Source organism: Meles meles, chromosome 16 (genome assembly GCF_922984935.1).
Source record: "Meles meles chromosome 16, mMelMel3.1 paternal haplotype, whole genome shotgun sequence".
NCBI classification, from domain to species: Eukaryota; Metazoa; Chordata; class Mammalia; order Carnivora; family Mustelidae; genus Meles; species Meles meles.
Window position 1 is genome coordinate 55,865,476 of NC_060081.1, and position 142,633 is coordinate 56,008,108.

Sequence of the window (142,633 nt, forward strand, 5' to 3'; positions counted from 1 at the left end):
GTAAGGTCAGTACCTGTGGGTGATGGTTACTAAGTGGGCGGATTTTTAAGGGCAAAGACATCCCAGTTCTTCTGCCTCTCGGCTCTAAGAGACCAAATGCATGTCCAAATTCTCTTCTGAGCTACCTAGGACCATCAGGCCTCCAACCAGGCTCCCTGGACCACCTGCCTCCCACCCCTGGAGGTCCCCTGGAAGCCAGGAAAGTGTCCGGCAGGTCCCCTGTTCCAGCCATAGAACAAGAGCTGACCAAAGGGGAGGCAGAAGATGTGGGTCCCCATTCCTGCTGACTGCCAGCTTCCCTCAGCCACCTCGTCTGTAAAGTGACGCTAATAAGAGCCCATCATGGGCCAGACTCAGGGGCTCTGAGGCCAAAACGCACAGAAAGCATTCTGTAGGAGGCGACTGCTTCCTCACCATCCTGGAAGGGAAGTCCCACTGAGTGCTTTTGCCCCATCCGCAGGCATCCCAGAGCAGCTGTCAGAGGAAGGGGTCAGAGGACGAGAGTGACTCCACTACGCACTCCCTGACCCCAACTTTGTCTATGATAATGCTTATATCTGGGGGGAGGAAAGTCATGGAACTCTAGGATCTGATCCAAACCCCTCATAGTATGGAGACAGGAACTGATGGTCTGAAAGGAATAGGGGCTTCCCTGGGTCACACAGAGTAGAGTGGGGATAGATTGAGAGGGAAGTTTTCTGCTCCTGGAGGGTCTTGGGAAGGAAGGATAGGTGGAAAGTTCTGGGAGGACCTGGGGAAAGTTGGCATCTTGGAGGAGCTGGGGCCCAGTCCCTGGGAAGGGGCACTGGGGTTTGAGCTCCAGACTCTTTTGACCTGGAGTTGGGTCTTCTGATAGGTGGAAGGGACTCCTGCTGAAAGGGAGAAGTTAGGGAGACAACTGGAGGGCCAGGTGTGGTGGGACAGAGGAATGGCCCAGACCCCAGGTCTGGCTCCTCCTCTGGCCTTGTGGGCAGCTCAGGAGTCCCGCTTGGGCTGGATGGTCTGCACAGAGGATTGCCCAAAGGGGCTGGCAGGTGGTGAAAACCAACACTGGCCATTGGCATCACGGAAGATGGGGGACAGCTGCTGCTCTGGCTCGTCCCCGAAGATCTCCACGTGGCCATCAGCTTCGGTGTCCAAGGGTTCTGCCTTGGTGTCCTGGCTCAGCCAGCCAGTCATGGCCCAGATCAGGCAAATGGCCAGCAGGATCCCAGCCGCCATGCAGAGAGCTGTGCCTGCCAAGCGGCAGATGCTCAGGGCCCGGTTGTAATCAGCTGCCCGCTGATCCAACACCAGGAATCCCCCCTCTCCAATGCCCTCCAGCTTGGGGGGCACTGCATAGCCGGTGGTCAGGGCCGCCACACCCAGCAGCAGAAGCAGGGTTCCCGAAGACAGAGTGATCTGGAGAGAGGCAGACAGATTGGGAGGTAGTCAGGGTCAGCCCGACTAGTGATCCCAACTAGACTTAACGGTAACAACTTGGTCTAACCTTAAGAGATGGGAATCACAGGGAAGTCACAGAATACACTTCCTGGGATCAAACTGATAAGGGGCACCAACTGTCATGTTCTACTTGGAGTCTTGAAAGCCCTAGATCAACATCTTTCCAACTCCCACTTAGCAGTAGGTTTTTCCAGTACCTTGAGTTTCCTTCCATCATTATTTGGGTCCCATCTCATGTCTGTATCCTGTCTGCCCCCTTCCTGCAGTCGGGATAACACCTACACATCCCTCAGATCTCATCTCAAACTCACCTCCTCCGGGAAGCCTTCTGGGATGCCCCTGGCCTGGGTCAGGTCCCCTGCTTTGCATTGGTACAAACACTGTGCACACTTTTTCTTCAGTGCACTCACCAAGGTGCACACTTGAACATGGACTTTCGTTACTATGTAAGTGATATCTGCCTGTCCCACTGGAATGAGAGACTGGAGAGCCAGGAGAACAGACACTGTCTGTTTTGGGTCACTAGGTGTCTTCCTAGCACGATGCTGGTAGAGCAGTAGCTGAGTGCATGTTTGCAGAATGACTACATGAACCACAGCTAGGAGCTCCTAGAGGAGAAGGACCTCATCTTAAATTCTCTGTCCTCAAGAGCCTAGGACATTGCCTGGCAATTAAAAGATACTCAAAGTTTTAAAATACATACTCACTTTCTCCCGGGAATCTTCCCTGCTCACCCCAGGTCCTGAGAGCATTTCCCTTCCTGGCACCCTCTGATCACTTGGCCTGAGATCTCCAGATCTTTACACTTTGCCTCCCCAGTAGAGTGAAGGCTTTTGAAAGCTGAGGGGAAGGGCTCTTTGCCTCAATCTCCTTATAGTATTTAGCAAAGAGCTATGCCCGTTGTAGGGACTCCGCTTACTGCCACTTCCACCCCTTTCCCTACACTCTGTGCCCTCACTGACCACTCTCCCTGGCTATTAGAGACACTCACTGTTCCTCTCCTCCACTGCCCTTGTGACGGTACCCCAATAAGTCATTGAGAAACCACAGGAAGAGTTAGCTGAGATGAACCCCACTTCCTTCCAGTCAGTGTATACTGTGCCCCCTGGCCACAGTAATTAGTTCAGAGACAGGCAAGTGATCCAATCAGAGCCAATGCAATGCTTGACAGGACTCCTGGAAATGAAAAGCAGTGTTTCTTTTCTGAAGGAAATACTGGAGGAAATTCTGATTTCCCGAGGACGGTGTGGAGTGAAAACGCTGAGGGTCAGAATGGTAGCAGCTACTTGGAGAACATGTGCGTAGATTCTGCAGCTAAAGGGGCCACACGGGCGGGGCTACCATGGGGAACCTGAAGACTAAGAGAAATCTTGAACTGCTGGATTGAACTTTGCCTGAAGTTGCTCAATCTCTGGTCTTTTCAATAAAGTGAGCGATATTTTCCCTTCCCTGTTTAAGCCCACTTGAGGTTTTTGTTTTGTTTTTTTAAGATTTTCTTTTTAGGTAATCTCTATCCCCAATGTGGAGCTCAAACCTACAACCCCAAGATCAAGAGTCTCACGTTCTACCAACTGAGCCAGCCCGGTGCCCTAAATATGGTTTTGAATAACTTATCAACAGTAGCCGTTTGCCAATTTTTTAAAAAGTAGGTTCCACATCCAATGTGGGGCTTGAACTCACGACCGTGAGATCAAGAGTCACACGCTCTACCAGCTGAGTCAGCCAGGTGTCCCCTAATTGGGTTTTTGTTGCTTGTACCTGCTATACCATCCACTGATTTTTTCCATCCACTGATCCCATCTCCTCCCTGCAGCCCTGAGAAATCCCAGGAGTTGCTCCTCCTCTGGCCTTACCTTCCAGCACAGTGTGGGCCAGGGTCGGCGGGGACACAGGATGGGAGGCCCCTCAGGGTCATCGCTGAGGGCCGCACCTGCACAGTCTTCGTAGAAGAGGTGCAGGTAGGAGCGGACCCCATACCATTTGCCATCTTCCACCTTGGGGCCACGGCTACAGCTGCAGGAACGGTCACAGCCTGGCATTGTGGATCTCTGTGGGGGAAGCAAGGTGCAGACAGGGGGAGAGATCCGTGAGACCCTCCCAGACCCCCGGAATTTTTGTGCGTCATCCACTTTTCCTCCCCATTTTAGATAACCCACACTCATTACGCAGCCTGGCCTTCTAGATACTGGTCTGTCTTTCCCTAAGTACGCTGTGAATGAGCCAATGCATAGGGGCACTAAGACCAGTGCTTAACAATTATAGATGCCAGTAAATGTGCTTGTTTAATCTGGAGGCCACCCAGTGGCTGGGACTGTGGGTTCTGGGGGTCTGACTGTCTGGATCGGAATCCCAGATCTACCACTTCCTGGCTGTGTGACCTTAGACAAGTGCTTTCACCTCTCTGAAACTTGGTTTCCTTACCTGTAGAGCAGGGCTAATAATCACCCCTGCTTCACACAGTTGCTATATCTGAGGCCAAGGAATGGCACCAGTTGTCATTACCATTACTGTAATTTCTTCCTTATTTTTATTCTAAACTTTTTGAGCCCTGTATCTGGAGTAAGAGGTTCTCATCCCCACCTTCTCTCAAAATCTTCCCCTCTTCCCAGTACTCCTGGGGGTAACTGTCATGGCTGACACTTGACCAATCAGGCTGAGCTCCCAAGGTGCAAGGCTCTAAAAAAATCCTACCCGGGGCTGTCCCTCACAAGGCAAGAGCTTCCAAGTCCCAAATCATCTTGACTCCAAAGGAGGTGAAAGCCAGGGTCCCTCTTAGTCTCAGGGTGTTTTTTTTTTTATTTTTTGAGGATTTTTCACAAGCAGGAGGAGTGGGAGAGGGAGAAGCAGGCTCCCCGCTGAGCAGGGAGCCCGATGTAGGGCTTGATCCCAGGATGGTGAGATCATGACCAGAGCAGAACGAAGGCAGATGCTTAACAACTGAGCCACCCAGGTGTCCCTTGGGGGGTGTTTAGATTTCTAGGGAAACTTATCTAAGAACCCCTCCTTTTAGAATAATACTTTTTTTTTTTGAGGTATACTTGGCATATAACATCATATTCGTTTCAGGTATACAACATGATTCGGTATTTGTAATGATCACCATAACAAGTCTAGTTAACCTCTGTCACCATACCTAGTTACCAATAAATGTCTTTCCTTGTGAGAGACGCTTTAAGATCTACTCTCTTGGCAACATTCAGATATGCAATACCGTATTATTAACTATAGTCACCAGGCTACACATTATATCCTCAGGACTTATTTATTTTGTAACTGGAGTGTGTACCTTTGACCCCCTTCACACATTTTGCCCTGCCTCTGGCATCCGCTTATCTTAAGAATCTCCCTTTTAACTGAGGGAGACACTGAGGGCTTGGTAATGGAAGGTACTTGTGTATCTACACACCCAGAGGACTAAAACCAAAGTGGGGGATGAGGAGAAGGGTGGGCTTGGGGAGGCGAGTTGTTTGTACTGGGAAAGGACTGGGGTCCTGCATCAGCACCCCTGAGCGGCTTCAAACAAAATAAAGCAATGAGCAGGGCGCCTGGGGGCCTCAGTTGGTGGAGCTTCCGACTCTTGATTTCAGCTCAGGTCATGATCTCAGGGTTCGTGAGATTAAGCCCCCATGGGCTCAGCATGCAGTGTCTCTTGAGATTCTCTCTTTCCCTCTCCCTCTACCCCTTGCCCTATTCATGGGCGAGCTCTCTCTCTCTCTCTCTCACTAAATACATAAAATCTTAAAAAATAATAATAAAGCAATGTGCTCACACTGAAGGATAAGACAAATTTCTGGACCTCCCCCCAATTTCCGATCAGATGTAGCTTTCAATTTCCTGCATAGAGAGACTCACTAGCACACACACACACACACACACACACACACACAAATCAAACAGAGACATACCACAGACTGATGAACAGACACACACACCTGAGGCACACACCAACATGGATACACAAACATAACAGAGACATACTGAGACAGGCACATATATACTACCTAGAGACATATTCAGGTAGACACACATAGCACCGAGAAACAGACACACAGACACACCACACACAAAGACACTCCCCGGAGAAACACACACATAGATACACACACACACAGAGCCCAAGTGTGTGTTGGGGTGATTCTTGGAGCCCCCACGGATCACACAAGCGCCAGAAGTTCTCTTCTTATAGCCTGTCTCTAAATCGCAGTTCTTCACAACCGTCACCCACAACTCAGGGAAAAAGAGAAGAAAAGGAAAAGACAAGGAAAAAAAAAGTTTTGGACAGAGAATGGAAAAAGACACAGACCAAAAACGAAAGATAAGGAAGAAAGCAAGTGGTCCCGCGAGAGAGCAGGAATCTCTCTGGGAGGTGGGTGGGGCGAGGCCCCGAGGGGTGTGGCCACTGCAGGAACCTCCCCGGGCCCGGGCCCTAGGGAGGCCTAGGTGGGGAGAATGAACTGGGGCCTCGGGGCAGTCAGAATCAAAGCAGCAACTATTAATTAAAGACCTAGGGGAGGGGGCAGGGAAGAGAGGCTCGGGAATTGGTCTGGGTTAGCTCCTCCCCTGCAACTCACCGTCCCTCAACCCCAAATATTCCTAATCACTCAATCTTGCTGGCGCTGGAGAAGGAAGGTGACCTTGACGCAGCCTCCCGCTAGGCCTGGCCCCTCCTCCTCCCGTGTTAAGGTTGCTAGAAGGCGGTCTGGCGGTCAGGGGGAGGGAGAGAGAGGATGCTCCGGACACCGCTCGAGTACCCGGGACGTGGGTTGCCATGGGAACCGCTGGGGAGGTGTCCCTAGGAGAGGGGAGGGGGAAGGAGCTCAGTGTGAAAGGAGCGGGAAGAGAAGGGGGGCTACAGGGTCGGAGGGGGGAGACTGCGGCGGAGGCGAGCGGAGGGAGAAGTACGCGAAGGTGATAGGCGCAAGGGCCTGAAGATGGTTGGAATCTATTGCCTGAAGGGCCTCATTCAGTTCTCCTTTCCAGACCCCAATCTGGACCCCCACTGCCCATTCCAGTGTCCGGCGCTGCGGGGGTTGGGAGAAGGGGCGCCCTCGTGGGGGGCAAGGCCAGGGAAATCGGGCCAATTCCTCCCTCTCGCTACCGCACCGCTGTTTCTGATAGGACCACCAGTTCCCTGGCCGAGATAAACCTTACCATTTCCCCCAGGGGAAAGGGGGAAACTGAGGCACAAAAGGGTGGGAATAGGTTTTTAATAAAGAGGTGGGTGGGGGTCTTGTCCTCCGAAGCCTCTGCCTATCCTCTCAGCATTGAGGTATCTCTGGGAGACGGGGCTGGTGAGATCTCTGCCCCCTACGACTTTTCTGGGACCTCACCTCCCAAAGCTCGAGGCACACCAAGGCTTGGGCGCCGCCGTCCCGTCCGAGGTTGGACGTGGCGGGGCTGGGGATGCGGGCTGAGGTGGGGTTCCCCGGAACCCGGGAGAAGGCGGGGTGGGGGGTCGGGGCGCGCGCGTGGAGCCGGGCTGAGCTCACCTCTCTGCCTGCTGTCTCCGCCGAGCGGGAGCCAGAGCGAGAGCCGAGCAGAAGCTGGTTCTGTCGGCGCCTGCGCCGCAGTCGGGGGGCGGGGGTGATACGGGGCTGGGGGGTGAGGGGGGGCACCCGCCCGCCCCAAGGGCTGGCTCTGCAGATTGCGGACCCCTGCAGAATGAGAGCCCCTGTCTCCTTCCAGAGTTCCCTTCTCTCTCTGAGACCCCAGGCCGCTCGCGGAAACCCCATCGCCTCCCCAGAACGCACCCCCTCCTGCAGTCCCTCAAACTCCTGATCCGACTCTCCATCACTCCCTCAATCTCCCACCCCTCTCCCTGAAGACCCTTGCTTCACGGAGCTGTCATTTCCTTATTGTATCCTCAGCCTCCTCTCTGGGTCTCCATCCCCTTCATGGAGCCCCTCGCCATAAGTGTACAAGTGCTCATCTTGTTGACCCCCCCCCCCCAATTTCTCCACAGATTCCAGTCTCTCTCTCTCTCTCTCTCTCTCAGCTCTCACCCATGGCTGAGACCCTCTCCCTCTCAGGAGCCTCTTACTGAGGCCCTCACCTGTCACTGAATCCCTCATCCTCTCTTCATTCTCTTTCCCTCTTTGAGCCACTGGCCCTTGCTAAGGCTCAGCTCCTCTTATCTCAAAAAGGAAGTTGAGGCTGGGGAGAAGGGGTTGGGAGAGAAACTTCCTTTCCCCTCTGGAAGGAACAAGTGAGATAGCCTCCCTTGTTCTCTCTCCTAACCTACCTTCAGTTCTGCCCCAGGCAGTGTGTGCCTTGTGTCCCCTCTCTCTGGAGAACCAGCCCTTGCCAGACAACTGTGTCTACTTCATTCCTTGTCATGAGCCCACAGCCTTGATTTTGTCTTACACTTGCTGTGTGGTCTTAGGAAAGTCACGGCACTGCTCTGAGCTTCATCAAACACCATTGCACACACATGCCTTCATGCCTTGAGCAACCATTCTGTCTTTCCACGTGCTGGGGGCTGGGGATACAGAGATGAATGAATTCCAAGATGAGGCCAGATCTTTTTCATTCACTATTGTATCCCAGAGAGTCGTGTAGTGTTTGGCATTGACTAGGCACCTCAATCGATATTTATTGAACATAGACTAGTAATAATAACAAATATATGGTTTGTTATGTGCAAAGGGCTTGTCTAAGTGTTTTACATGTACTACTTACTCATTTTACTGTGTGTGTGAAACAGACACAGACAGACAGAAACAGAGACAGAGAGAAGAAGTCCTAGAGCCCAAAACTAAAGACCTTGAGCAGTGACAGGAGATGATGCTGGAGAGGTAAGCATACACAAGACCCTTCAGGGCCTCATAAGCCAAGGTAAGGAGTTTGCAGTTCAACCCAAGGGTCATGGGGACCCATGGAAGCTTTGGAAGGAGGGATGTGTTCTGAACTGCACACTGAAAAGATCCCTCTGGCTGCTGATCCCTCTGGAGAACAGGCTAGAATGCTTCAGAGAGGAAGCAGAGAGATCCGAGAAGAGCCTCCATATTAGAGATAACTATGACTTGGCCTAGTGGGCTTGCAGAGAAATGAATGGATCCAAGAGATGTTAGGGGGTAAAATGAACTACAGGAATAGCGAAAGATTGGAAACAACCTGATCTAGTTTTAAACACAGCAACGAATTCCTTAGCACTTCTCCTGTGGAGAGATGGGATCTACGTACCCTCTCTTTGTATCTTGTGTGAGCTGATGACTGCGTGGGGCAAGTGATGGTCCAACTTCTAAGGTTAGGACATACAAGGTCATGTACTTCCCTTAGAACTCTGGCTCTTGGGGACCCAAGAAGCCATGCAAGATGTCTGTCTAGCTGGAGGTAGACACATGGAGAAGCCCATATGAAGTTGCTTGTCCCAGCTAGGCTTGGCCTTTGAGTCGCCCCAGTTTAGTCATCAGACAAGTGAAGAAGCAACCAGATGATTCCAGTCCGGAACTGTCTGAATCACGTTCAGCTCTGATAATAATGGGAAAGGGGATTGATGAGGTTCTAGAGGTGATGGGAAGGGATGAGGTCAAGTGTACAGGAGGGATGAGATTTGAGCCAGCCCAGGAAGGATCAGTATCCTCTGAGACCCAGGAGAAGGAGGGAAGGTGGCCACAGTGTGGTGGTTATGTGTTGAACTCTGCCTGAAAGAGACCCAGGTTTGAATCTTGATTCTGCCACTCACTATTTGCATGATTTAACTTCTCTGAGCCTCTGTTTCCCTGACCACGAAATAGAGATATTAGTGGTTGCTTCTCAGAGGGTTTGTAAGAGTGAAATGAGATGTGCATCGAAGACCCTTAGTGAAGCACCTTGGCACAGAGTCAGACCTCAACAAATGATTGTTGTTGCTACTGCTATTATTGGTGCATTAGTTTATAGGTAAGGAGGGCAGGGAGTTGAATGACAAGACATCTGATAAATTGAATGCTCTGGACAAAAACAAGAAGAATCGTCTATTAAGAAAGAATGGTTTTAGGGGTGCCTGGCCAGCTCAGTCAGTGGAGCATGTGACTCTTGATCTTGGGGTTGTGAGTTTGAGCCCCATGCTGGGTGTAGCAATTACTTAAAATGTTATAATATTAAAAAAGAAAGAGAAAGGTTTTAGTTCAACAGGAGGCTTAAAAAGGGCAGTGGGACAGACACAAAAGGCCATATATTGTATGTTTCTATATAGATGAAATAGCCAGAGTCAGAAAATCTGTAGAGGCAGAAAACAGATTAGTGTTTCCTAGTGGGTGGGAGAAGGGAGGAATGAGGAATGACTGCTTCATGGGTTTCCTTTTAGAGTGATAGAAATATTCTGGCCTAGATAGTGGTGATGGGTGCACAACTCTGAATGTATCATCACTAATGACAATTTTATGTTATGTAAGTTTGTCTTTTCAAAATGTGGTCAAGAGTTGGAATAATCAATAATGATGGTGGTGGTGGTGGTAACAGATGTTACTTACTGAGCATTTACTAGGTGCCAGCGTAATTTATCTTCTCAATAACCTTATGAGGTCACTTGGCTGAGGTCACCCACCTGAGGTCATTCGGTCACGATGCAGCAGAATCTGAATTTGCTCTGACGGCTCTGAGGCCAAGATCTGTAGAGGCAATGGCGTGCATGGCTGTGACTTTCTTTGGCAGTGTCAAGGAGAAATGGGAATGAAGGAGGCTGCTGGTACTCCGGTTCTTGGGGGAGGGGGTCTCCTAGACAGGTGGGGACAGAAAGGAGGGGTGAATGGGAATGCAGAGGAGAAAACAGATCCCATAATGAACCTCAGGATGGATCCTGGCTCCATGGGGAAGGATGCCAAAGGCAGCTGAGAAAGAGAGCAGATGGAACTGGAGAAGATGCAGGAATTCCATACGGAGGAGCTCAATGAAGTCCAAAAATAGGTATATGGGAAGAAAGGGAGCCTGAGGTCAGAGTGTGGGATGCTGTAGTTAAACATTTTATATGTAGAACCCTGTAAGAGATGAGAAGGTTTACTAAGCCAGTGTTATCCAACAAGGATAACTGCAAGGGTGGGAATGGTCTAGATCTGTGCTGTCTGAACAGAATCCACTGGCCATATTTGGCTATTAAGCATTTGAAATGTGGCTAGTGAGGCTGATGATTGAACTCTAAATTTTATTTATATTAATTACTTTATTTACTACTTTATTTTTAAGTAGGCTCTACGTCCAACATGGGGCTTGAACTCACGGCCCCGACATCAAGAGTCACACGCTCTACCCGCTGAGGCAGCCAGGTGCCCCCTGACCTTAATTACTTTAAACTCAAGTTAAAATAGCCACGTGCTGCTAATGGTCGTCATATTGGACAGTCAGGTGTCAGTGGGACAAATCTTGCTGCCAGGGCCCTACTTTGAGCATGACTGTCAGCTCAGACTCCCATCATCCATCCCCTTTTACCTGGTGTTTTTGCCCTGGCCCATAGTGGTCTCTTCTCTACATTGTAGCCACAGTGATCCTTAGAGCATGAGTCAGATTCTCATAGAGGAGTCTCATTCCCTGGTCAAAACGCTCTAATGGCATCTCATCTTACTCAGGGCAAAAGGAGAAAACTGTGGTGGATTAAAGATGGCCACAGGGTGCCTGGGTGGCTCAATGGGTTAAGCCTCTGCTTTCGGCTCAGGTCATGATCTCAGGGTACTGGGATCGAGTCCTGCATCGGGTTCTCTGCTTGGCGGGGAGCCTGCTTCCTCCTCTCTCTCTCTCTCTCTGCCTGCCTCTCTGTCTACTTGTGATCTCTCTCTGTCAAATAAATAAATAAAATCTTTTAAAAAATTAAAAAAAAAAAAAGATGGTCACAAACTCTTTGTCACTCTGCCTTTCAAAAGGTGAAGTTTCTTTCTCCTCAACCTGAGCTGGCCAGGCCATTGCTTCAACCAACCGAACATGGCAAAAGCAATGCTGTGTCTGTTCTGGACTTAGTTTTCAAGAAGACCAGCTTCCTCTTCCCTCCTCTCGGAACACTCACTTCTGGAAAGCTCCCTCTTGGGCCCCAGTCCCCATGCCGAAGAAGCCCAAGCCACATGGAGAGGTCCCATGCTGGTGCTCCAGCTGACAGTGCCGGCCAGACCTCTAGCCCACAGCCAGCCCCAAATACTGTATCAGTCGGCATGGTGTGAGCCAGTCCTCTCGGACACGTCCGCCCACTTGAGCCCCCAGATGACATCACGTGAGCAGAAGAACTATCCCACTGAATCCTGTAAACCCGCAGGATCATGAAAGATAACAGAACAATGTTAAGCTGTTAAGTTGAAAGATGGTGTATTACACAGCAATGACTATCCCAAACCAGTTCTTTTTTTTTTTTTTTTTAAGATTTTATTTCTTTGACAGATACAGAGAGAGAAAGAGAGCGAGCACAAACAGGGGGAACTGCAGGCAGAGGGAGAGGGAGAAGCTGGTTCCCTCTGGAGCAGGGAGCCTGACACGAGACTCCATCCCAGGACACTGGGATCATGACCCGAGTTGAAGGCAGATGCTTAACTGACTGAGCCACCCAGGCACCTCCAAACCACTTCTTACTAGGACCTATGATTGCCCTTTCCCCACAACCTTACTTACCTCTGTGTTCTCTTCTTCCATTCCCTCACTCACCGCTCCAGACCCACCAGCATCCTTGAGTAAACTAAGCCCATCAAACGAACCCCTATCTCAAGGTGTCAGGGCCTTTGTACTTGTTTCTCTGCTTTATTGCTTCTTCTCCAGATATCTGCATGGCTAGCTTCTGGCTTTATTCAGACCTCTGCTCATAAAAGGCTTTGTTTGAACACTTTGGTAGAGACATAGACCGCTAGCTCACCAAACTTCCATGGGCATCACATACATTTCTCAGTTCCCTTGAAGTTAGACAAAACCAGGTGCTTAGTTCTGGCCAATGAGATCCAGGACTCCAAAGAGATCCTTCGCCGCAGATTTTCTTGGAAGAGAAAGAGCAGAACTTAACATTCATTTAGTTAACAGAAAACCCTGAAAACAACTGAGGGTGAGAAACTGGGTTGCTAAGAAACCTCCTAGAATGGGGGAGATGTTTGGCATCCATTGCTAGGCAACCTAAAAGAAGCCAGAGAGGCAGGTTTGGCTGCAAGCAGCTTTCCCCCTCCTTTACAGAGGCTCCCTGAATGCCAGACGGGATATGCTCTTGAACGCTTCTGGTCCAACCACCTAACTGCATAGATGGGGAAACTAAGGCCTCAAAAGGCAGGATGATTAGTCCAGATTCCCTCTAATTTCTCAACAAGAGCAAAGGCAAATGGCATAGGAGGACATTGTGTTGGGAGTGGTGTGACTGAGGCAGAGCTTTAGGGCAGAGCAGGTAGCTGAAGAAGAGACTGTAAAAACAATAAAGAAGTCAACTGTAAAAGGCCTTGAATGCCAAGGCCAAGAATCTTAACCTTCATCCTGAGGGTAATGGGGAGCCACTGAAAGGTTTCCAGAGGTAGTCACGTTTGTTTTCTTTCTTTCCTTTTATTTTTTAAAAGATTTATTAATTATGTTTAGAGAGAGAGCAGGGAGAGGGGCATAGGGAGAGGGAGAGAGAATCCTAAGCAGACTCCCCACTGAGCGGAGCTGGCCATGAGGCATGATCTCACAACCCTGAGATCATGACTTGAGCGGAAACCAAGAGTGAGAGACTTAACCAACTGAGCCATCCAGGTGCCCCAGTCATGTTTGTTTTCAAAAGACCACCCAGGTTTGGGGGCACCTGGGTGGCACAGTCCATTAAGCTCCAGACTCTTGGTTTCTGCTCAGGTCCTGATTTCAGGGTCGTGAGATCCAGCCCTGGGTCAGCTCCAGGCTCAAGATGCGAGTGTGCTTGAGTTTCTTTTTCCCTCATCCTCTGTCCACCCCACAATGCAAGCACCCACACATGTGCACATGCTCTCTCTCTTTCTCAAATAAATAAACAGATCATTAAAATGAGCCCATGAGGGAACCTGGGTGGCTCAGTCATTAAGCCTTTGGCTCAGGTCATGATCCCAGTGTCCTGGGATCAAGCCCCACATTGGGCTCTCTGCTCGGTGGGAAGCCTGCTTCTCCCTCTCCCACTCTCCCCCTGCTGTGTTCTCTTTCTCCGAATAAATAGATAAAATCTTAAAAAAAAAAAAAAGGAGCCCATGGGCTGCAGTACAGAGACTCAGGACAAAGTCCCAATACCCTCCAGGCCCTTCCTGTTCTTGCCAGTCTATCTCCTCTCTCCCCACCACCCCCGCCAGCCTACAGCCAACTCCCTTCCATGTCCCCTTCTCTTGTAGAGTCCTCTCACTTGCCATTGCTGGTGTCTGGAAAGCTTTTCCCTTCATCTGAATCTGCTTAGTCTTTTTTTTTTTTAGATTTTTTTTATTTATTTACTTGACAGAAAGAGATCACAAGTAGGCAGAGAGGCGGGCAGAGAGAGAGAGAGAGGGAAGCAGGCTCCCCGCTGAGCAGAGAGCCCGATGCGGGACTCGATCCCAGAACCCTGAGATCATGACCTGAACCGAAGGCAGCGGCTTAACCCACTGAGCCACCCAGGCGCCCCTGAATCTGCTTAGTCTTATTGTGCTAGTGATAACCGCTGCATAACCAACTGCCCCCAAACTTAGTAGTGCGAATAACCACAATTTCAGGACAACCATGGACTCTATGGGTCAGGAATTCAGACCGGGTAAGAGGGGACAGCTGAACTCTAGCTGGGAAGACACTGCTTGAATGACTGGGGGCTAGAATCACCTGGAGACTCCTCTGCTCACACGTCCGGCACCCGAGAAGGGGTCTGGATCACCTGGAGCACCTATGGGGAGGCTCTGCACCTGTTTTGGGCTCTTCATTGCATGACCATCTTAGGGGTGTTGGACTTCTTATTTGGTGGCTCAGTGTAGAAACCTATAGCATCTTTCTGCTACATTCTATTGGTTACGAGTGGATTGTGAAGGCAGCCCAGACTCAAGAGGAAGGAAATTTATGGAAAGAATGTCAAAGAATTTGTAGCCATGTTCTAAAATCACAACAACCTACTGAGGTCTTGGTCACAGCTTAAACATCACCTTCTCCATGAAGTGACCTGACCATGCCCTGCTCCATGTCTGTGTGCCCCCAGCCCCACTGTCCATCTCCATCAGTGCATTTCCATCCCTCTGTTGATGTGTCTTTCTCCTCCTTGGGAATTAAGTTCAATAAAGACAGGCCATGTCTGTCTTTTTCACCTTTGTACGCCAGCACCCAGCACAGAGCCCGGCAAAGCAGACCCTTAATAAATATTTGTTGACTGGGTGAGTGAAGGAGTGATTGGCAAGGAGTCCAATCCAGAAGCCATTCCTTCCTTGTGAAGCTGACATACTAATTAGAGAGAGAGATACAAAATTGAAACGGCATATGATAAATACCACAGCGATAAATGCTATTAAGAATAATAAAGCAAAGTGAGGGGATAGCCAAAGGGCTTATGTGTAATACTTTACAAGAATGACCAGGAAGACCTTTTTGAGGTAGCGACATTGGAGCCAAGTGCCGAAGAAGTGAGGGAGTAGCCATGTGGGTATCTGGGAGAAGAGCACTTCCAGCAGAGTGAACAGGAAAAGGGCTGGCTATTCGGAAGGGCTGAAGTGGGCATGTGCTTGGTAGTTTTAGGAAACGGCAAGGAAGTCAGTGTGGCTATGGTATGGCAAGGGAAGGAAAAAGCAATAGGCGATGAATCCCACGGGAGGACCCCAAGCTAGATTACATAGGATTTTGCAGGCCATGCTGAAGACTTTGGCTTTTAGTCTGAATGAGATGGGCACCGGCTGAAGGTTTTGAGAAGTGAGACATAGTCTGATTTGTAGTCTAACCAGATCCCTCTGGCTGCTGTGGATAATAAGACTGTGATTGAGGCAAAGGAGAAAGCAAGGAGTCCAGTGAGAGGCTGGTTCAGGATACCAGGCAAGAGATTGAGGGGGACCGTGAGGGTGGCCATTGAAAGGGTGAGAAGTAATAAGGGCACAGGACACATTTTGAAAGTAGAGCCAGCAGGGACAAGGGACACGAAGCTATGGGGAAAAAGAGGAGCTAAGGATGACCAACAGGTTGTTGGCCTTTAAGTCACATGTGATGGGACGATATGCAGTGGGGAACAGCCTTGGAAGCACCGTGGAAACAAGAATTCATATTTAGGTATGCCAGGTTTAAGGTGCTGGTTGGACATCCCAGTGGAGATGAGGAGGAGGCAACTAGATAGAAGAGTCTGGCAACATCAGGTTGGAGATATGGACTTGAGAATCCACAGCTATGTTAAGCAGAGTTCTAAGATGACCCCAAGATTCCCCCACCCCACCCCGACCCCTCCCACCGTGGTGTGCATGATCAACATAACCTGCTTTCCTCTGGGTGGGAGAGACCAGTGAGTATGACGGATGATGTCATTCTTGTCATTAGGTTACATTATATGGCAAAAGTGAAGGGATTTTGGAGCTTTGATTAAGGTCCCAAATTAGTTGAGCCTTAGCTTATTAGAAGGGAGAACCTCCTGGGTGGGCCTGATCTAATCAGGTGAGCCCGTTAAAAAGAGAGCCTTCCCTGGGGCACCTGGCTGGCTTAGAGCATGTGACTCTTGACCTTGGGTTCAGGAGTTCTCTGTGCCCCATACTGGGCACAGAGACTGCTAAGTAAATAAATAAGTAAATAAGAGCTTAAGGTGCCACTCTGTGAGAGAGCCTGGGAAGACAGGACTCTTGATAGTGGCCCTCAGGACTCAAGAGTGGCACCAGCTGACAGCCAGGAAGAACACAGTTCCTTGACCCTAAGGAACTGAATTCTGCCCGCCACCAGGTGAATTTGGGAGAAGGCTCGGAGTTCCAGAACAGAATGCAGTCCAGCCAACACTTTGATGCAGCCCTGGGAGATCCTGAGCAGGGAATCCAGCTAAGACTCACCTGCCTTCAGGGCACAGAGACTGAAACCATAAATGTGTGTTATTTCAGGCCGATACATTTGTGGCAATTTGTTACCAGCTACAGATAACCAACACCTCAGGGTACAGGCGTTCTTAAAGCCTTGGAAACAAGATGGTTCAAATCGCCCAGGTAGGGGATCCAACCAGGATGAGTCAATGACCTCGGGAACCCAGTGAGATTGTAATGGGACACACCCCACCCCTACCCTCAAAAGCTTCCTATTCCTTTCGGCCTCTAGGTGTCCCCAGAGTCCACATAAGCAAGTCTCTCCCTGCCTTTTCCAGGTCAGAATCCATTTCCTTCTGAAATGGAAAGAACCAAGTAACAATAAATGGTCTCTCAACTCTTCTGTTCCTACTTTCCCCTCCCAAACTTTATATATGGGAAAACGGCCCAAGATGCCACCGTGATCTAGGACTACCTCTGGCCTGGCACTTTACTCTTCCACGGCACTCCGAAGGGCAAAAGACTGACCCCCTCCCTCTCTCCAGCCTTGACCAGGGGAGGGATCTGCAGTGATGTAGACAGAGGCTGCAGTTTCTCACTGATGCCCACTGGAGAGGGGGTAGCCCCAAGGCGGGGGCTGCCGGCCTGTGTGGAGAAGGGAAGAGACCCTTCCCGAGGTCAGGGGCATCAGAAGTGCCCAACTGCGGGTACAGGGCCAGTGACCCAATTCCCTCTGTCGGGCCCCTCACCCCCTCCCTTACAGTCCGAGTTCCCCCAAAACAGACGCTGAGACGGGTTCTGGGGTGCAAGATATTTATTAGGTATAAACACCTGTGAAAAGAAGAGGAAGCAGGATTGGGTACAGGGGGTCAAACTGCACTGCGGGCCTGGCAGAGCCTCGGCTGCCCTGGGTGAGTGACCGCAGGGGAAGGTTGTGCACTGGCGCTGCCTGTCGGTGTCTGTCCAGTCTCCAGCGCTGAACCAAAATGGCCAGGCCTTTGTCTAGACACCTGATCTCCCTGGGACACCGGATGCAGGCTGCCCTGGGTCAAAGGGCTCTCAGCAGAGGGAGGCTATCCACTGACCACACTTCTTATGGCTGGGCAAGTCCCTCCTTCTAGGGGGTTCTGGTGGCACCTAGTGCTGTCTTTCTCACCCTCTCAATTCTATCCTAGATTTTTTTTTTTTTTTTTGACTTCTTGCTTTAAATCAGAAGCTTCACCTCCCTCAACCAGACCCCCTTTTCTGTAGGCACCCAGCGCTCCCAAACCTGCTATAGTCTTCTTTTCAATTGTCTATGGGTATCCCAGTCCCCAAAAAGCCTCTCTGGATGAGGTCTGTACACTTGACCTTGGTTCTTACTTGGGGAAACAGGCTCTTTTCAACCTTAGGAATTCACCGGAACTGGCGGTGGAGGAACTGGGGGAGGGGTGGAGGGGCGACAAAGAGTTTTTTTTAAGGCCTTCCTCTGTTTCCAAAACATGCTGGTAAGAATCTCAAGGACAGGAATCACTGTGGCTCCCGTTGCTCTTCTTTAGTTATTTAATAAAATTACACTGCGGGCCAACTATGTGCCAAGATACTGCCCCCACCCCCACCCCCAGAGGACAGCCTAACACCATCTGTGAACAGGGAAGGAGAGAAGCAAAATGTGGGGCCCGACTCTGACCTTGGCTGATGGTAGGCCCTCCTACAGGTTGCTTCGCCACCCTGAGCCTGTTTCCTCCTCTGGACAATGGAGTAATACACTTTAGGGAGCATCTTATTAAATACTTCTGACCTCAAACTTCATTTTAGCCTGAAGCAGGTACTGTTAAACGTTCTCCCACGTTACTCCTATGAAGAGAGTCAGGGTGAAGTAAATTTGCTCAAGGTCACACAGGTGTTCAGGGGTGGTGGTACTTGGGCTTTTGAGCCCAGACAATGTGGCCAGACCCTTCTTACTTCTCATTAAGGGCAGGGTCAAACTGGCCCCCCGTGGACCAGGTAATGCCTGCACATCTGTTTTTTAAAAAATAGGAGTCAGCTTTCATTTTGCAATTGAGATGTTCATAGAAACATCCAGATTTCTACCTTCTTTCTCTTGAACAATCTGGCCACCGTGGGCTGTATTCCCACAAGGTCACGACTGGCCTGAGGTAAGTGGCTGCCCCCCCACTGAGGTTGGTCAGGAAACCCATGTCTACCCAGACTCAGTCACTTATGTCACAAGCCTGGCCCTGCAGGGATGAGTTTGTCATCCTTAATGAAGACCAGGGAGTCCTGAGATAGGGGGAGACAGAGGTCCCCCGCTCTTCCTGCACGGTGCTAAGTCACATGGACTTCCCTCTGGCAAACTGTCTGGGGGAGGGTTGAGGAGAGGCACAGACATGTAGAACCACAGGGCAAGGTCGGGGCAAATACACTTTATTCAGTCCTGGCATCAGACTGGCGGAGTCCTGCTGTGGGTGCCAGTGCCCCAGATCAGAGGGACCCCTCCCCTCGGCTACTAGACTAGTTCTCCAAGACCACAGACAGTGACATCTCTTCACTCACATGACGTTTTCTGGGTTTTTTCATTGTCTTTTTGTTGTTGTTGTTTTTCTTTAAAAAAAAAGAGAGAGAGAGAGAGAGAAAGAGACAGAGAGAGAGAGCGCGAGAAAGGCCCAGAGCCGGAGCACCAAGCTTAAGGAGGCAGCTGGTGGCTTTGTCAGCGACGGGAACGCGTGGGGCAGAGACCTGCGGAGACCCTGGGCAGGGGTCCGAGAGGACTCTGGGACCGTTTGTTCCTGAGATTTGTGTGTGTGTGAATGAGAGTGTGTGCACACCCGAGAGGGTGAACACACGCCGGTGAGATACAGGTAGTGAGGGCTGAAGGGGGCGTGGGGAGGCCGGAGGGGCGGGACTTGAGGACTAAGAGGGGTAGGGTCATCGAGGGCACCCCGGAACGGAACACAACCTCCTCAGGCAGCAGTGCTATCCAGAGTTTTCACATGGAAAAACACGCGCAAGCGGCGGACCTCCACTACTCTGACCCTCCTTTCAGTCTCACTGGCCCAGTCGTTAGTCTCTCTCAAGCCAGCTGTTTAAAAGTGGGGGTCTTCTTGCCACGCCGGCTGCTATCATGCCTCAGTCTCAACACCCCCCACCCTGTACCAACGTGCTTCAGTTTCTCCCACTGAATACTGTCACTGTGGGCACAGGATTCGAGTGATAGAAAGGAGAGGTGGGCGTAGGGAGGAGCCCAGACTGCGAGTGTGCCTTTGACTTGATGGGGCACTTGGACGGGGTGGGGTGGGAAACAGCAAGAACCCTGTCCCCAGATAGACTGAAATGCCTTGGTTCGGAGTTTTCTTGGGCAGTCCTCTCGTGTTCCAGTTCCAGATGAAGACCCTATTCCCAGTTCCCAGTTGGGGTAAAGAAAAGGGAGGTTTCTGGGACCAAGGTAGACTGTAGAGGCAGCCTAGCGGTATGTATGGGCAGGGGTGGGGCGGGGAGGGAGGAGGAGGAGGTGCACCTCAGTCTGGGCAACCCCGCAAGGAAAAGGGGGTATGCCACCAGGGAGAGTTCCAAGCTCCAAACCAAATCCTTCCGGGCCAGCTAGTCTTTCTCCCCCTTCCTTAGCGCTCCTCCCATTAAGGCAGTGACGCCCCGTCGGGTTGAAAGGAAGCCGCGGCTCCCGGATCAAAAGATTTCTCAGGATCGCTCAATACCCGCCCCAATTCTTCCCGGAGCTGGCCACAGAGCCGTGCGGTTCGACTGGGACTGACCCCCTCCTCCCAAGAAGCATTAAGCATGCGCGCGAGAAGGGGGCGGGCCCCGGCGCTCGGCAAGGGAGAGAGGGGGGCATGGGAGGAGCGTGCGGTGCCGCCCAGCCGCAGCGCCCCCCTAAACAAGAGAGGAGGCGGGCTAGGCAAAGGCGGAGGGATTCAGGAGCAAGGGCAGGGGCGTGTCCTCCGGCCACGAGGAGGGGCGTGTGCGAGGTGGGGGAGGGGTGCAGGTCTGTAGGAGTGGACGGGAGGTGTAGAGGAGGGGGGCTGGCTGCTGGTGGCTGTGCAGGAGGGGGCAAGATGGGGCGGGGCTTGGATGTCAGGGAAAGAGTGGGGGTTGGGCTGCCTTGGGGTGTGTCTGCGGGGGAGGGGCATGTCTGGATTTGAGGGGGATGGGCACGTCTAGGAGGGGGGAGGCTGCGCGGGAGATGGGGTGCCAGCCTCGGCCTCCGAGGGGCCCCGATACCTGATTCCTGTATGTAAACAGCTGGTTTGGGGGCGTGCGCGCCCCGCTGACGGTGGGCTCAGTAGGTGAAAACCAGGTCGGCGATGCTAGACGGGCGCCAATCCCCCGCGATCATCTCGGTAACCTCGGGGGTGCAGTAGTCCGGGAACTCGAAATGCGACGTGCCCGAGGGGGGCGGCAGGTCCGGGTCGCGGTCCAGGGCGCTGCAGTCCAGGCCGGCGGGGCCGGGGGGCAGTCTGGACAGAAAGCCCAGCGGCTCCTCCCCCGACGCCACCGTCTCCTCTTCGCCTTCCTCCGCCGCCGCCGCCTCCTCCTCCTCTTCCTCCGGCTCCTCGTCCTCCGACGGAGTGGGGGAGGCGGTGGTGACAGCCGCCCCCTCGCCCGACGGCCCCTGGGCGCGCTCCGCTGGTCCCCGGGCAGCCCGCCCCGCCGGGACCATCCTCCACAGCTCCCTCCCGGGGGTCTCGACCAGGCGCACTTCCAGCAGCTCCTCGTCGTCGTCCTCGTCGTCGTCCTCGGGCGCCGCCGCGCTGCCCCCCAAAGGCCCGCCCGCTGCTCGGCGGCCCCCGCGGCCAGGCAGCTGCGGCCCGGGCTTGAGCCGGCTGCCGCCACCGCCACCGCCACCGCCACCGCCGGGGGGGCGGGGCCGCGCCTTGGCGGGCGCCCCCTTGCTCTTTTTGCGCGGCCGGTACTTGTAGTCCGGGTAATCCGCCATGTGCTTGAGGCGCAGCCGCTCCGCCTCCCGCACAAACGGGATCTTCTCCGAGTCCTGCAGCAGCTGCCAGCGGCGGCCCAGGCGCTTGGAGATCTCGGCGTTGTGCATGTCGGGCCACTGGTCCATGATCTTCCGCCGCTCGTGCTGCGACCACACCATGAACGCGTTCATCGGTCTCTTAATGTGGCCGCTCGGCGTCTTGCACCAGCCGGGCTCGCGCGCCCCCTCCTCGGCCGGCCCGGGCCCCGGGGGCGGCGGCCCGCCGTCCCGCTTGGCCCTCGCGCCCCGTTGCTGCACCATCGCGCCTGGGCCCGGGGCCGCTAGACGCCGCCGGGGGCCGTCCGCATCCTCCGCGGCTGGGGGTGGGGGAGGAGGCAGCAGCGACGGAGGGGCGGCCCCGCCCCGCAGCTCGGCCCGGCCCCCGCGAGCTGGGGAGCGAGGAGCTGGGCGCTCGGGCCCAACGGACGGCGGGGGGAGAAGGTCAGCGGCGCGGTCTCAGGCGGGCTCGGCGCGCCCCCGCCGCCTCCGGCAAGTTGCGCCCTGCCGCACGCTGCACATTGTTTTGCGGGGGCGGAGGAATCGCACCCTCCGGCCCCCGCGGGCTCTCCTTGCAGCCTCCTGCTCCGCCGCGGCCAGAGCGCGCCGCTCCCCGCCCCGCCGCCTTCCAGTGTCTTTCTCCCCGCGCGGCCCCGCCGGCGCGCGCGCCACCCCTCCCCCTCTCCGTCTGCGGGCCGCTGCGGCGCGCGCGGGGCCGCCCCGTGTAAACACCGAGGTGCCCGCTTGGGCTGCGGCCGGGCCACGCCTCGCGCTCGGGCGGCGCGTCACCCGTTGCTGGGCAGAGAAGCTGTTATTTGCATCTCCCAATCGCTGGCTGCCGGGGTGGGGCGGGGTTCGGGCGGCGGGGCGGGGCGGTCTCGCGGCTGGGTTGGAGGGTGTTGGATGAGGTCTGTTTCTTTTCTTAGGCTGGGGACTGGAAGGAGGGTGGGGGAACGCGGAGCGCGCTTCCCATCTGCCTCCGAAAGCTAGTCCCGCCCCACGTTGCCTTTGAAATTTTTAGCTTATTCAGTGACACCTGCTGCCAGGTGGGACCTCCGCGCCCTCCTCTTTTGGAGGCGTCTTTCTGGACCATCCCAGAACAGAATGTAGGGGACTCAGGATCGGGAAAGCTCTTCAAAGGGACAGACTCCTCGTTTCATAAATGTAGCCCCTGCCTAGTACACACACGGTCCAGCCACACAGGGACTCGACAAGTGATTTTTTGTCACAAATCCAATGAATATTTCGTTTAAGTCTCGTTTGAGGCGCCAGAAGAGTCCTGAGAAAGAAGGGAATACGACGCCCACTTTCCGGATTCGGAACAAGGACGGGAGCCGAATAGGGCTTGAATCCCAGGCTCGTGGTCCCAGCTGTCTCTTCCCAGCTCAGAGCATCTCGTTGGGGCATCTCGCCTACCAGCCAAGGGTCCCGAGGAGGGCTAACTTTCTGCTTTTCGCAGTCCTCAGGAGAGGTTCGAGGATGCGCGAGTGTCCCATCCCAGGTCCTACCGCTCACCGCAACCAGCTGGTTGCGGGACTAGGGTGCGACGTCCCTCCGGAGTCTGGAGAAGCGTGCGCGGGCACGGGGGCGGAGTCAGGCCAAGGGGCGTGTCCTCGACGCACGCTCGAGGCGCGTGGCGGGGAGGGGCTGCGCGCTCCCCGCTCACCACGTGTGAGCCCGCTCGGGCACCGAGGGCCGTGTGCTGCCCCAGGGGGAGGTCACCTTCACGGCGCCTAGGGCCTGGGCGATGGGAGGGGGCGCGGAGGTGTCACCCCTGGGAATCAAGAGCTGGGAGGGGTCGGGATCAGGGTCTCTAAAGTGGAATTTCGCTGGGTTGTAGTGGGCACTGTGCGGGGCGGAGGGTGGAGGGTGAAAGCCTGGAGGCAGACCTCACCCACCACCGGGCGGGTGGGGACAGAGCCCAGCAGGAGGGTGTGGGGCGGAGAGCAAGGGCTGAGGTGCGGCTCAGCAGACGCGGGGGGCGGGGTGATGCTCTTGGGTGCCGGGGAGGGAAATCGGAGCGTGGCGGGAGGGAGGGGGCGACTCTTAAAGGCACAGGGTGCTCGGAGAGGGAAGGCCCTGCTCCCGACCAAATGGTTCTTCCGCAGATGTGCTGAACGCTGAGATTTGGAGATCCCCCGGGTTTGAACCTTTAGAATGGGAGCTTGGCCGTTCAGTCGTCCAGAGTCAGAATTACTGTATTCGCATCCAAGTGCCTCCCTTTCCTTTTTGAAGTGGGAAAAAGCGGTTTCTCCCTCATATGGTTGTTGTACAAGTTAAACGGGATAATGGCTGTGAACAAGTCCCTGATACCTAGTAAATGTTCAATAAATATAAGTTATCTGGGACTGTGCGCACTAACAACGTAGAGACACTAACAATAAAAATGGTGGGGTGTGGATGTATTTATTTCAAGAAAGGTATCCAAAGTAATCATGGGAAAATGAAAGGTTTTTTTGAATTTTCTAACACTTTTACACTTTTTCCATGTAAGATGGCGTTTTATTCTAAATGACATGAAGGCATGGCCATCTTTTCAGTGCTTAAGAATTCTCAAAGGTCTATTCTGGCCTTTCGGTAGCTGCTATTATTCTAAGGGTTTCAAGGGACTGGCCTCCTGGATGTTCCTCAAACAGGGAAGCCTTGAGCCCACCTTAGGGCCTTTGTACATGCTGTCTCCTTTGCCTGGAAAAATTTTCACCCCATCCCCACATGGCTGACGCATCTCGTTCTAGCCTCAGCTTAGGTGGATTCTCCAGAGAGGTCTGCCCTGACCACTCTCTGTTGAAGCCCGCCCATTCTCGGGCAGCTCAAGTGCATAGAATCGCTTGTCTGTGACACATTTTCATCATTGTCCATATTTAACTCACCTTATGTTTGTATTTATTTATACATAATATAATAAAAACTAAGGGGTCCCTGAGTGGCTCAGTGGGCTAAGCATCTGTCTTCAGCTCAGGTCATGATCTCAGGGTCCTAGGACAGAGCTGCCTCTCATCCCACAACTTCCTACATGGGGGAGGGGGTGCTTGTCCCTCTCCATCTCCCTCTGCCCTTCCCCCACTTGTGTTCCCTCTCTCTCAAATACATAAATAAAGTCTTCAAAAAAGAAAACAGGGGCACCTGGGTAGCTCAGTGGGTTAAAGCCTCTGCCTTTGGCTCAGGTCATGATCCCAGGGTCCTGAGATGGAGCCCCACATTAGGCTCTCTGCTCACTGGGGAGCCTGCTTCCTCCTCTCTCTCTCTCTGCCAGCCTCTCTGCCTACTTGTGTTCTCTGTCTGTCAAATAAATAAATAAAATCTTAAAAAAAAAAAAAAACCTTTAAAAAAGAAAGCAGTGAAATCAGCAACCAACACAAGAACTGGAACATTGACAGTAACCAACCTTCTATGAACTCCTTTCCCAACCCTTCTCCTCCCTTTCCTTGCTTGAGGTAATGTCTATCCAGAAACATCCTTTACATTAAAAAAAGTGGTGGTGGGGGGGGCGCCTGGGTGGCTCAGTGGGTTGAAGCCTCTGCCTTCCGCTCAGGTCATGATCCCAGAGTCCTGGGATCGTGCCCCGCATGGGGCTCTCTGCTCAGCGGGGAGCCTGCTTCATCCTCTCTCTCTGCCCGCTTCTCTGCCTACCTGTGATCTCTGTCAAATAAATAAATAAAATCTTAAAAAAAAAAAAAAGGTGGTGGGGAGCATGGGGCGCCTGGGTGGCTCAGATGGTTAAGTTTCTGCTTTAGGCTCAGGTCATGATCTCCAGGTTCTGGGATGCAGCGCCCTGTCATGCTCCAGAGTGGGATCCCAGCTCAGTGGGGCGTCTGCTTCTCCCTCTCCCTCTGCCCCTGCCCCTTGTACTTGTACTGTCTCTGTCTGTCTCTCAAATGAATACATAAAATCTTTAAAATAAAAAAAAAAACCACTTAACAGATTTATGGAGATATAATTCACAGACCATACTATTCAGGCATTTAAAGTGTGCGATGCAATGGTCTATACACAGAGTTGCGCAACCATCAATTTTAGACTATTTTCATCAGCCCCCAAAGAAACTCTGTGCTTGTTATCCATCTCTCCTCCATCTTCTCTACCTGTACTCTAACCCCCAGCTCTAAGCAAACATTAGTCTACTTTCTTTTTTTTTTAAATATTTTATTTTTTTATTTGATAGAGATCACAAGTAGGCAGAGAGGCAAGCAGAGAGAGGAGGAAGCAGGCTTCCCGCTGAGCAGAGAGCTCGATGAGGAACCCTATCCCAGGACCCTGAGATCCTGACCTGAGCTGAAGGTAGAGGCTTAACCCACCAAGACACCCAGGTGCCCCACATTAGTCTACTTTCTGTCTCAGTGGACTTGCTGCACCATAGTAGTGTGTGAGGGTTGTGTGTGAGAGTTGCGATTTCTCCTTTCTCTTACTTTTGAAAATACGGTTTCTTAAAAATATATTATCTTGCCTTTAGCTTTGTCAAAAAGGTATCATGCTGCATGTAATATTCTGGTATTTACTTTCTCACTCAGTATTACAGTGCTAAGATTCACCTAAAGTATTGCACGCATGTGGGGTTGATTCATTTTCCACTGTGGGGATATGCTACAGTTTTCTTATCGCTTGTCCCATCCATGGACAATTGGATTATTGCCAGGTTTTGCTCTTGTGAAGAGTGTTACTGTTACCAACCCTAAATGTGTGCCTGGAAGTCAATCATGGAAACTGTGATGGCCACATCTGAGGACATGTGAATGCTAACTTTTACAAGGTAGTGTCAAACTTCCCAGTTGCACCAATTAACTTTTTCACCAGCAGCACAGAAGAGATCCTTTTCTTTTTTTTAATCTTTTTTTTTTTTTTTTTTTAAAGAGAGCAAGAGGGAGCATATGCACACGCTTATGCACGTGGGGGGATTGAGAGGGGATGAAGAGGGAGAGAGAGAATCCCAGGCAGTCTCCATGCTCAGCCCATGGAGGGACTCAGTCCCAGGACCCTGAGATCATGACCTGGGCAGAAACCAAGAAATGGTTGCTTAATCAACTGAGCCACCTAGGCGCCCCAGAAGAGATCCTTTTCAGCCACATCTTGTCCAAAGTTTGATGTCAGATGTCTTCATTTTTGCCCATCTTTTTGTTTGCTTCATGGCACTTTTCACATTCTGGAATTATTTTATTTGTTCACTTGGTTTTGGCCCATCTTCTCTCCACTGGAACATAAGACCCAAGAGGGCAGAGATTTTTGTCTGTTTTGTTTTAGGGCTCTATCCCTAGGAGAGTGCCAGGCACATAATAGGGGCTCATTAAATATTTATTGAGTGAAGTAAAGGCATGTTCTATCTGGAGTATATGCTCAAATTCCTATGGGAACCCGGAGGAAAAGGTAAAATTTTGGAAAGTAAAACCTAAAACTCCAGTCTGCCACTGAGATGTGGAGGTTATCAATGCACACAGGTTACCCTGAGTCCTTTCAAATGGGTGCCCCAGAGTCTGAATCTTGTAGACCATAGGTTTTTAATGCTGGGCTTACCACTGAGCCGTTCAGTGTAGACTGCGATAGGAAGACAGAGAGGTTCTTGAAGAGATGATGACCACAGCTACCCAATGGGCCAGGCCACCGTCACCTCTCTTCTGGGCACCTACCAGCCTCCTTTGTGGTCCCTGCACCCACCAGGTCTCCTCCCATTTCATTCTCCTACCTGAAGCCAGAGTGATGGTATTTTCTAGTCACGAATCTGATTGTGTGTAAAAGCCCTTAAAGTCCTTCACTGGTTCCCCCATTGCTCTCAAGATGAACACTAGGCTTTCATGGGGCCCACCAGGCCAAGCTTGATTTGCCCCCACTCACGATCTGATCTCCTTTCCTGCTTTCTTTGTCTCGAACTGGTTTCCAACCTCATTAGCGTCTTCAGTTTGTGGGACAAGCTCACAAACTTGAAGTTCCTCCCCACATGGGGTGTTGTGAAGTCCATTCCCTCACCCCTTCTAGCACTCCCACCTCTGTCTCCCACCTTGTGGCTCTCCTAGCCCCATGTCCCTTCCCTTCCCTTCAGTGTATCTGTGGTCTACCTGGGTCATGTGACACTCAAGACATAGAATTTTTTTTTCTTTTTTCTTTTTTTGGAGAAGGTGGGGGGGGTGGGAGTGGAGCAGCAAAGGAAGAGGAACAGAGAAAATCTTTTTTTTTTTTTTAAAGGTTTTATTTATTTATTTGACAGACAGAGATCACAAGCAGGCAGAGAGGCAGGCAGAGGGAGAGAAGGAAGCAGGCTCCCCGCCTAGCAGAGAGCCCGATTCGGGGCTGGATCCCAGGACCCTGGGATCATGACCTGAGCCGAATGCAGAGGCTTTAACCCACTGAGCCACCCAGGTGCCCCATCTTTTTAACACCTATATCTTCTAAATTACATTATTTATTTTTTTCTTTTCTTTTTCTTTTTTGTTTTGTAAAAAGATTTTATTTATTTCTTTGACAGAGAGACACAGTGAGAGGGAACACAAGCAGGGGGAGTGGGAGAGAGAGAAACAGGCTTCCCGCTGAGCCAGGAGCCCTATGCAGGCCTCAATCCCAGGACCTGGGCTGAAGGCAGACCTGAGAAGGCAGGCCTGAGACATCCAGGTGCCCTCCCCCTCCCTTTTTTAAAGACTTTATTTATTTAGTTGTCAGAGCACAAGCAGGGGAGAGGCAGCAGAGGGAAAAGCAGGCTCCCCACTGAGTAAGGAGCCTGATATAAGACTTGATCCCAGGACCCTGGGATCATGACCTCAGCTGAAGGCAGCCACTTAACCGACTGAGCCACCCAGGCATCCCTAAATGATAATATTTTCAATAGTAGTTATAAAATGTAATAACACTAATGATAGTGGCTGGAAAAGAAATGTAGATGGTGAAAATATTCTTTCTTTGAACTTTTTATGTGTAATCATGTCAGCAAAAACAAACATTACAGTACAAAAAACGGAAAAGAGTATTGAATCAATAGTTTTCAATTATGCTGATATATTTCTTTGGGAAAAAAAAAAAGAGGGAAGCCTGGGTGGCTCAGTTGATTGGGCAGCTGCCTTCGGCTCGGGTCATGATCCCAGGGTCCTGGGATCGAGTCCCGCATGGGGCTCCTTGCTCGGTGGGGAGCCCGCTTCTCCCTCTGCCTGCCACTCCCCCTGCTTGTGTGCTTTCTCTCTCTCTCCCTGACAAATAAATAAATAAAAATCTTAAAAAAAATACCTACATAGTGATCTTTTGCAATGATAATTATGTCACATTATGGTTTAAACACAAGAAAACACTTTGAAAATAAAATCCATTTTAAGATTAAATATATTATTCAAATTTGGTAAAATGTAATTTTATCAGGGGCGCCTGGCTGGCTCAGTCAGTAGAGCATGAAACTCTTGATCTTAGGATTATGAAATCAAGTCCCATGGTGGGCATGGAGCCTACTTAAAACAAAACAAAACAAAACAAACAATAATTTAATAAGTGAAATTGTAATGTAAGGTAGTATAATATAGTGTAATAATACAATTTTACTAAATAATAAAATTTGCAGTTGCCACACTATGGTTCACTCTTTGTTTCACTATAAAGTTTGTTTCACCAAAAGTTTCAGGTGGTCCTATTGAATGACAGAGTTGAAGAAACTCAAGTTCTGGATCTTCAGCTTCATAAGCACCGTGCTATTCATTGCTTATTTTGTTTTTGGTTCTTTTGTTGTTGTTTTTAAAAGATTTTATTTATTTATTTGACAGAGAGAGAGAGATCACAAGTAAGCAGAGAGGCAGGCAGAGAGAGAGGGGGAAGCAGGCTTCCCACTGAGCAGAGAGCCCGATGAGGCCCCAGATCCCAGGACCCTGGGATCATGACCTGAGCCGAAGGCAGAGGCTTTAACCCATTGAGCCACCCAAGTGCCCCTTATTATATTTCTAATAGACAAGGCTAATATATAGAAGATGGAAGTTTTTCTCATTTTAGCAAAATAAAAAGTGGGCAAACTTTTGCCTATCCCCAAATTTATAAAATGTGTGTTTTTCTGTTATGTTTCGTTTTATTTTTGAATGAGGAGGATTTTTTTTTTTTAACTTCTTTGTGAAATGTCAAAGTCTTAAAAATCCTGCTTGAGGGGCGCCTGGGTGGCTCAGTGGGTTAAAGCCTCTGCCTTCGGCTCAGGTCATGATCCCAGGGTCTTGGGATCGAGCCCCACATCGGGCTCTCTGCTACACGGGGAGCCTGCTTCCTCCTCTCTCTCTGCCTGCCTCTCTGCCTAGTTGTCATTTCTCTCTGTCAAATAAATAAAATATTTAAAAAAAAAAAATTAAAAAAAAAAAATCCTGCTTGAACACTGGATGGCCAATCCATGAGATGTAGTTTGAGACTCAGAGAAGCACAAGACGGGAAGGAGAGACCAGAACAAGGGACATATTTATGGGGAGAAGAGGACAATGGCAGAGTCATTTTAACAGCACCAGCACAACTGATGGAATGGGGATTAATCAGATTGGGAGAAAGAAGGGGAAAATGACTGGATGGGGGAGGGGATTTGATCTGGGAGCAGGTGCTGCCTGGTGACTCTGAAATCACACAGCACTGGTACATCTCGTCTTCTCCTGGAGTCTAATCTTTACCCCTACAACCTGACTCTAAAATTCATTAGACTTTTTCCTTTGGCAGTGACCATATTGTTTATGAAAGGGATACTATTAATAATTATGCTGGAACAACAGAAATAAACTGAGACGACCTGGGTTAATCAAGAAGTAGGTCATCCTCATCTTATCGGCTAAATGTAGGGGATGTCCTTTGATGACTCAGAATTCTGTCAAGCATTCCAGATACTGGGGGGGTTTTTTGTTTGTTTGTTTGTTTTGTTTTTTAAGATCTTTTTATTTATTTATTTGACAGAGAGAGATCACAAGTAGGCAGAGAGGCAGGCAGAGAGAGTGAGAGGGAAGCAGGCTCCCCGCCAAGCAGAGAGCCCGATGCGGGACTCGATCCCAGGACCCTGAGATCATGACCTGAGCCGAAGGCAGCGGCTTAAACCACTGAGCCACCCAGGCGCCCCCAGATACTGGGGTTTTAAACAATCAATGTGTCCAGGATTTGAAGTAAAAATGTTTTCAATATAATTAGTCTTTAAGGAGTTATTTCAACTCATTAGTTTCCATTTTCTTATCTGCAAAATGGGAGAGTATAATAATTCAGGACATGGGACATGGTAACGGTTCAGTGAGTGGTAGCTATAACAAAAGCAACAACAAATATACTCTTGTGTGTCTTCTCTTAAAAAAAAAAAAAGGCACAGAGGCACCTGGGTGACACAGTTGGCTAGGCGGTCAACCCTTGTTTTTGGCTCAGCTTGTGATTTAGGGCAGTAAGATCAGCCCCAGTTGGGTTTTGCACTCAGCATGGAGTCTGCTTAAGTTTCTCTTTCCCTCTGCCCACCACCATACTCTTTCTCTCTCTATAATGAATTTTTTTCATTCTAAAATTTTTTTAAAAAAATTTGTTTATTTGTTGAGAGAGAGTGAGAATGAGAGAGATCACAGAGGGAGAAGGAGAAGCAGACTTGTCACTGAGGAGGGAGCCTGATGTGGGGCTGGATCCCAGGACCCTGGATCATGGTCTGAGCTGAAAGCAGCTCCTTAAACAACTGAGCCATCCAGACGCCCCAAATAAATCTTTTTTTTTTTTTTTAAAGAAGACACCAAAAGCAAAACTATAGAAATAGTGAAAAGACCTGTGGTTGTCAGGGTTTGAGGGAGAGAGGGTTGAAGAGGTGAAGCACAGAAGACTTTTTGGGGTGATGAAACTCTTCTGTATGATACTATAATGTTGAATCCATTACGCATTTATCAAAACCCATAGAAGTGTACAACACAAAGGGTAAATGCTAATGTATGAGAATTAAAAACAACAACAACAACAACACTTAAAGCATCTGGAGAACCTCAAGATGGAATGCAGAATGTAGTGAAACATTCAAATTATATTACAAATGTATAAGACAATCTCACCAAAGAGGGTGGGAAAAGGGCGCTGACTTAAGTAACTTCAGAAATGAGTGGATCCTGTAAAACTAAAAGCAAAAGAAAGTGCACAGAAGTACTGCACTCTCGTTGATAAAGTTTTCCACAAGGGTATGGGTCAGCAATGCTGATGCTGCTGTACATGTTTATGGGACTTGAACAATTAGGTAAATGGATGGTGGATAGTGGGCAGGTTTCTCACTGTTGGAGTCGGAATTTACAGATAAGCAAGGAGAGAAGGCTATAATGATTCATGTGGTAATGGATTAGAGTTGGAAATATAAATATGAACTCATGTTTGGTTTAATATAGATACAGACAGTTACATACAGAAATATTTATAGATAGTGTTTATACACAGATTAATATATACACATATATTTCTTTGTTCTTTTTTTCTTTAAAATTTTATTTATTAATTTGACAGAGATCACAAGTAGGGAGCAGGGGGGGGGAAGCAGACTCCCTGCCAAGCAGAGAGCCCAGTGTGGGGCTCAATCTCCGGACCCTGAGACCACGACCCAAGTCAAAGGCAGAGGCCCAACCCACTGAGCCACTCAGGCACCCCTATTTCTTTGTTCTGTTAGTTGAGAAGGCTTAAAAGAATGACACCTTAATAGCAATGAGCACACTTAGTACCCAGATCTTGGTTTCTAATACCATTCTCCAAGGGGAGGAATCAGGGCTTTTGAGAAACAGCTAGTTCTAGACTGGGGCAGGAAATATGCAAGAAAAGCCTGTGGTATCATATAGTGCCAGAAAGAAGGAAATGCCCAAGGACAACAACAGTAAGAAGAAAGGACACACAAAGATGGGGGCATGTATAAGGGACACAGGAGTTATCTGAGCTCCCAAAGCCCAAAGCTGGAACACTTTGAGCAATAAAATTAAGTAGTATTGGATTATAACTGCAGAAAAATTCCAAATAACTTACATAGATACTCTCCTCTCAAGGAGGGGTGGAACATATCTCTCCATCCTTAGGTTGGGCTGAGCATAGTCACTTCCTTCCAAAGAGGACATTATGAAAAAGGATAAAAGAAAAGTAACTTCTCAGTGGAGAAACCTGACAAACGCCTCTCAGCCAGCTAATCAAGGTTAACACCAATAGTGGTAAGTCATGTCTGAGAAACTGGCAGAGGCCAGAGGAACCAAGGCATTATGGGATAAATGAGATCCCATCCTGGATGGGATCCTGGCATAGAAAAAGACATCAGATAAAAACTAAGGAAATATGAATAAACTATGAACTTTAGCTACTAATAATGTATCAGTATTGATTTATTAATTGTGACAAATGTATCATGTTAATATAAAATGTTAATAGAGGAAATAGGGTGGGTGGGGGATAAAGAACTTTGTATTATCTTTACAATTTTTCTATAAATGTAAAACTGTTCTAAAAAATAAAGTTCATTTTTGGGGCACCTACATGACTCAGTTGGTTAAACTTCACACTCTTGATCTCAGGGTCCTGAGTTCAAGCCCTGTGTTAGGCTCCACGCTAGGCATGGAGCCTACTTAAAAAAAATAGAAAATAAAACTTTGAAAAAATAAAATAAATTTTATTTTTTAAAATAACATTTAAAAAACTTTTTTAAAATTTTATTTACTTATTTGACAGAGAGAGACACGGAGAGAGAGGGAACACAAACAGGTTGAGTGGGAGAGGGAGAAGCAGGCTTCTCAAGGTGCAGGGAGCCAGAGGTGGGGCTGGTTCCCAGGACACTGGTGTCACGAGTTGAACCGAATGCAGACACTTAACGGTTGAGCCACGAGGCGCCCCTGACGTAAGGTTTTAAATACACTTTAGTTTTTTTAGACTTTAGAGTGTCAAAGCCATTACACAACCTACCTTGAAAATGGAATTTCTTCAGTAGATTAAAATAAATATTCATTTATCCTACAGTTTCACTACGTTTCAAATTTAGGCAGGATTTTAAACTGATTAAAAGTCGGCTTCCAGTTACTTGGGTCAATGTCTCATGAACTCAGCATCAAAAACACGGCATCATTAATTTGTATGTATTTGAAATACAAACAAGGGAAGATGACTGGTTCCTTGATCATTTTAAATTAAACGAGAATACCTATAATGAAAGAAATCCACATAGAGCAGATATCATCCGCATTGCCTGCATTTCCACTGTCTCAAATTGTTTAGTACAGAATGACATATATTGTTGTGTAATTGGAACAATTTCGTTCTCCTTAAATAAAATACCAGTCAAAGATCATTCAGGCTGCAACTGACAGAGGCGTTACTACTAGTTCCTTCTAATTTAGAGAATTCCTTTTTTTTTTTTTTTTTTTTAAATCGAGTCTTGTTCCTACACTGAAGCTAGAGGGAGAGCGGGGTCGAAGCTCATTGGTGGTTTGCCTGGGCCGAGGGCAGGGCTCTAAGCCAAGAGACCTGCCCATTGGTGGGCTGCTGGGCCGCTGAGGGGCGGGGGCGCCCGGGATGGAGCTCGAAGCCCATTGGCTGCGTCGCTGGAGGATGGTGTAATGGACCGCCAAGGCCTGTGCAGCCGGTTTCTACGGCAACGGAGGCTTGAAAGAGCCACTCAGATTTCGGCGTTCGCCCCCAACTCCCCCTTCCGGAGGGGGCAGGGCGGCCTGGATTTGCGGTCCGGAGAAGGAGACGTGGGGGCTGGGAGTTAAGGGGACAGGGCCTTCCTCTGACCAAAGCTACCCAGCAAAGCAACAGTGGAACTGGGTTCGAGGAACTTGGGTGCGTGCTCACCAGGGGGAACAATCAACCAAACAGAAAGCCATTAAGAAGAAAGAGAAAAATGACATAAAATTCTATCCGCCCCTGACTTTTTCATTGGTAATGTTTTGCATGTGAACGAGCACAAAGCCTGGCACAGAGTAGGAACTCAATATTCAATGGAAGGGAGGAAGGAAGAGAAAGGAGAGATGGGGGTGGGGGTGGGGGGAGGATCCATGATGTGGGCAACGTGGCGTGAGACAAAGTGCCCGCCCTATTGGGCTGAAGTTCCACAGACAGACCCCGAGAACTGATGGAGTATGACGGCCTCAGAAGGAGAGAGGGGTCGCCTGGTGCGCTGGCACGAGGGAGGGGGAGGCACGCAGGATGGTGACTGGGTATTTGGAAGACCTGACTGTGCAGTAAGACTCCCTGGGTGCACATTCCCGCTGGCTTTGCCACTCGCCAGCTGCCAGGGCTCCAACTCTCCAGATCCCAGTGTCTTTGTGTTTGGGGAATAATAATACTTCATTGAGTTGGCGTCAGAACTGAGTCGAGATAATGCATGTCAAGTTCTTAATACAATGCCTGAGACATCCTAAGCGTGCAATCACCAGTAGCTGTTTTCATAATTGAAGAGGGGTGGGATCCGCCTAGGCAGAGAGAATGGGGCGCTTATATGGTTACTGGGTAAGGAGGGAGTAGGGAGGAGCTGTGTGGAAATCCTACAAAAGAGACCAGTTTAGATGTCATAGAGAAAATCATGGCAGATGATAGCCGGAGGGCAAACAAGAGGAAAATAAGGAGGGGTAGCTACTGTTGGCTGAGGGCCTGGCACTCTGCCAAGCCCTTTGCATGAATTGTTTCATTTCATTTTCTCACCATCCCTGATGAGGCAGTTACCATTAAACTCATTTTTTTCTGGTAAGAAAACAGGCCCAGAGAGGTTATGTGGTTTGTCTAAGCTAAGAAGTGACAATCAAACAGGCATTTGTGGGGTCTGGGATGAGGGTACAGTTGAAGGTCCACGTATCTCTAAAGAGTTAGAAGCTATACATCAATCTAATGTGCCGAATGCAATATGTTTTCTTCTCCTTCTTGACCAATATACCCTCAGAAAAACCTGGAAGGTAGGTTCGAATTAGAATTCCAGGACCCTTGGAGTTCTGTGCCAGAATGTCTTGGTCCAAGGAGAGCGACTGGATTCTGCGTCCTGCCCTTGTCCAGCTACCTCCCATCCCATCAGTGAGGGACCCAGCTTGCGTGAGTGGACAGCCCAGCCGCCACATCCAAGCTGTCTCTTGGAAACCGCTACTTTGAAAACGAAGCCTCAGGCCTATAAGGTGTACATTAGGCAGTGTACTTTGCCCTCAGCTGAGAGGGATGCAGGGATGAGACCCATGAAGGCTCTGCAAATCAGCTTAGGGATATTTTGGAAGGGAATTCTGGGGTCTCAGGAAATATTCTAGAAAGGGAGGACACAAACTCGGCGTTGGGGACAGTTCCTCTTGTACCTAGAGAATTTTCACTCTACCTCCTGAGGAGGAGAAATCAGGTCTCAGAACAACAGCTACTCTTGCTGTGATGAGAGAGTATTGAGGCCGGGCATTTGGAACCCAGGAACCAGATGATCTCTCCTGTGTCTCCCTGTGCCAGGGGACACGAGGGCTGTCTCAGGGATATGCCCTCAGAGAACTAGGGGAGGATGGGGCTGACTACTCAGGCTGAAGGAAACCCTTAATCAAAAGTGAGAACACAAAAGGAGTGAATTCGCTTTTTAAAGATGAAAGAAGAAGCCATTTTCAGTATAGAATCAGTGCAGGTGTGGTAAGAGATATTCTGAGTATCATCAAAGGAGGACAAGTAGAGGGGTGCCCGGGTGGCTCAGTTGGTTAGGTGCCTGTTCTGTTAGTGAACTCAGGGTGGCAAGATTGAGCCCTACCTCTAGGCTCCCAGGCCAGCTCTGCACTCAGCTGGGAGTTGGATTGAGATTCTCCCTCTCTCCCTCTCCTTCTGCTCCTTCCCTCCCACATACATGCTCTCTCGCTCTCTCTCAAGTAAATAAGTAAATAAATAAAATCTTTTTTTTTTTTTTTTTTTGAGAGAGAGAGAGGGAAAGCATGGGGGGGGGAGGAGCGGGGAGAGAGGGACAAGCCTACCCTACCCTGAGTGTTGAGCCTGACATGGGGCTCTATCCCGGGACCCTGAGATCATGACCTCAGAGGAACCAAGAGCCAGACATTCCACTGACTGACCCACCCAGGCACCCCAATAAATAAATCTTCAAAAAAAAAGAAAAAAGGACAAGTAGATACAATGTCTTGATCTGTAAGCTCAGCCAAGTAATTTCTAGATCATTCATGCAAATGAACACTTATTGGGCTTCTACGATGTACCACGCACAGTGCTAAATGCTGGGCTATAACCAAGAGCAGAAAAGCCCTGGTCCCTGTCCTCTGGGAGCTCAAAATTGAGAGACAGAGACAGATATTAATAAAGCCATAGCATAAATAAACATACCATTGTACTTGCAAGGAGCTGCTGAAATGACAGCAGAGTGTGAGAGGGTCTCCTCTAGATTAGGGGAGGCTGCAGGTAGGAAGTGGCATTAGAGCTGAGCACGAGGAAAGGTAAGAGTTAACCATGGGTGAATTCCTGGAATGACTAGCAGGAGCCCAGCCAGGGTGAGGGGGTGAGGCCCAGAAGAGGCAGGGCTCCAGCAGGGCTTGGTGGGCCCCAGGGAGGACACAAAGTCTTTGAAGGTCTTTAAACGGGGGTGGGGGGGGGGTGGGGGGGTTATGTGATCAAATTTCGTTCTGGGGACTGTTGTGGTAGATTGAAGGAGATCAAGCTAGGAAGCAGGGAGAGCAGTGAGTGTGCTGTTCTAGGGTCTTAAACTTTCCCCCCCATTTTTTTTTATTTTTAAAGATAGAGGAAATGGACTCCAGTCTCTGCAGAGTCTACAGGAATTTCTTTGAAGTCTTGTGTTGTATCTTGCACTTATTTTTGTTGTTAGGTTTTTTGTTTTTTGTTTTTTGTTTTTTTACCAGAGATAACCATGAAATAATTTTCTTTTAAATTTTATTTATTTATTTGACAGAGAGAGAGAGAGCACAGGCAGGGGGAGTGGGAGAGGGAGAAGCAGGCTCCCCGCTGAGCAGAGAGCCCCATGCAGGACTCCGTCCCAGGACCCTGGAATCATGAGCTGAGCAGGAGGCAGACACTTAACCAACTGAGCGACCCAGGTACCCCAACACATGAAATAATTTAAACAAAACAAAACAAAACCTCTAGGGACATACTGTAGAAAATAAATTTTCCTTTCATCCCATACGCCAAATATCCAGTTCTTCTCAGAAGCTACAATAGTTAGGGCATCTGGGTGGCTCAGTCCGTTAAGCTGCTGACTGTTGATTTTGGCTCAAGTCATGATCTCTGGGTCCTGGGATCAAAACCCCAGTCAGGCTCCACGCTCAGTGGGGAATCTGCTTGGGGATTCTCTCTCCCTCTGTCCCCCACCCCCCAAAGGCATGCTGGCTCTCTCTCAAATAAATCAAGAAAGCTTTTTTTTTCTTTAGATTTTATTTATTTATTTGAAAGAGAGCAAGAGAACAAGGCGGGGGGGGGGGGGATGCAGAGGGAGAGGGAGAAGTGGGCTCCTCTCTAAGCAGGAAGCCCAATGTGAGGCTCGATCCCAGGACCCTGGGATCATGACCTGAGCCAAAGGCAGCAGCTTAACTAACTGAGCCACCCAGGCACTCTTAAATAAATAAATCTTAGAAAAAAAGAAACTATAGTTACCAATTTCATTAATAGCCTACCAGAATTATTCTATATATAAATAAGCATGTGTACATATTAATTCCATAATCTTAAAACACAATATGTATGTCAAATCATTACATTGTACACTTTAAATATTTTACAATTTGTCAATTATAACTCACTGAAAAAATGAAAAAGTTAAAGTTAGAAATTTTAAACAGTAACATACCATATCTTACTTTGTTGACTTTATTTTCTTTTAAAGGTTTATTTATTTGAGAGAGAGAACGATCTAGTTATAGACTCATTTCCTATAAGTGAATGCTGTGTTAATGATGATGTGGATTTTATTTTATTTATTTACTTTTTAAAAGATTTTATTTATTTATTTGACAGAGAGATCACAAGTAGGCAGAGAGGCAGGCAGAGAGAGAAGGAAGCAGGCTCCCTGCTGAGCAGAGAGCCTGATACGGGGCTCGATCCCAGGACCCTGAGATCATGATGTGAGCGGAAGGCAGAGCCTTAACCCACTGAGCCACCCAGGCGTTCCAATTATGTGAATTTTAAATTTTGATAGATCATGCCAAACTTTTCCAAAAATATTAGTCCGTGTTTTTATTTATTTATTTATTTAGCTGGCGTGCACAGAAGGAGAGAGAGAATCCTGAGCAGCCTCTACCCCCAGCTCAGAGCCTGACTCAGGGTGGATCTCACACCCCCAACATCATGACCCCAGCCGAAATTAGGAGTCAGACACTCAACAGACTGAGGCACCCAGGCTCCTCCCATGTTTTACTTTAAAGCTCTGTAAAGTTTGCATTTTCCTCCGCATTATATCTGTGTTTGTTTTCATGAAACATGTCCTCTCCCAAATAGTCTCAGGTTGACGATCCTGTAAGTGGCACTGTATGGACCCATTGGCTTTGGACATGTCTGGTACACTCTCAAGAGACCCCGCCTTTAATCTGGTATAATCTGAGCTCTGTTCACCCACAGCTTCCTCTTGTACCACTCCACCCTCCAACGTCCTGAACTCCTACCTGCAGGTGACATGAGCAGATGTGATGGGACTCTGGCTGAGAATGAGGTCCCAAAGGAGTTCAGGAGCTTCTTGCAAAAGGAGAAGGATGTTAGGTTGACTCCCTAGAGCTATAGGGAGCCCCAGAGCACTGGATTGGCATTTTAAGAAGATTGTTCCTTGGTCGGTCTCCTGCTGCCATCATTCTGCCTCTAAAAGGCCTTCACCAGTGACCTCCCCATTACTCAGTCCAAGGGCGCTCTTCAAGCCTGACTTCGCTTGATATTTCTCAAAGTCAATTTTACTCGATCTCTTGCAGGACTCGATCCAGTCGTTAATCCCTCTGATGGTAACTTTCCTTCCTTGGTTTGTATGTCTCTCCACTCTTGTTTCCCTTCTCCCTTCTGGCTGTCCTTTATTAGTACATCACAATATCCTTTTCCATCGGGGAAGACTCACATGTCAGAGCTGCTTACGGTGTGATCCAAGTTGCTATACTCTTTCTCCCCCAAGCTTTTTCTCATGACCCATTAGGAGGCTGTAAAATCAATTTAATGGGTTGTGTAAGGATTCGTAAAAGAATGAAGCAATAGAATGGAAAATGTCAGGGGACATCACTCAAAGGGTTAATGTTATTTCGTTATATACATATACACTGGTTTCTTTATACATAAGTACATATATGCATGTCTGATGGCCATGGTATAAAATGTCTGTGTTATTGTAGGATGTAGTTAAAGAGTTTGAGGCCATTGCTATAGGACTTCTGTTTCTTTCTCTGGCCCAGAACTCTCCTTAGAATTTAAGACCTGTGTTAAACCACCTATTCCATACCTTTCTTCAGACATTCTCTGTGTCCCAAATCAGCCTCAAGACCTTCTTCTCAAACTTTATACTTTTTTTTTTTTTAAGATTTTATTCATTTAGGGATGTCTGTGTGGCTCAGTGGGTTAAGTGCCTGCCTTCAGCTCAGGTCATGATGCCAGGGTCCTGGAATCGAGTCCCATGTCAGGCTCCTGGCTCAGCTCCTTGCTCAGTTGCTCCCCCTGGTTGCTCTCTCTCTCTCACTCTCTGCCAAATAAGTAAATAAAATCTTAAAAAAAAGAAAAAAAAAAGATGAGTAGGGGGAAAGACAGAAGAAGAGGGAGAAGCAGACTCCTTGCTGAGCACAGATCCCAATGTGGGGCTCAATCCAGGACCCCGAGATCATGACCTGAGCTGAAGTCAGCTGCTTAACTGATTGGCACCCTGGGACCCCTGCCCTTCTTTATACTTGGGCTCCTGCTGAAATATCATCCTGAATGATATTTTATTTTTATTTTTTATCGAGCAGGCTCCACACCCAGTATATGGAGCCCAACATGGGGGCTGAACTCACGACCTTGAGGTCAAGACCTGAGCTGAGATCAAGAGTCAGATGCCTAACTGGCTGAGCCATCCATGGGCTCTCTGAATTATCTTTTTTTTTTTTTTTAAAGATTTTATTTATTTATTTGACAGAGAGAGAGAGATCACAAGCGGGCAGAGAGGCAGGCAGAGACAGAGGAGGAAGCAGGCTCCCCGCCGAGCAGGCTCCCCGCAGAGCGGAGAGCCCGATGCGGGGCTCGATCCCAGGACCCTGAGATCATGACCTGAGCCGAAGGCAGAGGCTTTAACCCACTGAGCCACCCAGGCGCCCCTCTGAATTATCTTTTAAAAATTTTAAAAATTCAATGCCGATCATGTCTCTTCCTTGCTTAAAAATCTTTCAGTGTCTTCTCATCATCATTCTTAGATTCAAATTCTAAACATGGCTGACCAAATCCCCAGGATCTTCAGCCTTATTTTGTACCATTGTACAAAATACAATGTATTTTGTATACATTGTGCCTCTCTGCAGTGGCCCCACTAGCTGTTCTGGATAGGGTTAGTTGGCAGATGGCCTCCATTCCCACTGTTTTTTGTTTTTTTAATTCTACCCCCAACGTGGGGCTTGAATTCACTACCCGGAGATCAAGAGTCACAGGCTTGGGATGCCTGCGTGGCTAAGTGAGTTGAGCACCTGCCTTCAGCTCAGGTCATGATCCCAGGGTCTTTGGGGGTGGGGGGTACCTTGCTCAGCAGGAAGCCTGCTTCTCCCTCTGCCTGCTGACCACCCTCCTTGTGCACGTGCTCTCTGTTTCTCTGACAAAAAAAAAAAAGAAAGAAAGAAAAGAAAAGAAAGTCACAGGCTCATGGGGTTCTTGGCTGGCTCAGTCGGAAAAGCATACAACGCTTGGTCTCCGGGTCATGAGTTTGAGGTCCATGTGAGGTGCAGAGATTACGTAAATAAATAAAACTTAAAAAAAAAAAAAAGAGGAAGAAAGAAAGAAAGAAAAAGTCGCAGACTCTATTGACTGAGCCAGCCAAGTGCCCTGATTCCCACTGTTTATGTGCCTTCCTGTGCTACACATGCTGGAAAGCTAAAACACTTCCTGACTCCCCTGCAGCTCGAGCTCTAGCAAGTAGATATATTTGCATGAGGTGTGAAGGTGGAAGTCAGGCAGAAGTCAAATAGTTTTGGCTGTTTCTGCTCCTAAGTAAGGTTGTGGAGACACTGGTGTCCTGTCTCTGGCTTCAAAAACTTATTTCATTGTCCTGGCGGTAGAAATGGCAGTGGCCTCCTGATCCCAGCAGTCTGTCCTTGGATGGTAGCTTCAGTAGTGTGTCCTCAAACTCAGCCCTTCCAGTGATGGCTTCCTGGCTCATTTCTATGAGAGGTAGTAGCTCCTTTAGTAGGTCAGTTCAGTAGGGTTCTAGGATTCATTCCTAAGACCTAACCTAGGCCCCATCACTTTCTTCAGTACCTAGAGTGGTTTCTGTTTCTAAACCTAGACTGATAACACTGGGCTTCATTTGGTTTCTAGAACCCGCCATGCCTCCTCTCACCATAGGGTTGTTATACTTGTTGTCCCTTTTGTCTAGGCTAGTAGACACCTGCCACCTGTTAACCCCCTACCCCATCGCTCATTAACTCCTTATATGTATTTTTGATTTCAGTTCAAAGATTTTCTCTGGGAAGTTATCCCCAACCTCCAGACCAGATCAGTCTCTTTCTGTTTCTTTCAGGACTTGATCATAGTTTGTAATTATGTCTTTGTGTGCCTCTAGAATTTGAGTCCCAGGGAACTTGACTATATTGCTGTATTTCATTGCCACAAATAGTTGGTGCTTAGTATACATGCTAGGTGGATGGAATGGAGGTGGCCAGACTGGAGGGGGTCAGGACAAAATAAAGCTCCTTAAGTCACACCAACAGGCCCTGGGTCGCCTCCTCTTGGCCTTTTCCCAAGCACATCTTTGGGACTCTACAGTCAGCCTGAACACCCTTTATGCTTCGGCCTCTGGGTCTTTGCACAGGCTGTTTGTAATGCATGGATGGCTCTGCACTCTTTACCTGGCTTTCTTGCAGATTTCCGTCGTGACATCATCATCTCTTCCAGGAGACCTGTACTTCAATTCTATATTCTTTGTATTATTTTTTTCAGAATATTTAAAAATATTTAATATTATCTTAAAAACTTCATTACTTGGGGCGCCTGGGTGGCTCAGTGGATTAAGCCGCTGCCTTCAGCTCAGGTCATGATCTCAGGGTCCTGGGATCGAGCCCCGCATCGGGCTCTCTGCTCCGCAGGGAGCCTGCTTCCACCTCTCTCTCTGCCTGCCTCTCTGCCTACTTGTGATCTCTCTCTCTGTCAAATAAATAAATAAAATCTTAAAAAAAAAACAACAACACTTCATTACTTGTCTGTATCTCCCTCTGCAAGTAACTGTCTCATTCAGGGTGCATGCAAAGTGCCTTGCGGGAGGGCTTGGCTTCTACAAGACCAGTGTTCTAACCCCTGAGCTATAGGGCCTGGGGGCTTGGCCTAATGGCTCTCAGTATTTGTTGAAAGCCCAATGAAGGAATGTCAGCTAGTCAGCCAGCCTCATTCTGGGGATCTCTGCACACTCCTTAGGAGCCCTTGAACAGTGAGGGATTGTAATTTGGGGGTTGCTAGATCAGGAGAGGAAGCTGGGGGAGGTTTGTTCCATTCCAGCCCATGGCTCTGTCCCCACACCGCCAGGCAGGAGGCCCTGGAGCAGATCCTGTGGGGGGATGGGCAGGGAAATAGTTTCTTCCTCTGCTCCCTTCAGAAGAGATGGGAGGAGGGAGAGGGGGAGGGCAGAGAGAGGGAAGATTCCTTCCAAGGAGGCTCCTTGGCACAGTGCCTGCCTGGAGGGCGGGCGGGTATGATGAATGCATGATGAATGCAGGCTTTCTCCCCGCCTTCTGCCTATGAGGGAGGGAAACCCAAGGCAGAGAAGGGGGGAGATGAGGGGAAGGGATCTAGGAGGGAAGGGTCTGTTAGCTTTGGGAGACAAGGAGGGGCTGAGCTGGCCTGGGCTCCTAAAAGCCCACCAGGCCTCAACTACATCTTATCAGCTCTGGAAATATCCTCAAATCACTGAGTTAGAGAATCAACACTGAGAACTCTAGTTCTTAAGATTGGATCACTTTAGTCTCAGAGCTAAAATCCTTCAGTCAGTTGTCTGGGGTCTCCATGGCTGGCTTAGAGGAGTGTCAGCTCTGTGGGAAGTTTCCTGGACTCTTTCTTCCTCCTCTAGTACCGGAAGAGATGGCATTTTTAAAAGTCCATAAATACTTTGCATCCAGTTCATGGGCATTTACAGGAACTCTAAGATGATGATGCGAACATCTTACTTCTGCCTTCCCCATTGTAATCTCCTGAGGCCAGAATCCACCTCTCTCATTTTAGTACAGGTCAGAACTGTGGTCTCAAACCTGGCTGCCCATCAGAATTGTTTGAGGATGCTCACTAAAAATATTTTCACTCACACCAGTGATTTTGATTCTTTGGAGCAAAGTTAGGGCTTAAAACTTGAGTTTTTACAATGTGCTAAGTGAGTGTGATGCATACATAGGGTTTAGGTAACAACTCCAAAGCGCTTGGCACAACATAGAGGGTGCTAAGCGTTGCCTGCAGGGGTTAGAAATGTATTTGCAGGGTAAACAAATGATGTGTAGAAATATGGATTGACTGAAGGAGACTCTGTGTACTGGAGCATCTTACACTTTGAAAGGAGATAGGGCAACAGTGTTAGCAATACAAAAGATAAATATTTATTCAGAACAAAACTTAACAATCGATTTTACATTCTAAGCCACAAGGAAATAGCAAAACATAAAGCAAAGGGAAAACAAAAACTAAAACAAAAGCAGTGTACTGTCTTTTCTACTTTAACTTGATAACACTTAGTTGACCCAATGCCCTCTTGCTTGACCTGTTTTGCAAGCACATTTTAGAGTTAACAGCTTATGATTCCAGGTTAAAATCACCTTTCTCCTGTGAGTCAGGAAACTGTGGATGAGCTCCAGTTTGAGACTTCTCTGGGGTTTCTAGCTACTGAGGCTAAGGTACAAATGTAAACCTCTGGTAGGTTTCCTTATTCAGGAACACCCCCATTTCTAAGTGGTGGCAATGAATGATGAAGGGTAAGGCCCCAAAGGACTTGGCACTTTAATCCAGATAGGATACCCCAGGGAGAAATGAGTACCCTCTAGCTATGTTCCTTTGTCCCTTCCCTATCTCCTAAGTATTCAGAAGCCCCTGCTAAATCCCTTTCTGCTTCCTCCCCCAGATGATTTCTAAGCATTCCTCTGGGCTCATCATTCTGGAGAGATCAGACTTTCTGGGCCCTCAAGTGTTGAGGAAGATGTTGTGAAGTGTGAGAGGTAGTGGAATGAGCACCGGGCTTGGGGTCAGGGAACTCTACTCTAGGCTAGCTCTGGCACCAGACAGCTATGTGATTTTGACCCAGTCATTTAACCTCTCTGGGCCTGTTCCATCTGTTGGAAATCCAGGGGATTGGTCTAAACCAATTTTTAGGTCCTTTCCAACAAGAAGATTCCAAATTCCATGATTCTGTGAAAAATGGCTTCTGAGCCACTGAACAGCTGTCCTAAAGTCCATGCATTTTAATGCCGTAAGAGAGGCCCTTGGCCACCATTCAGAGCTTATTGACTCAGATTACATACACTTCTAACAACACTGGTTTCACAAATTCTCAGACCACATAGATTAGAAGCAGCAAATTAAACCGGGAGGGGAAGAGCTGCAAAAAGTAGACACCCTGACAGAAGCCACAGTCAACAATGTTCTCAATTCAACAAACACTGATGGAGTGCCTACCACGGGTTGGGCCCCGTACCTAGTGCTGGGGCATAAAGATGAGCAAGGCAGCCCAATGGGTGAAAGTCCCGGGAGAAGACAAGGTGTGGGGAGTAAAAAGTACCCAAAAAAAAAAAAAAAAAAAAAAAACAAACCCACACAAAAAAACCCACACACACAAAAAAACAAAAACAACTCATACAAAAATGAAAACAAAATTTTAAAAAAGGGAGGCGCGACATATCTGCACACTACAGTTCTCGGTAGTTACTGATGACAGAGTCACCAATTCAGAAAAGGCTGAAATGGAGTAAACTCGGTTTAAGAAGGCAGAGAGAGATGTCTCTTGTAGGCTTAAAAAGATCTCCTTCGAAAACGTAAAAAATGGTCTAAAAAAAAGTTTTGGCACTTAAGAGGGGTAAGCTGGCTCCGTATTCACCCTGGCAGACAGGCGGGTGTTCAGTGCCCAGCCACCCCGGTTAGCTGAGCTGCCACGGAATTGTGAACTGCTTTGGGACACTGGGCAAAGGCGTGTCCTCGCTTGCCACAGAGGTTACACACGATGCCCTTCCGACAGTAAGGGCTCAGGTGCCCCTCCTCCCCACACCTGAAGCACCTGTCCTGCGTGCAGCTGCCGCTCATGTGGGTCCGGGAACCACATTTAAAGCACGTTTTGGGCTGCCCCTTGTACCAGCTGTAGCCCCTCTCGGCCCCCAGGAAGAAGGCCCCGGGCAGGTGCCTAACCCCGCCCTCCCCCTGGCGCAGCTCGATCTCACACTTGTACTCCCCGGTCCAGATCCCAAACCTGTCGGTCACTTTCACGGGCACGGCCAGCACATCGCAGTGGCGCTTCAGCCAGGTCACGATGTCTTCCACATCCACCGTCTCGTTCCGGAAGAGGATGAAGAGCGTCTTCAAGCTGGACTTGCTCCGCCCCAGCACCACAAAGTTCTCCCAGCAGTCCTCCTGCTCGCGCTTCTCCTCGTAGACGCGTAGGAACAGGGCCAGCTTCTCCGCCGAGCGGAAGCTCACGTCGAACTCGCGGCTGCCAGGGATCTGGATGACCGCGAAGATGTCGCTCGGGTCCATGCCGATGGAGCGCAGGATGAGCGCGCCCACCACGAAGTCCCGGGTCGGGCAGGCGCCCTCGTCTCCCTGGAAACAGATGCGCACCAGGAAGCGCCCCTTACCCGGGCCCGCCGCGGGGCCCGACGCCACCGCCTGCTCGTCCTGAGCCGGCCGCTCCGCCGCGTCCTCGGCCGCGCCAGGCCTGGCCGGGCTCGCCATGGCCGCCGCCGCCTCGGCCTTCTTCCTCCGGCCCGGCTCGGCTGCACCCTTCTTCTTGCGGGGGTCCGCCGCCTCGCCGGCCGGGTCTCTCCGCCGACCCTTCGGATCCCCACGGCCGGCCGGGGGGAAGTCGCCGAGGCCCGGCGCCGCCAGGCCCGCGGGGGCGCCGAGCCCGCCGCCCACGCCGCTGCCTCCCTCCTCCTCCCGCCGTTGCGGCCGCGACTCGCGGAACTCGCCTTTCTTCTCGGCCAGGTTCTTTACCACCTGGGCCCAGCCCATCTTCTCGCGGCCGCCCTCAGCCTCCTCGCCGCGAGCCGCGGGCCGCGCGGGGGGCAGGAGCTGCGGCCGCCCCCGCTTCCTCTCCTCCTCCGCGCCGCCGCCGGTGGCCATTTTACCTCCTTCCCAGCATCCTTCACTCGCTCCCGCAGCCAAAGGGCGCCCATCCGCGCGCCCGCCCGCCGGGGGCTGTGGGGTTTGGTGGTTTTTTGTTTTTGTTTTTTTTTTGTTTTTTTTTGAAATTCGACGCTTCTCTCCCCCGCCCCGCTGAAGGTATTTACCCGCGCCGCGCCGCGGCCAGCGCCGGCCGGGAGCCCTCGGGTAACGGCCGAGCTGCGGCTCAGGCGGCGCGCTCCGGCCCCACCTCCCGGGCGGGCGCCGCTTGGAGCGCGTCCCTGTCCCTTGCGAGGGCTTGGCAGCCCCGGGCCGCGCTCTCGAGGATTCGCTCTTTCGCAAGCGGTCCTCGATTTCATTCAGGCAGCATCGCAAACGGCCCTCAGCCCTGAGGCTGGCCCGAGCGGAGGAGGATGTCCCCCGTTTCGTTTGCTTTTCTCTACCTTTTCTGTTTATCCAGAAACAAAACGAAACTGACTCTAGCTCCCAGAGCACACGACAATGCCTTGTTTTTCCAGCGTTGGGTTATGAACATTTTTAAACAGAGAAAGTTGAAAGAATTTTACAGTGGATAGTTTACCTTTAACTTTGGACTATTTTGACTTTCTATCATTAGAATTTTTACTGTGCCTTATCACACTACACCTCTGTCTATAGTCCTTATTTTTTGATACATTTCAAGTAATACTGCATTATTTTTTAAAAAGACGTCCATCATACTCGTGATGACAATTATAATATATTGAGCTCTTCAGTGCCCGGTACTGTTCTAAGCACATTAGGTCTTTGCAAGCTTTATCACATGGAATCTTCCAAAACCACACTATGATTACACCCTTTATACGGAGGGCAGCGGGCTTGGAGACCGGGTTAGAACACTTGGTGAAGTGGCAGACTTAATAAGCGACCGCGTGAAGCTGGCTTATATTTCTAAAAGCGCTTGCTTCTGACATTGTGGAGCAAGGCTGTTTCCATCACACTCTCCAGAAAAATCTGGTTAACACAAAGATTCTTGGCTAAAGCTAGCGCTGGACAGAATTTCTGTTCCTCTTTCATTTGTCTCAACCGGGGCTTGGGAAGAATTGATAAAATCTGGGTGTCTGAGGGGATGGGTTTAACAATACCCTTTGTCAGCTTCGTTTTCTTAATGCAAGTCTGTGTGCATTTCAGGGTGCTTCAGTGACCATTGTGACTTTAGTGAAAGAAGAGGTGGATTGTGGAGACAGGGAGACCCTAGTGTGAATCTGATTGCTTTGAACCTCAGCCTTGTCACTTGAGATCAATGACCTCAGTTTTTATAGCTTCAGTTTGCTCATCCATAATGAAGGAATATTAATGTCTGCTCTCAGAGGGCAGTTGGGGTTCAAGGAGATAGCCTGTGTCAAAGAGCTGGGTCCACAGTGGGTTTCCAGGCAAGATTATTTTCATTCTACTGGTGTTGGATTATTTCCTATTTCTCTGCCATATCTTCTAGTTCTACTTAGCATTATGGAGTCCCTGTGAGTTCTTGGCTTACGATCTTTCGCTTCACCCAGTTCCACATATTGGTCTCAGGGAAGCGAACATCTCCAACTCTTGTGCCATTTGGACCTTCCAGTTCCCTCACGTTATAACTTCTGGCGTGCTTTCCTCCATCTCTTCACTGCCACACGTTCCCATGATCATACTCAGATCACTACCAGAGGCATCAAACTCTTAGAGTCACATAATCTACTCTTCTTTCTGTTTGCCAGCTCACTGGGAGAACATTTACAGAACCAAACAGAACCTATATAATTTAAAATAATTTCTTTCATTCCTCTTACCCTGCCCTCCCACCCCAGGTGGGAGGGTGGGAGGCAATATCATACAAATATCTACAAGATCAGGCAGGTACCTTAAATAAATAAGGACCTTAAATAAGGACGATGTGCTGGGTGAACTGGAGAGCAAGCCTTCTACCTGAAGGGGCAGTGGCAAATCAACCCTAGCTGATTATTACTCTCCACAAGTGAGAGCCTGCTGTAGGCAGATACTCCAAATTCTAAAGAGAAAACCGAACTCTATTTTATTTATGGGAAGCATTCTTTCTTCTCCTACAAGGCTGTCTCAGCTATATTTGGATCCTCTGCACAAAATTTAGAATCAGTCTACTAAGTTCCAGGAAACCATTTTTTGGGCTTTCAATTGGAATTGCATAGAATTTGTACAGAATTGCCATTTTATAATACTAAATTGCTGCATCTATGACCTCACTGGTTGTCTAGTTTATTTAAGTCTTATTGTTTTTACAAATTGCAGTAACATTTTATAGTTTTCTTCATAAGGTCTTGCATAATTAAAAAAATTATTTCAAGGTATAATATGATTTGGTTGTTATTGTAAATAATGTTTAGAAATTACATATTTGTTATTGGTATTTAAAGGGAATACAATTGGGGCACCTGGATGACTCAGTTGGTTCAGCGTCTGTCCTCTGCTCAGGTCATGATCCCAGAGTCCTGGGATCACCCGCATCCTGCAGCAGGCTCCCTGCTTCTCCCTCTCCCTCTGTCTGCCACTCCCCCTGCTTGTGCTCTCTCTCTCTCAAATAAATAAAATCTTTAAAAAAATAGAGGGCAGGGGCGCCTGAGTGGCTCAGTGGGTTGAAGCCTCTGCCTTTGGCTCAGGTCATGATCCCACGTCCTGGGATTGAGCCCCACATTGGGCTCTCTGTTCAGCAGGGAGCCTGCTTCCTCCTCTCTCTCTGCCTGCTTCTCTGCTTACTTGTGATCTCTGTCTGTCAAATAAATAAATAAAATCTTTAAAAAAAGGGCATACAATTGAATTTTGTGTAGAAGCAACAATGCTGACATCTTTTAAAATTTCCAGTAGTTTTTAGAATCATTTTGCTTTTCTGTGTTGATAGTTGTATTGTCTGAGTAACAAAGGTTTTGCTCTTTCTGTTCAGATCTTATACTTTTTCTTGTCTTGCCTTACTGCACTAGCCTGGACCTCTCATATAACCATCATATAGTGGGCATTTTGTTTTATTTCTGACTACAAAGAGATCTATTTGAATTTTGAAAAGATTTGACTTGTGGTTTGGGTTCTGGCTCCCTCTGAAATTTTAGTAACAACATCTTTTATCTTAAGGTTTTGTTGGTATATGTATGGCCATTCCTTCCATCAGTTCCATTTTTCTCAGGTCAAATTTTGGAGATCTAAGATCCTATATTCTCTTTTGGTTATTTTTGGCTTAGTTCTTATTGATTATCACTGCCAGCAATTTTCCCTATGAGTTGGATAAAAGACTGGAGATATATATATATATATAATTTTTAAAAAAGATTTTATTTATTTGACCAAGAGAGATCACAAGTAGGCAGAGTGGCAGGCAGAGAGAAGGAAGCAGGCTTCCTGCTGAGCAGAGAGCCTGATGTGGGGTTCTATCCCAGGACCCTGAGATCATGACCTGAGCCAAAGGCAGAGGCTTTAACCCACTGAGCCACCCAGGCACCCCTGGACATTTATATTTATTTCTCAGTGGATTTCTTTAAAAATTGTCAGTCATCCTCCTTAGTACTGTTCCAACAGTCAGACTGGCCTGTTGTGGAGATCAGGAATCAGGAGCTACAGGGACCAGGCAGAATCCCTGTAAACAAATCAGTCCAGATGGGCACTGAGGCCATCTACAGAGTGCAGCTTGACTCATTTTTGGCAAATTATTGGCATAGAAGGATATCAGAATTGGTCAGTTTGGCACCTCAGTCTAGGTTCTTACTGACAGACTTTTGGAATTGCACTTTTAAAGAATTTTATTTAAACAAATTTTTAAAAAGATTATATTTATTTGAGAAAGTGAGTGAGAGAGAGAGCAGAAGCTGGGTTGGGGGGGCGGGCAGCAGAGCGAGAGGGAGAAGCAGACTCTGCTGAGCAGGGAGCCTGATGTGGGGCTCAATCCCAGGACCCTGGGATCATGACCTGAGCTGAAGGCAAGCACTTAACTGACTGTGCCACTCAGGCACCCTGCACTTTTTTTTTTTTTTTTTTTAAGATTTTATTTATCTTTAGAGAGAGAGAGAAAGTAGGCAGGGGGCAGAGGGGGACCGAGAGGAACAAGCATACTTTGGAGCTAAGGGCGGAGCCAACACAGGGCTCTATCTCATGATATAGCTAAAACCAAGAGTCAGACACTGAATCGACTGAGCCACCCAGGCACCCTGGATTTTCACTTAAAAAAAAAAAGAAGCTGGTTAAGAGATTGTGGAGGAGGCATGATTTGAGATGGATCTTGAAAGAAGAAGCAGAATTTGGAATGCAAGGCAAAAAAATCTGTGGGCCGGAATTTGGGAGGCAGGTCTCTTTGTCCTGCATGGTTGTAGTCTGGGTGTGAGAGGTTACGTGTGTGTATGTTGGGTGGTGGTAGTAAGAAGTATGATTCCAGATGTACTTTGAAGGTATTGCTGAGACTCAGATGTGGGATGAGAGGTGAATCAAAAGATGAATCAAGGGTGACTCCAGGAAGAGAGTTGCCGTTTTGAGTTGGGGGAGAGTTGCATGTTAGAGTTGCCTATTAGGCACCCAAGAAGAGTTGAGTAGGTGTTTGATTGTTTGTGGCTGGAATTCAGTTGAGATGGTGGAGATATGAGTATGGGAGGCATCCAGGTAGAGATGGCATCTGAAGTCACAAGACTGGAAGGGAACTTGAATGGAGTGTGAGTGGATAGAGGAAAAGAGAGGGAGAAGAGGAAGAACATGCAAAGGAGAAGAGAAGGGGTCAGGAAGCCATTCAAGAGAGTGGTTTCTTGGGCACCTAGTTTACAAAGGGTTTCAAGAAAGGAGTGATCTGCTCTGTCAAATGCTGCAGATAGGCCAAGTAAGATGAGAACGGAGAAGTGACTGCGCTGTTTAGCAAAGTGGAGGACACTGGTGGTGTTGGCAAGGACAGTTAATGAAGAGGTGGAAAGGAAGAGGCAACCGTAGTCAAACCTCTCTAGGAGTTGTGCTGTAAAATGAAACAGAAATGGCAGGACAGCTAGATGGGAAGTGGCCACTTGTAAAATTTTTCTAACTTTTTATTTTTAAAAATTTTGTTTTTTTAAATTAATTAAAAAAAAGATTTTATTTATTTGACAGAGAGAGAGAGAGAGAGAGCGCGAGCGCACAAGCAGGGGGAACGGCAGACAGAGGGAGAGGGAGAAGCAGGCTCCCGCCTGGGCAGGAAGTCTGATGTGGGATCAGTTCCAGGACTCTGGGATTGTGACCTGAGCAGAAGGCAGACACTTAACCAACTGAGCCACGCAAGCGCCCCTAGTCACTTTTTTTTTAATAGCAGAAATTAAAATATGATGTTAGACCGATGGGAATAATACAGGGAGGGTGATAGGAGAAAACGGGAATTGCTAGGGCGGTATCTTAAAAAATGAGGAGGGTAGGATTCAGTGTACAGTCGTTGAAATCGGTCTTAATAAGCAGTTTATGCAGTCACAGGAGGGAGACAAAGTAAATGAGACATGAAAATGTGAGTTTACTGATCCCCACAATTTTCTTAATGAAATCGGAAGCAAAGTCATTAGGCAAGAGTAAGGATGGAGAAGAAAGTGATGGGGTTTGAATGGAAGAGAAATATGACATAATTCTTTGGGATGATGGGTGGGGCCAGCTGAAGGATAGTACTTGAAGCCTAGCTGAGCCGGCAGTGGCGAGCTCCGTTTCTCCGTGAGATTAGTCCCTCTGGGCGCTCGGTAGTCTGCGTCCGTTTCCTTGGAGACGGAGGCGAGGGACTGGTCTTTCTGGGAAGTTTCAGTGGCCTACGTTACCACGGGATCCACGTTGTGACAAAGTCAGAGAAGCCAATAAGTATCGCAAGACACCAGGGCTCCACGGACTCACTGCTCTCTTCCACTTTACCCAATGGCGCTCGTCTTTCCCAAGTAGGTGTAAAAACCAAAGGGTGGTGGAGTGCGCATGCGTGCCCCCCTCCTCTCGGGCTCGGCCTTGTTGTCTTTTGGCCCCGCCCCCTCACCGCCTCCATCTCCCTAGCCCCGCCTCTCCCTCGCGCTACCGCATCTCCCGCTCGCTCTGGTTCCTAGTGAACCATGGTCTCTGCGGAGACTCCACGCCTGTTTCACGTTTGCTGCTCAAAGTCCCAGGGGTTGGAAATGATGGAAGTTCTTTTCCGCCCCCAACTCTTTCCAGACCCAGCCACTCTGGGATTCGCTCCACAATCTACAACTTCCAGAATCTGGTGAGTTTGGGAGGGCCAGGGAGGAGATGAGGTCTTGCTGACTCTGGGTCTGCGGTCCGCCTGCCCCCATGGCCATGACTATCCCCGCTGATAGAACTGGAGACCTGAATTCCAGGCTTACCTATATCACACATTGGCTGCAGGACCTACTATTTTCTCACCACCGTATCAGAGCGTGAGGGTGTATTATACTGCTCTCTTACTCATCTCTGATCGCTCCTCTGGTTTCTTCTTGGGTCTTTTCCATGCCTTGTGTTTAGTTCTTAGCACCTCACAGCCTGGATGTGCTTAGTAAGTTATGGCTGGCTGATGAAACAAGTGATAGCTCACATTTATGGAGCACTTGCCACATGCTTTACAAATACCGCCTCTTGGAATTCTCACATCAATCTGTGGAGGTAGGTTTTATAATTAGATCTAGTTTACAGATGTGAAAATTGAGGCTTCGATCTCAGAAGTTACTTGCTCAGTGTCACAGATATCTGTAAGGGGCAATGCTGGGATTTGGACCCATTGGGCTGTGTGACTGACTGTGTTATATCTGGTAGGATTATGTTCCATGGCAGCGGTCCAAGCAGAAAACCAAGTCACCTACTCTGCCTCCCATCCTACAAACCAGAGGCCACCAGAAGAGCAAAACGAAGATTTCGACTAGCGTCCTGCCAGGTGGGCAGAGGCACTTGAGGGTGGACATGGGAACTGGGGACAGGATAGAGTGTACACCTTTTTTTTTTTTTTTTTTTTTAAAGATTTATTTATTGGACAGATAGAGATTACAAGTAGGCAGAGAGGCAGGCAGAGAGAGAGAAGGAAGCAGGTTCCCAGCTAAGCAGAGAGCCCGACGCGGGGCTCGATCCCAGGACTCTGGGATCATGACCTGAGCTGAAGGCAGAGGCTTTAACCCACTGAGCCACCCAGGCGCCCCTAGAGTGTACACCTTTGCCCTTTGACATGAATTATATTAGAGTAGGCTAATTGCTGTGACAAACAATCCCCAGGTTTCAGGTATTAGTACAGAAGCTTATTTCTCATTTATGTCAAAATACATTTGCAGATCTGCAGGGATGGAAGTAATCTTTCCCACATGATCATTCAGGGATCCAGGCTCCTTCAGCCTTGTGGCTGTGACAATTTGGAAGGCCTTGAATTCCTCTGCTAAATACTTATGCATTCAGCTGGTAGAGAGGGAAGAGAGAGAAAGCGGAAATATGGGTAATTTTGTGGGCAATTTTTTTTCAGGGCCTAGACTTGAGGTGACACATATCACTCCCACTCCTATTCCAGTGGCATAACTAGTCATATGACCACCCTTAACCACAAGGGAAGATGGGAAATGTTGTCCTGCTGTGTGTCCAAGAGGAAAAGAGAAGAAAAGAAAATAGGGTTTGGTTCACTTAGGATAATCTCTGCCACATTGTTGTCATGCTATCCAGGGGAGTTCTCAGGCCCTTGACTGAGGCAGACACAGGTTCTCATCTTGACTCTGCCATTTACTATCTTGGAAAAGCCATTCTTCTCTCTGAGCTTTAGTTTTCCCATTTGTAATATGAGGACCTGACAGGATTGTTGCAAGAATTAAATGGAAAGCTTTGTTGCTCTCAACCTCAACAGACCCAACATTCCTTTCAATAGCAAATACTTTGTAATATTTCTTTAGTATCTGAAATAAACTTCATAGATAATATAACCTACCTATGCATATAATTTAAAAAACTTATTATAATGCCCTAAGGTAAAGTAAAGGAAAAGGAAAGTTACTTATAGTTAAGTAACATATATTTCAGTATGATGAGCTCTACTGGAAGTTATGTCAAAGGAGTCAGAAGCTTACTCACAGATGTGGAGTCATGGTGAACGTAACCATTGCAAATGTAGACTGTCATGTGGTGTTATATCAGGGACTCAAATAACTAGAGGGATTTTAAAAAAAAAGATTTTATTTATTTGACAGACAGAGATCACAAGCAGGCAGAGAGGCAGGCAGAGAGAGAGGGAGAAGCAGGCTCCCTGCTGAGCAGAGAGCCCGATGGGGGCTCCATCCCACGACCCTGAGAGCATGACCTGAGCTGAAAGCAGTGGCTTTAACCCACTGAGCCACCCAGGTGCCCCAGAGGGTCTTTCACTGAGGTCATGATTTCCAAAGTGGTGCCCATCTCTTGGTAAAGTTCTGAACAAAACAAAGTACAACCTTCCCTTGATTGTAGCTGCTTTCTTGGAAAATTTAGCATTACTGTAAAATCCTGCAAAATATCCTTTGTGTTTATATGTGAAAGAGAGTCAGGTTCTGGGATCAGATCATTATAAATAAGTTTTTTTTTTTTTTAAAGATTTCATTTATTTATGACAGACAGAGATTACAAGTAGGCACATAGGCAGGTGGGGGAGGGGGGAAGCAGGCTCCCTGCTGAGCAGAGAGCTCAATGCGGGGCTTGATTCCAGGACCCCGAGATCATGACCTGAGCTGAAGGCAGAGGCTTAACCCACTGAACCACTGAGGCACCCCATAAATAAGTTTTTTTTACCTACATTGGTATCTGTGAGGACTTTGGAAAGTCATGCAGGACATAGGAGAATTCTGTGTTCCATGGGGCTGTCCTGTTCTGGGGGATATCTAATGTCCCTGACCCAACCCCCAGATGCCTGTTGGGACCCCCAATATTTGAGAGAACCACAAATCCTCCACGCTAATGTATCTAAAACACCCCTGTCAGGAGTCTTTGATGTAAAGTGCTGAGCACAAGGCCCGGTGGTGGTGACAGAATTTTTGTCTTTGGCCCTAGACCCTATTCACACAGCATCTACAAGGAAACTCTTTCCTTTCCTTCATGGGGAGGCAGTGAGGTATGTAACAGATACAACCATGGTAAGAACAAGAGCACTTAACATATACCACACCCTTAGATACTGTTCTCAGCACTTGACCCATATGGCTTTATTTACTCTTCTCAACAACCCTGTGAGGCGGGTACTGTTATTACCACCTCCTCTTAGAGATGAGACCTCTTAGAGATGAGGCAGGTGTGACTTCAAAGTTCACATGGGTAGGAAGCGGCAGGGCCAGGCTGTGACATTTGGCAATTTGGCTCCAAGAGGCACAAACTTTTTTTTTAAAGATTTAATTTATTTATTTGACAGACAGAGATCACAAGTAGGCAGAGAGTCAGGCAGAGAGAGAGGAAGGGAAGCAGGTTCCCTGCTGAGCAGAGAGCTGGATGCAGGGCTCGATCCCAGGACCCTGAGATCATGACCTGAGCCGAAGGCAGAGGCTTAACCCACTGAGCCAACCAGGTGCCCTTTTTTTTTTTAAAGAGTGGGGGGAGAGGCAGAGAGAGCAAGCCTGAGCATGAGCTGTGGGGGAGGGGCAGAGGGAGAGGGAAAAGCAGACTCCCCACTGAGCAGGAAGCTGATCCAGCACTCGGATCCCAGAACCCTGGATCATGACCTGAGCCGAAGGCAGACGCCTAATTGACTGAGCCACCCAGGTGCCCTGGGAGAGAGAGAATCTTAAGCGGGTTCCACGTCCAGCATGGAGGTTGACAGGGGGCTCCATCTCACAACCCCGAGATCATGACCTGGGCCGAAATCAAGAGTCAGACACCTAACAAATTGAGCACCCAGACGCCCCTCCAGAATGCACAATCTTTTAATTTTTATTTAATTTTTAATTTTTTTGAGAAAGAGAGAGTGAGAGAGCATGAGGGGTTGGGAGCAAAGGGAGAGGGAGAGAGAGAATCTTAAGCAAGCTCCATGTTCAGCACGGAGCCCGATGCAGGGTCTGATCCCATGATACCGAGACCATGACCTGAGCCAAAATCAAGAGTCAGATGCTCACCTGACTGAGCCACTCAGGTGCCTCTCCAGGATGCACAGTTTTAACCATCTATTAGTGGGGAGAGTGTGGGCGCTGGAGAAACATGGACCTGAGTTGGTATTCCAGTTTCCCTTCTTGCTATCCTATCTAGGTTACTTGTCACAGCCCCAGTCTGCAAGGATTCCTGCCTTTATACAAGTGAAAGCATCTGTGTAAATTATAATGATGAAAAGAGCTACTGCTTGCTCAGGACCCATGTTGTGTTGTGGAGGCATCATTCATTCCTTCATTCATTCAGCAGCATTCATTTGCTGAGCATCCATGTGCCCAGTAATGGACTGAATGTTGTTGACTCATAGTAAAGGAGACAGATTGGGTTTCTAGCTGTGTAGAGTTCATGGTCCCAACCTCAAACTGTAACTATACAAAACTTTAAAAACACTTGAGACAGATGGATAGAAGGAGATCATCATTTCATTCATTCCTTATGACCTGGGAGATGATCTCATCACCATTTTACAGATGAAGAAACTGAAGCTTAGGTTGGTAACATGTCTTATGCAAAGTCATGGCCTTGAGGGCAGCTTTTGTGTATTAACAAAGGTAAATCAACTGATTCCACCAAGATGGGGTAGCCCCATTCCTTCTTGGTCCTCCCTTTTACAACTAAGAAAAGCCCTGACTTAACACAGAGAACGTAGAGGACTCTGAAGACTGGCCTTCATGCTACATCTCAAGAGGGGACTGTCTGAAGTAGGATCCTGAGTATTATTATTATTATTATTTTTAAAATATTTTATTTATTTGACAGAGAGAGAGAGATCACAACCAGGCAGAGAGGCAGGCAGAGAGAGAGGAGGAAGCAGGCTCCCTGCAGAGCAGAGAGCCCGATGCCGGGCTCGATCCCAGGACCCCAGGATCATGACCTGAGCGGAAGGCAGAGGCTTTAACCCACTGAGCCACCCAGGCGCCCCGGATCCTGAGTATTATTTAGAACATCAAGGATATAGTAGAAATCACTTGTCATACCAAGAATAAGGAAAATCACAACATGAGTGAGAAAAGACAGACACCAACATCAAGATGAATCAGGTGGAGTGATTCGACTGTTTTTATTTGCAGATGACACGCACGTCTAGTAGAGAATCTTAAAATATCTACTAAATTTAAGAGAAACTGGAATTAATAAGTGAGTTCATCAAGGTTCCAGAATACAAGTATACAAAAATCAATCACATTTTAAAAACTTATTTATTTAGGGAGCGTGAACGCAAGCTGGGGGAGGAGCAGAGGGAGAGGGAGAGAAAGAATCACAAGCAGGCTTCATGCACCCATCATGGAGCCCCACGCAGGGTTCGATTCATGACTCTGAGATCATGACCTGAGCCAGAACCAAGAGTCAGATGCTTAACCAACTGAGCCACACAGGTGCTCCAATCACATTTCTGTGTACTAACAACGATTAAATTTAAAATTAAAAATGTATGTATAATCTAAAGAAATGAAATATTTTTAAAAGATTTTATTTGTTGGGGTGCCTGGGTGGCTTAGTCATTATGTGTCTGCCTTCAGCTCAGTGTATGATCCCAGGGTCCTGGGATTGAGCCCCGCATCAGACTCCCTGCTCAGTGGGAAGCCTGCTGCTCCCTCTCTCACTCCCCCTGCTTGTGTTCCTTCTCTCACTGTGTCTCTGTCAAATAAATAAATAAAATCTTAAAAAAAAAAAAAAGATTTTTTTTCAAGTAACCTCCACACCCAGTGTGGGGCTCAAACTCACAACTCTGAGATCGAGAGTTGTATACTCCACCGACTGAGCCAGCCGGGTGCCCCAGGAAATGAAATATTTAGATTTAAACTTAAAGCTACTACTCTATGCTGAAAATTACATAATGTTAATGAAAGAAATCAAAGAAGACCTAAATAAAAGGAGAGACAGACTATGTTTATGATTAGAACATTCAGTATAGTAAAGATGACAGTTCTCCCCAATTTGATTTATATGTTTGATGTAATTCCTGTCAAAATCCCAGCATGGTGTTTTGTAAACAGACAGGTTTATTCTAAAATTTATATAGAAAAGCAAGGCCTGGGAATAGATAAACTATTTTTTTTTTTTAAAGATTTTATTTATTTATTTGACAGAGAGAGATACAAGTAGGCAGAGAGGCAGGCAGAGAGAGTGAGAGGGAAGCAGGCTCCCTGCCGAGCAGAGAGCCTGATGCGGGACTCGATCCCAGGACCCTGAGATCATGACCTGAGCCGAAGGCAGCGGCTTAAACCACTGAGCCACCCAGGCGCCCTAGATAAACTATTTTGAAAAAGAAGAATAATGTGGGAAGAATCACTTTACCTGATACTAAGACATATTATTATAGCCAAAGTATTCAAGATAGCATAATATTGGCAGAGAGATAGTCACATAGATCAATGGGGCAGGCTAGAGAAACCAGAAATAGAGCCACACAAGTATGCCTAGCTGATTTGGACAAGGGTGTGAAAACAGGCCAGCAGAGGAAAGGAAAACCTTTTCCACAAATGGTGCTGGAGCACCATTTCTTGGACATCCACAGGCAAGAAAAAGAACCTTGACTTAAGTTCAAATATAAATGTAAAATGAAATAAAGATTAAATGTTAAATGCCAAACTGGAAAACTTTCAGAGGAAAACAAAGGAGAAAATTATGTTTAGGACCCATGGCCCCATGAAGAGCCCTTAGACTTTCTACCAACAGCTTGATCCATAAAATAAAAATGAAATAAATGGATAAGTTGGATGTCATCAAAATTAAACACTTATTCTGTGAAAGACTCTTAAGAGGATTAAAAGACAAGCTACAGACTTGGAGAAAAGATTTGCAAATCACCTCTGACAAAGGACTGCTATGCGGAACATATGGAGAAAGCTCAAAACTCAACGATTTCTTAAGAATTGAATTGAAAAGCAATTCAGTTAGGAAATGGGCACAAGAGGAGCCACCTGGGTGTCTCATTTGGTTAAGGGTCCTGCTCTTGATTTGGGCTCAGGTCATGATCTCAGGGTAATGGGATGAGTCCAATGTCAGGCTCCATGCTTAGTGGTGGGCTGGCTGGAGATTCTCTCTCTCCCTCTCTCTCTGCCCCTCCCTCCCACTCACTCACTCACACCTGCTCTCTCTCTTATATTTTATATCTCTTATATTTTATTTATAAATAAATAAATCTTAAAAAAAAAAAAGAAAATGGGCAAAAGATATGAAGGGACGTTTCACTGAAGAGGCTCTCCAGATGGTAAATAAGCACACGAAAAGATACTCAACATCATTATCCATTAGGGATATGCAAATTAAGCCATAATGTGTTTTCACTACACACCTATCAGAATGGCTAAAATGAAAAATGGTGATAACTCCAAATGCTGGCAAAGAGGAGAAACTGGATCATGCATGCATTGCTGGTGGAAATGTAAAATAGTGTAGCTGCTCTGGAAAAAAGTATGACGGGTTTTCTTTTTTTCAGAGAGAGAGAGAGAGCATGAGGGTTGAGGGGAATGGGCAGAGGGGGAGGGAGAGAGAGCATCCAAAACTGACTCTAACACGGGACCCTGACACGGGGCTTGATCTCATGACTCTGAGATCATGACCTGAGCTAAAATCAGGAGTCAGACACTTAACTGACTGAGCCACCCAGGTGCCACCATATGAGGGTTTCTAATGAAACTAACATGCAATTCTCCTCATGCTGCAACACTTGCACTCTTGGGCATCTATTCCAGTGAAATGAAAACTTCTGGTCACACACATGAATGCTTTGTAGCAGCCTTATTCATCATACTCCCAAACTGGAAGCAATCCATACCATGGAATACCATCCATTAATTAAAAGAAAGAACTATTGATACAGTCAGTAGCTTGGATGAATCCACAGAATTTTGCTGAGCGAAAAAACCCAATCTCGGAAGTTATATACTCTATGATTCCATGTGTACAGCATTCCAGGAGTGACAAAATTCCAGAAATGAAGAGCAGATTAGTGATTGCCAGGGGTTCGGGACAAAGGTGGGTGGAGCATGGTTGGGGCGTGGTGGGGGGAGAAAGTATAGCTATAAACGGCAGCATGAGGGACGCTTGGGATAATGGAAATGTTCTATATCTTGTCTGTCTCAATGTCAATATCATGGTTCTGATATTGTAGTTAGTTTTGCAAAATGCTACCATTCAGAGACTGAGTTAAAGACACATAAGATTTCTCTGTAGTCTTTAAATTTTTTTTTTTTAATTTAAATTCTAGTTAGTTAACATACAGTGCAATAATGATTTCAGGAATAGAATTCAATGATTCATCTCTGTATTATTTCTTAAAACTGCATGTACTTGAACTTATCCCAAAATAATAAGTTTAATTAAAAAAAGGATAAATCAGGGTTACTACCACTAATGAAAATAGTCATTATTAAAGCTACAAATCTCCCTAAGTATTCAACTTCAACTTACTAATCTTAAAATTTTTATGAACACTTCTAAGGGGGATTTTGGAACTTCGTTAATTAGGTTCCCCCAATCCTTTTAAGCTACATTTTAAAATTTAAAATATTCATTTTTCATTTTCAAATAGTTCACTTGTCTGATTAACCATTCACAACTGTAACACAAGATTATTTTAATTTGCCTCATCACTTCAATAGTTAATAGTAAAATTTTCCAGGGTTTGCTGTATTGATTCATTAGAGAAATCATATTTTCTGAGAAGTACTGTGTTGCCTTCGAGGGGGGATTTTGGTGGGCATCGAGAATGTGGCCTCAGCATTCAAGATGATTTAGGTGATTTGTCTCAGGCTGATGCCTGAGAGAAATCGGGGGTTCTGAGAACATGCCCCCCAGTGCCTTATGCTGATTGGAACTATTTCTATATGGTCTTTGTCTGGTGGGACCACGGGTTTTATAGGTGTTTCAGTCAGGAGGGAATTTTGCACAGCTCTTGTACCTTTGTGAGGGGTTGTGGTCCTGATGCCAAGCCTCAGGTCATCAGTAATGACAGCGACAGCTAGGAATGCGTATTCCTCACTGAGTATGTGTTGGGTGCTATTCTGAACACTTGAAGGTATAGTGACATCTTATTTAATCTTTGGGACAGTCCTATGAGACAGGTGTGATGATGACTCCTGTTTTATAGGTGGGAAACACTGAGGGACAGAGAGGTCAGGCTACCAACCCAAGCTCACATGGCCAGTAGAAGGTGGAGCTTGCATTGGAACCCAGGCTGTCTGGCTCATTAGTTCTTTAACTTAACCCCTTAACCCCTGCTGCATCTGACCTTGCTACCTGCCAGGTTGGTGGGAGAGACTCTGGGCACCTGGCCGGCTTCTGTTGCTTCCCCTCTCCTCCCCTCTGTCCATACCCATAGTCATGTGGAAGTCCCCTGTGCAGAGTGGGGCCTGGGAGCTGGGAGATGGGAGTCCCATGCTCTGCCTCACTGTCACATATTCGAAGGTCAAGAGTGGGCAGGACTGGTGCCCAGGGCCATCTCCTAGATGGTGCCTTTCCTGGGACCTGCCCCCAGGCCTGCCTGTACCCTCACTCCCTCTCTGCTCTTTCCCATGCCCTAGGGTTGCATTCCAAGCCCACCATGTCTATGACAAGCCAGCTGAGGAATCCACAAGAAAAGCACAGAGGGAGGTTGGACTCTGGGAAGACACAGAAGAAAATCCGGCTATTGAGGGTATGAGCAGCCTTCCCATAGGCACTGGAGCCCATGGTAGGGACAGAGGGTCAGGGGGATGGTGATTGCAAACATGCACAGACCATTTTGCGGTGCTGCTCTTGACTCATTTCCTTTTCAGCAGTGCCATGGGCATGCTTATCATCACCCCCATTTTACAGATGGGAAACTGAGGTGCAGGGAGATCAGGACTCGTACCAGGTCGCATGGCTAGAAAAATGGCAGTACCAGGGATCAAAGTCGGTTAAGCAAGGTGTTTGCCTTTGTGTTGAAGACTAGGAAGATGATCAGAATCGCTCTTCTGTTTCACTGCATTAGGAAATGGCTTGCTCGTTTAAAATTTTCCAGTAAATTAACCTTTCATGGAATACAGTGCAGCTCAAGGCACAGCTCAGAAGCTCACTATTACATTTTTCCCATCATCTGATACAGCTTTAGATAATTAGTGTTCTCACCATATATTGCTTTTTTATGGCTTCTGAACAATGTTTTAAAGTATTTGAAATGACTAGAAGAGGAGGAGACTTTTGTGTCCTTAGCAGAAAGTAGAATACTAAATACTATAAATGCTATAAAATACTGGCAAAGAATTCGTACTTTCTTCAAGAAGGTTTTTAAGAGCTCAGTGAACAATGACTACTATATAAAGAAATAGGGAACAATATATTTGCTTTGAAACCTTTTCTTCCCTTTAACCTTTAATTTTGCAGAATGGTTCTGAGGCAGCCCAACGTTCTTAAAGGAGGAACTCCTATTTCTGGTGTTATTTTTATCCTGACTTCAGAACTTGGACAATTTGCCTCTGAAGCCTGGTCTCCCAACCAGTTCCTAATGTTGTCTCTTGTGATTATTCATTCATTTAATTGATTTATTGAATGTCTACTCCGTGCCAGGCCCTGCTCTAAGTGCAGAGATTCACCAGTGATGTGGCCTCTGACCTTAGGGAGCTCACATTCGACTTTGAGAGACAGACAATAAACAAGACAAATAAGTATATAACATGTGCCACGAAATGAAGAATGTAAAGCAATGTAGAGCAATGAAGAAGTGTAAAGGTAAGGTCAGGGAGAGTGGCCGTGACCATCTGAGATAGAGTGGTCAGAGTGGCTGCTTAAATGGTGACATCTGCGGAAAGAATGTTCCAGACATAGGAAGCGCAAGTGCAAAGGTCCTGAGGTTGATGTGGCTAGGGCAGGCGATGAAGGAAACCTGGTGGGTGTGAGGGTATGGGTGATGACTTATTTGCAACTCTGTAGTCCATAATTAGGCTTTGTGTTTCTATGCTGAGCAAGACAGGAAGACCCTGGAGGATTCTGAGTAGAGCAGAGACATGATATGACCTAGGTTTTCACAGGAGTCCTTGGGCTGCTGCTGGTACTATGTGGCGAATGGACCGTGGAGACAAGGGGGAAACAAGAAGGGAGCAGAAATGACTCAGTTGATTTGCTCTCAGAAACGGAACAGGATCCTGACTCTGCCCCTCCATCTCCAGACAATTAATTCGTTCAATCTGTAACTCTTGAGAGAGTGCCTCCTATGCGCCGGGCACCATGCCGGGTTTTGGGGACACAGCTGTGAACATGGCACTCAGAATCTGTGTGCTTATGGAGCTTACACTACAATGGGGAGACGTATAATAAATGAATTTTAAAAACCCAAAGAATAGTTGATAGTCATCAGTTTATTCAGCCCATTCTTATGGAGCTCCAGGCACCATCCTATGTGCTGTGTCCTACAGCTGTGATGGAACAGCCAGTCCCCCCCCCCCCCCCGCCCCCGGCTGTGCCTTTCGAGTGGGAGAGACAGATACAAAATAAGAAAAATAACAAAATAAGATAATAAGAAAAACATATAATCCTAACTGGGGTTAAGGGTCAGGAAGGAAACAAAGCAGGGTTTCTGCACTAAATCTTGTGCTCAGGGATGGTCCATTTCTAGAGCAGAGGTCATTAATTCTATAGCTTCCCCAAATCCCCTGGGAATGGGGTCCATGCTAAGGATACACATTCCTTTTCTTTCTTTCTTTCTTTTTTTTTTTTTTTTAAGATTTTATTTATTTATTTGACAGACACAGTGAGAGAGGGAACACAAGCAGGAGGAAGTGGGGGAGGGAGAAGCAGGCTTCCTGTGGAGCAGGGAGCCTGATGGGGGGCTCCATCCCAGGACCCCAGGGTCATGACCTGAGCTGAAGGCAGACGCTTAATGACTGAGCCACCCAGGCACCCCAAGGATGCACATTCCTGATGCCAGCCCCCGCGACGTCTGCTGGGTGGGCTTCTGTGAAACGGGGCTGAGATTGGTGCCAAGTGAGGTTGTGTGTGTGACCTGCCGAGCAGAGTGTCAGGCCCATCCATAATAAACAGTCTGCGTGTTTGCAAGGTTACTCATTATTATATAAGGAATGCGGGGGTTGGGGGCCAGGAAAGGGTAGCTTCTCGTGAAGGACAGAGAATCAAGGAAGAACAGGAATAAGACAGAGAGTGTGCAAAGGCGCCGCAGACCTGGAGGCCTAGAGCCCGTGGGCACGGTTATCATCTCCACTTCCTGCGCGCACCCTGAGGGTGCCAGGCGCAGCCACTCCCCGTCTTGACTGTGAACATTAGCTCATTTGTTTTTCCCAGCAGCGCTCCGAAGTGAGTGCTAGTTTCCTAACCTTTAGAATGAGGACAGCAGGGACGCCTGGGTGGCTCAGTGGGTTAAGCACCTGCCTTCAGCTCAGCCCATGATTTCAGGGTCCTGGGATTGAGTCCTGCTCGGGCCCCTTGCTCAGCGGGGAGCCTGTTTCTCTCTCTGCCGGTTGCTCTCCCTACTTGTGCGTGCTCTCTCTCTATAAATACACTCATTAAAAAAAAAAAAAAAATAGAATGAGGATAGCAGGTTCTGGGGGATGGTTAACTCATTTGCCCATGTTCCCTGAGGAAGTAAGTGGCAGAATTGGTATTTGAACCGAGTGGGTCCAGGCCTAACATCCACATCAAGCCTACATCCACATCCAGGCCTAACATCCACATCAACCAATACACTACAAGGCTCAACCATGCCTTGCGCTTTGAGGCCGCTCACTTCCTTCTCTTGGTGTGGTGGAGAGCCAGACATCGGGAGCCAAGAGTCCAGTTTCCCAGTTCTGGTGCTATGACCTTCTGGCTGTGTGACTTTCGGCAAGTCACTTAACCTATCTGAGCCTCCATTTATCAATAAAATAAGAGTCAGTAAACAGGGCCTTTGAATGAACCAATATCACCCTCTGAGTGCCCAGTGAAACCTAGAGCCCAACACATAGTTGTTATTATTGTAGCTTTTGTGTACCTGCTGGGAGGTGATCTTAGCAAGCCCCTTAGGCTTTCAGCGCCTCCTTGTTTCTGCGGGGAAATGTGGGCAATGAGAGAGTGAGTACTCATTTAGCTCAGCCGTCTGATGAACATCCGTAGCGACTATCATCCACTTTGCTTCCCCGCTTTTCCAGACCTGGCCCATCACCTCCGCCCTTTTCTTACCTACCTGAGGTGTTTTCTAATTTTTTTTTTTTTAAAGATTTTATTTATTTATTTGACAGACAGAGATCACAAGTAGGCAGAGAAGCAGGCAGAGAGAGGGAGGGAGGAAGCAGGCTCCCTGCCGAGCAGAGAGCCCAATGCGGGGCTGGATCCCAGGACTCTGAGACCATGACCTGAGCCGAAAGCAGAGGCTTTAACCCACTGAGCTACCCAGGCGCCCCATGTGTTTTCTATTTTTATTACTACTGTTACTACTATATTTTATTGAGTCCAAGAAGCCATTGATAATAAGGTGCAGCTTTATCTTATTTCCCACGAACAAATTTTGTCAGTTAGATCGTGACATGCCACCCGTTGTAAGAGGCGTCCACCTCTGAGATGTAAAAATCAGGGAAAATGGGCGTTTCAGAATGGATGAAAGAGTTGGGGGCAGGGGGTGTGGACTCTGTCCCGCAGACAATGGGGCCGCATTTACCAGTCGAGACCACAAGGGGGCGGGCGTGCGGCGGGAGGGAAGTGGTCCCTAGGCTCGGGGAGGCTCCCAGCACTGCCTCCCATCCTTGCCCTCCCCTCCGCCTGCAGGCGTTGCTCAGGAACAGGCAAACCACGCTGCAGGAGCTCTCCAGCCATGAGGTCTTTCTCACCAAGCTCAACCTGGAGCTGATCAAGGACATCCAGGACATGGAAGACAGCTCGGCCCTGAAAGTGCGCACGATGCTGCAGGAGCAGGACATCCTCCAGGTGAGGTCCCACCGCCCCCTTCCCCAGCCTTGGCCTCCACCCCCTGCACCTCGGTCCTGCCCGCGGCGCCGCCCCTTTGAGCCCTCGGGCGCCCTCTCCTGGCCTCTCCCGGCCTGTTGCACAAGCTGCTTCCTTCCTCCGGAAGATGAATCTCTCCCACTCTTTGCCCCACCTAGCTAGGCTTTGGAACCAGACCGAGATGGGGGGGTCTCATTCCAACGCCAGCATTTATTAGCTGGGAGACTTCGAGTTAACCTCCGAGCTCTGTAAAATAGAGCACAAGGTACCTACCCTAAAGGGGGTGTTGTGCTTGGCACACAGCAGGTGTAGCTACGCCGACCACTCCCATCCCTACTCACACAGGGTTGTACATATCCATATAACCCTTACCACAACCCCGTGGGGTGGGCATTATTATCTTTATTTTACATAGGAAAAAATGGAAACAGAGGGGCCTGGTGACTTACTCAAGGTTACCTTTAAGCTCACTCACCTAGCAAGAGTCGGCACTGGGACTCGAACACAGCACATCTGGCACCAGGATCTGGCTTCCTTCCCTGGAGCTGTGATTGTCACCCTCAGCCACTGGTGGTGCTTATGGTCTGGGCCCGGGGGTGCAATTTTTGCGAGAACCCAGGTGGCATCTTCTGCCTCCTCTGGGAGAGGCTTGGGAAAGCCGCTGGAGGAGAGCAGAAAGTTCACAGGGGACCCAGGAGTTCGGGCTGGAGGAGAGGCGGAGGAAATGGTCTCATGGAGCAGTAATGCCTTCTGGCTGCGGTCCGCCCAGGGAAAAGAGGGACTGAGCTCACTGGCACCTGGGAGATGAAGAGAAAACTCGGTGTTGGGGACTTAGTCTGCTCAGGTGGCCTTACCAAAGCACCAGAGACCAGGTGGCTTACACAGAAAAATTTCTCATAGTTCTAGATGCCGGAAGTCCAAGATCAAGGCACCGGCAAGTCCGAGATCAATGTCCAGTGAGGAGGCCTCTGTCCTTGGGGATACAGATAGCTGCCTTCTCTTTGGGTCCTCACGTGGCCTTTTCTCTGTGCTCACATGGAGAGTCTCTGGAGTTTCTTCCTCTTTTTATAAGTACACTGCTCTTATCGGATTCTGTACCCTTTAGACCTCATTGAACCTTTTACCTCCTTAAAGGCCCTGTCTGCACACACAGCCCTATTGGGGATTAGAGCTTCAACATATGAGTTTGGGGGGGGGGTACACAGTTCAGTCTATCACACAGGCCAAGGACTGCAGAGTCATTCAGCCCAAGGGAACTTAGAATATTCTCCAAATTTAGACAAAATCATTGTTGATCTTCTGGCATTGATCCATTAGTATATTTTTTGTTCATCCTGAGTGCTCCCTGTGGGCTCTTGGGAAACAGGGATCAGTGGGACACGCTGTCTACATCAAGCTCTCATTTTAGTGGGGTCCAGGCAGTTAGAAAGCCATTTGTGTACTGTCGTGGGGACAGGAGTTCTGGGGAGCTCACCCAGACATGGGAGGTCAGGAAGGCTTCCTGGAGAAGGTGATGCTTATGTTGAAACCTGCAGAAGTAGGTGTTACCTGGTAGAGAGCAGGAGAGTGTTCCAAGCAAAGGAACTGGGTGCAGAAGGCCTGTGGAGAGAGGGGGCGTGGCCAACTCAAGGGGCCACATGTTGGCCTAGGCCAGCGCAGGCAGGGCCTTGTCAGTCAAGGTGAGGAGTTCAGACTGTATTTACAGGGCAGAGGGGAGCCCCTGGAGGGTTTTAAATAGGAGAGGGATGAGGTCAGCTTTTTAAAAAAATTTTTTTATTTTTAAAGAAAGATCATCCTGACTGTGGCATGGAGCAAAGATCAGAGGAGGACCAGTTGGGGTAGCTGTGGTACTATTTGAGGCAAGAGATGAAGAGAACTTGAGTAAGACAGTGGCAGTGGGGGTAGAGAGAAGGACATGGTTGTGAGGGCTGTTGGGGGTTAAATCCATTGCGCTTGGTGGCATTTGAAGGAGGACGGAGTGGGGACCGCTGCGTGGGATTGGGCCGGTGCCTGGGTGTGCGGTAGAGCCCCCGGCTGGCGTGGATAGTAGGAGAGGGCCCAGTTTGGAGCGGCTGGGCTGGCCTCCAGTCAGGTTGCTGGGTCTGGGACTGGGTTTGGATCTGGGGACTCCCTGGAGGAAATGCCGAGTCCGCTGAGGGGGGACCAGGCTTCAGTAGCGCCAGAAGAGGTGGTGGGGTGAGCTGACCCCGCCACTCCCACAGAATGTCGTGGACATCTTGGAGTACTCGAACAAGAAGAAGCTGCAGAAGCTCAAGTGTGAACTTAAGGAGTGGGAGGAGAAGGAGGAGTCCAAGATGAAGTGTAAGTATCCCTGGCGTGAATTCCTTGATCCTCTCCCTGGCTTTGGGGAGGTCAGCAGGGCCTTCATCTCGCACCTACCTTTTGGAAGTCAGTAGGCCCAGCACCCCCCCTCGTAGGCACATGGAATTGCTAAGATGCAGAGCTAACAGCTTACTTCTGGAGCACTGAGCCCGAGCACCTCAGGCCCCCCGAGGGTTCATATGTACGGGCACACTCTCAGTCCTAGGAACTCCCCGTGAGGCAGGGACTGTTTGCCCATTTTACAGATGAGAAAGCGCAAGCTAAAAGAAGTACGGTAGCGTGCCGTAGATCATAACAGCTGTGAGCCAGGATCCAGCCCCAGCCTGCCTCTGCTTCCTGCCGTCTCTCTGGGAGTCAGTGGCGCAGCCAGGTCCCAGGTCCTCCGGCTTCCGTAGCGCTGACCTTGAGCTTGAGCGTGTGCTTTCTTTCCGGAGCAGACTGGAAACCCTAGGGCGCGGGTGGTGTGCCAGCCAGCCTCAGACCCTGGGGCCACCGCCCATGGAGGGCACCAGTACAGACATGGTCTTAATGGTCCTTTCACGGGAGTCAGTATCACCCCATCTCCCTGGGCTCGTTGTGGGGGAAGCTTGTGCAGCAGGAGATGGAGGTCCAAGGCGGGACTGTCTTGGCGAGTGCCACAGAGTAAGTCAGTGGCAGAACTGGGACTTATCTAGGGATCTTGCCCCGGTTTAGTTCTCTTTCCTACCCAGGGTTGCCTCTTCTCCTGCGGGAATAAAAGACTCTAGGGACTTAGCCTTGTGGGAGCTCGCTTCCACCAGACCCCAGTCCATTGGCCAAGGAGAGCTTTGCCTCTTGGATCTCCTGGGAGGGGTCCTTGAGAGAGGCTCCTGCCTCCTGTCCCTCCTGCCCTCTGCAGCCCTGGCGCAGCAGGTGGAGCAGCTGAATGCCAAGATTGAGAAGACCTACAAGGAAGTGAGCTTCCTGAGCACGTACATGGACCATGAGTATCCTGTCAAGTTGGTCCAGATCGCCAGCCTTGTGCGTCAACTGCAGCAGATAAAGGACAACCAGCAGGTAGGGGAGCCTCTGGCCCCACCCTGCCGGACCACACTGGAGGCAGGGCCATTGCCTACACCTTCCCGCTGGCCCCTAGGATGAGCTGGATGACCTTGGTGAGATGCGCAGAATGGTCCTGCAGTCTTTGTCTAATCAGATTCAGAAGAAGAAGAAAAAGCTTCTGCAAGCTCTGGTGGTGGTGAGTGGCCAGCTGTGTGGCCAGCCGTGGCGGTGGGTGTCCAGGTCCTGCCCCAGCCCTGCTTCCTTTCCCGCCCTTTGCCTCCAGGCTCCCTGTACTCGCCTCCCCCCGCCCCCAACCTGGAATCTACCAGGCCCTGCCGCCCCGGAAGAGGCACTTGGGGGCCAGACCTCCTCTCCCTCCACAGAAAAGCCAGCAGCCCCATCAGGAGGCTCTTCTGCAGAAGACCCAGGACAACCAGGACATGCTGAAGTACATGGATAAGTTCCGAGAAGTGAGTGGGCACGGAAGGGGCGACCCCTCTGCAAGGGAGCAGAAGGGTGGGCGGGCCCCAGGGCCTGTGGGAGTCAGGCTTGTCCTGATCTGGTGCTCAGGAGGCCTCTGGCTCCGGTGTCAGCCTCTCGCCCAGCTGGCGCCCTTGCTGCCCCTTGTCCTTCATCTGACACGGAGGTTAGCGCAGGCCCAGGCCTTGCCTCACTGACCAGCATCACCGGCGATGACCCACTAACCAAGCGTCCTGTGCTCACCTATCATTTTACTGTCATAACCACCTCTTGTCTTCACCACTTAATTCTCGCCACTGACCATCAGTCATTAACCGTGTTAATGAGCTTCACCATCACTGCCCCTCACCCCACATTCATTTTCATTATCATCCTCCATCTGCTGTCAGCATGCGTGGCCTTCACCGTATCTGCCAGCCCCCATTTGTTCTCATCACTGGGTACTGCCCCCTCAAAACCCCCCCACTCCCCGCTTTGCCACCTATCTCCATGCTCCATGACCTCTGCGCCACACTCAGGACCATCGGACATTGGCCCTTACTTGCGAGTAGCCCTCCGGAGTCCAGGAGGCCCCTGTGGCCAAGCGTGCCATTTCCCTAGATGGCCTTCCTCCTCATTCGGGTGGCCTTGTTCTTCCTTCTGTTGGGGGACGTCAGGCTCCTCACTCTCCCCTGCTGTGCTTCTCCCCTCAGTTTATCGACCAGTTTGAGGAGGAAATACCCATGCTGAAGGCCGAGGTGGAGCAGCTCCAGGTCCAGGTCCAGGAGCCCCGAGAGATCATATTTGCAGACGTTCTGCTTCGGAGACCCAAGTACAGGATCTTTTTTTGCAGCTGCTGCTTAAACCCACCATGCCGGGCCCTTGAAGAGGCTCTCTGTTCCTAGGGAAGGCAGCCTGGTGGAGAAGGCAGACCCCCAGACAGGGTGCAGGGCAACCCGGGTCTCCTTGGCTCTGCCGCTAACCACGTGGCAGATGTGACCTTTCCTGTCTCTGAGCCTTCATGTCCCATTTGTACACAGGAAGCTGGGTTACATAAGCCTTGTGGACGCTTCAGGTTTTCAGATTCCATGTTTCCTCCAAGTGGGTGTACCCTAAGCTCCCAGGGTTGAGCAGGTGTTTGGCTCCAGGGAAGATGGGCCTGGAAGACACTCTGTGAGGAGAGAAGGATGTCCTCTCCGCCTGGCAGACTCCCAGGCCCCAGAGGAAGAACTTCCTTCCTTCCAAAGCCAGTTTTCTGCCCACCTTTCTTGGGTCAGGCCCTTTGTGGCGGAGCCTGGGGATCCCATGAGGCCAGGCCTCTCCATGATGGTTCACAGGACCTGGTGCACCTCGTGCAGCGCCCTCAGGTCGACGATTGAACTCAGAAGCCTGATACCGGCTACAGATGGAAATTTTGGCATCGTCAGGCTAGAGATGCTTTTTCTTTTTTGCCATTATTTTGGGAAATTTCAAATATGCAGACAGTAGAGAGAATTTTCTGATGAACACTCTGTTACCTGTGTAGATTAGGAGTTGTTCTATTTTTGTCGTATTGGGTTCGTCTTCATTCCTTCGCTTTTTCTTGTGAAATACCGTCAGTTGCAGACATCCTGACATTTTGTGCCTGAATAGCTCAGTGTGGGTCAGGAGAGTATGGAAGCCACGAGAGTGGATGAGAGAATTGGGACGAGGTTGGGGGCAGGATGTAATCCTCTGGCCCCCTGAGTGTGCTGGTCCCTGTGATGGGAGGCTGTTCTCACTCCTTGTATGGAAAGAAGGACGCCTGTCAGTGACGGAGCTTAGTCCGCCTGCCAAAGATCGAGATTGGAATTACTCCCCCCATTTGAGCAATGAGGAAACTGAGGCCGCTCTGGGCTTGGGCACATAGTGAGTGCTTGTCACACACCTGCCAGCCGAAGGAGTGGGACTCTGGGGGGAGTCGGAAGCTCAAGATGACACACCTTGTCAGGTGTCCAAGCCGGCCATTCTGGCCACAAAGAGAGTGCCGGGCGTGAGAGGCTGCGCATTTCCGAGCCTGCTCCCTCTTGACCCCAGACCTCTGGGGGGGAACATTCATTATGCCAGACCCACTCCTTTTTTATTTTTGGTGTGTGCGCACATCCCCATGTGCACACTTGGGCTGCACAGTTCCTGGTGTTTGGGGATGGGGCTCCCCAACTGAGTACCAGTGTCCTGGAGAGCTGGGTGCCCCCGAGGACGTGCTCCCCCACTCTTCAACTCTGGCGCCCCTGCCTGACCTCCCGTACCCTCTTTGCTCTTCCCTGCCAGGTGCACCCCAGACATGGACGTCGTCCTCAACATCCCCGTGGAAGAGCTGCTACCCTTCTAGATGCCGGGGCCAGGGGCCAGCCTTCCCTCCCTGCTCTTTTCCCTATACCTGGAGCCTTGACTTACCTTCTTCCCTGAGCACATGCCCACTTTCAGAGCCTGGTCTGCTCTTCCTCCCTTCCTTCCTTCCCCGCCTCCCTTTCTCCCTCTTTTCTTTCCTTCTTTCTTTCCTTCCATCCTTCCTTTCTTCCTTTTTCCCTCCCCGTCTCCCTCTACCTTTCCTCTTTTCTTTCTGGTTGGCGCTGCTGCTTGGGCCAGGAGGGGACTCCCCGTCAAGTCTGCCTTTTTACCAATAAAGCTGGATTTGCATTTGCTCTTTTGCTTGGAGATTTCCAGCTAGGCCTTGAGTAGATGTGGTAGGAATGGACTATGGTCTTAAGATACGGGGTGATTAGGGCGCATGAGTGGCTCAGCCGGTTAAGCGTCCGCCGTCGGCTTGGGTCATGTTCCCAGGGTCCTGGGATTGAGTCTCGGCATTGGGCTTTCTGCTCGGCGGGAAGCCTGCTTCTCCCTCTGCCTCTCTCTCTCTCCCTCTTTCTCTCTCTCTGTCTCTCATGAATAAATAAAATCTTAAAAAAAAAAAAAGATAAGGGGTGGCTAACTGTGCTGACTGTGTCTGGGGCACAGGACTTCTCGAGAAGAGCCGAGTGAGCCCCTCTCTGAACTGGCATTGGGCTTGCATTGTCCTTGTCTCTCCTAATTTGTGCTCAGATCTGTTGAGGCCAGTGCCAGGGCAGAGGGGAGACTCCCCCAGTTGGTGCCCCTGGGAACTTGCCAGGTTTTCCTCACTGATGGCCATCTCTCTTCTGGTCCAGCTGTCTGTCTGTCTGTCCAGTGCCTGCACCCCAGCCGGGCGTGGATGTGAACACATGCTCATACTCAGGTGGAGTTAGGCACAGCCCCCCACCCTGTGCTGACCTGGAGCCGTGCTGCCTGGCCCCTCTTCAAGCAAGGACAGCTGCTGCAGTCCCTGGGAGGGCCGTGGGAATGTGTCCTTTGGCAGTCAGACCCTTCAGGGTTTGCCTCGGCTGCAGAGAGCCCCCTCACCCAAGATCAGTCCCCTCCCACGTCCAGTGACTGCTCCATGTGCAAATGCCAACGGCTAAGCCATCCTGGCCTCACCTGGGATGACTCTGAAGACCTCTGCTGGCTCCAGCATTCCCTGTAAGGTTGGCTGAAGCTGTCCCTGGGCCTGCATGACAGCTCATTTCTTCCTCTGCTGGGTCCTGCCTGTTTCTCCCTTCCTCAGCTGGATTCCCAGGGACTCAGTAATTGACACCCTGAGCTTTGCACTTGGCCTCAGAGCCGCTTCCCCAGGGACCCAGGCTTCTGCAAGGCCTCAGATGCACTGACTGCTCACCCATCCACCTGGCGTCAGGAGAGACTCACAGGTTACAGGACACCTGACCAAATTGCCTGACACAAAAAAGGGCTCGGCGAAATCAATGTTCTAGGTGAAGCAAGGGTCTCTCCGGAAATCAAGTGACAGCACCAAGGACCTGGTTTCTGTTTCTTTACTTTGTTCCAAGGTGTTCTTTTCCCGAGGCTGGGCCTCCTGTGGTCGTGGTATGTCTCCCAGCCTCTCCTGGGGGGTTGCACTTCCTGGTTTGGGTACTGCTGGAAAGAGGGTATCTGTCCCAGAATTTTCAGCCCAGTCTTCATATTCAGTGTGACGGGCCTGGCTTATATTGCCTGGCCACCTTGAACTAGTCCAGGCGCTGGAGAGCGCCTCCTGGTTTGGTCTAAGTCACATGCACTACCCTGGGAGCTGGGTCAGGGTGGCTGGGGTGAAGCACGTGACCTACGTTAAGCCAGTAGGCACCTTTACAACCGAATGGATTGCAAAACAGAAATGGACAATTTTTTAAAAATTTTTATTTATTTATTTGACAGACAGAGATCACAGGTAGGCAGAGAGGCAGCCAGAGAGAGAGGAAGGGAAGCAGGCTCCCTGCTGAGCAGAGAGCCCGATGCGGGGCTCGATCCCAGGACCCTGAGATCATGACCTGAGCTGAAGGCAGAGGCTTTAACCCACTGAGCCACCCAGGTGCCCCCAGAAATGGACAATTTTTAAAAAAGATTTTATTATTTCTAAGTTATATTTTAAAATTTTTAAAAAAATTATTATTTTTAAAGATTTTATTTATTTGACAGTTAGAGATCACAAGTAGGCAGAGAGGCAGGCAGGCAGAGAGAGAGGAGGAAGCAGGCTCCCCACTGAGCAGAGAGCCCGATGCGGGGCTCGAACCCAGGACCCTGAGATCATGACCTGAGCCAAAGGCAGAGGCTTTAACCCGCTGAGCCACCCAGGGGGCCCTAAAAAAATTATTTTGTTTAGAGAGGGAGGGGCAGGGGGCAGAAGGAGAAGGAGAGAGCGAATCTTAAGCAGGGTCCCCGCCCAGCATGGAGCCTGATGTGGGGCTCCATTTCACGACCCTGAGATCCTGAACCTGAGCTGAAATCAAGAGTCGGATGCTTAACTGACAGAGTCACTCAGGCGCCCCTAAAGATTTTATTTTTAAGTAATTTTCACACCCAGCATGGGGCTCGAATCTGTAGCCCTGAGATCAAGAATCACATTGACGGAGCCAGCCAGCACCCCAGAAATGGACAGTTTTGAACATAATAGGAGCAAACACTTAGCTATCACTTAGGACCCTATGCTTTTCTTACAGTCAATAAGTCCTCACAAGGTCAACCCTCTGAAGTAGGGATCATAAGCATTTCCATCTTACAGATGAAGAACCCAGTCCATGAAGTGGCAAAGTGATCTTCCGAAGTCACCAGGCATAAGGTAGTTTACTTTTTTTTAAAAAAGTTTTTATTTATTTGACACAGAGCAAGAGAGAGTGAGCACAATCAGGGGGAGCGGGAGGAGAAGCAAGCTCTCTGCAGAGCAGGAAGCAGGTCCCATGCAGAGCTCAGTCCCAGGACCCTGAGATCATGACCTGAGCTGAAGGCAGCTGCTTAACCGACTGAGCCACCCAGGCGCCCCAAGGTAGTTCACTCTTAAGCACTGTACTGTCAGGAGCTCAGCTGAACTGGAGAGCTGAGCCGCCAGGGGCCAGAGCAGCCAGTTAAGACAATTCAAAACTAAAGTGACAGGCCTTTCATTGCTTACTTCGTGCAAAGAGGAGGCTAAACTAGAGAAAGTGCCATGGTCCATTCTATGTTCCCTATTGAATGGGACCCATGGTCAGGGGGATGAGCGCCTGGGGCTGGTCTCACTGCTGGGGCAAAAGTCTCCTGCAATTTTGTGAATCTGGGGACCCCCATGGGGGTTTGGGTGGGGAAGGGAGAAGGGGCAGGGCTGGGAGAAGGAAAGTGTCTGCAGGGTTCCCCCTCCCCCTGACAGGTAGGTCTTGGCAGAGGCTCTGGAGGAGGGCACTGGGGGCTGAGTCCTTGGCTCCCCACTCTGAGACTGCCAGGCACTGGCCAGGCACCCAGGCTGGGGCACGGAGTGTGTAGCTTCCTGGGAGGACTGCCAGGGAAAGCCTTCGTCATGGCCTATGGTTGGACCTAAAAAATCACACAGGTTTTTAGCCAGGAGCTCGACACCTTATAGCGAAGGAACAAATGAATTCTGGCAAGGAAAACCAAGCAAGAAAGCCTGAACATACAGATTCCCTGACATCACACGCAGCCCTCAAGCCTCCAGGTGTGACAGAGAGTAGCCCGCACGTGTGCACGCTTGTGCACGGATCTCCCCCACTTACCAGGGCTGCACGTGGGTCGGTCCTTGCACAGGGATGCCTCCATGCACGTGCACGTGCAGACAGACACCCGACTCGCTTAATTCATAGAAGGAGGACCCTCACTGCATGACTTGTTAGGAATTCTGTGTCCTGGTCAGCTTTCTCCCCAGTCATACCGCTGCATGAGAAACAACAGCAAAACTCGGTGGATGGCAGCAAGAAGAACTCTTTTACTCCGGGTCTTCAGGTCAGCTGTTACCTTTGGCTGGCCTTTGGTGGGGTGGCTCTGCTGGCTGCAGGACATCTGGGCTGGGTTCCAGACTGTGGGTTAGGCTCAGGGGTGTTCCTGGGCTCTGGCGTGACTTGGGTCCTGCTTTTTCCAAGGAGGATCCCTGGAGCGAGAGTCTGGTTAAGTACTCAAGACCTCCGTGTGCACGTGCACTAGCATTTCACTGGGTAAAGAGAGTGACAGGTCCAGGCTCTGTGGCCATTAGGCAGGAAAGTGGTCCCTCAGGAGGGTCAGGGGAATGCATATTTGCTGAACAGTAATTCAGACCATTGTGTTTCTCTGTCTGTAGAGCCAGGACTTGAGCTCTGGCATTAATTTTCTTTCCCCCCCTTAAAAAAAAAAAGATTTTATTTATTATCATTTGAGAGAGACAGAGATAGTGAGAGAGAGCGCGAGCAAGGAGAGGGAGAAGCAGACTCCCCACTGAGCAAGGAGCCCAATGCAGGGCTCAATCCCAGGACCCTGAGACCATGACCTGAGCCGAAGGCAAAGGCAGATGTTTGACCAACTGAGCCACCAGGTGCCCCAACACAATTCTTTTTAATCTTCCAGTTCTGTAGGTCAGAAGTCTGACACAAATCTCAAAAGGCTAAAATCAAGGTGTCAGCAGGGCTGTGTTCTAGAGCAGAGGCTCTAGAGGAAGATTCTAGAATCTGCGTGTATTCCTTGGTGTGCGGCTGCTGCTCCACCCCCAGGACAAGTTACAGCAGGTCAAGTCCATCTCCTGTCACTGTGGCTTCCTCTTCTGCCCTCTTCTTCGGCTATTAAAGGCTCTGGGACCTTGTATCCATCAGGATAATTCGGGGTGATCTTTTTCCAGGTCAGCTGATTAGCGACTTAATTTTAACTGCAATCGTAATTCCTTTTTGTCCTGTAGCATAACACACTTGGAGAGAGGATGTGAACATCTCTAGGGGGCTATTTTCTGCTTGCCCCAGTCTGCCTTCTGGACTCCAAAGATTCACATCCATCCCACATGCAAAACATATTCACCTTGTCCAGTCTCATCCTGTGATAGCATCAACTCAAAGCAAAAAATTCTTATCTGAATCTCATCTGCTCAAAGGGCCCCTATCTCATCATCTGAACTAGCTAGAGGGAGGATCTGGGAATAACTCATCATGGGGCACAATGTCTTTCCACCTGTGGGTCTAAGAAACTCAAGAAACAGGTTACCTGCTCCCAAAATACAGTGGTGGGGTGGACATAGGGTACCTAAATTTATAGGCTTTTCCATTAAAAAGGGAGAAAATGAAAGGAAAAAAGGAGTCACTGGTCCCAAGCTATTTCCAGATTCATCTGCTGTCTAGGCCTCGAATAATCCTCTGGGCTTGAGACTTCGCTTTCACTGTCATTTTCCCCTCTTTGATGCCAGATAGTACCTTTTTGTAGTTCCACCAACCTATTTCCTGCCTAGAGGCTTTTGGAGGTTGGTGTCCTGCTTTTATTTTTTTGTCTTCTTTCGTCTCTGTCCCTTTCATTCTCAGCTGGCAGTGTTTCTGCTGACCTGACACCCCCAGTAAGCTTTTGGGACTCTGGTGCATGTCATAGGAATTCACTCCATTCATCTCCATGTAGCTTTCCTGGAGACTCCTGTCCCTTGTGATTTGTGACTTCTGCTCAGCTGGCTAAGTGGATCTGTGAGTCACATGCTTCCTTTCTTCAAAGGGCCTTTAAAAATTGTGGTTAAAAAAAAAATATATATATATATATATGTGTATATATATATATATGACATACGATTGACCATTGTAACCATTTTGAGTGTACGATTCAATGGCCATAAGTACACACACAATATTGTGTAAACATCACTACTGTCTATCTCCAGAACTTTTTTTTTCTTCCTAAAGAGAAACCCATCCCCATTAGATGATAACTTCCCACTATTCCCTCCTCCCCATCCCGGGCCCCGTCATGTCTGTTTTCCTCTCTTTCTCTGTGAATTTGCCTGTTCTACGTTCTTCATATAGGCGAAACCATACAATAGTTCTTCTGTGTTCAGTTTATTGCACTTAGCACAATGTTTTCAAGACTCCCTCATGTTGCAGCATGGACCAGAATTTCATTCCTTTTTAAGGAGTAATATTCCATTGTACAGATACATCATGTTTTATTTATCCATTCCTCTGCTCGTGGACCCCTGGGTTGTTTCCACCTTTTAACTGGTGTGAATAATGCTGCTATGACCTTGGGTGTACGAGTATCGGGTTGAGACCCTGCTTTGAGTTCTTTTGGTATATATCTACAGTGGAATTAATGGATTATATGGTAATTTTTTGTTTAACTGTTGAGGAACCACCAATTTTTTCCCCAGTGGCTGCACCCCTTTACAGTTCCTCAAGCGATGCGTAGGGTTCCAGTTTCCCATATCCTCAACACTTGTTTTGTCCTTCCATTCTCCCTTCCTCCCTCCCTTCCTTCTTGCCCTCTCTTCGTCTCTCCTCCCTCCTTCCTTCCATCCTTTATTCCTTTTTTTTTTTTTTTAACAGAGAGAAATCACAAGAGAGGCAGGCAGAGAGAGAGGAAGGGAAGCAGGCTCTCCGCTGAGCAGAGAGCCCGATGTGGGACTCGATCCCAGGATCCTGAGATCATGACCTGAGCCGAAGGCAGCGGCTTAACCCACTGAGCCACCCAGGCGCCCCCTTTATTCCTTTTTAAAAATAATAGCCATTCTAGGGACGCCTGGGTGGCTCAGTTGCTTAAGGGTCTGCCTTTGGCTCAGGTTATGATCTGAGGGTCCTGATATCGAGTCCCACATCCGGCTCCTTCCTAGTAAGCCGGTGTTGACGGTGGCGTGGGCATACCGAATGTCGCCAGCAGATGGCGGCAAAGGGCCAGTAAAATTAATTAAGGGCGGGCTCTCTGGGAATGGATCCCCGGTTTGTAAATCGTTAATGACACTTTTTACTCTAGAGTTCACCGTTGGAACCGATCATGCTCACCATTAGCGTGGTGAGCAGGACGACTGTGTTATGTGCCCAATGCTCCTGCCTGCTCCATGCCTCCTGCCTCATCCCTTTCCTTTCTTCTCCTGTCTCTACTTCTAGTTCCACCAGCTTTCCTTCTATCCATCAAACGAGTTCATTTCTAGCTCACTCTCTCGCACTGGCTGGTCCCCTGGTCTGAATGCTCGTCTCCAGTCTTCAAGAGGCCAGCTTATCATGTGCTCGTAGTTCAAATTTCTTTCCTCATAGAGATCTTGCCTGACCACAGTTTCTTTCCCATCACGTCACCCTGCTTTACTTCATCGATGGCACCGATTACAGTTTCTTTCCCATCACGTCACCCTGCTTTACTTCATCGATGTCACCGATTACAGTTTCTTTCCCATCACGTCACCCTGCTTTACTTCATCGATGTCACCGATTACAGTTTCTTTCCCATCACGTCACCCTGCTTTACTTCATCGATGGCACCGATTACAGTTTCTTTCCCATCACGTCACCCTGCTTTACTTCATCGATGGCACCGATTACAGTTTCTTTCCCATCACGTCACCCTGCTTTACTTCATCGATGGCACCGATTACAGTTTCTTTCCCATCACGTCACCCTGCTTTACTTCATCGATGGCACCGATTACAGTTTCTTTCCCATCACGTCACCCTGCTTTACTTCATCGATGGCACCGATTACAGTTTCTTTCCCATCACGTCACCCTGCTTTACTTCATCAATGGCACCGATTACTGCTGGACATCACACATTAGTTTACTTGCTTTTATGTTTGTTCTTGGAGTCCGTCAACCATAAGGGAAGCAATTTGTCATTCTGGTTCATTGCTACTTCTGGCGTGGGGAGCAGTTCCTGGCACATAGTTGGTGCTCAACAAATATTTATTAAATTACTGACTGGGTGAACTGGCTCTGCTGGTGTAAAGCCAGGTTTCCGGCACTGACACTTGCGTCATCATGGAAACGAAGCCCCCACCCGGGGAGAACGGTGCAGTGAGGAGGCAAAATAGAGTGAGGAGGCCAGCATTCTGCAGTATAAGACTCTCACCAGTCTTGAGCTTCTGATGACAGGACCAGGGTGTTTCGTCCTGCCCTCCCATTGAACCAGGGCAATGAGCAGAACATCTGGAACCTCCAAGCTGTCCCTCATCTTCACAGAGGCTTGTCCCTGTGCCAAACATTGCAGAAGCTTTTTGTGCAACTTTTGTACTGGTTGGGTTGAACCTGTCAATGGTCTCAGAATGCAGTAGCATTCACTTAAAAGCAAGCAAGCAAGCAAGCAAGCAAGCAAGCAAGGAAGCAAGCAAGCAGCAGCACCTGGTGCCCAGCCCACCTGCCACCTAAGTGGGGTTCAATTACCTCCATCTCCTATGAAAGTGCATCATTGTAACTAGCTCTGAGTTGGCCCCTGTACTCAGGGAATTTCAGCAGAGCTCTGTCTTAGGCAAACCAGGATTTGCGTAGGGGGATCAATAGGGGAGAGGATGCCAAGAAGGAAGGTCAACAGAAGCAAGCTCTCACTGTTGAAGATGGTGGTGTGCTTATTACTAGTTGACATCTTAGGGCTGTGTGGATTTTTTTTTTTTAGTAGAAGCACATTAAAAATATGGATTAAAAGTGTTTAAATAGCCATTTACATAAGTTTAACATAAATGTTCATAGTGATGGCTGGGGTCATTTTGAACAAGTCAGTGAGAGAATACCGGTATTACATCGACTGAACAATTTTCTCTTTTTAGATGTTTACAGCAAAAACAATTCTAAAGTAGAAACAAATCTGAACAGCACTCACAGTTGTGAACCATTTTGGAGAACCGCAGGGTAACTCTGTCTGGGTGTACCTCGGTTTGACTCTAGACTCATGTACCTAATGCTGGCTCTCAGCTTTAATTTCAGTTGTGTAAAGGAGCAAAAAAATAAAAAAAATGCTTTTAGGGTCGCACTTAGACCTGTAGCCCGGAACACTGAAACACAGCCAGAAACTTCAGGATGGTTCTTGACTTGTGTCCCGTCTCTAAGCTTCCAGGGATGCAGTATCTTCACGGTATGGGTAGCTTGCTTTCTGCTTGCGATGGACCAGCAGGAAGCTACTCTGCTTCCTGTGAACAATTCTGAAATTTCCATTTGGGGAATCCACGCTGGCTCCTTTCTCAGTCCCTGCAGAAGCTGGCTCTGTTTCTAGATTTGGGGGTGAGATTTTTTATTTTTTAAGATTTTATTTATTCACTTGACAGAGAGAGAGAGAGATCACAAGGAGGCAGAGCAGCAGGCAGGGGTAGGGGGAGCAAGCTCCCCGCTGAGCAAAGAGCCCGATGTGGGGCTTGATCTCAGGACGTTGAGATCATGACCGGAGCTGAAGGCAGAGGCTTAACCCACTGAGTCACTCAGGCGCCCCTTGGGGGTGAGATTCATGATCAGGACTAAGGCACTCAGAGTATTCTATCCACCCCAGCTATTGACTGATTTAGAGATGGACACAAGACCGAAGTAAGACCGATCAGGTGTGCTGAGGTTCAGGTCTTGGACATCTATTTGTGTTGCTCTCTTTCCTACTGGGTTTCCTGTTGCAGTTGGTGGGTAATTGCAGCTGCTTGGAGCCACCATGTACACGTAGCTCGCCAATGAGTCCAGCACAGCAGGAGGTGGATATTAGCACCAGAGGGGAAAGGAAGGTGGGTTCTAATGACATCATGTGAGCCCTCGCCGACAGCCTGGATGATTGTGCCTCGTCTTTCAGTTGGGTGAGCCAATAAAGTACCTGAAGAGTGTTGACTGATATGTAGTTTAATTGCTCCTTTTTGTATTTAAGCCCAGATTTTACTTTGAAATACATCAAGAGAATAAGAGGACTGGTTAACGGCACTTTCTAAGCCTCGCCGTCTTAGGAAAAGGAAGATGCATAAGTTTAAGATAATCCTTATTTATCATAATACATGAATGAGTTCTGGAAATACGGCTTTACAGTTTTTAAATTCTGTGATTAATTCAATCAATATTGCATGCCTAGGGGTTGCCTGGCTGGTTCAGTCATTAGGACGTGTGATTCTTGATCTCGGATGGTAAGTTTGAGCCCCACGTTGGGCGTGGAGCCTACTTAAAAAAATAGTACATGCCTACTCTGTGTCTGTGCTAAGTGCCCATTCTAGCAAGGTCAGGGAGCTTGGAAAATGGGAAATAAATGCAGTTCCTAGATGTTTTTATTTGCTCAATTTGCATGCCTCACTTAGTGGGAATATCAGTACTGCCTTGAAGAAAGGAGCAATTCTCATCATCCAACAGCTTCAAGTTCAAATTATTCTGATGTTTTGTCACATCAGTAAAAATAATTACCTTATTTACCATGGGACCCAGGGCTGGTTTCATGGGTGTGTGACCTATGCAGTTACATAGGTCCCCATACTCAAAAGAACTCTTTGCTTGCTTTAATATTCTGCTGTAACTATCTTGAAATTCTTAATAATTTTAGGACAAGGAACCTCACATTTGGCCCCACGAATTAGATATCTTGTACTGACTGCAGCTGACCAGATTGAGTCTCTTAGTCCTGAAATCCCCCTTTTTTTTCTTTTTGATTTGCAGAAGCAGCTGACTACATTCTTCATCAGAATTATGCCACCAGCCTGCATTTCTACCATCTGATTCTATGCAAATGAATGGATTCCTGTACTGCGTTTCATAGCCTCGGGACACACTGGATGATGACGAAGGGCACAAACACGGGGAAATGTCACCTCGTTCACTGCTTTCATCATGTTATTTGACCGATAAATGAGACTGTGGGAGAAGAGCTTGAAAAACGGCTGGAACATTCTCTTCTGGTTTGCATTGCTCTAGTGAGCTCATTTTTGCATATTCGTGCCAAATTTTAAAAATTATTTGCTAGCTAAAGAGCCCGAAGAGTTACAGGGGCAAAACTGAGGCCCCACATTCTTTGCTAAAAATATCAGGAGGGACGAACTTTGTTCGTAGGCTGCAGGTTGGGTCCCTCTTGGAGGGACCTTTGTCTGAGTAAAGTGGCTCTGAGGATGGGACCTGGCAGAGACTGAATGCCAGGTCAGGGAAAGTTTCTTTCTATCTCTAAGATACAGTGACAGCTTTTTCTCCTTCATGGCAGCCATGACGTCTTCAAATTAAGTAAGGTTTCAGGGACAGTGATCAAAGGCAGCTGTGCAGGAGGCGGAAGGAAAGCACCTTAAGTGCCTTGGAAGAACTTCAAACTCTCTCTGACTTGAAAGGAAAAGATGCTCTCGAGCGAGAAAAAACCCAAGCGGTTAGCTCATTCCAAGCCTTCATTTAATACGAGGCTCATTTCCCCAACCCCTTCTGAGGAAACATTTCAAACATACAGCGCAGTGAAAAGAGCACCCTTGCCCCACCACCAAGATTCTATCTCAACAATGGACTGTACTTGCTTTACCATGTCTGTCCATCTGTCCATCCCCCATCCGTCCATCCGTCCATCTTATTTCCATGACTTTTTCTTTTATTATGAATTCTATGTTTTTAATTGTGGTAAAAAAAACAGATAAAATTGACTATCTTAACCATTTCTCAGTGTGTGGTTTAGTCGTTTTAGGTTTACATGCATTGTTGTGCGTCTAGTCTCCAGAACTTTTTCAACATGTACAACTGAAACTATACCCATTAAGTCACAACTTTGCATTTTCCCATTCCCAGGGCCCAGGTAACTGCTATTTTACTTACTGTTTTTTTAATATTAGCTCACTCTTTTTTTTTTTTTTTTAATTTATTTGACAGAGAGAGAGATCACAAGTAGGCAGAGAGGCAGGCAGAGAGAGGGGAAGGAAGCAGGCTCCCTGCTGAGCAGAGAGCCCGATGCGGGGCTAGATCCCAGGACCCTGAGATCATGACCTGAGCCGAAGGCAGCGGCTTAACCACTGAGCCACCCAGGCGCCCCTTACTTACTGTTTTTATGAATTCGACTACTCCAGATACCTCAGATGAGTGGAATCATAGGCAATTTGTCTTTTCTGCAACTTTTTCCCACTTAGCCCGGGGTCCTCCCGGTTCATCCACATTGTTGCATATGCCAGAATTTCCTTATTTTTTAAGGCTGAGTAATATTCTATTGGAAATATATGCCACATTTTGTTTTCTTATTCATCTGTTAGTGCACATTTGGGTTGGTTACACCTTTTGGCTATTGCGAATAATGCTGCTATGAAAATTGGTGTGCAAATATCTCTTCAAGATCTTGCTTTAATTTTTTCCTCAGCTTTATTGAGGTATAATTGACAAATACAATTGTATATATTTAAAGTGTATTAAAGTACTTTCTGTTTCCCTCACCCATCCACCATTCTACCTAGAAGTTTCTTTTTTAGTAACAGAAATCCACTTTTAAAAAAAATATTTTATTTATTTATTTGACAGGCAGAGATCACAAGTAGGCAGAGAGGCAGGCAGAGAGAGAGAGAGAGAGGAGGAAGCAGGCTTCCTGCCAAGCAGAGAGCCTGATGCGAGGTTCGAGCCCAGGACACTGGGATCATGACCTGAGCCAAAGGCAGAGGCTTTAACCCACTGAGCCGCCCAATCGTCCAGAAATCCACATTTTAGTATATGTGCTGCCGAAGCGAGCACCAGAAATCCACATTTTAAAGACATATTGCCTCTAAGAATAAAGACAATATTTTCTAGCTTCCCTTAAAGCTGGTATGGCCATGGGGCACCTGGGTAGCTCAGTTGGTCAACTGCCTTCGGCTCAGGTCATGATCCTGGAGTCCCAGGATGGAGTCCCGCATCAGGCTTCCTGCTCAGCAGGGAGTCTGCTTCTTCCTCTGATCTCTCCCTTCTCATGCTCACTTTCTCGTTCTCTCTCTCTCTCTCTCAAAAAAAAAAAAAAAAAAAAAAGGCAAAAAAAAAAAAAGAGCTGGTATGGCCATGGGACTAAGTTCTGGCCCATTGTATGTAAGTAGAAATGTTGTGTGGGAGTTTTGGGAATGTTTCCTAAAGGTGAGGTCCTCTCCCATTCCTTCTGTTCTTTGAAACAAAAACATGATGGCTGGAGGCCCAGCACCTATTTTGTGCCATGAGATGACCTTGAGTATGGAAGCTCTTCAGTAAGGATGGTGAAGCAGCAAATTAGCAACTTGGGTTGGTGATGACATAGTGGCCCTGTGAAACTAATGCCTGAACTGCTTTCTGCACAAGTCTTCTGCATAAGAGAGGAATAAACATCCATACTGCTTAAACCCTTTTGGATTTTTCTATTGTATGAAGCTGGATTTAAGCTTGACAATAAAGAAGGTTTCCCATATTCTATTTATAACCTTTTTAGAGTCCCCAATTTTTTTCAAACACAAGTCTATTATAAATTCTATACTTCTACAATCTGAAGTCCAAGACATCATTTTAATTTTTATATATTTTATAATGTCCAAGATTTTGGTGAAGGCAGGTACTTAACTGACTGAACCACCCAGGTGCCCCACTTAAGAACATCCTTAATGAAAATTATAATTTTAATCGAACTTCATCCCTTGAGTACTATGGGGACCAAGGGCAGGATGCTTCCAAATTTGCCATTTTGGCATATTGATTGTTTTAAATAAAAGTTACTTAAGAAACAGTGGTTCTGGGTCACGTGGGTGGCTCAGTCGGTTAAGTGTTTGACTTCCGCTCAGGTCATGATCCCAGGGTCCTGAGATTGAGTCCCATGTTGGGCTCCCTGCTCAGTGGGGAGCCTGCTTCTCCCTCTCCCTCTGCCTGCAGCTCCTCCTGCTTGTGCTCTCTCCCTGTCAAATAAATAAATAAAATCTAAAAAAAGAAAGAAAGAAAGAAAGAAACGATGGTGCAAGGACACTCAGACTCTCCTCTGTCCCCCTGAAAGCAGGAAACAAATCTCCCATGTGAAAGATACTGTCCCTATACAAAAAATTAAAAAAAAAACTATCATCAGAGATAAGACATTTTATTTATTTATTTATTTAAAAAAGATTTTATTTGTTTATTTGAGAGAGAGAGAGAGAATGGGTGCATAAGCAGGGGGAGTGGCAGAGGCAGAGGGAGAAGCAGGCTCCCACTGAGCCTGATGTGGGGCTTGATACTAGGACCCTGGGATCATGACCTGAGCCGAAGGCAGACACATAACCAACTGAGCTGCCCAGGTGCCCGAGAGACAAGGACTTCAAAGTAACTGGGTGATCAGTATTAAGGAGGGCATGTGTGGTGATGCGCACTGGGTGTATTACACAACTAATGAATCGTTGAACACTACACCAAAAACTCGTGATGTACTATATGCTGGCTAATTAAATATAATAAAAATAAAAAACCATAAAAAAATAAAGAGAACTTAGAAGGAAACTTTTTTCCCTCTAATTTACTACCTTAGTCTAAATTCTGCTTAGAATTCTCTACTAATTAAAGCTCCCAAACACCTGTTTTCTATATCCTGTCAAGTAGTCACAAGTTTATTGTTTGTCTAAAATGTATAAAAACTGCAGGCCTTGGTCATTTTTTTAGGTCTCAATTTCAATATGGGTTTCTGTGCACATGTAATAAAATCTTGGGTTTTTTCCCCTCCTGTTGCCTTATCTCATGTGAATTTAATTCTTGGTTCAGCCAGAAGAGCTTGAAGTATAGAGGAAGAATATTTTCTTTCCTAGGGAAAACATCTTTTTAATATTCTGTGTGATGAAATGGGAAGTACATCTAAAGCAATTTTGAAGTATAATGGTTGTTTCAAGTTAAAAATGCTTGTGCCATGGAACTGTGGGCTGTACTAGCCACTCTTCATGAAATACTATTTTACTTGGATAAATGACTTATAGACAAACTATAGAATCTACCTAGCTAGTACCCTGGGAAGACTGATGTGGCTCACTGGTGATCAAGGTGACTTTTTTCTATTATGTCTAGATCATCTTAGTGCCTGTGATGTGAAATCTCTTTTCCTTGACAGGGGAGAGGTCAGTACTACAAATATTGTGTTTCTATTTCTTGTCTTATATTTTGGTATCAGTTGTGGTAACATTAGCTCATGTAACAAACTCCCCCATTCAGCCTTGTCACCTAATAGTTCACTTCTCACAGACACCCCATTCCACAGTGTGAGGGGTGGCTTGCTCCTCCATGTAGTCATTTAGGGACCCAAGCTGATGGAGACCCTGCCATCTTCAACATGTGGTGATCAAGGTCTCCCTGGTATCACCAGCCTCCTGGAGGCTATTCCATGGAAGAGGCCATATTACACAGGAGGAGTTTCCAGGTCACCCGGAAGTGGCATTAATCACTTCCTCCTACATGTCCTTGGCCAGAACTCAGTCACATGACTCCCTGAGGTGCAAGAAGACCAGGAGATGTAGTGTAGAGGCAGACCCGGGAGGGAAAGAAATTAGTTTGGGTGAAAGCTAGTCTAGTTCTGTCACTTTTCCCGTGAAAAAAGATGATTATCATTTCTTCAGTAGGGAAAAAAGGGCCGAGTGTGCTTTCTGTTCTGGGAGCTGCAATCTCACCTTCAGCCACCCTGTTACCAAGGCTGTAGCTGTAAAAACGGATATGGAGATGACGACATTTCATGTGGTCAGAAGGTGCAGGCAATCTGTGGTTGTCCATTGTGGGAAGCTTACTTAGGCTTTTTTCCCTGAAAAAAATGAGCACCCAAACTATTGGTTCTAATAAAAAAAAAATCCAAATATTAAAGCTTTTCAATCACTTTTCTCATTTCTGAATTTTTTATTCTTCCTCTCACTTATAACTTGCTACTCTTTTTTAATTTATTTTTTTACTTTTTTAAAGATTTTTATTTATTTGACAAAGAGAGAGAGAGAGATCACAAGTAGGCAGAGAGGCAGGCAGAGAGAGGAGGAAGCAGGCTCCCCGCTGAGCAGAGAGCCCGATGCGGGGCTCCATCCCAGGAACCCGGGATCATGACCTGAGCCGAAGGCAGAGGCTTTAACCCACTGAGCCACCCAAGTGCCCCTATTTTTTTTTTTATTCCCAACATGGGGCTTGAACTCACAATCAGAGATCCAGTGACATGCTCTACTAACTGAGCCAACCAGGAGACTCCACTTCTGTTATTACCTTAAATTTTAGTACGTCCTGTTACCATCTTAATGTTATCAGCATTGTCATATCAAACTATGTTTAAATTGTAACATTATTTAAAACTTGAAAACAATATTCATTAAAAACACAATTAAGTCTAATTTAAACATATTATTAAGATAATACCTACAATGGACTATTTTATTTTGGAGTTCAGAAAAGTCAAGGCATTTTATTTGGGCTATTTGTACCAATAAAACTTAAACAGACATGGGGTGCCTGGGTGGCTCAGTTGTTAAGTGTCTGCCTTCAGCTCAGGTTGTGATCCCAGGGTCCTGGGATTGAGCCCCACAGCCGGATCCCTGCTGGGCGGGGAACCTGCTTCTCCCTCTCCCACTCCCCCTGCTTGTGTTCCTGCTCTTGCTATCTCTCTCTGTCAAATAAATAAATAAAACCTTTTTTTTAAAAGCATAGATAATCTTTTTTTTTTTTTTTAAGATTTCATCCATTTATTTGACAGAGAGAGAGATCACAAGTAGGCAGAGAGGCAGGCAGAGAGAGAGTTGGGAAGCAGGCTCCCCGCTGAGCAGAGAGCCCGATTCGGGGCTCGATCCAGGACCCTGAAATCATGACCTGAGCGGAAGGCAGAGGCTTAACCCACTGAGCCACCCAGGTGCCCCAAATAAATAAAATCTTAAACAACAACAACAACAAAAACTTACACAGAGACTATAGGGTGACAGTATATCCTTTTAACTTTTTTTTTCTTTCAACTTTTTAAATTTGATAGCTTTAGAATTAAACACCAATTATAAAAAGTCTTTAGATATACGTGGGTATTTACCAGTGTATTAACTTTCCAAAAGGCATTTGAAAATAGCAGACAATATAATATCTCATGCAAATAATATTAATGCTAAAAATTACCATAGAAATGTTATTTTGGGATTGCTTGGGTGGCTCAGTTGTTAGGTATCTGCCTTCTGCTCAGGTCATGTGAGACCCAGCCACACTTCCTGGGGCTCCCTGCTCACCAGGAAGCCTGCTTCTCTCTCTCCCACTCCCCATGCTTGTGTTTCCTCTCTCACTATGTCTTTCTGTCAAATAAATACATTAAAAAATCTTTAAAAAATTTATTTTGGGGGCGCCTGGGTGGCTCAATCGGTTAAGTGGCTGCCTTCTGCTGGGGTCAAGATTCCAGGGTCGTGGGATCGAGCCCTGCATAGGGATCCCTGATCAGCAGAGAGCCTGCTTCTCCCTCTCCCTCTGCCTGCTGCTCTGTCTACTTGTGCTCTCTCTCCATCTCTCTAATAAATAAAGAAAATTTTAAAAAAATTATTTTGTTAAATCTCATAAAATTTGAGTGGAATTCTAATTCACATAATTTTATAGTATAACCTGGGTGTTTTTGTATACGAACCAAGTTGTAAGTCGTTAGTTCATTATTCATACCAGCCAGAGAAAAATGCTTCTGGGGCGCCTGGGTGGCTCAGTGGGTTAAAGCCTCTGCCTTCAGCTCAGGTCATGATCCCAGGGTCCTGGGATCAAGCCCCACATTGGGCTCTCTGCTCAGCAGGGAGCCTGCTTCCTCCTCTCTCTCCCTGCCTGCCTCTGACTAGTTGCAATCTGTCTATCAAATAAATAAATAAAATCTTTAAAAAAAAAAAGAAAAGAAAAATGCTTCTGAAGGACTCACCTGATTGGATCAGGTCTTTATGGATAATCTCCACAAATTAAGGCCACTTTGACTTAAGCCTTTAATTACATCTGCATAATCCCTTCATAGTTGTACTTAGATCAGTAGTTGATTGAATAACCCAGGGACAGAAATCTTGGGGTGGGAGTAATGTTAAAATTTTGCGTATCGCAAAACCCATGTTTATATTATTACATTTGCGTATCCTCAAGTGTCGTCATAGGTAATGAAAGATCTAATGCTTTATAGAAAAGCAAAGGGAATTAAAATGTTATCAGCAGTTTTCTTTAGTATAAAAATCTAATAAAAAATACAACAAAACGTGCCATCTCTGTATTTTCAAAACTTTTGACATTCTGTAATCAATGCATCATTATAAGGGAATTGAAGCATGTCTATATTCATTTTATCAAAACAATTACGATTATTTGTCAACTTGTCTTTTTGCTAATTGGTAAAATTAAGTATTGAAAGTCCAAAACTGAGGGGCAGGCACTGAATGTTTATGTCCCCCTCCAAGATTCACAGGTGTTGGTTCCCAAACTGAGGAATTCCCAGGGCAAGGGAGGGGAGGATCTGGAACCCGCCCCCCACACAGAGGGCCGGGGAGACCCCCCAAAAGAGGCATACCACCCCAGATGGGTAGGTGGCAGTTTCAGTAAGCGAGGAAACTAACCTCTGAGGCTTGCTCTGGGCCTTACCCGTTCCGCAACGCCCTGGTCCAGGTGGTGTACCGTACTCTATCAAAGCTGTGTCCTTGAAAATGGCTCCGGCTGCGGCGTTGGTAGGCGGAACGAACGTTCCAAGCCCGCGGCAGGGGGTGGGGGACGTCCAAGCGTCCAGGTCCAGTCCCGGGGTCAACCTGCCCTCAGGTCCTTTCGATGACCTCCTCCAACAGTGTGTCGCCGTCCGAGTCTGCTATGTGACTGTACTTGAAGGTGAGGCCTCTGAGGAAGTGGTTAAGGATAAACGAGGCTACAAGGGTGGGTTCTAATCCTTGGGATTAGTGTCCTAGTTAGAAGAGACCCCGGAGCCAAGCTCGCTGTCTGCCCCGTGAGGGCACAGGGGAAGGACTGGCAGCCACAAGCCGGCAGAGCCCTTCCAGAAACCCGCCCTGCCAGCCCAGGATCGGCGCCTTCCAGCCTCGAGAACTGTGAGCAAATAGACCTCTGTCGTTTAAACCAGTCTATGGGATTTTGTTAGAGTAGCCTGAGCACACTAACGCGCTGAGAAATACCAACATTTACAGTGTGATTATTTCGCACACTTTATTATTTGCCTTTACATTTGGAAATAAGATAATAATTACTAAAATCTAAAAATCGGGGTGCCTGTCTGGCTTATTCGACAGAGCACGCCACTCTGGATCTCCAGGTTGTAAGTTAGAGCCTCATGTTGGCTGTAGAGATTACTTAAAAATAAAAACATTAAAAATATTTAAAAAATCAGTCCCTATATAAGCTGCGTTAGAAGAGTGGTGGTTCATTCTTTTTTCGGCAACTTACAAACCAGGGCCATAGAATGTAGTCTTTTTAAAAGGAGAATAAGCATTTTACTTTAAAAAAACCTCCGTATTTCTGCTTTAGAAGAGAATGCTTTGAAATTAGCTACTGTGCCATTTTTCTGGGCATGATGCCATGGTATATACATTATTTTATTGGTTTCATGACTTGCTGCCAATTTGTAGTTTGATAACTCGTAAGTTCAGTTTCTTCTGTGAATACGATTATACTGAAGGATGGAATATTAAGGACAATTCAATTTCATAAGAGCATTTTGGTTTTATTGATTAAAAAACGCCTTGAAGTGGATTAATAGTACAACCTCTTAACATATTTTACCCCCTCCTTCTCCCTTCCCTCCCTCTCTCCTTTCCTTCCTGGCCAAAAATACAATCATCATACAATTACCCTTGAAACAAGATTCAGAGTTATTTTTCTTCTTTGCAAGGAAAAAAAAACCTGGCAAAGAAACAGGGACTAGCTAAGCACATACCTATTAAAATAGTGATTGCGACCAAGCATATTTAGAGCTCTGGGTTCATCTTTCCGAGCATTCTTGCTCCTCACAATTACTGTTTCAGTTCCCTGTAGCAAAATGACAAAGAGAGAGGAAAAGGGAAGGGAAGAATCCTTGTCTTTTCATAGGAGAATTGTTTGCTGAAGGTATATGTAGAAGTTTAAGTTATAGTTCTTGAGTACTTACCTTTTAATATTTTGTATTGAAATTTTATTTTATAAGAAGGCCATGTTGATTAAAATTAAAAGTTCTCTGGTGGGGTTATGGACATTGGGGAGGGTATGTGCTATGGTGAGTGCTGTGAAGTGTGTAAACTCGGCGATTCACAGACCTGTACCCCTGGGGCTAATAATACATTATATGTTCATTAAAAAAATTAAAAAAAATTAAAAGTTCTCAGGGCGCTTGGGTGGCTAAGTTGGTTGGGTGTCTGCCTTCGGCTCAGGTCATGATCCCAGGGTCCTGGGATTGAGCCCTGTGTCGGGGGGAGCCTGCTTCTCTCTATCCCTCTCCCCCTTCCCCGCTTATAATCTCTCACTCTTTCTCCCTCTCAAATAAATAAGATCTTAAAAAAAAGTTCTTAATTGTTCCAGTATATCAAAGAAGTTTCTCCCCCCCATGATATTTTTCATAACTGTGTATTTTGCTTTTTAATTTCAAAAATTATGATATTATAAAATGGACTCTTTTGGGTATACAGTTGTCTGAGTGTTAACTATCACCAAAATCAGGATGCAGAACAGTCCTCCCACCTCCCCAGATTTCTTTGGTATCCTTGACTACCACAGGAAGGAATTCTTTCATCTTCTGCCCAGGAAATCAAAGCCTGGCTGGCAGGCCAATTGAAGTGGAGAGGGGGAAAGGAACCAGGTGTCTTCTAGATCAATAGGGGCTCTTTTCAGTCCTTCTAGAGTGGCTTTCAGCTCCTCCGTGTCCGTGAATCCAGCAGCTCTTTCTTCATACTCTCTCCAGAGCAGACATTTGGCTTTCTCTTTATATTAATTTCTCATCGTATTTTGTTCTAAAGACTGTGAAGTGTTTAATTTCTGCTTTTAATTTTATTTTTAAAAATTTAGATTACAATCTAAAAAGACTTTGCCAGGATGCCTGGGTGGTTCAGTGGGTTAAAGCCTCTGCCTTCCACTTGGATCATGATCCCAGGACCCTGGGATTGAGCCCCAAATTGGGCTCTCTGCTCAGCAGGGAGCCTCTTCGTCCCTCTGCCTATTCATGATTTCTGTTTGTCAAATAAATAAATAAAATAAAAAAAAATAAAAAGACTTTGCCAATTTTTGTGAATCGCCTACAGGTTTTTGGAAAGAAACTTTTTTTTTCTAGTCATGCAGAATGACCTATGTTTAATTACTTCCAAGTTTGTTAATTGGTAAAAATTTTCCATGTCCTTATTTTTTTGCTTTCTGTACTTGATATATTGATTTCTAATAGAATTGAAGGTCATTTACTTAGAAGAAATTTTTTTTAAACAGTTTTTTTTTTATTATAAGATTTTATTTATTTATTTGACAGAGAGAGAGATCACAAGTAGGCAGAGAGGCAGGCAGAGAGAGAGGAGGAAGCAGTCTCCCTGCGGAGCAGAGAGCCTGATGCGGGGCTCGATCCCAGGACCCTGAGATCATGACCTGAGCCGAAGGCAGCGGCCTAATCCACTGAGCCACCCAGGCACCCCTAGAAGAAATTTTAGGAGAGACATTCTGGGTGGGAAAAACTTTTCAAGTAGAAATACTACACAGTATGTTCTCTAGGATCCCCTTCATGCACTGTAGGTAAAGGGAGTAGAAAAAAGCTGTAGTATCCTATCTTTTTCAGGGGTTGTATCTCATCCTTTGATGGTTCACCATTGGTAGCACCATAAGTAATTTTGGTATTGTGCTTTAAAGAAGCAATTAGCCTAATTTTTGTGTACCAATCAAGTGTTTCTTTTTATAATTATTATATAGTTTAAAATTAAGTTATAAATGACATATATTAGTTTCTAGCATACTTTAAAGCATCTTTCAAATATATAATACAGTATTATTAATTATAGTCATCATGCTATACATAACATCTCAGGACTTATTTATTTTATAATTTAAAGTTTGTACCTTCGATCCCTCTCACCCCTCCCTCCCAACCACCAATCCTTTATCTGTATCTCAGTAATTTACTTTTTTAAGATTTCACATTATTATAGTTATATTCTTAATTATCTGGAATAACAGGAAGATAATGAATAAACCATTTATATATCTAATTTACATAGATATATAAATGGTTTATTAAAAACGGTTTATTCAAAAAATGTTTTTGGCCATTTCTAGCTGTTGTGCCCCATGGATCCCGGTGAATCCTTGACAGAGAGTGAGGAAATGAGTAGGAAACTGGAAAATGTTTTGCCAGTTCGAGTTGTGATACGCTTTATAATTATCATGCTTCCATTTTTGTCGGTATTTTGTTTACTGTATAAAAATTAGAAAGTAGAAACATTACACATATAAATAATAGCATTTTCTGATCCCATCTCTTCGAATATACATTTACAGCCTCTTGCTATCAGAAATGTTTTTATGATGATAGAGAAGTAATTCACTTGGAATCTTATGCTATTTTCTAAAGAGATTAAGTGCTAAGAAAGGTCATTTTCTGCTGACTTGGTTAGGGACGGAAGGTGGTGAATGAAAGAAGCAGCGAGAGGGCAAAACGGCCTTCATGTAGGGAGTGGGGAATGTGGGGAAATTATAGGGAGTGTGTTGGGAATCCAAGGCATGGGAAAGATCCCTTATGAATGGAGGAGTGGAGTGACTGCCAAGCCCCACGGCTTGTGGGCTGAGGTGTCAGTGACTGAAAAAGAACTTGGAAAAAAAGCAAGGATTTTTAAAAGGAATGGTTGTGAAGATTTGTTGGATAGGATGATGGAAAAAGTCTTCTGTATTTCCCTACAAAAGCTTTAGTAAAACATTTTTTTTCTCATGACTGCATTGTGGAACTGAATCTACTTTGGGACGCATTGCATTTTTTTTTTAAAGATTTATTTATTTATTTGACAGAGAGAAAGAGATCACAAGTAGGCAGAGAGGCAGGCAGAGAGAGAGGGAGAAGCAGCTCCCCGCTGAGCAGAGAGCCCCCGATGCAGGGCTCGATCCCAGGACCCTGGGATCATGACCTAAGCCGAAGGCAGAGGCTCAACCCACTGAGCCACCCAGTGGCTTGCATTTCTTTTTTGAGAAGGTCATGGAACAAAAATAATAGCTGTTGATAGAAGCCCACCCAGAATTTTGGGTACCTGTTTGTGCATGCACATGCATCTTTGCTATAAAATGGGATCACTGTGATTTTTCTAGTGCTCTTTGAATGAATAACACAGTTGGACTCATTCTGTATGACTGAATAAAGCTCTAAATTTATCCTTTTTAAAGGATGCATAGCATTACACGTTGTGAATATATCTATTTATTTAACACCTCTCATTCCTGGACATTTAGACAGTTTCCAGTTTATACTCTTCTAATCATGCTGTTAGGATTATGTTTGTACAATACATTAAAAAATGTGGATTCTTAAAAACAAACAAACATGGTTCTTATTTCCTTGGAATATATTCATTCCTTAAATCAGAGTCTCTGAGGGGATGCGTGGGTGGCTCAGTTGGTTAATCGTCTACGTTCGGCTCAGGTCATGATATGAGGGTCCTGGGATCAGGCCCCACATGGGGCTCTCTGCTCAGTGGGGGATCCTACCTCTTCCTCTTCCTCTGTCACTCCCCTTGCTTGTGTGCTCTCTCTCTCTCTCTCTCAAATAATAAATAAAACCTTAAAAAGAGGGGCGCCTGGGTGGCTCAGTGGGTTAAAGCCTCTGCCTTCAGCTCAGATCATGATCCCAAGGTCCTGGGATCGAGCCCTGCATCGGGCTCTCTGCTCAGCAGGGAGCCTGCTTCCCCTCCTCTCTCACTGCCTGCCTCTCTGCCTTCTTGTGGTCTCTGTCTGTCAAATAAATAAATAAAATATTTAAAAAAATCCTTAAAAAGAATCAGAGGCTCTGAGCCAAAAAACATGAACATTTCTGGGGTTTTTGAAAAGGGTAGCTAAACGTCTTCCCGACTTACCCATTTATTCCTAAATAGGAGTGTCTGATGACAAGACTTGTTCCTGTCTATACATAACAAACTTGGGTTTGCAAATCTTTTTTAAGATTTTATTTATTTATTTATTTATTTGTCAGAGAGAGAGAGAGAGAGAGAGAATGCACAAGCAGGCAGAGGCAGAGAGAGAAGCAGGCTTCCTGCTGAGCAAGGAGCCTGATGGGGGACTCAATCCTAAGACCCTGGGATCATGACCTGACCTGAAGGCAGCAGCCTAACCAACTGAGCCAACCAGGTGTCCTAAGGGTTTGCATATCTTTTGAATATCTGACAATCCCATCGATAAGAACATGAGATCTCATTGTAGTTTTAATTTGCATGTATTTGTTTTGAAAATTTTAATAATTTGTTTATTTTAAAAATTATTTATTTATTATTATTTTTGAGAGAAAGAATGCACGAGTGGGGTAAAGGGCAGAGGGAGAGAGAAAGAGAGAATCTCAAGCAGGCTCTGTGGCACAGAGCCTGACACGGGGCTCCATCCCAGGACCCTGAGATAATGACTTGAAATGAAATTGAGTCAGATGCATAACCAACTAACCACCCAGGCGCCCCTCTATTTATTTTTAACTGAAGTATACTTGACATGTAATATCATATTAGTTTCAGGGATATGACATACCGGTGGGGTGTTAATCCACTATTCAGTGCTCACCATGAGAAGTGTAGTTACTCTCTGTCATAAGTTATAATAGCATCGTCCTACTATTACAATATTATTGACTATATTCCCTATACTATATTTTTCGTCCTGGAAGTTTGTTTTATGACTGGAAGTCTGTAACTTTTTTTTAAGGTTTTATTTATTTGAGAGAGAGTGAGATCATGAAAGGGGAGAAGGTCAGGGGAGAAGCAGACTTCCCATGGAGCTGGGAGCCTGATGGGGGACTCGATCCCAAGACCCTGGGATCATGACCTGAGCCGAAGGCAGTTGCCCAACCAACTAGGCCACCCAGGCGCCCTGGAAGTCTGTAACTTTTAATCCCTTCCACCTATTTTTGCTTCCTACCCCACAACTACCAGTTTATTTCCTGTATTTATTACTGTTTCTGTCTTTTCTTTTTGTTTTTTGTTTATGCATTTGTTTTCCAGATTCCATGTATAAGTGAAATCATATGATCCTTGTCTGTCTGACTTACTTCACTTGCATAATAACCCCTAGGTCCATTCATATTGTTGCACATGACAAGATTTCATTTTTTTATGGTTGAGTAATAAGCTAATATATATGTGTGTGTGTGTGTGTGTGTGTGTGTGTGTGTGTATGTATATATATATATTTGTTTAATTTGCATTTATTTGGTTCCAGTAAAATATTATTTTCCTCATGTTTTTTGGCCATGTTAGGCAGTTAGATTTCTAGTTCATATCACTTATCCATTTTTCCACTGGGAGTTTCATGTTTTCCTTCTCTTTTTAAAATTTTATTTTTTATTTTTCTTTAAAGATTTTATTTATTTATTCGACAGAGAGAGTGAGAGAGCGCATGCACAGGCTCGGGGAAAAGTGGGCAGAGGGAGAGGGAGAAGCAGGCTCCCCTAGGAGCAGGGAGCCCTATATGGGTTTCCATCCCAGGACCCTGAGATCATGATCTGAACTGATGGCAGACGCTTAACCGAATGAGCCACCCAGGTGCCCCTCATGTTTTCCTTCTTATATTATGTTAACTTATTATATTTTTAGGGCATCATTACTTCATCTATATGTCTCACTTTGTCATTTGCCTTTTAAGTATTTATGATATTTTAATTTTTCTGTTTCACTTTGACGTTTATTTTATTTTAGTAGCTTTTTTTGAGGATTAATTGACATATAATAAACTGTACACATTTAAAGTGTCCAAGTTAGTAAGTTTTTGCCTTATGTATACCGCTGCTAAGCCATCACCACCATCAAGGTAATGAACACATTCATCACCTCAAAGTATCCTCATGCCCCTTTGTAATTCCTCTCTCCAGTCCTTTCCATACACCCTCCGTATTCCCAGGCAACCACTGGTCTGCTTTCTGTCATTAGCAATTACTTCGAATTTTGGAGAATTTTATACAAATGGAATTATACAGAATACTCTTTTTGGGTAATTACCTATTAAAGAAGTATAAATTAAAACCACAGGAGATACTGCTACACACCTATTAGAGAGGTCAAAACTAAAAAGACTGACTATATACCAAGTGCTGGTGAGAATGAGCAAGTGGAACCTGTACTGATGGTGGGAACATATAATGACACAAGCATCTTGGGGACCAGTTTGGTATTTCTTTAAAAGTTAAACATTCACCTACCATGTGATCCAGCCATTCCACTCCTAGGTATTTATGTAAAAGAAATGAAAGCATAGGTCCATTTTTTTTTAAAAGATTTTATTTATTTATTTGATAGAGATGACAAGCAGGCAGAGAGGCAGGCAGAGAGAGAGGGGGTAAGCAGGCTCCCTGCTGAGCAGAGAGCCCAATATGGGGCTCGATCCCAGGACCCTGGGATCATGACCTGAGCCGAAGGCAGAGGCTTTAACCCACTGAGCCACCCAGGTGCCCCCAAAGCATAGGTCCATACAAAGACTTGTATGTGAATGTTCTTAGAAGCTTTATTTGTAAATTACCCCAAACTGGGAACAACCCAAATGTCCATCAACAAATCTGGATAAATAAATTGTGGTATTCATAAATCATAAAGAAGAGAATAGTACTCATAAATCAAAAGAAGAAAACTGTTTATATAGGCAATGATATGGATATGTTTCAAAATGATATTTTTCGACATGGAAGTTTAATGTTTTATGCTATCTAATCAGCTTAATTTTACATGAATTTTTCTTTTATTGCCATATTTAGAGTTTCCTGGCTCCCAAACTAAATATTTAGCTATATAATCTTTTTTCTAATCTTTTTTTTTTTTTTTTAAAGAGAGAGACTGTGCACGTGCACATGTGAGCAGAGAGGGTGGAGGGTGGCAAGGGAGAGGGAAAATCCCAAGCAGTCTCCACACCCAGCACCGAGCCCAAGGCAGGGCTCCATCCCAGGACTCTGAAATCATGACTTGAGCTGATGGCAGACACTTAACCAACTGAGCCACCCAGGCGCCCCTAACTCTATAATCTTTTAATACTTTATTTTTCACACTGTTATTTTTAAACCATCTGGAATTAATTTTGGTTTGAGGTATGAGGTAGGGAATCGGTATTTAAGTTTTTTGTATGGTTAGCTAATTTCCAGGATTGCTTGGAATTGTTTAGGCCTGAGTGTTCTGGTTTGTTTCTCTTGGGTGGAATTTGGCATCTGTCACATATATGTTACACAAAATTAGTGGACATCGTATGTAAAAGGAAACTTGTGTATAATTCTGCTTTCCAATTAAAAAAAAAAGTCATAATTTTTATGACTTTCATTGTGTCACTTGAAGAGATATTTTGACCTAACGGCAACTGTAGTGTAAGTGCTATTTCGGATAATGTTATTAATATGTACTGTATTCTATAAGTATTTCCATTTGTCCATAATTATACACATCATTAGTATAAAATATTTCATCATTTAGAGTTTTCCCATTTTCTTGAAAAAAAATTTTTTTTTAAAGATTTTATTTATTTGTCAGAGAGAGAGAGTACACACAAACAGGCAGAGAGGCAGGCAGAGAGGAGGAAGCAGGCTCCCTGCTGAGCAGTGAGCCGGATGTGGGACCAACCCGATCCCAGGACCCCAGAATCATGACCTGAGCGGAAGGCAGCGGCTTAACCAACTGAGCCACCCAGGGCGTCCCTTCTTGAAATTTTTTTTTTTTTAAAGATTTTATTTATTTATTTGACAGAGAGAGAGATCACAAGTAGGTAGAGAGGCAGGCAGAGAGAGAAGAGGAAGCAGGCTCCCTGCAGAGCAGAGAGCCCGATGCGGGGCTCGATCCCAGAACCCTGAGATCATGACCTGAGCCGAAGGCAGCGGCTTAATCCACTGAGCCACCCAGGCGCCCCATCCTTCTTGAAATTTTAAATAACATTGCATTGAACACCTTTGTGCCTTTTTGCTTTTTTTTGAACAACTTAAGGAATAGATTCCTAGAAGTAATGTTAACTGGATTAAACAAATAGAAGTTCTGTTTCTTTGTTCTTATCTCCAGTTGGCTTTGCAACAGGGTTATGCCAATTTTATGTCATGGATGGGCACGTTGGAGTCACCGGCATCACTGCAGAGAATATTACCAATGCTGGATCTATGTATTGTGTCCATTTTATTACACAAATGAATAAATGAATGCGTCATCAGTCAGTCTACATGGTTGACCAAAACATACACTTGAAGCCCTTTCCTTTCCTGCCTCATGCTTTGGGCAGCCATGGAGGTGCCCCTCTCAGACCTCCCTTCAAGAGAAGCTGCTGTGAGAGTGTGGTTTGTGGAGAGCCTCCAGCTGCCCTGCTTGTACATCTACAGTAACATTCACCCCAAGGCCTCGTTCTCTGGGGGCTGCTTGCAGCCCATGGCTATGCTCCATGCTGTGCAAGAGCCTGGTGATCTTTTTTTAAAAATATTTTACTTATTTATTTGAGAGAGAGACAGTGAGAGAGGGCATGTGAGGGGAGAAGGTCAGACGGAGAAGCAGACTCCCCGTGGAGCTGGGAGCTCGATGCGGGACTCGATTCTGGAACTCTGGGATCATGACCTGAGCCGATGGCAGTTGCCCAACTGAGCCACCCAGGCGCCGGAGCCTGGTGATCTTTGCCCTGGGTGGAGCTCCTCTGAGGGGGTGAGCCTTGCTTTGAGCCTTTCCATTAGCCTTAGATCTGCGATGTCAGGCTTCTCCTCTCCCATCCTGTCCCCATCCTTTTACAGGTATCAGACCCGCGTTGCAGTCTGAAGGCCCTCCTGCCTCCTCCTGCTCCTCACCTTCCTCTGTCACAGGTGTTTCCCCCTCATGAATCTTTTCATGTCTAATTCCGCCTGGACGTCCGCTCTTGGAGGCCCCAAACTGACACAAACCCAGTGGATGAGTGGACAGGGCAGTCATTTGCATAGGATTGATACAAACTCCAGGGTTTATTCAGTGAGTGACAGAGTGATATACAAGAGGAGCTTTGAGATGGGTCATAAATTGGAGCTGCAGAAGGAGGGAACCTCAGCCTTTTGTAGGGATACCATAGCCATATTGAATACCTGGAAATGACAGTGGTTTTGGTGTTACACCCTTTTGATGCTCCTTATTTTGTCTTCTTGTAGGTTTTCTGCAGGGGTCCTTAGGTTTGCGGACGGGAGGTGGCGAGATGGTCCTTAAGAGGTCTTTGACACAGCACAGTTTGTACCTGTCACACATGAATACGGATCTTTCCAGGGAGTCGCAGTACATCTTGCAGTGTCCGGGGTAAGAGCGTGCACAACTTGCCCAGCCCCCACTGGCTGCAGAGGAGAGGACAGGAGCGGAAGTTAAGGGTAGAAGCAGCCCCGGGACTTCCCAGGGGTCAGGGCTATATAGGAGTGATTGGGGTTTTATTCTGAGTGGGCTTGAGATAGCCGGCAAGTGAGAGGTGGGAAGGCAGGGAAGAGGAGAAAGAACTTGCCTTGACTGCTGGCCTCTGGGAACTCTAAGGAGCTTTCTCTCCGCCAGTCTTTGCAACTTTGCCTCTAGTTAAAGCCTGCACTTCTGCTGTCACCAGTAATGCAGAATGTATGCGTGAATCAGGGTGTGGGGAGTCAGGTTTTCATGTCAGGAAGGAACTTGAACACTTAAAAGTGGGAATTGGGGCTCTTCTTACTCCACAGTCTCCACTTATATGGTGTTTCTGCCTCATTTGTTCTCAGGGAATATGAAACTAAATATCAGTCAACCCAGGACAAAGAAAAAAAAAAGGCCCAGTCATTCCCCAAGGCATTAAAGGGAAAGTAGTGGTTGCTACTGACAGGGTATTTGTGCATTCATACACTGCCTGACACCACGGGCCACCTCCTGGTTAAATCTGAGGGCTTTGTCTCAGCTCCATCTGCCATCACCTCAGCACTGGCATTTTCTGAGAACCCTCCTCCTCTGGTTTTCTGCACAGCCATTGCCTGGCTTTCTGCTTTCTCTCTCTCTGGCTCTGCATGCTGTCTTCACCCCAGGGCTCAAGCTGAGCAACTTGTTTGCCATCCTGTGTGAACTTGCCCTCTGAGGGGTCTCTCTGCTCTGCCTGCCAGCACTGTGTTGGGCACAGGAATGGGACCCCTGTGATTTCCTCCCAGGCTCAGTCTCTCCTCCAAGCACTAACCCTGGGGTGATCTTAAAGAAGGTAAATGGCAGAGAGAGATGCCTTCTCAGCATCTTAGGAGTTTAGATATAGGGAGCTCACATAAAGTGAAAGAAAGATATTTTGTACCAGGTTGAGGCTGACTCTTGTTTTAGAACGGGAAAAAAGCTTGGAGTACTGGTTTTTGTATAAGGTTGTCGTATATAGGGTGGTGACTGGGTACAGGGTATTGAGGCTGGTGGTGAATGTTGAGAGATTCCCCACCTTAGAGTGCCTCCAAGCCTCAACCTGGTTTGTCTGCCACCAGATCTGTCAACCAGATCTGCTAGAGTTCCTGGCCCCTAACCCTCCTCTCTCTTTCTCAATCCATTTTACCTGGAGTTCCCAGGAATCCAAAGGATGCAAAGACCAGGAGCAGGAGCTTCATGGCAGAAGGGGTGGCTTGGGGAGCAGGTGGTGGTTTAATGGAGTCTGGGCCCTCTTTGTGACATGCTTGGAGCTACTGCCTTTATAGGAGCCACATGATGCCAGGATACTGGGCAGTGAGCCAGGGAAGAGTTGTTTGCCACCCAGAACAGTCAGAATAGATCATAATGTCTACTAGTCTGGAGTTTTGATTGATTTATTGAGCACCTGTATTCGGGCTGTTGGCAGGGAAAGAGGCAGAATAAAGAGAATATCAGTTCACAGCACCCAGGTTTCAAATTATGCTTTCTAGCCAGTGTTGGTGAGGGTGTGGGGGAAATGAGTACTCTCTTTCACTGTTGCTGGGAGTGCTGATGGGTATTGTTTTGTTTTTGGAGAGCCACTTGGCAATATACATCAGAAGTCCTGAGAAATGCCTGTATTTTGCCTCAGGAACTATTCTTAGACTTCTGATTAATGGAAATAATTGAACAAGTAAGTACACAAAAATATTTATCTTAACATTGTTTGCAATAGCAGAGAACCAAAAGCAATTTAAATGATGGTAAAACATGAACGCAATTGAATATGGGATATAATCAAACACTGTGCCGTGCTGACACCTATAGCAGAGACTCATTCACTCAGAGAGCGGCTTAGTAAGGACACTCCGACATTCTTCCTGTCTTAGGTAGTGATGTATGAGGTTGCAAGAGATGGGCGACTCAGCTAACAGTGGCTTAACTCATAGGAGTATCTGTTATTTATCTAGCAAGAAGAAGGGGGTGATTGGGTGGTGGTATGAAGTCATTCTTGGATCCTTCTACTCTGCTCTCTTCAGCATGTAGATGTGCTGATAACCAGTTTATTCTCTCTTAGCTCCAAATCCACCCTTCTTTGTCTTGCTTGACAGTACTGGATTTGGATCCTGGAAAACTGGTCCCGTGTTAGGTTTTGACAATAGAGGGTGTTGGAAAAATACCACAAAGTGATAATTCCATTCTGGGTTCCAGTCTTCCATTTTAAATTCAGCCCCGGAGCCCTGTGGCTCTCAGACGAGCTCCAGCCTAGCCTAGGCCAGACCCTCTCCACCAGGGGCCACCCCAGGAGCAGCGCTGGCTATGTCCTCAGGCAACTGTCTCTCTGCCCAGTGACCACCTCTGCAGATCAGCTCTGGCCTGCTCCCTTGGCTGAGCGTCCTTGTCACTGCTCAGGGGCAGCCACATCCTCTTTGAAGAGAATGTGTGAGGTGTATGTGGTTCTCCTAAGCCCTTAGTTCCCCCACTGGGAATCAGAAGTAGAGAAATATGTTCTTTCTCTAACATTAATATTGCTGCTACTTCAGGTCCACAATCATCTACCTTCTGTTTTGTTGATTAGGTCACTTAGCGGTTTTTATTTAATTGTCTTTGGGGGGAGTGAAGCAATAGACCCTTGAAGTAGTTCAACCCAGATGTAGACTTGGTCCGTTTCCATACCATGTATATGTTCACCAGTAGGAATAATAGCCATTAACTGATTGGCCCTTATGACTAAATGGAACATTTCCCAGACTGGTCACTGTATCCCTCCTGGGATGTTCTTCTGCTTGAATTAATTAATTAATTAATTAAAAATATTTTATTTATTTATTTGACAGATAAAGGGCACAAGTAGGCAGAGTCGTAGGCAGAGGGAGAGGGAGAAGCAGGCTCTCCATTGAGCAGGGAGCCCAATGCGGGACTTCATCCCAAGACCTTGAGATCATGACCTGAGCCAAAGGCAGCCACTTAACTGACTGAGCCACCCAGGCGCCCCTGTTCTTCTAATTTTAAACATGACATTTCTCGCTTGTCCTATGGGTACATGACTTGCACTCTAGAGGAGTCAGCAACCATTCCAAAATTTCTAGGACTCACCTCGATGTTTCCATAGCTACTCTCAGGAATGGGTATGAAGGAGGGACTGTCTTGGGGAGGATAAGAGATATAACCCTCCAAAGCCTTAGATATCACCCTATTCATGGGGAATGGGCAATTAAGCTGAAAACAGCAGTATGAAATCCGTTAGTCATGCTAGACAAAAATTACCAAGGAAATCACTTTAGATGCACAATAGACCAGGCTGAGTTCCTTGGCCTAGGTATTTTAGAGACAATAGAATTCTCTTAACTCTGTTGGGCAGCAAGAGGGCATCTTCACATTGGCTAATCCAACATGTTTTGTATTAGGTGATACCAGCTGACTAATTGGGTTAGAATAATGGGTTCCTTGCACAGGAATAGGTACAATAGTTGAACTTGGCATGCCATTTAGCACTCTAGAACCAATTCTCTTAGCTTGGTCTGGGTACCCCAAGTTTCTGGTTTAGGAAAGAATTTCAGGTGCTACTTATCGTTCCAATTATCTGTTGCTACATAACAAACTGACAGTCATTCATTCAGCTCATGCATTTGCTGTTTGTGCAGGGTTCAGTAGATGAGGCTCATCTCTGCTCCACATGGTGTCAACAGGGCCGGGTCAACTAGAGTTGGAGGATCTGTTTCCAAGATGGCTCACTCATATGCTGCCAAGGTGGTGCTGACTGTCAGTGGGAAACTCAGTGGCATGAGGGTCCTCTTAATTTAGGCCTCTCCATGTGGGCTTCCTTACAGAATGGTGGCTGCCTTTCAAAGGTGAGCATCCCAAGAGAAAGTGATTAATTTGCTGATTGCCTTGTCTTCAATGGGTGTAACTTATTATTATTTTTTTTCATAGATACAACTTTTTTTTTCACTTTTTAAAAATTTCTTTTCAGCGTAACAGTACACCCAGTGCTCCATGCAGTACGTGCCCTCCCTATTACCCACCACCTGGTTCCCCAACCTCCCACCCTCTGCCCCTTCAAAACCCTCAGGTTGTTTTTCAGAGTCCATAATCTCTCATGGTTCATCTCCCCTTCCAATTTCCCTCAACTCCCTCTCCTCTCCATCTCCCCATGTCCTCCATGTTCTTTGTTATGCTCCACAAATAAGTGAAACCATATGATACTTGACTCTCTCTGCTTGACTTATTTCACTCAGCATTATCTCTTCCAGTCCCGTCCATGTTGCTACAAAAGTTGGGTATTCATCCTTTCTGATGGAGGCATAATACTCCATCGTGTATATGGACCACATCTTCCTTGTCCATTCGTCCGTTGAAGGGCATCTTGGTTCTTTCCACAGTTTGGCGACCGTGGCCATTGCTGCTATAAACATTGGGGTACAGATGGCCCTTCTTTTCACTACATCTGTATCTTTGGGGTAAATACCCAGCAGTGCAATTGCAGGGTCCTAGGGAAGCTCTATTTTTAATTTCTTGAGGAATCTCCACACTGTTCTCCAAAGTGGCTGCACCACCTTGCATTCCCACCAACAGTGTTAAGAGGGTTCCCCTTTCACCACATCCTCTCCAACACATGTTGTTTCCTGTCTTGCTAATTTTGGCCATTCTAACTGGTGTAAGGTGATATCTCAATGTGGTTTTAATTTGAATCTCCCTGATGGGTAGTGATGATGAACATTTTTTCATGTGTCTGATAGCCATTTGTATGTCCTCATTGGAGAAGTGTCTGTTCATATCTTCTGCCCATTTTTTTTGGTATGATTATCTGTTTTGTGTGTGTTGAGTTTGAGGAGTTCTTTATAGATCCTGGATATCACAATAGGTGTAACTTAAAGGACATCAATCAAGGCCGAAGAGGCAAATGATAAAAGTATAGACATACTTGGCATTGTAGAGATAACATTGAGTAAGAGTACTGTATTGATTCATATTGGATGGTGTTGGAAAGGGAGGAGAATGAAAAAATATGCTAGTTATATAATTATTCTAGAAGGGAACTAGTAGATACTGCAAAAAGAGAGAAATACCTAAAGGTACTGTGTAAAGTTATTGTTATAAAGATGACCACTTAAAAGTCTAAATCTAATTAAATGTCTTCAACCTAAATATCAGAAAACCGTTCACATATACTGCATGGTGAAGGACTTTTTAAAAACATAAAAAATACTTAATTTAAAATATTACTAAATTCAGGTTAAATATTTATCTGCCCTATCAATAAAAATGTAAATGCTTAAATCATTCACTTTGAAAATTTCATATTATATCATAAGGCAAGCCCAAATCTGCACAAAAATAAGATACCTAAATTTCTGTTTTAGAAAGAAAGAGAGGTCTGTCTTAAAAAGTGTTACAGGGGTGCCTGGGTTTCTCAGTGGGGTAAGCATCTGCCTTTGGCTCAGGTTATGATCTCAAGGTCCTGGAATCGAGCCCCGCATCAGGCTCCCCCTCTCTCTCTGCCTGCCTCTCTGCCTACTTGTGATCTCTCTCTCTGTCAAATAAATTAAAAAAAAAAAAAAAAGAAAAGTGTTACAGACATATTAGTGCTCCTGTCTTGTCTGTCCTCTTGGAACCTGGAGTAAACTGGCTTCTTCTGGAGTAACACCACTGCCCTATAAGCAGGGGCTTGTGCTGGGGGTCAGGGAACCTTTGTCTTCTTGGCTTGCCCCTCTTGGAACTTCTGCCTATGAGGAGGGAGGGAGATCACAATCCAGGTACTCTTGGCTTGGCACTCCTGGGGTAGAACCTCAACCCTAGGAGTGGGAGGTAGGTGGGGGAAAACGAGTCTTTTGGACTGTGCTTGCCTTGAATAGAACTGGGATGAAGGCTGGAATGAGAGACACTTCTCCTGGGGTAGAACTATAACCCTATTATTGGGTTCTGGGGAGAAGAGAGTCACTGTGTTTTGAGCTTTCCCTGCCAAGGGTTCATGGACCTGCTGTGTGTTTGTATATGTGTGTGTGTGTTGGGAGCAAGTGCTGGCCCCAGCGTTATAGACTTGCACTGTCTTACTGAGATTTAGTAGTTTTCTTGAACAAGTGTTTCATCATTTGCCGTGTACCCACCTTTAGGAGATTTCCAGGGACTTAACTTTAAAACTTTTTGTCTTTTCTTTTTCCCAGAGACTTTTAAATGATTGTTTTTATGATTTTCACTAGTGAAATGGTGAGGATGAAGAGGGCCTGCTGAGTTTCTCACACAGCTGGAGTACTCCCTTTATAAGGGCTTTTAAATTTTACTTTAAAAAAACTTATTTTATTTATTTATTTTTAAGTAGGCTCCACGCATGGGGCTTGAACTCATGACCCTGAAAATCAAGAATCACATGTTCTATCAACTGAGCCAGCCAGGCACCCTGTAAGGTCTTTTTAAATTTGATGTTTCAGAGATTATTGAGTGACCAGTTCAGTTCAGTGATTCCCTTCCATCCACTTCTGCATCCACTCATGTGTAGGGACCCTCCAGATTTGACAGGAGGTTCTCAGATCTAGTTGCCTGGTTTTTGGTTTTCAAATTTAGCTTGTATCTGAGTCACTCAGAAGATTGGTGAAAATGCAGATTGCTGAGCTCCTACTCCCAGAGCTGCTGATTCACTGGGTCTCAGGTTTTTTGGGAGAGAATGAGCCAGTAGTGGGAGGGGGTGGTGGTGGAGGGAGGGGTAGAGGAAGAGGGAGAGAATCCCAAGCAGACTCTGTGCTAAGCACTGAGCTGGACTGCAGGGCTCCATCTCACGACCCTGCGATCATGACCTGAGCAGAAATCAAGAGTTGGCTGCTCAACCGACTGAGCCACCCAGGTGCCTGTAAGATTGGCATTTCTAAAACATTCCCATGGTGTTGATGCTGCTGGTTCGGAGTCCACACTTTTTTTTTTTTCTTAAATTAAGGTATAATTGAATATATTAGTTTCAGGTATAGAACATAATGCTTCTATATTTGTATAGAATTTTGATAGATTTAGAAATGATCACCTGACTCATAAGTCTACTTCACACTGATTACTATACAGAATTACAGAGTTTCCTTTTTCTTATGTCAAGAACTTCAGATTTATTCTCTTAGCAACTTTCAAATATGCAATACAGTATTACTAAATATAGTTGCCATGATGTATAGTCCATCCCCATAACTTATTTATTTTATAGCTGGAAGTTTGTGCCATTTGGTCCCCTTCATTCATTTTGCCCACCCCTCATTCTCACCTCTGTAACCAGCAGTCTGTTCTCTGTTTCTGTGAACGTGGCTTTTGTTTGGTTTAGTTTCCACATATAAGTAAGATCGTATTACATTATCTTTCTCTGACTTAGCATAATGCCCTCAATCCATGCTATTGCAAGTAGCAAGATTTTTTTAATTAAATTTTTAAATAAACATACAATGTATTTTTATCCCCAGGGGTACAGGTCTGTGAATCACCAGGTTTACACACGCAAGTAGCAAGATTTTATTTTTTATTTCTTTTTTAAAAAAGTTTTTCAGAAGATTTTATTCTTTTTTTATGGCCAACATTCCATTCCATTGTATTTATAAACTACATCGATCCATTCTTTCTCCAGTGGACACTTATATTGTTCCTGTATCTTGACTATGGTAAATAATGTTGCAGTGAACAAGATACCTTTTCGAATTAGTGTTTTTGTTTCCTTCAGAAACAACTCAGAGTGGGATTGGTGAATCCATGGTAGTGCTATCTGTAATTTTTGGAAAAATCTCCATATTGTTTTCCATAGTGGCTGCACCAGTTTACATTTCCCCCAACAATGCACAAATCTCCCTTTTCGGAGACTGCACTTTGAGAACAACTGACTTAATCTTTTTTTTTTTTTTTTTAAGATTTATTTATTTGACAGATAGAGATTACAAGTAGGCAGAGAGGCAGGCAGAGAGAGAGAGGAGGAAGCAGGCTCCCCGCTAAGCAGAGAGACAACTGGCTTAATCTTATACCCAAGGCAGGATATTCTTGTTGGGGCACATGTTAGTGCTTTTATTGTTGTGCTTGAAGTCAGCTATCGTTTTTTTCACTTTTACGTCTTTCTGCTCTTTTTTTTCACTTAGTTTTGTTGATGATGTCATCTGTGTGCATGCACATGTGTGTTTGTATTTGCTATTTTGGGGGAGAATACAATTAAAAACAAAATCCCTTCTCAACCCATAAAACCTCCCCACAGAGTTAGGAGAGAAAGAAAACAGTTTTGTCACTGAATAAGCATTAAACCAGAACGTGATGCACATCATAGACAATCTGCTAGGAGACTACGGAGACCAAAGTCTCACCCATTTCTGTAGCCAAGCAGATACAACTCATTCTATAATGAATGTTCTCAAGATAAACGATCACTAGCTCTTAAGTAAGAGGATGGGAAAGTACCATTTGTCACATACGGCACATCCTAGACTGACTTGATAATTGGAGTGGCTATCTGTGTTTACTGATTGATTTCATCCAAAGGAAAAACAAAATTCTCATATCCTTGAAACTTGGGGCAAGGAGCCCTAGGAACCTGCTGAAGTTAGGCTCCTGTCTATCCACAGAGACTGGCAGATGGGTGCCATCTTTCTTGATGACTGCATTTCAAAGAGGTGGCTCCCAGGTCTTTGAGAAAGACATTTCAGGGTTGTAAAGTGGTCAAGAGGTCTATTTACATTTTTAAAGGATTTGCATATGTTTTAAAGAGAAAGAACTTACAAGTTTTCTCAAGTAAATGTTCTAAGGAAAGGGAGAAGTGAATTAAGTCTCTAACAGGGAGAATTAAGGCTCTCTCTCTCTCTTTTGTAACTTTACTCAGATTTTTATTACACAGAGGTTGTCACATATTTGGATGCTTCTCTACTTTGTACACAATTATTCTTGCTCTCCACAGAAAGGCTGCTTCTTAACTTTTCATCTGGTGATGGCAAGGACCAAAATCCCAATTTTATTTTTAAAGATTTTATTTTATTTAATAGCAGAGAGAGAGCACAAGCAGGGGGAGATGCAGAGGGAGAGGAAGAAGCAGGCTCCCCGCCAAAGAGGGAGCCCAACATGGGGCTCGATCCTAGGTCATGACCTGAGCCAAAGGCAGACGCTTAACTGACTTAGTCACCCAGGTGCCCTTAAAATCCCGATTTTAACAGAATAATAGTATAAGCGTCGGTGATTTGAGCTGAAAGCAGTACAATGGTACGTGGCCCTTGCGCTCGGTTACCAGGAATGTGCAGATGTCTTTTTGTTCAAAAAGATGTCCATAGGCATGGACAATGACATTAGTAAACCATTATATGTCATCAACCGAAACCAGTAACTGGTGCTTGTATTGATTTTCTTAAACATCAGCCAGCCTTTTCTTTAGTCATCTCCTTCAGCTGACTCCTTCAGAGCTGTTGCTGAGGAGCACAGCCTTGAGCTTCCTCTCGCAGCTCAGTAATTATAAAGCACTATTCTAGGAATCAGAACATGCCGCCTTCCATACCACCTCCCATACCACCCATTCCGCCCATTCTGCCCATTCCTGGGTCTTTCTGTTCTTTCGGAATTCTGGCCACTGCCATTTCTGCTGTAGTTAACAGAAAGACCACTCGAGGAGCGTCCAGGAAAGCAGTTCTTACCACCAATGACTCCTTTCCCCACCATATTCACAAAATCTCTAAAGCATAGTGTCATAACCAACTTCTGAGGAACTTTGTATAATTTTCTCAACTTTATCAATGATCCTTCAACATCTGCATTCTTAGCAACGGTCAGTGTAAGAATTTTGCACTTAGTAATTTCTATACCAATTTTTTGACCCGTGTTAGCTGGAATCATTGAATCCAAGGCTGGAATGCACCGAAGCAGGGCACAACCACCTCCCAGAGCAGTGCCTCCTTCAACAGCAGCTCATGTAGCTTTGAGGACACCTGTAACTCTGCCTTTCTTTTCATTTGCTTCAATGTCACTTGTGCCACCAGCCGTCATAGTTACTCCATCTAAGAGTTTTGCCAGATGTTCGTTCAGTAGCAGTAGTGGTGCCATCCCAGCCCCTTCATCTGTATTACTGGCAACATCTTGAACAAGTTTAGCGCCAATTTGTTCATATTCATCTTTTAAGTCACTGGACTTCTCAAGGGTCACAGCATCTTTTGTTACTTTGGGACTCCCCCAGTTTTGTTCATGATCACTGTTCTTCCCCTTGGCTTGATAGTAATGGCTACAGCATCAGCTTAAAGGTCTATACCTTGAAGTGTTAGGGCTCTGCACATGCTTCCAGTTTATATCTTTGGCACAGGCCTGAGTGAGATGAGTACCAGTGCCCTGGACACTGGCCTGATTTGGTGAAGGACTGTGGGTAATTAAAACATTTCTGTGGGGCAGCAGTGAGGTGTGTGGGTGGCAAGGCAGGCCGTCAGAGGCAAGTAAGTCAAGGCTCTTATTTTCAATTAATTTATTTTTTTCAGCGTAACAGTATTCATTGTTTTTGCACAACACCCAGTGCTCCATGCAATACATGCCCTCCCTATTACCCACCACCTGGTTCCCCCAACCTCCCACCCCCGCCCCTTCAAAACCCTCAGGTTGTTTTTCAGAGTCCATACCCCTGGGGATAAAAATACATTATATGTTTATAAAAAAAAAAGGCTCTTATTTTCAATTTTTTAAAAAGATTTTATTTATTTGACAGAGAGAGACCACGAGAAAGGGGGAACACAAGCCAGGAAGTGGGAGAGGGAGAAGCAGGCTTCCCGCTGAGCAGAGAGCCTGATGTGGGGCTTGATCCCTGGGATCATGACCTGAGCTGAAGGCAGACATTTAACGACTGAGTCACCCAGGTGCTCCTTATTTTTAATTTTTATTTGCCCTTACACTGTCCTGCTTGCTCTTTGCTTTACGGAGGATTTGGGTGTGTGGAAAATAATTTTCATTATGTATATGCCAGTCTTTTAATTTCAAAAAGTTAATTTTGATGTTCTTTCTATTGGTTCTTAAGTTTAAGAACCTATATTTGCTTATTTTTATCTTCCTTTTATGTGTTTATATTTTGTTTTAATCCCATAAATAGTATATAATATACTTTTTAAAAATTCCATGACTTTTTCAAATGAGTGTATGACTGCATGTTGATAAGAATTGCCAAAATAAAAATTCTCAACAACACTAATTGCTGGTAAGGATTTGGAGAAACTGGGATCTCCTGCATTGCTGCTGGTGGGAATGCAAAATGGTGCAGTCACTCTGGAAGATGGTTTGTCAGTTTCTTTTAAACATGTGGGGTGCGTGGGTGGCTCAGTTGTTAGGCATCCTCCTTTGGCTTGGGTCATCATCCTAGGTTTCTGGGATCGAGCCCCACATCGGGCTTCCTGATCCATGGGAGGCCTGCCTCTCCTCTCCCACTCCCCCTATTTGTGCTCCCTTTCTTGCTATGTCTCTATCAAAGAAGTAAATAAAATCTTAGAAAAAGTTAAACAAACACTTGCCATCCATTGGACCTAGCAATCTTACACCTCGGCATTTGCCCTAATGAAATGAAGACCTAGAATCACACAAAAATCTGTAAACAAATGTTTATAGCAACTTTATTTGTGATAACCTGAACTGGAAAACCCCAAAAGTCCTCAATGAATGAAAGGACAAAAAATCTGCACTATGTCTCTAGAATGCAATACTGTTCAGCAGTAAAGAGGAATGAGTTACTGGTGCACACAAAAAATTGGATGAATCTCAAAGATATGCTGAGTGAGAGAAGCCAGTCACAAAACATTTTATTTAGGTGCCATTCTAGGAAAATCAAAACCACTGTGATGGAAAGTAGATCAGGGGTTGTCAGGGGTTGTGGTGGGATGAAAGTTTAAATATGAAGAGGAATTTTTTAGGCAGTGAAGCAATTGTGTGTTCTGTTTGTGGTGGTGGTTGCATGAATCTAAACATATCAAAATTAACAGAACTGTGCACCAAAAGCCAAATTTACTCAGTGATAGTAAACAAATTATAAAAAATAATGTATCATTCTGTATTTAGGGTTCTTTAGCTTCCTTTCAAAAATTTAATATGTCCAAGAGCTCTTTTCCCACCTAAAAATGTGGATCTCCACGATTCTTTTCTAATTTTACACCACTTTACACATAATGGATATACAGTGAGCTAGCCAAAAACAGTACCCTTTGATGAACGTGTATTTTATTTTTTCAGTTTTTCCATTTACAAAAATGGGAATGATTATTTCCCATCACTTCAAATAGTTCTCACTCTTTTTTGAGAGAGAGAGAGAGAGAGAGTAGGTGTAGGGGGAGAGAGAGAGAGAGAATCTTAAACAGGCTCAGCCCTTGCACTAAGCCCGATGCGGAGCTGGACATGGGGCTCCATCTCTTGACCCTGAGATCATGACCTGAGGTGAAATCAAGAGTCAGATGCTCGATTGACTAAGGCACCCAGGTGCAGGCATCCCCAAATAGCTCTTCTGTTTGTGGTCACGCTACCCGTTCAACACATGGACTAATTTGATTTCTTTGGTTTTTAATTTTTAAGGATTACTTTTAAGATGTTGATTTTTTATATTAGGTAAAATATTTAAGTGATTCCAAAGTTAAATCCTCCAAACAGGGTATATTCAGAGAAGTCTAGCTTTAAAAAAAAAAAACACCTGCCTTCTCTGCTTTATGTCCTCTTACTCCTATAGGTAGATATCCATTAAGATTTTTCTTTTGTTTCTTTTGTTTTGTTTTGTTTTTAAAAGATTTTATTTATTTATTTGACACAGAGAGAGAGATCACAAGTAGGCAGAGAGAGGCAGGCAGAGAGAGAGGGAGAAGCAGGCTCCCTGATGAGGAGAGAGCCCGATGTGTGGCTCGATCCCAGACCCTGGGATCATGACCTGAGCCTAAGGCAGAGACTTTAACCCACTGAGCCACCCAGGCACCCCTCTTTTGTTTTAAACGTAGATATATCTAATGCTTTTGTTTTCATCTCCCTTTCCCGCCATCACTCTCTTCTTGGTATGGAGAATTCCAGGCTACTTAGAGTCACTGAAGCCAGGAACAGAAGAGCAGCAAAAGCCAGAGGCAAGAACTTCATGCCTGAAGGATGGGGACATGTCTGGGGACAGTGCAGTGGGGTGGATGGACAGAGGTACCTATGTCACTTGCCTGGAGCTCTATCCTTTATACAACTTCAGATGAGATAAAAAGTTGGGCAGTGAGCAAGTAATAAGGTAAAGTAAAGCAGAAATCTCAAGGCAAATGGATTTGGCCAGACTGTCTCACTGGCTACTGCCTACATTTACTGAGTTCTCCCAGAATATATGGAAGACTATTAGAAATATACTTTAGAAATATACTTTCTAAAGTTTATTAAAAATATATTTTAGATATACTTTCTAAAGTATATTTCTAAAGTATTTTTTTTGTTCAAGTTTCCTTTTATTTATTTTTTTATTTCTTTTCAGCATAACAGTATTCATTGTTTTTGCACCACACCCAGTGCTCCATGCAATACGTGCCCTCCCTATTACCCACCACCTGGTTCCTCCAACCTCCCACCCCCTGCCCCTTCAAAACCCTCAGGTTGTTTTTCAGAGTCCATAATCTCTCATGGTTCATCTCCCCTTCCAATTTCCCTCAACTCCCTTCTCCTCTCCATCTCCCCATGTCCTCCATGTTCTTTGTCATGCTCCACAAATAAGTGAAACCATATGATACTTGACTCTCTCTGCTTGACTTATTTCACTCAGCATCATTTCTTCCAGTCCCGTCCATGTTGCTACAAAAGTTGGGTATTCATCCTTTCTTAGACAACTTCTTCCACTATATCTTCTAGACTTCTTTCTTTTTCTTCCCCTTCAGGGATTCCAATAATTCTGATATTGGAACGTTTCATGGCATCGTTTATTTCCCTGATTCTGTTTTCGTGGCTTCTGAGCTGTTTGTTCCAGGCTTCCTCCTGATCCTTTCTCTCTATCTGTTTGTCCTCCAGATCACTAATTCTATCTTCTGTCTCAGTTACCCTAGCTTTTAGAGAATTTAGATTGGATTGGAACTCATTGAGAGCATTTTGAACATCATCCCTGGTGGCTTTCAGTTCTGCCCTAACATTGTGAACATCATCCCTGGCTTTCAGTTCTGCCCTAATCAATTCTGTTTGGTCATCCATGGCTTTCTCCAACCTAGCTATTGCCTGGATAATTGTTCGTCTGAATTCCTTTTCTGACATATTGTCTATGTCGATAGCCATTAGCTCTGTTGCAGAAGGTCCGTCCTCTGTATTTTTCTTCTGTTGGGTATTCCTCCTCCTAGTCATTTTGGTAAGAGATGACTAAACAGATGCAGCTGGACTTATCGATTGTGGTGCAGTCAATGTGCACCCTGGAACGCTTCTGTGCAATCAGGATTCCCCACCCAAATGAGAGAAAAACGAAAAGAAAAAGAAATAGAGAAGAAGAAAGAAAAAAAAGGGAAAGAAAAAAGGAAAAAAAAAAGAGAGAGATAGGAAAAAAAAGGAAGATAAAAGAGAAGGCTCAGCCCAAATGGGCCACAAGGTAAGATTTGTGGAGTATACAAACAAAAACAGACAGACAAAAAGAGCGATAAAAGTATATGACAAGAGAAAAAAATATGTATATATAAGCAAAAAAAAAAGGGAAGAACCTCATCAGAAAGAACCCCCAGTATAAGGTTTATATATTATCAGGACAAACACAAATTCACAGAAACACTGACAGAAGGAAAAATTGGGAGAATGGTTATAGATTCTCAGTGTGGGTGAGGAAGGTTATTTTGATTCTTCCTGAAGGTATCTTGATGTTTTTGTTAAGGGACTCAACTTTCCTAAGTTACAGGGGGATTAGAAACTGGTTTGCCTATAGGGGTAGCATTGATTGGGGAAAGGGGATTACCTTGAAGTTTAACTCTCTATGTATAGTAGAAAATAAAAATTAAAAAAGAATAAACTAGACTAAACTAAGTTAAAATTAAAAAAGAATTAAAAAAATAGAAAAACAAAAGAAAAACACGGGTGTATGTATCAAAAAGTTCAGGTTAGAAGGTTATTAAAGAATTTGATGTACTGGACATCTCGGTGTGATGGTAAATAGGTTAAAAAATTATCTGTATGTATAAAAAAAAAAGAACCAGAATATTGGTAAAGAGTTAAAAATAAAAGTTGTATTTATGAAGTAGTGGTGATTGTTCTCTTGTAGTCTTTTTTTTTTTTTTTTTTCTTCCTTCCTGGTTGGTTTTCTGGGGGAGGGGCCTGCCACGTGGGTTTTCAGACAATGATGTTCCCTGAGTTAGGTCCTCCCACTCCCCTCAAGGGGGTGAGCTCTTTTTTTTTTCAGGAAACTGTTTTTTTCAGCCTTTTGTTCTCTGGGGGGTTTTATGTTCTTTCATCTGCTTTCTCTCGCCTTGACAACTTTTGATGGTTTTTGGAGGTTTAGAGGAGAGCAAACAGCACCCCAACCTCCCTCTCAGAGAGAAGCCTCAGACTGTTTTGCAAAAGCTGCTGGCAGAGTCGGTTCTGAGTCACTGTCCCTGGGGATGCAGGAGCTCCTCGTTGTACCCAAAACCAGGGCAGCAGTGGCTGTCTAGGCAGCTCTAGACCGCCAGAGAGGTTCCGATCTCCTGTAGAGATCCAGACGTGTATAATTTCATGGGTGGTCGGAGTTCTTTGGTAGGTAATCAGCTCACTTTAGGGTACAGGTTGAAATGGTGCCTCCTCCTACTTCCCCGCCATCTTGACTCCCCCCGTATTCATCCTTTCTGATGGGGGCATAATACTCCATCATGTATATGGACCACATCTTCCTTATCTAAAGTATATTTTTAAAAAACTTTAGATATATCTGGAATATTCTTCCAGAATATCTGGAAGACTATTAGAAATATACTTTAGAAATATACTTTCTAGCTTCTGTTGGTACGGGTGAAGCAAAACAGGGACAACTGTGTACTCTGTGTGTTTAAGTTAATGGAATATATTTTGGAGAGAATTTGCAATATATATTCAGTGTCTAAAAAAAGTTAAACGGGGCACCTGGGTGGCTCAGTGGGTTAAAGCCTCTGCCTTCAGCTCAGGACATGATCCCAGGGTGCTGGGATTGAGCCCCACATCGGGCTTTCTGCTCAGCAGGGAGTCTGCTTCCCTTCCTCTATCTCTGCCTGCCTCTCTGCCTACTTGTGATCTCTGTCTGTCCAATAATAAATAAAAATCTTAAAAAAAAGGTTAAACAATGGAACTATGCTACCCGTTGACCCAGAATTAATATGCATGGAATAAATGGATAACTTCACAGATATGTCTAAGCACTACATTTCCTTCTTAGCATTGCTCATGAGGGTATGAAAATCTAAATGTCCATCAGCAGAGAATTTGCTGATTTATGATACATAACATATTAGAATTCCGTCCAACTTTGAATAGTGATAATAATTGAGGACTTATGAGATAAAAAGTTGTCAATGATACATTCAGTGAGAAAGGAGAAGTATAGGTTAATAAGAGCTAGCCTTTGTTGTATATATTTATACATAAACACATATGAGTTTAAAATATTAGAAAAATAATCTGGAAGATATATACCCCAAATTTTAAGGGTTCTTTATCTTTGGGAAGGGTTATTGTGATTTTTAATTTTATTTTTCATAATTTAATGTTTCATATGAATGTTATAAAATTACTCTGTGTAACTTCATAAATAGAAAAAGTCAATTTGGGGCACCTGGCTGGTTCAGTCAGTAGAGGAAGCAACTCTTGATCTCAGGGTTTTGAGTTCAAGACCCATTTTGGATGTAGAGATTTCTTAAATAGATTGAAAAAAAACCTTAAAAAAGTCAAACTACTTCCATATAGGGAGCACATCTTATTCTTTTAAATAATTTTTTATTATGTTATGTTAGTCACTATACAGTACATCATTAGTTTTTTTTAAATTTTTAATTAGCATATAATGTTTTATTAGTCCCAGGGGTACAGGTCTGTGAATCGCCAGGTTTACGCACTTCATAGCACTCACCATAGCACATACCTTCCCCAATGTCCATAACCAACCACTCTCTCCCTACCATCCCCCCAGCAACTCTCAGTTTGTTTTGTGAGATTAAGAGTCTCTTATGGGGGCGCCTGGGTGGCTCAGTGGATTAAGCCACTGCCTTCGGCTCAGGTCATGATCTCAGGGTCCTGGGATCAAGCCCCGCATTCCGCTCTCTGCTCCGCAGGGAGCCTGCTTCCTCCTCTCGCTTCCTCCTCTCTCTGCCTGCCTCTCTGCCTACTTGTGATCTCTCTCTGTCAAATAAATAAATAAAATCTTTTAAAAAAAAAAGAGTCTCTTATGGTTTGTCTCCCTCCTAATCCCATCTTGTTTCATTTATTCCTTTCCTATGCCCTCAACCCCCCACGTTGCCTCTCAGCTTCCTCATATCAGGGAGATCATATGATAATTGTCTTTCTCTGATTGACTTATTTCACCCAGCATAATACCCTCTAGTTCCATCTTTTCTTTTGATGGCTGCATGGTAGTCCATTGTATATATATATATATACCACATCTTCTTTATCCATTCATCTGTTGATGGACATCTACGTTCTTTCCATAGTTTGGCTATTGTGGACATTGCTGCTATAAGCATTCGGGTGCACAAGCCCCTTTGGATCACTACATTTGTATCTTTAGGGTAAATACCCAGTAGTGTGATTGCTGGGTCGTAGGGTAGCTCTATTTTAAAATTTTTGAGGAACTTCCATGTTATTTTCCAGAGTGGTTGCACCAGCTTGCATTCTCACCAACAGTGTAGGAGGGTTCCCCTTTTCTCCGCATCCTCGCCAGCATCTGTCATTTCCTGACTTGATAATTTTAGCCATTCTGATTGGTGTGAGGTGGTATCTCATTGTAGTTTTGATGCTGAGTGATATTGAGCACTTTTTCATGTGTCTGTTGGCCATTTCGATGTCTTCTTTGCAGAAATGTCTGTTCATGTCCTCTGCCCATTTCTTGATTGGATTATTTGTTCTTTGGGTGTTGAGTTTGTAAGTTCTGTATAGATTTTGGATACTAGCCCTTTATCTGGTATGTCGTTTGCAAATATCTTCTCCCATTCTGTCTTGTCTTTTGGTTTTGATGACTGTTTCCTTTGCTGTGCAGAAGATTTTGATTTTTGATGACATTTAGGAAGAAGTTGCTGCGGCTGAGGTCGAAGAGGTTGCTGCCTGTGTTCTCAAGGATTTTGATGGATTCCTTTCTCACATTGAGGTCCTTCATCCATTTTGAGTCTATTTTCATGTGTGGTGTAAGGAAATGGTCCAATTTCATTCTTCGGCATGTGGCTGAACAATTTTCCTAACACCATTTGTTGAAGAACTGTCTTTTTTCCATTGGACGTTCTTTCCTGCTTTGTCAAAGATTAGTTAACCATGGAGTTGAGGGTCTATTTCTGGGCTCTCTATTCTGTTCCACTGATCAAAAACAAACAGTGTTATTTCACTCAGAGAGAGTCAAGTATCATATGGTTTCACTTTTTTGTGGAGCATAACAAATGACATGGAGGACATTGGGAGATGGAGAGGAGAAGGAAGTTGGGGGAAATTGGAAGGGGAGGTGAACCATGAGAGACTATGGACTCTGAGAAACAACCTGGGGGTTTTGAAGGGGCGGGGGTGGGAGGTTGGGGGAACCAGGTAGTGGGTAATAGGGAGGGCATGTGTTGCATGGAGCACTGGGTGTTGTGCAGAAAACAATGAATACTGTTATGCTGAAAAAATAAATAAATAAACCATTAAAAAAAACCAAAAACAAATGAAAAAACCCAAACAAACAGTGTGTCTGTTTTTGTGCCAGTACCATACTGTCTTGATGATGACAGCTTTGTAATAGAGCTTGAAGTCTGGAATTGTGATGCCACCAACTTTGGCTTTCTTTTTCAATATTTCTCTGGCTATTCGAGGTCTTTTCTGGTTCCATATAAATTTTAGGATTATTTGTTCCATTTCTTTGGAAAAAATGGATGGTATTTTGATAGGGATTGCATTAAATGTGTATATTGCTTTAGGTAGCATAGACATTTTCACAGTATTTGTTCTTTCAATTCACAAGCATGGAACATTTTTCCATTTCTTTGTGTCTTCCTCAATTTCTTTCATGAGTACTTTATAGTTTTCTGAGTACAGATTCTTTGTCTCTTTGGTTAGGTTTATTCCTAGGTATCTTATGGTTTTGGGTGCAATTGTAAATGGGATTGACTCCTTAATTTCTCTTTCTTCTGTCTTGGTGGTGTAGAGAAATGCAACAGATTTCTGTGCATAGATTTTATATCAGTGTCCCACAGATTTTGAACCATTGTATTTTCATTATCATTTATTTCCATGAATTTTTTCAATTCTTCTTTAATTTCCTGGTTGACCCATTCATTTTTTAGTAGGATGCTCTTTAGCCTCCATGTATTTGGGTTCTTTCCAAATTTCCTCTTGTGATTGAGTTCTAGCTTTAGAGTATTGTGGTCTGAAATTATGCCAGGAATGATCCCAGTCTTTTGGTACCAGTTGAGACCTGATTTATGACCCAGGATGTGATCTATTCTGGAGAATGTTCCATGTACACTAGAGAAGAATGTGTATTCTGTTGCTTTGGGATGGAATGTCCTGAATATATCTCTGATGTCCATCTGGTCCAGTGTGTCATTTAAGGCCTTTATTTCCTTGTTGATCTTTTGCTTGGACAATTTGCTAAGGTCCCCTACTATTACTGTATTATTGTCAATGTGTCTCTGATTTTGTTTTTAATTTGTTTATGTAGTTGGCTGCTCCCATATTAGGGGCATAGATATTTAAAATTGTTAGATCCTCTTGTTGGACAGACCTTTTGAGTATGATATAGTGTCCTTCCTCATCTCTTATTATAGTCTTTGGCTTAAAATCGAATTGATCTGATATAAGGATTACCACCCCAGCTTTCTTTTGATGTCCATTAGTATGGTAAATTGTTTTCCACCCCTCACTTTTAATCTGGAGGTGTCTTTGGGTCTACAATGAGTTTCGTGTAGACAGCATATTGATGGGTTTTGTTTATTATCCATTCTGATACCCTGTGTTTTTTGATTGGGGCATTTAGCCCATTTACATTTATGGTAACTATTGAGAGGTATGAATTTAATGCCATTGTATTGCCTGTAAGGTGACTGTTACTGTATATTGTCTCTGTTCCTTTCTGATCTACTACTTTTAGAGTCTCTCTTTGCTTAGAGGACCCCTTTCAGTATTTCCTGTAGAGCTGGTCTGGCATTTACAAACTCATTTAGTTTTTGTTTGTCCTGGAAGCTTTTTATCTCTCCTTCTATTTTCAATGATAACCTAGCTGGATATAGTATTCTTGGCTGTACGTTTTTCTCGTTTAGTGCTCTGAATATATCATGCCAGTTCTTTCTGGCCTGCCAGGTCTCTGAGGCTAAGTCAGCTGTCAATCTAATATTTTTACCAGGACTTGTCCTGGGCTGCTTTCAGGGTTTTTTTTGTCGCTAATACTTGTAAATTTTACTGTTAGATGATGGAGTGTGGACCTGTTCTTATTGATTTTGAGGGGGGTTCTCTTCACATCCTGGATTTTGATGCTTTTTCTCTTTGCCATATTAGGGAAATTCTTACAGTGAATCACTCCAATTCACCTTCTGCCCCCTTCTCTCTTCTTCTTCTGGAATCCCAATTATTTTAATATTATTTCATCTTATGGTATCACTTTTCTCTCGAATTCTCCTCATGGTCCAGTAGTTGTTTGTCTCTCTTTTGCTCACCTTCTTTATTCTCTGTCATTTGGTCTTCTATATCACTAATTCCCTCTTCTGCCTCACTTATCCTAGCAGTAAGAGCCTCCATTTTTTATTGCACCTCATTAATAGCTTTTTTGATTTCAACTTGGTTAGATTTTAGTTCTTTTATTTCTCCAGAAAGGACTTTTATTTCTCCAGGCAGGGTTTCTCTATATCTTCCATGCCTTTTTTGAGCCCAGCTAGCACCAACATCTGTATTGATTAGGTCCCTAGCCTTTGGTACAGCCTCTTGTTTTTTTTTTTTCTTTTTTTTTTTGGGTGAGTTTTTCCGTCTTGCCATTTTATCCAGATAAGGATATATGAATGAGAGAATAAAATACTAAAAGGGTGGCAAAGACCCCAGAAAAATATGTGTTAACCAAATCAGAAGAGACCCCAAATCGTGGGGAGAAGAAAGGGGGTAAAAAGAAGTCCCCCCCAAAAAAATTAACCAAAAAAAAGAAAAAAGAAAAAATATATATTAGACTGGTGAATAGAACAGAGCCATCCACTTAATTTTGGGAGTATTTTGGTCTCTTAGAAGAAACTACCTCCCAAAATTTTAAAGAAAGACAAACTTTTATGTATATATACATATATACAAAAATAAGGGTAAACACGATGAAGGGATGGAATATGACTGTAAAGATGAAAATTTTAAAAAAATTCTAAAAAAGGAGTTGATAAGGTAAGTTGGTTGGGAAAAGAAAGAAAAAGAAAGTGGAGAGAATTTGCTCAGGCTGGAGACTAGAACAAAGCCCAGTGCTAGATTTACGCTGTATTTTGATCTTATTAGGTCAAAATTAGATTTTGATCTAATTAGATCAAAATAGATTTTGATCTATTAGAATTGTATCCCAAAACTTTTTAGAAGAAAAAACCCTATGTGTATACAAAAAATAAAATTAGATATGATGAAGGGAAAAATATGACTATAATAATGAAGGTTCAAAAAGATTTTTTAAAAAAGATTTTATTAATTTATTTGACAGAGATCACAAGTAGGCAGAGAGGCAGGCAGAGAGAGGGGGAAGCAGTCTCCTGCCAAGCAGAGAGCCCGACATGGGGCTCGATCCCAGGACCCTGAGATCACGACCTGAGCCAAAGGCAGAGGCTTAACCCACTGAGCCACTCAGATGCCCCAAAGATTTTTTTTTTAAAGAAAGGTATTGTTAAGATAAACTCATTAAAAAAATGTTAAAAGAGGAAAGAGTAAAAGTTAAAAAAATTAGAATACAAAAAAAATTAAATTTAATTAACTTTGCAAGACTAAAGAATCATGGGGAGAAAGCCATGAATTCCATGCTTTTTTTTCCCTTCCTCTGGAATTCTGCTGTTCTTGATCAGTGAGCTTGGTCTTGGCTGGATGTTCTTGCTGATCTTCTGGGGGGAAGAGCCTGTTGTAGTGATTCTCAGGTGTCTTTGCCTGAGTTGGAATTACTCCACCCTTGCCAGGGGCCAGGCTAAGTAATCCGCTCGGGTTTGCCTTTGGGAGCTTTTGTTCCCTGAATGCTTTCTGTAGAAATCTGGAGGATGGGAATGAAAATGGCAGCCTCCCAATTTCTGGCCCAGAGGAGCCGAGAGTTCGTGGTCCCACTCCTCAGTGCATCCTTGGAGAAAAGCAGTCAATCCCTCTTGCTCCCTGACCTCTGGCCGCGTTCCAAGCTCACCCAGCCTGTGACCGATCATCTCTGTCTCTGGCACACAGCCCCGCCTTGAGTCTCCAAATCCAGCAGATCCCTGCTGCTCTTCCAGGGAGGTCTCCCCAGATATGCCACTTGTGGGGTCCCTGCTCAAAGAGCAGTGGTCTGACTGTTCCACAGATCACAGTTTAAGGTAACCCCGAGTTGAGAGCTCATTCCTCAGCTCTGTCTCTGTAGCTGGCTTCCTTGCTCTAATACCTGCGAGCTCTGCAACACTCAGACACCACTGATCCTCTCTTGACTCCATGGGATCTGAGACCATGCTGTCCCTGTGAGGGCTTCACCCCCACTTTGCCTCTGGAGCAATGTTCCTCAGTGGAGCAGACTTTTAAAAGTTCTGGTTTTGTCCTCTGTTGCTCTGCCCCTTGCCCTCCTCCCATGGTCTATCTTCCCGTTGCTTTGGATTCACTTCTCTGCAGGTCCTACCTTTCAGAAAGTGGTTGATTTTCTGTTTCTAGAATTGCTGCTCTTCTTCTCTTCGATCTTCTGTTGGATTTGTAGGTGTTCAGAATGGTTTGATAAACTATCTAGCTGAACTCCTGCTACCTGATGTCATCTCAGCCTGCTACTCCTCTGCCATCTTGACTCCTCCCCACATCATTAGTTTTTAATGTAGTGTTCCATGATTCGTGGGGGAGCACATCTTCTTTGAAAACCTTTTTTTTTTCTTAGTTCTTTGTTTTGTTCTATTTTATTTTAATTTTTTAAGTTTTTAAATCATAGTTGACAATATATTCGTTTCAGGTGTACAACACAATGATTCAACAATTATATGCATTACAAAAAGCTCAGTGCAAAGAGTAGTTATCATCTATCACCATACAAAGTTGTTGCAATATTATTTCCTATATTCCCTATGTTATAATTTCATTCCTGTGAATTATTATTAATTTTATATAGCTGGAAGTTTGTATCTCTTAATCCACTTTACCTTATATTGCCTATCTTCTCCCCCATCCTACCCCCTTGGAAGCACCAGTTTGTTCTGTATATTTATGAGTCTATTTCTACTATTGCTGTTTGTCTTGTTTTCCAGATTCCACAAATAAGTGAAATCATATGGTATTTGTCGTATCTGTATGACTTGTTTCACTTGGTATTATACCCTCTAGGTCCATCCATGTTGTAAATGGCAATATTTCATTCTTTTTTATGGCTGAGTCATATTTTATTGTGTGCATATATCACATCTTCTTTATCCATCATCTGTCAAATAACACTTAGGTTACTTCCATATCTTGGTTATTGTAAATAATGTTGTAGTAAACATAGAGGTCCATCTTTTTGAACTAGTGTTTGCGTTTTCTTTGGGTAAATACCCAGAGGTGGAATTACTGGATTGTATGGTACTTCTATTTTTAGTTTTTTGAGGAGCCTCCATACTATTTTTCAGAGTGAGTTTTTTGAAAAATTTTGAGATGAATATGCTTACACAGCAGTATTTGCTTTCTTTCCTGATTAACACAAAAGAGGTAAAGGATCTGTACTCAAGGAATTATAGAACACTCATGAAAGAAATTGAAGAAGACACAAAAAGATGGAAGACCATTCCATGCTCATGGATTGGAAGAACAAACATTGTTGAAATGTCTATACTGCCTAGAGCAATCTATACTTTCAGTGCCATTCTGATCAAAATTCCACAGCCTTTTTCAAAGAGCTGGAGCAAACAATCCTAAAATTTGTATGGAATCAGAAGAGACCCCGAATTGCTAAGGAAATGTTGAAAAAGAAAAACAAAACTGGGGGCATCACATTGCCTGATTTCAAGCTTTACTACAAAGCTGTGATCACCAAGACTGCATGGTACTGGCACAAAAACAGACACATAGACCAGTGGAACAGAGTAGAGAGCCCAGATATGGACCCTCAACTTTATGGTCAACTAATCTTTGACAAAACAGGAAAAAATATACAGTGGAAAAAAGTCTCTTCAATAAATGGTGCTGGGAAAATTGGACAGCAATGTGTAGAAGAATGAAAACTCGACCATTCTTTTACACCATACATAAAGATAAACTCGAAATGGATGAAAGACCTCAACGTGAGGTAGGAATCCATCAGAATCCTAGAGGAGAACATAGGCAGTAACCTCTTCAACATTGGCCACAGCAACTTCTTTCAAGATATGTCTCCATAAGGAAACAAAAGCAAAAATGAACTTTTGGGACTTCATCAAGATCAAAAGCTTCTGCACAGCAAAGGAAACAATCAATAAAACAAAGAGGCAACCCACAGAATGGGAGAAGATATTTGCAAATGACAGTACGGACAAAGGGCTGATATCCAAGAGCTATAAAGAACTCCTCAAACTCAACGTGCACAAACAGATCATCATGTCCAGAAATGGGCAGAAGACATGAACAGACACTTCTCCAATGAAGACATACAAATGGCTAACAGAGTGGATTCAAATCAGATTCACAAGAATCAGAGATCTTTCCTGTGTTAAGCTTTAGTAACAATTTCAAGGATACAAGCAATTATGAAACACAGGGAAAACATGCAAAAGTCTGGGGTGTCCACATCACTTCCCAGGTCCTATGTGTTTCATTAGAATGAGCTGTAGATTGGGTTTAATGTAAGAAATCTCTGAGTGATATCTAAGTGATGGCGTATGAGCATATCACACAAAGAGGGATGTTTCATTGAGAGACACATCCATTTTCTTATCTGAAAAATGCATAACATGATAAACACATGACATTTTTAAGGAGCCATGCCTTTGTAAATTATAGATTCCATGTTTGTTTACTAGAAACAATTCTAGATGTATTCAGAGCAGACGTATTCTGTTAGGTAAAAACTATGCTGCTAGCGAATACCATTAGTGAGTTTGTTCTTGTTTTTTTCTTTCCTTCTAGGAGCATCCCTGATAAAGGGGAGGGTTGAATGTAGGACTGTTGCTAACCCTTTCCTTCCTATGTCTTAAAATAGAAGCATATAGTATTACCACTGAATTTGTGACTTAAAAAGTGTGTGTATGTGTTTCTTAACAGCAATTTTAAGTACTTTCATTATCATGGTTCCTATCCTGTGCTCTAATGTCATTTCTTCTAAATTCCTTTTACAGTATGGCAGCCAGAAGAGAAGGCGTTAATCCAAGTGTGAACTAACCAGGTCTTGAATTTGACAAGTGCAGGAGTCATCCAAGTTTTGGGGGTTTATTAAGTCCTTTAGGACAGGCATATTTGCTCCTCCTCCTCCTCTTTATGCTGGGTCGCCAGCAGGTGTAATAATCAAGTCCTGTACAGCTTCTTCCATGCTACTGCAAAAAGTATGAGATGAGGTTATCCATATAGATGCTGCAGTATATAACTGGCACTGGGCACATGCTCCAAAGCTGTTGCCACTGGCAGTCAGGGTAGCATGGCAACTAAGGGTAGAGGCTGTCTTCTTAGACAGACATGGATTCAAGTCCTGGTTCTGCTACTTATCTGTGACCGTCAGCAGTTTAACTGAAACCTCAGTTGTATTATTTACATAGTATGTATAGAGTTGTTGTTAGGATAAAAGAGATAATGCATTCAAGGTTCTCAGTCCTGTACCTGACACTTTAAAAGTGTTCTATAACTCTTAAATATTCTCATTATTAGTGTTGTTTTTCTATGGATCTTCTTCCAGGTTGCTATCTCTCCCTTAGCACCCTGTGGTGTTATGATTGGGTTGCTTTTGAATTGAACTTCCATTTATTGATCTTGTTCACCCAGATTGATTTTTAATTCTCAGATTCTCCAAGAGTTAGAATGCACCAAGCGATAAACTCTGGATATGAGGAATCTGGGGTTATAAGGGGTTCTTTGTCATATATCCATAGAGTCTCTAGAGCCGAAGTGATCTTACCATTAGTATCAAATGGTACTTTCACCATGAGTATGTGTTTGTTTCTAGTATTGTGCTCAAAGCTGAAATTCAAGATGGGAGGACAGACAGTAGGAAGCACACTGAGTTCTGTTTTCTTTCTTTGCCCAGACTTACTTAAGAGAAAAAGCAACTGACAGTATTAATGATTACTTGTCATGTAATTCTTAAGCAGTTTGTTTTCACCTGGTAGAGACCCTGATAGAGAGTGCCCTCTCATCATCTTGTCTTACTTTTTCTCCCTTAGATGCACAGGATCTGCAGTGTGCTGATTGGACCTGGTGAAGAGAAAGTAGTTGGTAGCTTAGTTTCCTGCTATGTATATGCCAGGAAATACCGCAAAACTCCATGAAAATAATGGAGACTTCCACTTCAGCAGAGTTACTGTAGATTCATAGTTGGTTCCAAAGAGAAAGACAGTTTGCCTCCTTACACTTACATGTTAGCTGAGCCTCTGAATTTTTGAAGTAGACTGAGAATGTTCTCATTAAATGTATTCATCTAAGTGGATTTTCCGAGGTCAAAGTTTTAATAGTTTTTTTTTTTAAAAAGATTTTATTTATTTATTTGACACACAGAGAGAGATCACACGTAGGCAGGGAAGCAGGCAGAGAGAGAGAGAGAAACAGGCTCCCTGCCAAGCAGAGAGCCCAATGTGGGGTTTGATCCCAGGACCCTGAGATTATGACCTAGACCAAAGGCAGAGGCTTAACCCACTTAGCCACCCGGGTGCCCCCAAATTTTAATAGTTTTTATCTAATAAAAACATTGCAGGGAAGAAGCAGAATTGTTACATTGGACTTGTAAAAAATACATCTTTTAAATTGAAGGCTAAAATTCTTTCAAGTGTGAAATGTAAACAAATTTATTTTTTAAGGTTAAGGGCAAGCTCATGAATGAAACCTTGTTAATGATGTCATTAGGTATTAGGAGAAATAACTTAAAATTAGATGAATTTAATTAAAAGAAACTTGCAGGGGTGCCTGGGTAGCTCAGTGGGTTAAAGCCTCCGCCTTCGGCTCAGGTCGTGATCTCAGGGTTCTGGGATCGAGCCCCACATCCGGCTCTCCGCTCAGCGGGAGCCTGTTTCCTCCTCTCTCTCTGCCTGCCTCTCTGCCCACTTGTGATCTGTCTGTCAAATAAATAAATAAAATCTTTAAAAAAAAAAAAAAAACTTGCAGTTTGAAAAGTACTTGGCCCACATTTATTTTTTTTCTAAAACAGAGCATGTTTTAAAGACAGTGTTTTTATGTGAACTGTACTCTAGGATAAATTGTATTCACAAAGAGTGATTTTTCTAGGTGTAATCATCCATTGTGTATATGTCAAGATGGCATATGTGTTGTAACTGCCATTACAGAGAGGTAAATTGCTCTATTTAAAGTGATTTTAACCCTTAGATTATTTAAACTTCTTATGTGTAATATGTATTATGTCTGGATTTATATACCAAATTTTGGAATACAGTTTATTTATTTTGAAAAATATATTTTCATGACACCTTTGCAATACTTGGAATATGGTACCCAAGGAATTATTATTTGTAAGTAATTTGAAATTTTATTGAAACAGTGGAACAAATGTTATAGTCTTAATTTAAATAAAATATTTAATATAGTAATTTTTTGCAGTTTAAAAAATTTTTATTTTATTTTTTATTTTTTAATTTGTTTATTTTCAGTGTAACAGTGTTTGTTATTTTTGCACCACACCCAGTGCTCCATGCAGTACGTGCCCTCCCTATTACCCACCACCTGGTTCCTCAACCTCCCACCCCCCGCCCCTTCAAAACCCTCTGGTTGTTTTTCAGAGTCCATAATCTCTCATGGTTCATCTCCCCTTCCAATTTCCCTCAACTCCCTCTCCTCTCCATCTCCCATTGTCCACTGTGTTCTTTGTTATGCTCCACAAATAAGTGAGACCATATGATACTTGACTCTCTCTGCTTGACTTATTTCACTCAGCATCATCTCTTCCAGTCCCGTCCATGTTGCTACAAAAGTTGGGTATTCATCCTTTCTGATGGAGGCATAATACTCCATCGTGTATATGTACCACATCTTCCTTATCCATTCATCCGTTGAAGGGCATCTTGGTTCTTTCCTTTAAAAAATGTTCTCTGACTTGTGCCTTGAAGATTTTACTGTGGCTAAGAGTGGGCAAAAGTTTCCTAGTTGGTCTAAGCTGTAGTGCAAACGACTCTGTCCCTTATTATTTATTCCTTTCACCCCCCCCCCCACCATTGTTTTAGATCTCAACTATGGAATGAAACACTCTTCTGCATTCATGACACATAATCATTGGTCTGTGCAAGACCCATCTCTTGTTTTATCCATTCATTTCTCTTTCATTGTATACCTTATTTGCTTGAATGAACTTACTGAATATCTTTTACTTTCTTTTAAATGTGTTATTCTCTGCATGTATTTTTAGTTTACATAAATGGTATTATACATCTGTTTCTTATTTTTTTTTCCCTCAGGGCTATAATAGTTAATGTCCACCTATGAAGCTATGTGTATAGTGAATCATTGCTCCTAACTTATGAGTTGTATTCTAAAGTATGCATCCATATAATCTTATCGATCCACTACTCCGAATGGCTATCCTGATTGCCTTAGATTGGTATTGGGATTACCGATACTGATAATGCTGTAACTAACAACATAGTACATTTCCTCTTAGGACTTGGGCAAGAACATTTTTTTTTTTAAACTTTTTTTTCTTTATTTATTTATTTGACAGACAGAGATCACAAGTAGGCAGAGAGGCAGGCAGAGAGAGAGGAAAGGAAGCAGGCTCCCTGCTGAGCAGAGAGCCCGATGTGGGGCTCGATCCCAGGATCCTGGGATCATGACCTGAGCCGAAGGCAAAGGCTTTAACCCACTGAGCCACCCAGGTGCCCCCGGCAAGAACATTTTTGGGATATACTTAGGAGTCAAATTCTTGAGTCATAAGATAAGTGTATAATGAATTTAACTAAGTAGTAGATTGTTCTCAGAAACATGAATTGTCCATACTTCTCCAAGTAGTATTACAGGGTCCTTGTGACCCTATATCTTCTCCAACATGTGCCATTATCCAGCTTTCTAATTTTACCAATGCCATTGTTGGTTTGATTTGTTTTTCTCTGATTACCAGTGTATTTGAGCATCTCTCAGTATTGCTCTGTTGACTATAGAGTCAACACAATTTATCAAAATTTGAGCAGGACTTTTTTTTGGGAAACTGACAAGCTGATCTTGTCAATTATATAATAAGACCAAAAATAAAAATAATTTTGAAACAAGAACTAAGTGGCAGGTCTTTCACTTGGTGACTTCAAAACTTATAGGGGCACCTGGCTGGCTCAGTTGGTAGAACATGTGACTGTTGATCTTGGTGTTGTGAGTTTGGGCCCTGTATTGGGCCCCATGTTGGGTCCCATGTTGGGCATGGAGTCTAGTTAAACAAAAGCAAAAAATAAATAAAAACAAAGCTTACTGTTCAAAGATTTTTTAAAAAAATTGTTTATTTGACAGAGAGAGAGTACGAGCAGGTGAAGTAGCAGGCAGAGGGAGACCTTTGGACCCTGGGATCATGACCTGAGTCAAAGGCAGATGCTTGACAGAATGAGCCACCCAGGTGTCCCTAAAAACAAACTTATTTTTAAATGACAGTCATCAAGACACTCTTAGCACAGTGGGAAGAGAATATAGCCCCCTAAATCTCATAAAAATCACTTGGTCGGCAACTAAAACCACACAGTGCACGTTTCCCTCCCTCTCCCCTACAAAATAATTCCTAATGTAATTCGCCCCCTAAAATGTGTCTTGCCCTGTCTTTTCTTTTTAATTTATTTCTTCAGTCTTTCTCGGATCATTAAAAATCACCCATGTGGATGTTTATAAAAGTTATCTAGAGAGGGAAAGACTGAGGGGTTATCACTCTAGTTCTAGAGAAGTCCCAAAGTTGATGATGTCACAGACCACTGATCTGTAGGACAAACCTAAGTCTGTCACCAGGCAGCCCTTTCAGAGCTCAGAGGAAGTCCTTTAAGAACCCTCAACAAATTACTCTCCCTCTTCCCATATTAAAACAACATAAAGCTAAACAAAGTCAAAGTTGCACCTCTTCCCAGAACAGGAGTTTACTTAGAAAGCTCATCTGCAGAGAAGAAAACTACTGCTTACTGGAAAAAGTTGTTACATGTGAAAGTCAAGTGGAGTCTGGTGAGACCTGTGGGGACAGTGCAGGTGATGCTGACTTTGGAGGGCTAATGACAGCTTTGGGTGCTTCATCAGACATAGTTTTTGGCTTTAGGCCCATGGAGCTGTCCTGAAGAGAAACATTTCTGATCATAAATTTCTCTTGGGCCCTGTTCTTTCCATGGATAGTTAGATCCCAAGGGACTCCATGGTTTGTGTGCTCCCTGTCTCCCATGCTTTTTCTTATTGGGGTGTTTTTCTTACCTTAACTGAGGTTCCTGGGGTCATGTCCAGATGGGTAACCTAGATTAGGAGAGGAAGTTTTTTGAGGGAGCAGTGCTCAGAGAGGCTGGACTCATGCATTTAGATTCTCACTTAAGCATGTATTTCTCTTTATAGCTCAGGAGATCCATGGTTGTTGGAGGTGTTGATTTCTTTTGGTATCTGGAGCAGTCACCTGTAAACCCCATGTGTTGTGGTCCTTTATAGCTCCCTGGATACTTCTCAAGAGACGAGACTTCTTCCATCCTTGGACTGAGGGTTGCTGAAGGGTAGAAATGGTATTTTTCTCATGTTGACTGTTAGCCAGCTTGGCGTAAGGTAGGGCACACTCAACTATGAGGGAAAGACAGAAGCTGTATGAGTCTGGCATGGGGCCACAAGCTGCTACTTCTTCATGCAAATTGGGATGGTAGGATGGCCATTGCTAGAGGGTCAGATACACTCCACTGGAGGACCAATTAACCAGGAACTGAGAATTAATGGAAGAGAACAGCTCTCCCATGCAAATAAATTCTTGTCCAAGTGAGCAAGGGTTCAGAGACCCAGGGATGGAAGGAAATTCTAAGCACTACCTTACATGGTGTCGTACATTATCTTATAACAACCCATGTGACCTTGGGTCTGCAGTAAACCAAATACATGGGACCAATTAAAAGACATACTTGTTTTATATCACAATATATTAATTTTTTTGAAAACTTAATTTTATGTAATTTCCACACTCAATCTGGGTCTTAAACTCACAAGCTTGAGATCAAGAGTTGCTTGCCTACCAACTGAGATAGACACCCATATTAATTTAATTTTTATGTTTGTCTTCTGCCATTAGAATGTAATCCCCATCAGAACAAGGCTCTTTTTATCTTGCTCACTTTGGAACCCCAAGAATTTAACACTTACCCCATCCATGAATACTGGGTCCTCATTAAATAGTTCTCAAATGAATGAATGAAAGACCAGAAATAAAGGATGAACACAGACCTGCCCCAATTTATGACATGGAAAGAAAAGAACCCATTTCTATTGAGTATAAATGTGGGCTACAGAGTGTCCAAGGGGTGTTATATAAGTGATATCATTTAGTATTTTTAGGAATTATTCTAGGCAAGGAATATTCTCCCCATTTTGCAGATAAGAAACTGGAGGCAATGGGAATTCCAAGTTTCTCAGTAGAGGTCTTACTATGAGTAAGTAGCAGAAATAAAATGCACTTTCATATCCTTCTGACTCCCGAGGGTTGTGTGTTTGAGAGGTGGGCACCTTGGCTGGAGGAATTGCATCGAGGCCATGACTAAGGCAATCACAGTAATGCTGTAAGGTGAAGCTGCAGCCAGAGGATGCAAATCAGGAATCCTTTTTTATGAGGTAGCAGGAGAAGGATGAGCCAAGCAGTAGGGCAAGATCTGTAGAGGAAGCATGGACAAATGAGAGCCCCAGGGGCTAGTGAGGGACATGGCATCCTGACAACATACTCAGTTGTCCGTAATTGTCCCCAATTGTCTTTGATAATTTTTGTTCTCTTTTCAAACCAGGATCCAATTAAGGAGAATGCATTGTATTTCATTGTTATGGCTCTTCATTCCTTTTTAATCTAGAATAGTCCTCCTCTGACCCCCATCATTGTCTCTTCAAGAGCTGAGACAGTTTTCTTATGATTCTTAATTCATCTGATTATTTTCTTGTGAGTTTGATTAATTTGTTCTTTTTTTCTCTGAATTTTCTATAAACTTGCAGTTAAATGTAAAGAGTTCATTTAGTTTAGGTCAAACATTTTTGACAGTAATATTTCATGGTGTTGCTGTGTGCTTTGTATCACACCCCATTAGGGGGCACACATTTTCAGAATATGCCAGTATTAGTCATGTAAGTCTGGACACTGGATTAAGGTGGTGTGCTGGATCTCTACCTTCTAAAGTTACATCTCTCCCTCTGTCACTGGCTTATAATCTGTGGGGTAAAATTTTGACACCTAGCAAATACCATCAACATTTCAGCTAATTTTTAAAGTATCTGTTCATGATTTTTATCTGAATCAGTTGTTTCATTTGGGGCTGCAGTTTCATGATCTTCTCATTCTATCATCTGAGGAATGCATCTTTTTGAGGTCCATTAGCAGGCATTCAATCTCTAGGAAGATAATCTTTCAGATAGTCCTGGCTAAGTCGAAGTAGCCATTCTTGTCTTTAGGCCACTTTTCTTTAGGCACCCTATTAGCCTTCTGATCACTCAGTTCTTTATTTTGTACCTGGAAATCCTGGGATAACTGACCAGGTGTCTTAGTCTCTTTGGGCCACTATAATGGAATAACATAGAACAGGTGATATAAATAACAGACATTTATTTCTCATTTCTGGAGGCTGGGAAGTCCAAAATCAAGGCTCTGGCAAATTTAGTGTCTGCTGAAGGTTTGCTTTCTGGTTTATAGATGGTTGTCTTTTCACTGTGTCTTCAGATGGTAGAAGGGGTGACTGAGCTCTCTGAGGTTTCTTTTGTAGGGTTACTGATCACATTCCCAAAGGCCCACATCCAACTACAGTCACATTGGGGGTAGGATTTCAACATAAATATATATATTTTTAAGATTTTGTTTTTATTTTTTATTTTTTTATTTCTTAATTATCTAATTATTTATTTATTTATTTGATAGACAGAGATTACAAGTAGGCAGAGAGGCAGGCAGAGAGAGAGGAGGAAGCAGGCTCCCTGCTGAGCAGAGAACCCCATGCGGGGCTCGATCCCAGGACCCTGAGGCCATGACCTGAGCCGAAAGCAGAGGCTTCAACTCACTGAGCCACCCAGGTGCCCCTTTATTTTTTAAAAAGATTTATTTATTTGAGAGAGAGAGTATGTGTGCATGCACTAGGTGAGAGGGGCAAAGTGAGAGAATCTCAAGCAGATTCCCTGCTGAGCATGGAGCCTGATGTGGAGTTCAGTCTCACAACCCTGAGCTCATGACCTGAGCTGAAATCAAGAGTTGGATGCATAACCAATTGAGCTACCCAGGTGCCCCTTAAGATTTTATTTATTTATTTTAATTTTTAATTAACATATAATGTATTATTAGCCCCAGGAGTACAGGTCTGTGAATCGCCAGGTTTACACACTTCACAGCACTCACCATAGCACATACCTTCCCCAATGTCCATAACACAACCACCCCTACCCCTCCCTCTCCTCAGTTTGTTTTGTGAGATTAAGAGTCTCTTATGGTTTGTCTCCCTCCTGATCCCATCTTGTTTCATTTTTTCCTTCCCTTTCATTTTTCCTACCCCCCCCAAACCCACCACATTGCCTCTCATATTCTTCATACCAGGGAGATCATATGATAATTGTCTTTCTCAGATTGACTGATTTCACTCAGCATAATACCCTCTAGTTCCATTCACGTCCTTGCAAAAGGCAAGATTTCCTTTCTTTTGATGGCTGCATAGTATTCCATTGTATATATATATATACCACATCTTCTTTATACATTCATCTGTTTTTGTTTTTTTTTAAGATTTTATTTATTTATTTGACAGAGAGAGATCACAAGTAGGCAGAGAGGCAGGCAGAGAGAGAGAGAGGGAAGCAGGTTCCCCGCCGAGCAGAGAGCCCGATGCGAGACTCGATCCCAGGACCCTGAGATCATGACCTGAGCCGAAGGCAGCGGCTTAACCCACTGAGCCACCCAGGTGCCCCTATACATTCATCTGTTGATGGACATCTACGTTTTTTCCATAGTTTGGCTATTGTGGACATTGCTGCTATAAACATTCAGGTGCACATGCCCCTTCAGGTCACTACATTTGTATCTTTAGGGTAAATACCCAATAGTGTGATTGCTGGGTCATAGAGTAGCTCTATTTTCAAATTTTTGAGGAACCTCCATGCTGTTTTCCAGAGTGATTGCACCAGCTTGCATTTCCCACCAACAGTGTAGGAGGGTTCCACTTTCTCCGCATCCTCGCCAGCATCTCTCATTTCCTGACTTGTTAATTTTAGCCATTCTGATTGGTGTGAGGTGGTATCTCATTGTAGTTTTGATTTGTGTTTCCCTGATGCCGAGTGATGTGGAGCACTTTTTCATGTGTCTGTGGGCCATTTGGATGTCTTTGCAGAAATGTCTGTTCATGTCTTCCTGCCCATTCCTTTTTTTAAATTTTTAAAAATATTTTTATTTATTTGAGAGAGAGACACACAATGAGAGGAACACAGGCAGGGGGAGTGGGAGAGGAAGAAGAAGAATTCCTGCCGAGCAGGGAACCCGATATAGGGCTCAATCTCAGGACCCTGGGATCATGACCTGAGCTAAAGTCAGATGCTTAAGAACTGAGCCATCCAGGCACCCCATCTTCTGCCCATTTCTTGATTGGATTATTTGTTCTTTGGGTGTTGAGTTTGATAAGTTCTTTATAGATTTTGGATACTAGCCCTTTATCTGATATGTCGTTTTCAAATATCTTCTCCCATTCTGTTGGTTGTCTTTTGGTTTTGTTGACTGTTTCCTTTGCTGTGCAAAAGCTTTTGATCTTGATGAAGTCCCTGTCATTCATTTTTGCCCTTGCTTCCCTTGCCTTTGGTGATGTTTCTAGGAAGAAGTTGCTGTGGCAGAGGTTGAAGAGGTTTCTGCCTGTGTTCTCCTCAAGAATTTTGATGGATTCCTGTCCCACATTGGGGTCTTTCATCCATTTTGAGTCTATTGTTGTGTGTGGTGTAAGGAAATGGTCCAGTTTCATTCTTCTGCATGTGGCTGTCCAATTTTCCTAACACAATTTGTTGAAGAGACTGTCTTTTTTTCCATTGGACGTTCTTTCCTGCTTTGTCAAAGATTAGTTGACCATAGATTTGAGGGTCCACTTCAGGCTTTCTATTCTGTCTTTTTCCTAAGCCATCAGGGAGATTCAAATTAAAACCACATTGAGATACCACCTTAGACCAGTTAGAATGGCCAAAATTAGCAAGACAGGAAACAACATGTGTTGGAGAGGATGTGGAGAAAGGGGAACCCTCTTACACTGTTGGTGGGAATGCAAGTTGGTGCACCCACTTTGGAGAACAGTGTGGAGATTCCTCAAGAAATTAAAAATAGAGCTTCCCTATGACCCTGCAATTGCACTACTGGGCATTTACCCCAAAGATACAGATGTAGTGAAAAGAAGGGCCATCAGTACCCCAATGTTTATAGCAGCAATGGCCACGGTCGCCAGACTGTGGAAAGAACCAAGATGCCCTTCAACGGACGAATGGACAAGGAAGATGTGGTCCATGTACACGATGGAGTATTATGCCTCCATCAGAAAGGATTACTACGCAACTTTTGATGCAACATGGACGGGACTGGAAGAGATGATGCTGAGCGAAATGAGTCAAGCAGAGAGAGTCAAGTATCATATGGTTTCACTTATTTGTGGAGCATAACAAAGAACATGGAGGACATGGGGAGATGGAGAGAAGAAGGGAGTTGAGGGAAATTGGAAGGGGAGATGAACCATGAGAGACTATGGACTCTGAAAAACAACCTGAGGGTTTTGAAGGGGCGGAGGGTGGGAGGTTGGGGAACCAGGTGGTGGGTAATAGGGAGGGCATGTATTGCATGGAGCACTGGGTGTGGTGCAAAAACAATGAATACTGTTATGCTGAAAAGAAATTTAAAAAAAAGAAAAAGCAAATACGTACCACAATGTTTTACATAAGGCAAATGCTATGATGTGAAAGTTGCAGTTTTCAAAGAATACAGGGAAGTTGACTTAGACAGTAGTAGTGGTCATGTTAATTAAGCCATCAGGTAATAGCATGACAAGTCAGTTTGCAACAACAAATCTGTTTCAGTTTCTTTTTTTCCTGATGATTAGAGGTTTTGTCAACACAACACAACACAACACAACAACAACACAACACAAGTCTCCAGCCTCTGTTATGTTTTGTGTGGGCCCTATCACAGAAACTTTTCAGAACTTTAGTAACAGCAATGTACAACTTTATCTCCCAAATCCTCCATGTCAAAAGCACGTACCATCTTGGGGCTGTCTTTCTGGATGTGAAGGCTTACCATAGATTTGCTGCAATGATCTGTAACACAAAATCTTTTGTAAGCTGGATAACCAATTGCAGCTGTCCCAGCAGCAATGGTAACTGCTGTGATCCACTCAACTATTATGCTGGAATTAGAAGTCAGACTCATGGCTTACAAAGTGTCTACAAGGACACTGAGCACAAACAGACTTGCTTCCCCTGCATAGCAATATTTGATTTTTAGTAAACTCAAATTATTAGTAAACTCAAACCCAGTGTATGTGCAGAAATCCAAATTATTTGACAACCATTAAGTAATCATTCTATGCTTGTTGCCTTCCACTGCATGCTGTGAGTTTTATTCTCATAATTAACAATACAGACACATCTGACCACCATTTTAATAAACTAATATCTTGGGTTTGAGTATAAAAATCCTAGTAAGGTTGTTTAGCCTTGTCCAAAGTCAGTGACTGATAAACCCAGAACAAAAGCTCAGGGTATTCTCAGAGGCACCTGTGGTTCCTATGTTTTTACTTAGAGCTCAGAAAGGAGGAGGAAAAGGGTATCATTTTTTTATGGGCTGTATCAGTCTGCTTGGGCTGCTATAACAAAATACCATTGTTTGGGTGGCTTTGACAACAGAAATGTATTTTCTCACAGTTCTGGAAACTGGAGTTTAAGATCATGGTATTGGCAGGCTTGATTTCTGCTGTGGTTTCCTTCTTAGCTTGTAGCTGAGAAGGGTATTCCCCAGTATTATTCATCATGAGAAGATGGGTAAGTTCTATGATAGGACCCAGAAGAAGGCCTTACATTTAGACAGGAAAGAAATTTCTTTTCTTTCAGAGGGTAAACAACGAAGAGGGCACTCCAACTGTGGGAAGGTAAGCTGGACATTCAAGAGTTTGGCAAATAGTGTAGCAGGGAGGGAATCTCATGCCTGTGAGATATTTGGGCTTCTTCAGGGGAACACATGTTTAGCAAGAGTTGAAATTATTCTTCATATGGCAACTCTTTTGTGTTGTACAAAAACTTCCAGGAACATGTTTTATTTTTATTTTTTATTATTTTATTTCTTTCTCTCTCTCTCTCTCTCTCCATCTATCTATCTTTAAAGATTTTATTTATTTGACAGAGAGAGACTGCAAGAGAGGGAATACAAGCGGGGGAGTGGGAGAGGTAGAAGCATGAACAGATTCTCATGGATCAGGGAGCCTGATACAGGGCTTGATCATGACTTGAGCTGAAGGCAGATGCTTAAAGACTAAGCCATCCAGGTGCCCCTTATTTTGTATTTATTTAAAATTTTTTTCATTTAAATTCAATATAATTAACATATACTGTATTATTAGTTTCAGAAGTAGAATTTAGAGATTTGTCAGTTGCATAAAACACCCAGTGCTCATTCCATCAAGTGTCTTCCTCAATGCCCATCACCCAGTTACTTTTTACCAGACCAACCTCCCCTCCAACAACCCTGTTTATTTCCTAGAGTTAAGAGTCTCTTGTGGTTTTTCTCCCTCTGTGTTTCCATCTTATTTTATTCTTCCTTTCCTTCCTCTATGTTCATCTGTTTTGTTTCCTAAGTTCCACATATGAGTGAAATCATATGGTATTTGTCTTTCTCTGACTTTACTTGGTGTAATACCCTCCAGTTCCATCAACAGCATTGCAAATGGCAGGATTTTGTTCTTTTTGATGGCCAAGTAATATTCCTCTGTGTGTGTGTGTGTGTGTGTGTGTGTGTGTGTGTGTGTGTGTGTGTATAACATCATCTTTATTCATTGATCTGTTGATGTAAAGCTAGGCTCTTTCCATAGTTTGGCTATTGTGGACATTGCTGCTATAAACATTGTGGTGCAGGTGCCCATTCAGATCATTACATTTGTATCTTTGGTGTAAATACTCAGTAGTGCAGTTGCTGGGTTGTAGGGTAGTTCTGTTTTCAACTTTTGAGGAACCTCCATACTGTTTTCTAGAGTGGCTGCACCAGTTTGCATTCCCACCAACAGATTCTTGCCAACATCTGTCATTTCCTGACTTGTTAATTTTAGCTATTCTGACTGGTGTGGGGTGGTATCTCACTGTGGTTTTGATTTGTATTTCCCTGGTGCTGAGTGATGTGGAGCATTTTTCATGTGTCTGTTGGCCATTTATGTGTCTTCTTTGGAGAAATGTCTGCAGGAATATATTTTTAAAAAGATTGTGGGAAGGGGCATCTGGGTGGCTCAGTGGGTTAAAGCCTCTGCTTTCGGCTCAGGTCATGATCCCAGGGTCCTGGGATCGAGTCCCGCATCTGGCTCTCTGCTCCGCAGGAGGCCTGCTTCTCTTCCTCTCCCTCTCTGCCTGCCTCTCTGCCTACTTGTGATCTCTGTCTGTCAAATAAATAAATAAAATCTTTAAAAAAAAAAAAGATTGTGGGAAAATCTTTGCCTTGGTTAGGGTGACAGGGTAGTAAAGAATCAGTAGGTTAAGAAAAGGTGGTCTCTAGGGGCGCCTGGGTGGCTCAGTGGGTTAAAGCCTCTGCCTTCGGCTCAGGTCATGATCCCAGCGTCCACCTGCTTCCTCCTCTCCCTCTCTGCCTACTTGTAATTTCTGTCTTTCAAATAAATGAATAAAATCTTTAAAAAAAAAAAAAGGTGGTCTCTAAATTGAGGGAGGTACTAGGTAGTAGAGAGGAACATGCTCAAAAAGTGGAACAGGGGTCTGTGCTGTTTTAATTTTGGGATAGAAGAAAGTAGATTCTGGGATATAATGCCATGTTTACATCTCTGTTTTGTGAATGATTAACATATTAACATATCATATATGGATAAATTCTATACCACAGCCCTTAGAAACATGGCTGGCTTTTGATTAGCATCATCTCCTTCGCCTAACAGTTCAGTAGATGCTTGAAAGTCTCTAACCTGATGCTGTCCATTATAGTTGCCACTAGCTACATGGGACTATTGAGCACTTGAACTGTGGCCAGTATGACTTGAAATGTGCTGTAATATACATGTGAGATTGCAAAAACTTAGTGCAAAAACAGAATGCAAAAAACTCAAATATTTTTTATATTGATTATATGTTGAAATGATAATATTTTAGATTTATTGCATCAAATAAAATTTATTAATATTCATTTCATCTAGTTTTACTTTTTAAAATGTAGCTATTAGAAAATTCAAAATGACCTATATGATTTGCATTTGTGGTCTGCATTATGTATCTTTTGGAAGCACCACTTTGCCTGTTGCCTGTTGTGCCTTGGGAAATGCTTTGGACCGGAGATAGAAATCCTATGCTTCTCCTTTATCGCTCCTCCCTTCCACTGTTCCCCTGTATTTTTAACCTTAAGTGGCTCCATGAACTGGGTTATGGTCTTGGGTTAGTGGGGAAGGTAGACTTGCCCCTGCCCTCCGTCCCCCACATTCTGTTTTTGCATTTGGGTCTTTTCTACAAAATCTGTGAAAAAAAAAAGTCTCTCCTTTTTTTTTCCCCCTGTTACTGCAAGGAAAGCACATCTTATGAAAACCATAAATCCTTGTTACAGAGGCCTAATCTGAGCTATCCATGAGCCAAATTCAGTGCTACCCTTGCCACTCCTGATGCTTGCTTTTTCTTGGGCATTCCAACTAAAGTTCCATTCCTCTCCAGCTCTACCTCCTCTGTGATGTTTCTGTAAGAATGATAACATTATGTAAACTATAGGTGCTTTAACAGTATTTATTGAATGACTGATGACAGAGGAAACAGATCTGTGTTTCATTTTACAGCTAGCAAAGAAGAGAGGAACTTGGTGTTTTAAGGGAAAGGGCCACATCCCTGCTCATCTGCTTTCTGCAGTTCCAGTCATGTCATTG

The 142,633-nt window shown here is 45.4% G+C and overlaps 6 protein-coding genes across 8 annotated transcripts in view; 1 reads left to right on the forward strand and 5 right to left on the reverse strand.

The window, feature by feature from the left end:
- NRSN2 (neurensin 2) overlaps nt 1–7,010 on the reverse strand; it is a 7,312-nt gene extending 302 nt beyond the window's left edge. Inside the window, exons 1-3 of the mRNA XM_045980201.1 lie at nt 6,933–7,010; nt 3,297–3,491; nt 1–1,401 (exon numbers count right to left, since the gene is read on the reverse strand). The exon at nt 1–1,401 is cut by the window's left edge and continues 302 nt beyond it. Of these exons, the coding sequence (XP_045836157.1) occupies nt 976–1,401; nt 3,297–3,482 (612 nt within the window). The 5' untranslated portion in view covers nt 3,483–3,491; nt 6,933–7,010 and the 3' untranslated portion in view covers nt 1–975. The remainder of the gene's footprint in view (nt 1,402–3,296; nt 3,492–6,932) is intronic.
- An 11,681-nt stretch (nt 7,011–18,691) lies between these two features.
- SOX12 (SRY-box transcription factor 12) lies at nt 18,692–21,949 on the reverse strand. The gene has a single exon (XM_045981692.1). It carries the CDS (start codon nt 21,529–21,531, stop codon nt 20,575–20,577), a length of 957 nt encoding a protein of 318 aa, XP_045837648.1. The 5' UTR covers nt 21,532–21,949; the 3' UTR covers nt 18,692–20,574.
- A 21,937-nt stretch (nt 21,950–43,886) lies between these two features.
- ZCCHC3 (zinc finger CCHC-type containing 3) lies at nt 43,887–47,253 on the reverse strand. Its single transcript, XM_045981877.1, has one exon. The coding sequence runs from the start codon at nt 46,624–46,626 to the stop codon at nt 45,409–45,411; it is 1,218 nt and encodes a 405-aa protein (XP_045837833.1). The 5' UTR covers nt 46,627–47,253; the 3' UTR covers nt 43,887–45,408.
- A 4,813-nt stretch (nt 47,254–52,066) lies between these two features.
- C16H20orf96 (chromosome 16 C20orf96 homolog) lies at nt 52,067–73,231 on the forward strand. Of its 3 annotated transcripts, XM_045980296.1 has the most exons (11): nt 52,067–52,520; nt 52,786–52,834; nt 53,383–53,500; nt 62,226–62,338; nt 66,415–66,573; nt 68,814–68,913; nt 69,812–69,969; nt 70,049–70,150; nt 70,338–70,424; nt 71,127–71,245; nt 72,703–73,231. In XM_045980296.1, the coding sequence occupies exons 1-11, from the start codon at nt 52,501–52,503 to the stop codon at nt 72,761–72,763; spliced, it is 1,086 nt and encodes a 361-aa protein (XP_045836252.1). In that variant the 5' UTR covers nt 52,067–52,500; the 3' UTR covers nt 72,764–73,231. The 3 variants fall into 3 exon arrangements, with proteins under 3 accessions (XP_045836252.1, XP_045836254.1, XP_045836253.1); XM_045980298.1 differs by lacking the exon at nt 71,127–71,245; XM_045980297.1 differs by lacking the exons at nt 52,067–52,520; nt 62,226–62,338 and having other exon boundaries at nt 52,668–52,834.
- Nucleotides 73,232–101,672: 28,441 nt separating this feature from the next.
- DEFB132 (defensin beta 132) lies at nt 101,673–103,201 on the reverse strand. Its single transcript, XM_045980562.1, has 2 exons — nt 103,150–103,201; nt 101,673–101,950 (listed from the first exon to the last, which is right to left on the reverse strand). The coding sequence occupies exons 1-2, from the start codon at nt 103,199–103,201 to the stop codon at nt 101,673–101,675; spliced, it is 330 nt and encodes a 109-aa protein (XP_045836518.1).
- A 39,373-nt stretch (nt 103,202–142,574) lies between these two features.
- Nucleotides 142,575–142,633, reverse strand: part of DEFB129 (defensin beta 129) — a 2,489-nt gene continuing 2,430 nt past the window's right edge. The window contains 1 exon segment of the mRNA XM_045980565.1: nt 142,575–142,633. This exon segment is cut by the window's right edge and continues 14 nt beyond it. Within this exon segment, the coding sequence (XP_045836521.1) occupies nt 142,575–142,633 (59 nt within the window).

Coding starts and splice junctions, on each gene's coding strand:
- DEFB132 (XM_045980562.1), bottom strand. CDS start 103,201: ATGAAGCTCCTGCTCCTGGTCTTTGCATCCTTTGGATTCCTGGGAACT. Junction 101,951..103,149: donor TGGATTCCTGGGAACTCCAG/GTAAAATGGATT, acceptor TCTCCTCTGCAG/CCAGTGGGGGCTGGGCAAGT.
- ZCCHC3 (XM_045981877.1), bottom strand. CDS start 46,626: ATGGCCACCGGCGGCGGCGCGGAGGAGGAGAGGAAGCGGGGGCGGCCG.
- SOX12 (XM_045981692.1), bottom strand. CDS start 21,531: ATGGTGCAGCAACGGGGCGCGAGGGCCAAGCGGGACGGCGGGCCGCCG.
- C16H20orf96 (XM_045980296.1), top strand. CDS start 52,501: ATGGCGCTCGTCTTTCCCAA. Junction 52,835..53,382: donor TCTACAACTTCCAGAATCTG/GTGAGTTTGGGA, acceptor TATATCTGGTAG/GATTATGTTCCATGGCAGCG. Junction 70,151..70,337: donor TTCTGCAAGCTCTGGTGGTG/GTGAGTGGCCAG, acceptor CTCCCTCCACAG/AAAAGCCAGCAGCCCCATCA.